We start from the raw sequence: 144179 nt of genomic DNA on the forward strand, positions 1-144179 counted from the left end.
GTTGCTGGTGACTTGTTTTTGCTCACCATAGCGTACCAGATTGAAGGACACTACCTCACTCCACGCACGACAGTGCACCGGTGAGCTAAAGACGGTGTAGGCAGGTGAGAGACACTGCAGGCCCTTAAGCCAACAGAGGATGATACGTTAAAGTCCCACTCGGCCACTTTACGGAAAACCTCCGCGAAATGTAACACCATGAATTTATGTAAAATGAAACACCATGTAGAATTCACCATGTATTATTGAATTTCATTGTAAGATATTACATTTTATATTAAATGATTTTATATCTGAATTGGCTTTCATGTCATTTGTATCCAATATCAAAACAGGGTTTAGATCATTCCCTTTTCCAGCTAGTTTTTTGGGTCATCTTCAGAGTTTATCCATGGCTTTGGATGAAATTTAGTCAAACTTCCAGTCAGCTTCTTTGTGTTCATTGAAGTGTCAAAGAGGATTCCGTTGGACATAAATATCAGTCTGGCCAAATCTGCATCGCTACTTCAGTGGATCTGATGAAGCCAGCTGGAATGTTGGTGAGTTTTCATAGAGCCATGGATAAAACGGAAGAAGACCCAAATAAATCACTTAGACTGTACTGTGGTGACTGCACTCTGACTGTGCTGAGGCGACTGCACTCTGACCGTGCTATGGCCACTGCACTCTGACTGTGCTGTGGCCACTGCACTCTGACCGTGCTATGGCCACTGCACTCTGACTGTGCTGTGGCCACTGCACTCTGACTGTGCTTTGGTAACTGTACTATGGCAACTGTGCTGTATTGTTTCAATTAAGTGCAGTCTTAAGTGCATTCCCAGTCCAGATATTAAATGCAGTTAGAGTATAGCTTTAGCTTATTTAGAGTACAGATTTTTTTGCCTGAGTCGTGAGATGCAGATGGATAAGTGGACTCCTGATTGCATTGGGTGGTCGTGGACATGATCTTCTCTTTGGGGTCGAAAGAGATGCATTGAGAAAAATGGTTTCCTCACAAGAAGAGAATGTCCCAGAGAATTTATGTTGGGTGGCTCTGTTCACTATGGAAGGTGAGCAGGCAGTGGGCACGAGAACTGTTTCTCAAAATACGGATGACCACTCTTTGAAAAGAGCCATCCTGGCTCATCGGAGAGCAAAATACCAATAGAATAACTTTACGCTTGGAAGATTGATGTAAGTATGCTTACTGCTGTCACCATACCTACGCATCGTTTTCCTACATTTTATGGCTAATGTTATCCATAACAAAAACACTCATCGGGTTATTCTTACACATTTTTATTACCAATACATTCCTTCTTTTTGTGCATTGCAGTTCTAGGCCAGCTCTCAGTCCCTGGAAATGGTGTTGCCCAAATGGACCCAGAAGTATTCCAAGGCTCGGAAACACCTAATGGCTCCAATGAATCTGAATACAATGCATAGATTGAAGAATATAAAGAAAGAGTGAAATTCCTCTGCATAAAGAAGAGAAATGAAGAGCTAGAGCAAAAACTCATGTTATCACAGGTTGGAATGTATTTGGAGTCTTTGTGTGAGAAATTTTTGCCGGGACAAAAGAAGGATTTCATCTTAATGTTTAAGAAATGTAAAAGTAAGTGAATAAAAAAGCAACATGATCTAAGATCATTTAGTTTATGTCTGTATTTCTTATGGGATGGATATATCTGAAAATTTTACAGCTGACTATTCATGAGTGCATAATTCTGGTTAACATTAATTTTGATACTAAGAGAGCGGTTTATCGGAGATTCTGAGGAACTATTGAACGACCCTAGTATTATTTTAGGATCCTTCACTCCCCGTAGTACTATGAGTATGTTAGTGACCATTGGGTTTGTTTCTTAAATTATCGCCGATAGTAATGGTGGAATCCCAAGAAAACACGTCATCTTATAGCCATTAGCTGTGCCAATTTTCCTATTTTATTCCGACAGTGATGATATTTATTCATCAATTCTATATAGTGGCCTATGCACTTAAGTTATGTTGTGAGTTATTTCCTCATAAGTGATAAAAGGCAGGTGAAGGCAGAGTCAATGTGAGGAGGAGATAAGATATCGCGGACTGTCCACCTTTATGGACTCACCTTTATGCTTCTCTATTTTCTCTTTGAACAATGATGCTTGTCGCGAATGTTTAAGTATTTGAGAGCAATGAGAAACGGATTGCTGGACTCACCAAACTTCTATTGAATGGCACAGAAACTCAGTGAGGTCATGGCAAATTTAGCGGTGAGGGAACACTTTTTCCTTGACACCTGGCTTAATTGACAAGTGAAATATCACTCTGTATTTTTTGTTGCAAGTGACGTCTGCATATTTTTAAATACACCTTTTTTTGGTCACGAATATTTCTTGGTAGACATGAATTTTAGACATTTTGAGGCACCGAAATTGATAAAAGTGTAATTTTATTATCGTGTCATTTTTTAACAAGCACACCACTGCAAACAATAGGGTAGTTTCCTTCATCAAAGAAAACGATAGGCATTGATTGCGATTCGTTGCCCACCATTAGTGTATTCATAATACACAAATTATTTGGTTTTTGAAATACCGGTTTAGACGAATGGCAAGGGTCAAATTTTATCCTCAATTGAAAAAGGCCAGATTAGCGCCCATGCGATTCCACTCCGCGTGACGTCACAGGGACCTAGTTTCTGCACGAGAGGATAGGAGTTATACATCGTCTGAGGTTACCAATGCATGCATGAGGCACAGAGCTCAGGGAAACATGTCTTAATAATCACCTATTAAAACTGGCTAAGGTCGGAAAGTTTTCTTTGCTTGATAAGGTATTAATAAACCTTTTTTAAGCCATGCGCTACCAGACAGGAAGGTACTCAGCTATCCGCTAGCATCCTGCGTCCTATCAGCGCTCAGAGCCTCGATCAAGGTCACTTCACAAGGAGAGAGGGGGAACCAGAAATGCGGCGCACGGACTTTCCTACTTACGCGTCGCGTTTTTGCGCGCTTGAAATTTTTCACTCTTCATTTAATCGCGAAAAATAGATATCGTCAGTTAAAAATCTAAAAGCGCGAAATACGTACTCCAGGAGTAATAATCTTTCGATTTAGGCAATAAAAAAATAATAGGAAACCACCCTATTCATATCGCCCAGAAACTTAATAGAGACTTCTGGTCGAACTTTCAGTTTGCATGAGAGAAAATAAGTTCAGCTTACATGTAAGACAATGTCTATCTTTTTTACTGTATTAAAAGTCGATCCTCAAAAAGAATTTCTTATATTTATTATTATATTAATTAAAAAACAGCCAACAGAGCTTTTACACTGCATAGAAGACTTAAAATCTTCAGCTTTAACAGATATAAATTACAAGTAGGATGAAACAGAGATTCAGAAGATGGCCTTCCGAAGCTGCCTCTTGAATCATCTGATGGGAACTGAAATATCCAGGGAAGGGTGAGTGGTCGAAAGTGTGTTGAAAAAGGTAGGGGGTCTGTGAGAGACTGATCACTATGGGAGAGTGAGGGAGAGAGAGACGGAATTTATGTTCAAGAAATTTAAGGTTGGAGGGACAGGCATAGGAGTAGATAATGGAGCAGTGTTCGAGGATTCGGAGAACTCTTCGGTGATGCGCGGTTTGAATGAAAAAGCAGCACGGATTAATTTCTCGTTACTTCCTATTTATGAATATGCAGTTTGCATTCGTATTGTTTATAGAGAAATGATTTATTTTCGTTCCACCGCACAGTGGGCTGAAAACGAAAACAGCTGGACAAAATTCCAAAATGACGTTTTTTGAGATATAGACTTTAAAGTCAGCGTAAATACTTTTAAATGATTACCAACTATATATCCATAAGCCATTTTACATCAATTCGACCCGTTACTGAGATACAGTGGCCCAAACATGACCACAATTTTTAAAACGCGATCGTAATATCGCTCTCATTTCCTTACTCGCTGACTTTTTTTCCAAGATTTATACTTAATATTCTTCAGAAATCTCAACTTTACACCGTGATGCGAATTTTTCGTGTTACATATTTCGTAAACAAAAGATAATGCCTTTTTCGCATGGACGTGGACGGTCTGCGCTCCGCAATGGGCCCGCGAATACGATTACATTGTCGTCAGTGGAAGCTTACGCAGAGAGTGCGTAACCATGCGGAGGAGACATCCGCTTTGCCCCTCCGCCCCTTTGCCCCGCCTATCATCCGCGCGAGTAAAGACCACGCAGACAGACTTTTTTGTGCTTACAAATGAACGCAGTACACATGCTCCAAGAAATCTTATTTTTGAATGCGGTTTGCGGCATTTGAAAGCTTTTTTAATGGAACAGCTTTCCAATTGTTTTCAAAGAAGAGAAAAGGAGAAATGACGTGGATTTGATAATTTCTAACGCACGTTTTAAAAAAATATTTTTTAAGGGCCACGAATGAAAAATGTTTTCAGGGGACGATTTTTAATATCTTTGGGCTAGTGTATCGGAATTTTTTCTAAGGTGGTGGATCATCGCGGAAAAATAAGAATATAGGATGCAATTTTGTCCTGTTTACTCTATGTTCTGGCCCTCCATAACATTTTACAGACCATTTCATAAACATTTACTTCTCTCGCAAACGGAAGCCTTCATACCGATTGTAATACGCACCAGAGGGAGTGATGTTTGTGAAAACTGGTCCCAAAAATTGCTCCAAAAACTGCCGGATTTCGTGAAAATGTAGATTATGAAAATGAGCTCAATTTGAGTTCTCTTCTCGATTTATCTACGCACAAGTGCGGATGCGTCTTTTCATCATGTATAGTGAAAGTGGACATGCGAATAAAATGTTAAATTAAGAAAGTATTTACTTTATTTTAAAAACAAAGAAAAAATATTATAAGGAATTTGCTAGTGCAAATGTGTGTGTGTTGATTAAGCTACTTAGAATGTTATAAACTGAATAAACTTTGACGTTATCGCATAATATTCAACCCTGCCGAGTCGCATCTGAAATTTTTGAATGAATATTTAAGAAAAAGTACGTTCCGCCTATGAACTAAAATGTGTAGTACATTTCTCGAACGGAATGGAACTAGCTGATGGAATGTCAACGAAGAATATTAATAGTTTTTGAACTCCAAATGATGTCTACGGCACATGTCTCTGTTCCTGAATTAGCAGAAAAAATACGCTTCTTTGAGCATGACTCTGTCGTCATATATCGCAATATCAAGGATCAAAACATGACTTTGAAATACTATCTTTCGATTAAAGAAAACGTTAATCTACGCAGCCAAGAGTGAAGACTCCAAATTAGTCTTAGCAAATGCACGGCGGTACATTTCTTGCGGAAGTCGTGCAACTATCCGTATGCTTATGCCGTGGACAGTACAGTAGATTCCGTTTAATGGGTCCACCGGTTACTTGGGGCAGCCGCTTAATTGGGGCAGATCTTGAAGAACAGAACCCAATAGATAGGAATATCCCAGAGTATTCTCCGTTTAATTGGGACGGCATGCCGCTTAAGGTTATTTGCTGACGGCGCATCCATCTATCGCGATATCAATAATCACTTTGACTTTTAAATACTAATTTCGGATTTGAAGAACGCTCATTTGCACAGCCATGAGTGGGGACTCCCACTTAAGCAAAGCAAATGCACGGTGGTCCATTTCTTGTGGAGGTCGTCCAACTGTCCCCATGCACTTGTCACATTTGTTGTTAATAATAATAATAATATACAAATAACGTCGTGAGTGCTTAGGGAAAAATGAATTAACTAAACAAAGCTCTGGTGAAAATAAAGCGTGCGAAAACCGTGCAGAAAGTGTTCAAAAAGTGTTCATAGAAATGTGAAAAAAGCGTGCAAGAAGTGTGCATAGTACCTCAAAAGTGTGCAAGAAGTGTGAGGAAAGCGTGAATTGGGACTACTGAAATGAGAAAAGCGTGCAAAAAGTGTGAGAAAAGAGTGAAGAAAGTGTGCAAAAAGTGTGCATAATGCCCTTAAAGTATGAAAAGAATGTAAGGAAAGCGTGCAAAAAGAGTGCAAAGAGAGTGAGAAAAGAGTGCAGAAAGTGTGCATAGTATCCCAAAAGCGTGAGGAAAGCGTGAATTGGGACTACTTAAGTGCAAATAGCGTGAAAAGAATGTGAAAAAAGTGCGCCAACAGTTTGAGGAAAGCAAGAATACTGTAGAAGCATCCAGAGGATCTGAAATGAATGTGCTACAAATATGAGGGAACTGAGAATGCATGCAAAAGTGCTAGAAAAGCATACTGATCAATAACCATTGTCAGACTGAAAGAGAGAAAACACAAATTTTCACCTTGGATTTGACGAAACTTGGTGTCACAAAACTAATTTCAATATGGAAAAGACTCATACCTTCACATTCCAATTTCTTGGACGGCTCTTAAAGGAAATGCACCATCATACTTGAAAATAAAACAAGTGTACTGACAGAATGTAGCCAGTGAAAAATAAAGAGGCTGATAGGAAATAGGTGCTTTAAGAAATAATGACAAATATAGAGATATGAAATATATGTAAGCATATATTTTTCTAATAAACATTCAAGAAATATTATATCAATGAACAATGCGAACAAAAATAAATATTATAAAACAAATAATGGAAATTAAAAATTTTCAATTAGCACTCCTTCTTCACCCTCCTGCCATTCATGTCAGTTGCTCGGTTGGCCAACACTCCGGGCAATTTGTGAAGAGCCTTCTCCATGGTTGGTGGATCATACTGAATTTTCACCAGAAAACTCTTGTAATGTACTGAAAAATCAAAATATAATCTGGAAACTGCACCATAAACTTGTACCAACATTCCAGAAATGAAGAATCATGCAGTTCTACCTTTCGCAACTTCTAGAAAAGCCTTTGGAAAAGGCCTTAAATTATGGCTTGTTTTTCGGGGTTGAACTAGGTACAATTTGGCCTCCTCCCCGAAGACGCCTCGCAAAATGGCCACACACCAGTCTGCAGTACACTTTGATTCTTTCATCGCCTTCCAGGATGAGAGGAGGCAGAAAATCCCTTCCCCTAATGAGACCTACAGAAATGTTAACAAAATTCAATTAAACGACCAAACAATTATTTTCTCATGTTCAGATGCAAAGCATTTATTTTAATTCCATTCCACCGAAAACAGCACACATTGGCCTTTTACATCAGGGTCTGATAAACATTTCAACAATTGCCAGTGCACAAACAACCATGCCCTGGGTAAGGGAAACTTACCCATTCGGGACTCGAACCCGTGACCTCTTGTTTGGCAGGCGAGGATTTTACCCTGCTCCCACCACGTACCAGAACATACTAGATAAACAACTCATCATAATGACTGAAGTCACTTCCTACAGTTTTAGAGCAACATGGATGAATGTGTGATTCTCACCAGGTGAGCTGTTCTATAGGAGCCACGTTTCAATGGGTAAACCTGCCATCTTCCTCAGGACCTGGGTGGGAATCCTGCGAAACATTCATCTACATGGTTCGCCAAGAAAGCAGTAAGTCTTACTTTAGAACAGTTTATGGTGGCACTTCTGCTTAAAAAAATTGTGGTTTCCTTACTTCTTTTGTTGTGTTTGGCTATGCACCGTAAATATTTGGCTTGTCTATGTAAATATTTGAGCTCAAAGGGATAAGTTACTTTATTATGGCCAATTTCTCATTCTTTTTCAGTTTCAATTGGATTTAATTGCTATTCCATGTGAGGTCAAAGTGTACAGTTGTCTCTGTTTTCACTGAGAATCATAAGTACCATAGGCATAATTCAGCTTATTCCTGAAGGCCTGGTTACACAGTACATTAACACGTACAAGTATGTGTACGGTTGCATGCATTCGCTCAAGTTGGTTGCTTACACAGTGCATTTTGTCATTCATTCTCGCGTTCATACATTTACACATTAAGTCGTACGTGTTAATGTATTCATTAATGTTATGTACTCATTCAATAGTTTACGCATTCATGCTAACATTCGTATTCCCTTGTCTAAAAAGAAAAAGATACCAATTTTCACTCTCAGTCACAGTGTCTTACCTTATCGTCAGCCACTCCCTGTGTTGACCTTTCAGTCACAACAGTCAACTTTTCAGCCCCTTCTACGTTGGGATCTGATATCACAGGGGAGGCGTTGTTTTTCCATTTTTCGTCTAAAAGAAAAATAAATAAATTAAGGCACACGAATTGCATCTATATAAAAAATTCGTATTCCGTAGCATTGGACTCACCGGAAATGTTCCGTAATTTCTCCTCCACCATCTCCAACCTCTTCGTCACCTCCAACAAAGCGGCTTGTTCCTTCAAGCGCCCTTCCGCGGTAATCCGGCGCCTCTTTTCTACCGCCAATTCCCTCTCAAGCTTCGTGATCTTGTCCCTTAGCTCCTCCGTGGAACTACCACTATCTGGCTGGGAAATATTGGTGCCCACATTCAGCCTTCGATTTAAATTAAAGGAGGCCCACTCCACATCTGCCTCTCTCCTTCTCCTATCCCGACCATTTTTCTGCATTAAAGAGAAACGTGTCGTGCGTTACTGAGAAAATCCACCATTGACTACTACATTTTCAATTTAATTAATGCTAAGAATTAGCAGCTAACTAAGGACATTGATTCTACACTTACCGACTCCCTTTCAGCGGAGATGATACCAGCCCTGTCGGAGTCAGTGCTGCTGACTGGGCCATCAGTCAGGTCGAATCTAGTTCTCGGCCTACAGGGCCTCTTCGCTTCCAATGAAGCTATAAGCGCCTCTTCGTTTTCTATAAATATTCAATATCATTACAAAGTATACTGTATATAATCACATCGGTACAAATAACACGCCACCTCTAATAATCATTCTGTTTATAACACAGCTATCGTTTCAATAATATTCAACTTACCTGCCAAACGTTGAATAAAACCTAAATATCTTAAATTTTCCCCGTCGCTCCACTTCACCGATTTTATTTTATAGGTTTTCTTTGGATTGAAGTCCTTCAAATTCGACGGCGTAAATTTCTTAATGTGCGTTATTGGCACATTCTCCCCTTTACCGTCGTTGTATACTACGGCCGCCCACCATTCCTTGCACACATTGTTCGCGCACATATTTGTTACAATCAGTTACACTTATTCCTGATCGGTTGGATTTCACGGTGCTTCACGGATTCAATATCAGATCACCACTGCTAACTGCACATGTGCCACTAACAATGGCGATACGGTATTCATCCATATACGGAAAGAGCGGGAAAGACAATTGATTGGCGAAAACAGCAACGCATTGATATTCGAAATACAGTTCACGGGTATGTTCGAGTTATTTAGCGAATGTTGATAACTCACGTTTAAGTTCTCTACTTGTCGCCGTTAAAAGTGATTCAAGTGCAAAATGTCGAGAAGAGAGTATAAGCGGTACCTGTATACGGAAGAGCCTCCACCGAAATCAACGCGTTATCGATGGGCAGCACAGGATCGCGAGGTAAGCTCATTTATTCCTTCAGGAAAAATACTTGCCAAACTAGTTAATTTCTTGTTACGTATGAAAGAGGGGTAAATTATACCGAATTTAATAGTACGCAATTGGTGGGATTCGTGAAATTTTGGTTTTTACGTACGTGTAAGGAATTAGTTTTTATTTTTTCCATTAAATACAAAGTCATGGTGATGGTGAGTTTTCGTCTTCTGCGCGGCTTATAGTATCTCTTGAAAATTGTAATGAGGTTATCGTGGTGCTTAATAATAGCAGTATCGAAAATTTCAAGTGTTGGCTAATTTATGGTCGGGGTTACTTTTGTTGTTGTGGAGAACGTGGTGTTGTTATTCACGATTTCTTCTCCAATAGGAAAATATGATTGCAACCGTTAATTTTTACAGATAGATATCTCCGAGAGTTCCTCAAGTGTTGAAGAAGATGAAACACAGTCTTTGCCCTCTTATCCTCAAGAGGAGTTAGTCTCATCAGGAGATCAGGACGATTGGGGAGACATCGAGGCAATATCTCATGGGAATCATGAAGATGGTGATGAAGGAAGCGAGGCAGAGGAGGTAAGCGAATGTTATAATGAGCAAAATATTAGCCTGAAGACCCAACCTCATTCACTCGAAACCATGTCATGTCACAAATCCTTTTCAAACGCATTGATGAATACATGTGTATGTTGGGCTAAAATAAGAGCTTGTGGTTGTAGTGTACTTTTTTCCTTCTGTATGCCAAAAATACATCAAAGTATATAAGAAGCAGAAATTGATCATAGAGGTAGAGCCAGAAGTAGAGAGGGTTTCAGTCGCATTGTTGACATTGTACTCTACAATTTGCATCATGCATGGACATTAATATATAATGAAAATAATATAATCTTTGTTACAGTGGAATTTGACATTGCCATGGAATGGGGATGAAAGTATTGACGTATATGCAATTTTTTCAGCTGGAGAGTTCCTCAAATGATGGAGATGGTGAAACATTTCCTTTCTCCTCACATCCTCAGGAGGAGGAGCATCTCATGCTTCGAGATCAGGAAGTTTGGGAGGACAGCGTGGAAATCATTCAGGAGCATGAGGAAGAAGAAAGTCAAAGGCCTTTCTTGAATGAGACCTTGTGTGGGTGCACACCTACCACTGAAGGAGAAGCCCTTGTTATGTGCTTGGCATTGGGGTTCCGCCATTCCCTGTCATGGACTGCCATGGTAGACATGACTTCAATGATTAATGTGCTTTTTGGTAAGCATGTGCTTCCTTCATCGAAGTACTTCTTTAAGAAGTTTATGAGTGTCCCGAGTAATAATACCTCCTATCATTTGTATTGTCGATATTGTGAGCGCTATCTAGGCAAGAAAGAGGACTTCACTCCACATGAAGCATGTAGATGTGGGCATGAGATAGAGGATAATGAGCCTCGTACATTTTTTATGTCTTTAGGGTTGGAAGCCCAACTGAAAAACTTATTGGGGGATTCAAAATTTTTGGCTGGGTTGAACTGGAGGTTTGAAAGGAAGAAGTGTGATGAGGATTCTTTGGAAGATATCTATGATGGTGCAGGGTACAGTGAATATTTCAAGCCTGGTGAATTGCTGTGGGAGCGGTATAACATGTCATATACATTTAATACAGATGGGGTACCACTTGGTAGGTCATCTAAACAGACTATGTGGCCAATTTACATTACTATCAATGAACTACCCCCTAACATGCGATCAAAATACATGCTTCTTGCAGGTATTTATGTGGGTAAGAAGCATCCCAACATGAACATTTTTCTCCATCCTTTTGTAGAAGAGGCAAATGCGATGTCTACATCAGGAGTAACTTGGTTTCTCAATGGAAAGGAAATGAATAGTATAGTTATTCCACTATGTGCAAGTGTTGACTCTGTGGCTCGTTGCCAAAATGTTGAATATGAGCCAGTTCAATGGCCACTATGGGTGCACATTGTGCTATCAAAAATCTGAGCACACCACTCGTGGCATGAGGTACCCGGTCATTGCCGATAAAGTTTTGGATCGTACTCATGAAAGCATCCTTAAGGATGCTGCCATCGCTCATGAAAGGAGAAGAGATGGCAAGGAAAAGTTCATCGAAAAGGGAGTGAAAGGCCCAACTCCATTGCACAACATGCTTTATTTCAATTTAGCACGTGGAAAGGTGCCGGATTACATGCACTCTGTCCTTTTAGGAAATGTGAAGCATCACACTGAGTTATTAATGAAGTCATGTGGGAAAGAGTACTATATTGGGGTGGAGCACAAAATTGCAGTGATAGAGAGTCGGCTGAAATCTATTCGGCCACCTTCGTCCATCACCAGAACCCCACGGGGACTAACGGAAATGAGCCTTTGGAAAGCATCCGAGTGGAGGTCATGGCTCATTTTTTATAGCTCAGTTTGCCTTGAAGGTGTTATCCCCAAAAAATACATCCAAAATTTCTCTATGCTGTCTTCTGCCATTTTCATACTGCTTCAAAAAAGTATTTCATTAAGTAATTTGACCCATGCCCATAACTTACTGTTACGCTATGTCTTTCTGTTTCAACAGTACTTTGGAAAAACAGAAATGGTGTATAACATCCACCTCCTGACCCATTTATGCAATGGTGTTGCAAATTGGGGCCCATTGTGGACCCACAATGCATTCTGTTTTGAGGGGCAAAATAGAAAGCTATTGCAACTCCACAAGAGCCCTGCTAATGTTTCCCAACAAGTGGTGACCAAGTTCAACACTTTTAAGGCCTTACCTTCTCTTTGTAAAAAATACAGTGTTTCAGATGATGTGATGGACTTTTGCGAAGGGTTGAGCAGCAGGTCATTAATACATTTTTGCAGGAGTGACGGAACTGTTTTACTGGGGAAAGGTTCTCCTTATTGCCTCAATGAGGAGGAGAAGGATTGTTTGATGGAGTTTGATATCATCGAAACTGAAGTGCTGTCATTCTCCAAAATTATACTTGGGGGTGTTCGCTACACCAGTAGCAGCTACAGGAGAGCAAAGAAGACTAATGACTCTGTTGTTTGGCTAGCACAGGGAGTTTATGGAAGAATAGTGACAATTTGTCAAATTGGGTCGAGTAATGAGAAGTCTGTGTTGCTTTTCATTAGAGTTTTAGAAGTGGATAGTTTTGATGATGCAAATGATATATTTCTGCACAGTAAGCATGTACTGTCCTTGAAAGGAGAGGGCTTTTTAATGGCTGTAAAGCCGAAAATGATTGCTGGTCAGTGCATATATATGGAATTCAGTGACAAAAGTTACATTTCAAGGATACCGTACGGTTGTTACGGTGATTAGAGGATGTAGCAGTTATTTTTAGGATTTTTTTTAAATCCATATAGATGGCAATACACCTTTTTACAATTTGAAGATGATACAATAATACCAAATGACGGATAAACTATTTCAAGCACAAAATATCTATAATATAACGAGAATCTACAACCATCAAAATGTAAGCTAAATAGCAGCAAATGCAACTAATCAATAAATCAATTGGAGACAAGTATATAAAGCAGAGCAAAACCCTGAGTCAGTCAAACATAAACCCCTCTAAGAAGCAGTTTAAGACATTCCCTCTTGAAGGCTTCGTAGCTGGTCCCGAAGATCTCGATCTCAACGCACACCCTGTTTCCAGTTCTCATCAGGCGAGGTATTGCACTGTGGTAGGAGTAGTTTGTCAGGCAGTGTTGTCTGGAAAACAGCTGGGGATAACGAACTCCACGAGGCACGTTCAGGTATATCTTGTACAGAATGTCCGGGCAATCTATCATACCGTTCATTATTTTATATAGGAACATCAGGTCAAACAAAGTTCTTCTAGCTTGCAGGGGGGGGAAGGCGTAGGAGCAGCTCCATTTCTTTTATGTCAACTTCCAGATATGGATGACCTAGTTTCACACCAACCATTCGCAGTAAACGCTTCTGTATGTTGTCTAGAGCCGTGCAATGTCCGACCTGATACGGGGACCAAACCGAGACAGAGAATTCCAACAACGGACGGACCAGGGCAACGTAAAGGGTTCTGATGGACCAGATGGAAAGTCCAAGACGACTAGTACGGCTAACGAGCCCCAGAATCCTGGAGGCCCTGTTGCAGATCTTTTGAATATGATCTCCAGGGTCTAGGTTAGATGTCAGTTGAACTCCAAGGTTTCGCACATTATCGACTCTCCTAAGGGAATGTCCATGCAGCAAGTATTGGTGTTGTATAACCTGTTGTTTTTTTGCAAAAGATATCACCAAACACTTATTAGGGTTGAGGTCCATCTGGTTGACTAAACACCATTCTTCCACACGATTCAGGTCTTCTTGCAGCTCCAAAGAATTCTGCAGTGAGGATACCCTCCTAAACACCTTTACGTCATCGGCGAAGATCAGAAAGCGTCCGCTTATATATTCCTTTATATCGTTTATGAACAAGGTGAAGAGGAAAGGGCCGAGATGGGATCCCTGTGGCACACCTGAAGTAGCTGCAATTGGTCTAGAGTAAGCAGAGGAGTATCTCACCCGCAAGAATCGACCTGCCAGATAACTACTGAACCACTGCAGCAAGGAGCCACACACTCCCAGCGCCCGAAGCTTGCCGAGTAGATGAGGGTGACTGATCCTGTCAAAAGCCTTAGAATAGTCAAGGTATATACAATCAAGCTGGTCCCCACTTGAAAAGGCTGACAGTATCTCATCACAAAATACAACCAAATTCGTGGTCGTGGAACGTCCCCGCTGGAAGCCGTGTTGCTCCGTTATTATGGAGCTTTTGAAGACGAAAGTGAGTCTATCCAGAACTATTTTTTCAAACAGCTTAGCCAAAGCTGGCTGAATAACAATCGGCCTGTAATTTTGTGCCTCTGATCGGTTACCTGACTTATGGATAGGAACCAGGTAGCCAGTCTTCAAGTTGGTTGGGAAAATTCCCTTTTGGAGCAGTGAGTTGAAGTATATGCTAATGTGAGGTGCCAGGATCTCAGAGCAGTACTTAAGAATACTGGGGGGATCTCATCCGGGCCTGAACCCTTGGATCCGTCAAGCATCTTTAGTTTCTCTTCAACTTCCAGGGCAGTTACACGAATGGAAGCCAGCGCTGTATTGGTATCAAAGTTGTAGGCCGGAGTCTAATCACCCGAACCGCTCCTGTAGACAGATGCAAAGAAGTCGGCGAAAAGTTCACAAATTTCTTGAGGTCCATCTGCAACCCTGTTTTCAAAGCTCAGGTTCGCCACATAGTCCTTGGATGGACCCCTTAGGTTCCTCACGTGAATCCAAAAGGATTTAGGGTTGTTGATAAGGTCAGCGTCTACTTTTGATAAATATTGCAAGTGACATTGACTAGAGAGCACACTACACTGTCTTCTGACCTCCTTGAACCTGTTCAAGACGGAAACATCAAGTGTTCTCTTGTATTCTCGGTGAAGCCTTTTCTTCTCAAACACCAACCGCTTCAAGTCCCTCGAGAACCAACGAGGAAAAGAATCATATTTCACACTAGATGTAGGGCAGTTACTGATGATTGTTTCCCTGAGATCACTGCACCAGTTCATAAAAGATGCCTCGATGTCAGTCGTTGTGGAATCGTCGGGATAATTCTGCCTCTGAATCCAGCTATAGACTGCAGCCTTGTTACAATTTCCAATAATTGGAATTATACTATGTGATTTGACAGGCCTGACAACTCCAGTAGATATCTCAAATGACAAGGCAGGGTGAGCATCCTCTTGATAAACCAGTGGTTCCTCAACAGAAGTGACGTAAAGTTCTGGATCAGAAGTGAAAACCAAATCCAAGATGACACCCCTAGCATTACAGACACTGTTCATTTGTTTCAAATGAAGAAAATTAATCATACTCGCCAAACAAACTGAGGCTGATGAATAGCATCGGGAGGATTGTTCACACCAATTAAAATCGGGTAGGTTAAAATCACCAGCGATTACTGTAAATGCCTCAGGTTCAGATTATTAATAATTTTGTAAATTTATTTTCTTTTGAGAAATGTCTGTTGTGTCAAAATCATTCTGGAAATGTATAATTTCATGTGTGTTCATTATATAAGTTTGAAAATTTGAATTGTTTTACTTTTTAACACCTCCGTCTGTGATTTCATTTGATGCAGCTGTTATCCATGCCACCAATCTCATGTAAAGCACTTATACTGCATATGAGGTTGTGGTTTTCATACCTGTTCTTGTCTTAGTTTGGGGGATGACATAATATTAGTCAGCCCTTAATATCGACCAAATCTGTCATCAAATTCCTCGAATTATGTTCATCACACTATCTTAATGGAAGTTTACATGGAAATTATGTGCAGAAACCCTTCGATATTGTTTCTCAGCTGAAATTCTTTAGTTCAAATTGCTCCATATTAAGCATTGCTACTTAATGGCCGGGAGGGTAGTATTAGTACTTTCAGAAATAATTTACTCTGTCTACAATTGAAATATTTATGTTCCATACCCGGAAAAACGTCCTGTAAAAACATCAAAATTTGACTGAAACATGCTTATATTTTTCCCTTTATTACTTTTTTTTTGCAAAGAATGAACAACTACTGGTTGGCATCAAATGACTCGAAAAGGAAATAATCCCTTTTTGCCCAAATGCATATGATTAATATACACAAATTTTACTCCTTACCATGTTCATTGTGTTAAAGCTCTTAATGGTATCATTATCATGCATTATTCCATCTAATTTGTAAATTATTTGAGCACCTCAACATAAGATAAAAAGAAATATGGCCAAGAGAACATTTCATAAATTAATTGTTGAAGGAAAGATGTTAACATGCATAAGAAGAATGGGTGCATACAAAAATCAAACATGCTAACTGTGAAAAGAGGGTGCCAGAGTGTGCATAAAGCATTCTGTGAAGAAGTGTGCTAACAGGGTGCAAAGAGCGTGCAAAAAGTGTGAATGAAAAGCGTGCAAGAAGTGTGCATAAAGCGTTCGGTGAAGAAGTGTGCTAAAAGTGTGCAAAGAGCGTGCAAAAAGTGTGAATGAAAAGCGTGCAAGAAGTGTGCATAAAGCGTTCAGTGAAGAAGTGTGAAAAGAGCGTGCAAGAAGTGTGAAAAGAACTGTGCGCACACTTGATGCACGGTTTTCTGCACGCTTTATTTTCACCAGGGAGAGCGAGGTAGCTGAACCTGGGAAGATAATGAACAGAGGTGAGGTTATAAATTAAATTCTTCACTGTGAAGGGGGCCATCATCAGAGACTCAGTACAAATGGGCAGCCCACGGATGGGAATGGTTCAGCACGAATGTTCCCTAAGCAAACGATATGTACAAGAAAATGAACAATTGCCCTGGTAATCGAAAGAAAAGAGAAACAAAAGAAAACAAATGCAAGGAAAAATAGATTATTGAACCGGCAGTTTGGCCAGTTTTGAGACTGGGCGTTTAAAATTACCAAACGCTGTTCGGACAATGCAAACTCGCACTCGGCCATCAGTTCATTGATGAACATCAATAATTCTAGCCAACGGCCATTGCAAAGGAGGACTATTCTCACTTTTAAGCAGGATTATCGGTTGCACCTCTATCTGAGCGAATCTCGTGGCGGACGCAACTGATGAAATGGATGGTACGAAACACATTACGACAAAAATACGAAGACTGAATAAATTGCATAGGAAAGCTGCCCGATCCGTAACAAACAGCTGCTGGCGAACGAAAAGCATTACACAAAAGTGAAGTGAATTAGCCTGGAAGCCGCTGGAGACTCGGAGGCTGCGCGCTAGGCTTAGATTGCTTGAACAATTGAGAATGGATATCTTTAGGAGCGACTCGGAGAACATAATATCAGAGACCCGATATATTTCTAGGTCTGACAGATGCGATAAATTAAAATAAATATTTAGTCGAAGGGGTAGATATGGGAATTGCCTTTTCCTCTGATACATTTAGTGACTTAAATAAATAGTAATGGCTTCATTAACTATTATATTATTAGTAATAAATATAAGACAGAAATAAATTTTGGTTGAAGCACTATATTTTTTTTCTTAACGGCTGGTGTCCTGACACTCCCTGCCAAACACCTTTTTATGCGACTTCGAGGGCATTAGGTAGATCAAGGTAACCGAGTGTGGATGTCATTTAGATTTGAATAATTGCAGGGTTATTGATTTTGAATTTTGAAGAATTTGGAACAATAAGAATAAATAAATGAACGAATATTTTAATACTTACCGTGGGTCATTAACTCTCGTGGAAAAAAACGATGTAGAATTTCAGTAACTTCAACAGAAAAATGAAGAATTTGGAACAAAAAATAATAAAAACCGAAATATTATTTACAATTAATTCCGATTTTACAATTAATCTTTTAATTAGGTGAGACCATAATTCAAGCACTACTAGGTTAATAAACCATTGGCAATGAAACATTACATTTCAGCTGGATAACCAGATATGTATGTTTATGCAATATTAGAAAAAAGTGCCTCAGTGGACCTAGCCATGCAAGGACTCGCCTGAAAAATAATTGGCATTTTCTGCTTAAGCTTTAATTCCAGGCTTTACCAGTGGCGCCGACTCCATGAACCCCCTCAAAAATTCGTTATGGTTGTGAGAAAAAAAATGTGTCAGGTTTGTCGATTTTCCCCGGAGTGTCGAGATATCGAGATTGGTGTTATTAGGGTTCTAGCATTATTATAGCATAAACCCCATTCCTCCCGCAGTGGTCCCAGACAATGGTGTTCCCACATTTATTCATATTTCCATCTCTAAGGACTAAGTTTGCAGATCCAAATCGCCACCCAGTTCTCGGACTTTCGGCGTTAAGAGTCCCATATCTGTCAAAACAAACAGGGCCAAAACGCAGATCATCCTATTCCATCAACATCTTCTGCCGCCTCATGGTCTAGTACATCCTCGCAATGTCATGGGAAAGACATATGCCCTCTTTGAGACCCAACTCATTATAAATCAACATATCTGCTACAAGATAAATCAAAGATACCGCCAATCATTCCCATAAATTCATCCCAATGGCCAGTTGAACACCGTACCTTGATCTACAATCAAACATTTTCTCATTCCCTACCCCCTCTGTAAAAAACCGGTTAATGTCGCTCTCGAGGGGACTACCGACGGTCAGTCCCTCTAATGAGGGTTCATCCTCGACTCCGAGCCTAATCCGACCCTTTCTTGAGGACCCGAGCTCGCGACGGACGGACCCAAAACACCGGGAGGGCCCCCACCCATCTGGGCCACGTGTAGCACAATTTTGATTTTATAGTTCCTCTCGTGCTATCAAAGATTTATTGCCTTTATCGCCTTCTTGATCACACGAGAAATTCGATCCTTTTTTGGTCGTCTTTCTTCGACAATTTTCAAGAATTTTGTCACATTGCGGTAGTAGTCCCCTTTTGACTTGGCAACGCTGCAGCCATCATTTTTGGGGTGGGATATGAAAGCCCTCTCGCTCGACGCTCAACAATGGCAAAGCCTGTTCCGACCTGGGATTGGGAAGTTGCAAAGAATTGAAAATTGCATGCTAAGAAATTATGCGTCCACATTCATGCAAAGGAAAAACTTGCCAACTGCTCATCCAGGCAAAATGAGAAGGCATAAAGGCCACTTTACATGTTGAGTTTTTATTCGAGAAGGCCATTCAATGATCATTCGAATTAATTCATTCGTCTTTCGGTGGGGTATGACGACTAAGTAGAGATTAGAACGGTACGAATTGATAGCGGAAAACCACTTTAATAAATCGTGCGTTTTGTGATCCCGGAACGAAGTACATAATAAGGTGTTTTCACTGCAGAGCAACGATGATTATGCTTCATGATAGTGCGCTCTAGTATATGATCATAAGGAAACTTACTCTTCAAATGGCCATATCATTTATATCATTCACGGAATCATTCAAGCAAATTAGGACATGCTCGAAATTTGCTCGTATGTGTTCCTTCAATGAAGAGAGATAGGCAATATTTTGATTATTATGGGGCCAAGATAACGTAACGGCTCGTTTTCGTTCTTCTGTGTTCACCGAATAAACAGAGATTTGGTCATAAATTGGGACTCTCAACCCAAACTTTAGCGCTCAAGGCATGAAATATATTTTAATAATTATAAATTAAACAAAATATTGAAGCAATCGAGGAGAAAAACGACGTTTTTATTCATTGAATATCCCGAATGTTATTTCCGAATTACCCATTGTATACAATTGACGTTTGTGAATTTATGTTCTCTCAAAGTACATATTAATTATTTGAGCTTTGCATTGGGTTACTATGATTCCAAAGTTTTTATACATGATCTTAAAATTCCGAGGTGTATACCAATGGCAAGATGGACGCCGTGCGCTCATATTATTCACGGAAATCATTCAAGCAAATTAGAACAGGCCTAAAATTTTATTCGAATGATTATTCGAACGCAGGAAATTTCCTTTATGCACGGTTAATGATGGTCATTCGAAAGATAATTCGAAGGATCATGCGAATGAAAACTCACCGTGTAAAGCGGCCTTTAAAAAATTCTGAAACATAAATTAAGGAATACATAAGTCAGTAGGATACACAACAAGTAAACAAACCTATTAGTAAGTTCTACATCTACACGTAACACCATGGTGTTTGGCAGGAGATGACCAATCTTCAACATGCAGCATTGAAGATGACACTCCTTGCAGGTGTAGAACAAAAAAGAAAAACTAAACATGCAGGGAGTCGTCCGAGGGAGTGTCGCGAATAATTCTATTAATTGAGACACCGTTGCTATTGTTAATAGTACGAGGGAAGAATAACGATTTAAATATCTCTGATTTTCAGCCTATTTCTTTTAGTTTATCTTCGTGATCACGTCATAGTAGGTACGTCGATAAACGTAGAATATGTTTTACGTCGTCTGAGAAAACATATTCTCCAAATTTACTAAGTATATCTTGCATATACTTAGACCGACGCTCCCATAAAGAATGAGTATATTTTCACAAGACCTTCATTTTCTAAATACATGCTGTTCTCTTGCTAATAGATATTGGCTGTATAAATGACCCACTATTGAACGTAAAATAATATGTTTCAATATTTTGCAAGAAGTGGAAGTACAGTAATTCGAGGTAGATGCTTTGATATATTCGTCGTAAAATTATTGAAGACACTATGAAAAAAACTTAAGGGATCATCTTTATCTCGATTGTTCGTCACTCTTTTGCCCACTACATTTATAAGCGAAGAGACTGTAGAGCTATTTTTCAGCACCTCACTTACGTGTGACGAGAGAGCCTTAGAAATGTCGTCTAAATACTCGCCTGATAATTTTTTTTGAAGTCACTCCATTCCTCCCGTAAGATATTGCTAACTTCATCAGAAAAGATACTGCTCTTGTATTTAACAAAGGTTTAGTCTATTTTTCATTCTACAGTCTGACAGAGATTCCTATCCGAGTTCATCTAACAACAAGAGGTCAGTCACACTAATAAGAATATCGTAACTTGGCAGCCCTTTTTGCACGCGTTCTACCTCTGTTTTCAAACCTTTTTCATGAGGGTCCCAAACACTGGCAGCGTATTCTAAATGGGGTCTAACGAGGGAAGAGTGGTTTATTTCTCTCAATTTGTCCTCACTTTTTCCTAATATTCTTTTAACCAAACCCAATTTACAATTGGCTTAACCTGTTATTCCCCGAATATGTTTATTCCACGATAGATCATAATTGAGTCTAACTCCTAGATACTTCACGGGCCCAACAGTCTAATTGGGTACCCCGGATGGTATAGCTATGTTGTGGGGAGTAATTCTTTTCCCAGAAATTCATTACTACGCATTTTTTTCAAATTTTATTTTAACTTCCATGGATTGCACCACGCTTGGATGGCAGCAAGGTCGTTCGCTAGTTTATTCCTATCTTTACTGGAACGTACACTGTAAACTACAGAGTCGTCCGAAAATAATCGTAGTTTACTGTGTACTACTTCGCTAGAGTCGTTTGTGTAAAGAAGGAATATGAGTCGGCCAAATACACTACCCTGGGGGAGGCAAGGAATGACCTTAACTACATTGGAGACTAACCCTTCCTAATTTCGGACGAAACTGTTCCGAACTCTTCAGTTGCACATTTTCTGTCGATGCCCTTCACCTATTGACAAGTACTCCATTGACTATATTTTTTGTGATCTGCAGTGATCTCGCAAGGAAGGTCAGGAGTTTGGATGAGTATAAGTCTTAAGATTCTGTGTTTCAATAATTCCTGATAACCACAAAAACAACGATTATTCAGCAAGAGTTTGTAGAGCACCCGAACTAAAGAAAGCAAATGCGAAGAGGAGAGAGAGAGAGTGGAGGCATACAGAAGGATCTGATATTGAAATTTATTATTTTCAAGAAAATAATACATTAAACGTGCCTTAACGAATATTTAGGAGTTAACTTTCACTCCAACACTAGTTTTGATCTTATCTAAATATTACGTTTTGGTACAAAGAGCAGCATCTCAAGAAGCCTGAAGATCGCATCTCCTCAACGTAATTCACTATACCCAAATACCTTAATTTTAGTCTTTAATGGTCATTTAGTAACTTTAATTGTCATTTCATCATACTTTTTAGAGAATTTCAAATCATTTTCATATTTAGTAATAGTTAAAGCTTGTCTATGCAGTCAGCGTTATTATTAGACAGTTATTGAGTTATTATTCCACAATATTTTCTAAAATAATGGTTTAATCGTACAAATAATTGCAGAAATTGAGTGAGTATGCCAAAAAACATGTGTTGCAATTTTCAAAACATACCGACAAAAATCTGATTTTGTCCTCCTTTTTCGCAAACCGGACCAATACCTGCCGTTTCTATTACGACGTTGGTATAGAGTAGGGTTAGTTTCCAGAAAAGAGGAAAAGGTTTTGAGGATGTGGAGTCCATGTTTGTATATGTACACATAGATGATCTTTAATTATTTGAGAAAGAATGTGGAAGACACGAGAATGGCTAACAAGCTATCGGTCGCGTTGAATTTTGTTTTAAACAAATAATTTCTCGCTTTCCTAAAATTTCTGATATTACTCCCTCGTTCTCGGAAATAAAGTATCTAATTTCAAAATTCACAACCAAAGGTGTGTAGATTTACATTACAAACCGTCCGAGATACTCCATAAAAGTACGGAAGCGATCGCAAAATAGTTTTTTTTACCAAATTGATGATAAAATTAAAAACATTTTTTTAGTTCCCTTCATGTATATGTTAATGACTTATAATTTCAATCGTAACCATATATTTCTTCGTATATAAAAGTTTTCATCCTTAAATTTACTCTTTAAATTAACAGGAAAGTTTGGAAAACTTCTCCCGCCGATTTTATTAAATAAACGATCACTTCCACTTTCCGCTAGTTCCGCCATTGTGGTGTCGTGGTATAATGCTTCCTCGAGGTCAAACGCCTAGTTTGATTTATATAGTGTATACCCCAGCCTGCACACACTCCGACGTTTATGTAAACATCCAAAGCAAGGAAGCGGCAACAGTTTATTCTTTGACGTTGCGCCGTGGATGATGTCAACGTGACAGCAACGCGTTGCCGTAAAGTTTCTCAGTATGGACGGCTGCTTTCAAACAGGCAGAGATCAAACCATCGCTGCGGAAACCAACGTTATAACTTCATGAGTATATATTTATGGGGCACAAGGCCCCCTGAAAATTCCCTCCCTCTTCTGCCTGGCTTTCAGACTTCGATCTTTGAAGTATATTAGACCGTTTCAACACTTGTTCACAGCTGCATGTTGTAAAACTGTTTAAGTGATAATGGGGAAAGCCAAGCAGAAGAGAAGATCGATGGATTTGTGGAGGACGCAGCTCACCAAGCGTGAAAGAACCCCCTTATAGGACCCTGCCGCAACGTCTCGATTCCGCATGCTGGTAGGAGAGAGACTATTAGACTATTCTCTCGGTCCGAGGCAAAAATTTAAGCCCTCTAGAATATAATTACTCTACAGTTTAGAACTCCATTAGTCTGACGTACTTTATCATTAACTTGACATTTTCATAAACATTACATAGAAGCACTACATGAACTAACATCTATCAGACAAACAAGCATTATTTAATCATACACTTAGAATTAATGCCACATAGAAAATTATTCCTGAGACTAAGGGCCGGTTGCAGGAACGATACATATGTATTCAATAAAGTTATGGGACTCATAAGCCATATCAACCAAACAATTTGCGTTGCAGGAACGTTCAATAACTTTATGAGTCCCATAAACCGTTCCATAACTTATCGGGCCGAATGAGCAGGGTTAAATAGTTATGAGTTCCATAACTCTTGAAAATGGCGGACGACTAATCAGCTGGTTGGATGATTTCTGAGGTAAGAGTAGTATTTAGCAAGAGAAACTGATTTTTACCATGCTCATAAAACCTATAACTATCATTATATTGCAGTTTTGTTTGTTTTTGAATGAGTTTTGTCATAATAGAAGGCGTGTGGCGTACAATTTGAAATAAATACTGTGAGAACTTCTCGTTACTTGCAATATAACACTTGAATCTGCCGCGCTATGAAAAAAGATAATCGACGTGTGCAAGAACGCAAGAACGAGCATCGCCTGTTATTTGTCGTCTTTGTCGTCCGTGACACATCTGAAGGGATGTTATTTTCCTTTAATTTAAATTAACAGGGGTAATCTGTGTCCTGAATTGTAAATTCATCCTGTGAAATTGAGTTATTTGTATTGTACTTCGTCAGTTACCAGGTATGGGCAAGGCAAGCTTGCAGTATTTAGCTAGTATTCCATCATTTTTAGATTTTAAAGATTATGATGTCACTCATCTTCTAATTGTATCGATATTACATATCCTTGAGATCGTCGCAGTGTTTTATGTTCACTTTATCGACTGTATGTTTTACTATGAAGGAGGGCAAATAGTTAAATTCAGTCGGAGTGTAAACTTTGTGGTATGAAAGTTGTCGTATGTTTATTTTACGAACATTGAACATTAATTATCCGAGTCATCTCGAGTTAACTTGAAAAAGTGTATTTCAGAATGTTCCTGGAGCAGAATGTTTTGATAGCTGTGTGTAATTGAGGGATTACTTAATTTTGATAGAAGCATTGAGGACAACACTGCAAACTTCCTTTATTATTGAAATTTGGTTTGTCTCAAATTCTTTTTTGACCGATAAAGTTTACAATATAAGAGTATGGAATTTATAATAAAATCCTGAAAGAGTGATTAACCTGTAAAACACGTTACAATTGGCATGAAATGTGACAACATTTAGTCCCAACAGTAATTGTCTCAGCTACATAATAATAAAGTATTTTGTTTGGGCAGTGGCAAGTGCTAAGATCGAAGCAATCATGTACTTATTTGAAGTGTCTTCAATAGTAATAAATTCATATGTGTTTGACGGAGCAGCTACAATAATTCTGCTGTTAGAGAACCCGTGAGGACTGTACTGAAGGTGAATTTAGTGATTTTCAGCAAATTGGAATTCATTTGATTTCTATAGCTCCTGTGATCATTACATAATTAGAAAGTAACCTTTTTTCATACTATCCATTGATGAAATGACCACGTATGTTCGAGGTCCTTAAATCAGCATTTCACTTTCAATTTAGTGTAATATACCAATGCCATGGATGCATGGAACTAATTCTCTTCAGAATAAAATAGCAATTATTATTGAATAATTGATTTTCTGCATAAGTTATAGTAGTGTTGAGAGGTATTTTCCCACACCATGCCGAATTGTTGTGCATTCTGTTTTTATCTTCCTCAAAAGAAAAGTCATACATATTTAAAAATACTCATGTTGATTGGTAAAATCACATTTATCCAACAGGTTTGTAATGTTCCTTAGAATTTATCAGCACTTTTTCAAGATCTTCAAAAGATGATCACACAATTATATCTTGCATTTAGCATTTATGATTGAAGGGAAAAAAGTGTGCATAGAAGTTGGTGTACTACTATTAGGACATTATTATTCATTCTTTTGAGTTGTAGCTACATCTGCTGCAATTTTGCTTATGCCTGTGTATTTTCTGAATATTTTTAAGAGTAAATATTGTGATAACTTTTTATAATTTCAATTTTGATGTGAATATCAGTAATAAACCATGTTAATGCCTCTTGATAGTTTATGGATATGCTTCATGAATTTTCTGGTCGGAAGGTGTCACCCCAGTTACAGGATTTCATTTACAAATATTTTCCCTCATAGCTTGTAATACTGATCAAAAAAAATTAAAACATTTCCATAGCCATAAAAACACCGTTAACTATTGTTATCCCTATATACCTATGTGCAACGGTGTAAGAGTCTTTAAGTATAACTTTACATACATAGCCTCAAATAAGTGGGCTATGAATATGTAAGTAGGAAAGCTATCATGGAACCATAAGTGCTGAGACGTAATATATTATAATGAACTCAGTGATTTATCATCATAGATGTAATGGGGAGCCAATGTTGAGTTTCATGGGGAAACCAATGTAACCAGATGGGGTAGCCCATATTGTGTTTCGTGGGGTAGCCAATGTGGGGTTACAAGGGGTAGCCAATATTGGGTCATTATGGGCTTTCATTGGCATTCCATGGCCATAGAAAGCCAGCATTGCCAGCTTGGTCCAACATCGGCCTAATGTGGTAGACTACTGGGGTATTACTAGAAATTTTTGAGTCATGGATACTACACAAATTGGATCAGAAAAAATGAACAAGTTTCTTCAACTAGATAATTTAACACTAATAGACAAGTCAAAGTTTTTTCTCATTGAAGATAGACATTCGAAAATATTTGAATATAAGCTTTATTTAATTTAAAATTTGAATTTAAGCTATTTTAGCACCTAGATATTGTGACCTATGTTCATAAAATAGTATATGGTAACATGTTTTTATGCTACCATGCATTGAATTTTATTGGAGTATTCACTTCCTAAATATCTTATAATTTCATAGAATGGAGGAGAGTGAAGCGTCCTCAACATCCTCTGATGAAGAAGTACTTGATATAATGAGAGTTGTACCGAAAGAGTCATAAGGGAGCGACAAAATCCATTCCACCTCTACAATGATGAAGAATTTTGTGAAAGATTCAGATTAAATAAGAATTTGGTTATGGACGTTCTACAAAAAATTGAAAATAATTTAAAGCCACTGACTAGAAGAAGCAAGTCCATCACACCTCTCAATCAATTACTCATTGCCCTAAGATTTTTTGCTACAGGAACCTTTCAAATAGTTGTAGGAGTTGATAGATAGTAGGAGGATTTAGAGTTCATAAATCAACAGTTTGCAGGATTATTAAGAAATTAACATATCAATTGGCTCTCCTCCGTCCACAGTACATTTGTTTCCCTTAAAAATGATAATTTAGTAAATATGAAAACAAAGCTTTTTAATGTTGCTGGGTTTCCTTCTGTGATTGGTTGCATCGATGGTACTCACATTCCAATTCAGTCTCCAGGGGGAGATAATGCAGAACTGTTCCGCAATAGAAAAGGCTATTTCTCCATCAACGTGCAGGTTGTTTGTGATGCAGACCTAAAAATTATCGATATTGTTTCCCGATGGCCTGGGTCCACGCACGATAGTACAATTTTCAATGCTTCCTTTATTCGTTCTCAAATGACACCTGTAGCCAATCCAGCCACAGCTGCAGAGCATCGATATAATTCCCATATAAAAACAAGGAACATTGTTGAGAGGGCAATAGGGGTATGGAAAAGGAGGTTCCCCTGCTTATCACTGGGTCTAAGAACTACTATAAATACAACAGTGTCTGTAATAGTTGCAACAGCCATTCTGAATAATTTGGCTATAATTCCTTATGAGCATATTGATAATGTGGATGACTTTGGGGAGGCAGAAGATCAAGCTATTGAGGAAAACCCAAATGCTCTGGGGAATGCTGTCAGAAATACAATAATTGATACCTATTTCAATTAAACTTTGGCTATACACCCCAAACTTACTTTCATAAATAAATGTTAACAGCCCAGTATATTGTATTTTATGTTTGCTTGTATTGCTTTGAATTAATTATATCACTACTCTTTGAGTTGCATACTTATTTTCAGTAAAATAAATCACTAAAAATACGTAAAGTTTACTTTTGCCATAGCAGGAAAAAATAAAATCAATGATAAAATTACATGGGTTGTGTGCCAAAATGTACACTGGGCTAATTGCCTGGTAGAAAGGACCAAGTAATGAGTCTGACTAAAACGATTGCTAAAGGCTATAGCGGGATAAGATGGTAAAATCTGCACTAGGCTGGATTCTTATTTGGGATTATGCACTCGAAAGTAATTATTTAGAAACCCCTTCAGCGAAATTTTTAGATGCCTAGGTGGTCCCACGGTCCTTTTATCGTAAAAAACGTGTTTTTTCGAAAATCATTTTTCCTGAGCGATCCTTTGCTTTAAAAAATCTGAAAAAAATCATGAAAGTATATTTTAATGTCCACATACACCCTGATTTTTTTCATACTTTTTGGGTCAAAATTGAGTTTATGAAAAATATTTTAATTTTTTCATGAATTTTTAGGTTATGTTAGTAATATTTGGCAAACTTTTAAAAAATCATTTTTTGTGTATTTTTTATTGTTCTTTTGAATGGCCGTGTTAGATTTGCCATTTTGACTCCGGAAAATCCTCAAAATTTGAAAAAACCCAATTTTTGGTGTTTTTCCCCATACTTTTTAGCAGATAAACTCTACCGCATGTCAATTAATAACGATTTTTTAATTATATTTTCGTTTTTTTACATGATTGGATCAGGTTTTCCGTTTGAGCTTCAAAGAAAATATAGCCCTGCGTCTTAGTGAGCTCCCTGAATACATGCTGCACGGTATACAACTGCTATGTAAAATCTCTAAAATGATAAAAGGGAAAATATTAAAAATTAAATATTAACTATGCTTAATTAGCATCATTTTATTGGATTTTGAAATTTTATCGAATTCGTATTACAATTGTGGTAGATGCCGCATACTTTAACAGCTGATCAATGCGTATTTCCGCGTTTTAAAGGGGGACTTGGAGTCTTTGTAAAGATTATTTTGTTAAGATTATTTGAATGTGTTTGGGAGGATAATACAGAACTATTGGGGAATTGATGAGATATATTGTTGTAATGGCACGCTGGGGATATTGTTTAATTACGTACGCTGGATTGTTGCGAGGAGTGTGAAGTTTCGCTGAGGGAAATGTATTGTTGACAGTCGTCACTCGAGAAATGAACTTATCGGTGTTATTATCGGTGTGCGCGAGTGTACTGAATACGGCGAGTTATAACTGTGAGTGTGCGGAAATCTTAGTGAACTGAATTCTTAAATTTTACCATTCATGGATAAAATGTATAAAATAATTATTTAGTAAATACTAATTTTTATAGTGGACCTCTTTTCAATTTTTATTAACAGTAATGACATTTTATTGTATTACAATATTACAAAATACTTAAATATGTTCAAAACCACATAAAAATAATAGCTTTAGTCTTCGTCACTGTCTTCGTTAATGACGGGGTCAGTATCTAACTTGATAAATAATTCTGAAAGAATTTTTGCTGGTCTAATAATTTTTGACTTATACCTTGCATTACTAAGGTAATAAATAACTGCGGCTATGTGAGAACATGACCCTACAGTTCTTAATCCATTGGCACAGTCACAAGCATGGCGCAAAATTCCATTATACCCCATTGAATTAGGCTTGTATTCGACATAACATTTGTAGGTCTTACTATTAATGTGTCTTGACCTAACGAAAACTTTAATGATGCTAGGTTTCATCCTAATATACTCCAAATTAATGCTATCATTTTCATCCATTAACTCAGCTAAGTAGCAAATGGCTTGACCTAACTGATAGGTCCCTGAAAAAAATATTTTGAGGTCCCTCTCAGTCATCTCTGGAAAATCTTCCACTTCTTCAGAAGTTAGTTTTACCGCAGAAGTGGGCCGCCTTGACCATCTAGCTGTCTCAGCTTCTACTGCTAAAGTATTTTCGTTAGATTTAGAATCAAGCATTCTTCGAATTATTAAATCCTGCAATCCATCATCATCTTTATCACAATTTAAGCGTTTGCCAAAAGTATTATTAAGGAAACATGCAATTTTAGCGTATGAACCCACTTTTGGTAAGAGCTTATTGTCCAATTGCTGGTGAAGGAGCTTATATTTTTTGCTAAGAATGCCGTGAATCGCCTCAACGACCCATCTAAGTTTTGTGACGAAGCGAGATTCATTGGATTCAATCGCACTTAAATTAGATCTTTTTCCTTTTAAGGCAGGCATTAGAACCTTGAATCCGAGAATTTCTAGGAAGGGTACCACATCCCTAAAACCTCTGTCCACAATGCATATATCACCTTCCTTCATGATAGTTCTTATTCCAACTGGATCATTCATTACTTTACGCATTATAGTTGCGTCATTTTCGGTGGCTAGAAAAGGACCAGGAAGATCTACCACGAATCCGTCAGTTGTACAAATAGTGAACGGTTTTAAGAGTGGATATCTCTTCTGACCAGAGTATGACCTGCGTTGGTAATCATTATTTTTACTCTTTTGATGACGTAAATATGTCCCATCAAAAATCAAAGCAAGTTCATATTTTAAATTATAAAGTTTTTTTGCATAAACTGAAGTGTGATGGTTTATTAAGTCTTCCCTTTTAACACTTCTTACTCCAAATTATTTTGGCAGTACGTCTTTTTCAAATGAATTAATCACTGATTCACAAAAGTCTGAAACTTTTGTTTCATTTTCTAATCCAAAAACAGATGAAATCAGATTATTTGACGATGCTGTTCGTAATTTAAATAAACATATAACCAGGGCTTGTGTAATATCCCTAGTGTACGATGATCTCATGGAAACTAATAATGATTTCAGCTCTTCTAATTGGTCTATCGAGAGACCAGTAAAAGAAAATAATTCTTTTTCGCGAAGCTCTGACGTTTTTATTTTTTCTAAAAACGTCTGTGAGGCTGAAGTTGACAATTTGTTTAAAAATAAACATATCTCATCTGCAGTTAAAAGGCTTGTGTTACTATATACCTGAACTAACTTAAGATCTTCGTCAAAAAACCGGTGTTTTATTAAATGGTCAGAGCATACTCGATTTCCACGTGGAATGAATATTTTCATGTGTCTAAAACATTGCAACCTTGCATTCAATGGGACAACAGTCAAGTTACTTTTATTTCTGCACACGCAACACACTGCATGAGAAATAAATGTTCTTTGGAGCGGCAATTCGGTAGTAGGTTGTATTTCTTCTGGTTTCTTTAATTCCACTTCAAAAACGCTCTCAGAACTCTGCGAGCTAGATATCTCCGAACTTGACTGAGAATCCATTGGCTGATTTTCTTCACTGCGTGAATGTTCTGGTTCCACAATTGTTTTACGCGTACCAAAAAATACAATTCGTCTGCATTTATCGCAAAGCTTAAACCCGATTTCAACATAGCCGAGATTCAACTGTTCTCGAACGGCTTCAACATCACCTGACGAATTAATTATCTTGATCGGAGCTGCTATTTTACTTAGATGTCTTTTGAGACAGTTGCAACATTGGTCGGTTGCATCGAAATTATCCATCTTCTTTAAATACTCTGGAAAAGTAAATATTTAAGATATACCAAAAATCATGAATATAATTACAAATCATTTCTAAAAATTGTTCATTAATAATTAATAAATATATGTATATATAAATAATTAAATCCATGATTCAGTATATATTAATTTCAAAATAATTAAATCTGATTTCAATCGCAATAGTTAAAACAAACATTTTTATTCCGAAACCCCCAAGGCATAGCAGATATACAGACAAACAAATACCGTAAGTACTAAAGTCTCACCTTTTGCACACGCACAGTTCCACCACTCACAGTTCAGTTGGCTCACAGGTCAGTTCACAAAGAATTCAGTTCACTAAGATTTCCGCACACTCACAGTTATAACTCGCCGTATTCAGTACACTCGCGCACACCGATAATAACACCGATAAGTTCATTTCTCGAGTGACGACTGTCAACAATACATTTCCCTCAGCGAAACTTCACACTCCTCGCAACAATCCAGCGTACGTAATTAAACAATATCCCCAGCGTGCCATTACAACAATATATCTCATCAATTCCCCAATAGTTCTGTATTATCCTCCCAAACACATTCAAATAATCTTAACAAAATAATCTTTACAAAGACTCCAAGTCCCCCTTTAAAACGCGGAAATACGCATTGATCAGCTGTTAAAGTATGCGGCATCTACCACAATTGTAATACGAATTCGATAAAATTTCAAAATCCAATAAAATGATGCTAATTAAGCATAGTTAATATTTAATTTTTAATATTTTCCCTTTTATCATTTTAGAGATTTTACATAGCAGTTGTATACCGTGCAGCATGTATTCAGGGAGCTCACTAAGACGCAGGGCTATATTTTCTTTGAAGCTCAAACGGAAAACCTGATCCAATCATGTAAAAAAACGAAAATATAATTAAAAAATCGTTATTAATTGACATGCGGTAGAGTTTATCTGCTAAAAAGTATGGGGAAAAACACCAAAAATTGGGTTTTTTCAAATTTTGAGGATTTTCCGGAGTCAAAATGGCAAATCTAACACGGCCATTCAAAAGAACAATAAAAAATACACAAAAAATGATTTTTTAAAAGTTTGCCAAATATTACTAACATAACCTAAAAATTCATGAAAAAATTAAAATATTTTTCATAAACTCAATTTTGACCCAAAAAGTATGAAAAAAATCAGGGTGTATGTGGACATTAAAATATACTTTCATGATTTTTTTCAGATTTTTTAAAGCAAAGGATCGCTCAGGAAAAATGATTTTCGAAAAAACACGTTTTTTACGATAAAAGGACCGTGGGACCACCTAGGCATCTAAAAATTTCGCTGAAGGGGTTTCTAAATAATTACTTTCGAGTGCATAATCCCAAATAAGAATCCAGCCTAGTGCAGATTTTACCATCTTATCCCGCTATAGCCTTTGTGTCTAGGAGTGCAGCATCTTTGTATTGGAGCCCTAACGATTCACGATAAAGTTATAATGCAACATACACCGAAGCGATATGAAAGCCCTCATTAGCATTCAAAATGCATTGCAATTGGTTGGCAAATAATGTTAAGGAGATTTTGGGTTGGAATAGTCATGATTTATTATGAACAAGGCTATTCTAAATTGCAATTGAAAATGACTGATAGTTTTATTTTCTTGTTGTTTTATTTTCGTGTATATTTGATATCTTTCAAAATTCGCTCTTCAAATTTGTTCATGTTGCTATAGTTGCGACGGTAACGCCATCTGTTGGATTTCATAATAACTACGTGCTCGAAGCAATAACTATTGGGAGATAGGTTATGAGACCGATTGTTTCTTGCAACCCAAAATAAGTTATGAGTTCCATAACTTTATGAGACCCATAGCTATCGAACCAATAGCGAAAGTTTCTTGCAACCGGCCATAAGTGCCTCAAATTATTATCAAAAGTGTTGAAATGCATGGCTTTTATATAAATGTAAACACTTTTCTACTATTAAAAAACAGCAATTAAGATAAATGAATAATTTATTGATCCTTGAAAATAAAGTACAATAAATTTACTTGAATATTTAGAAATTAGGTCACATACCTAATTGATTATTGTTGTATTATTATAACATTATGAGGCAATTCTTTCATTTCAAACATACAGTTATCGTAGTTACAAGAATTATTTACCTTGATGACTGATGAACACTAATAACACAGGCCTGCAAAAAAATATTTTTTGAAAGTTGTTTGAAATTTGATCACCGATTTTTATGTACTTTTCAGCGCTGATTTCAAATATCTAATCCGTTTTTGTCTATCACGTCAGGCTTTCTCACAAATTAGGGAGTATGTTTGGGCATAATATAAAAATATAGTCAATTTTTCACATTTTTTGAAAGTAATAAAATTTTATATTATTTATAAATCATGTAATAAACTACACTTCCATTCCTCATTAAGCTCATAAGTCCTCATAATGACCCTTTTGCTCTGTCGAAACTTCTTTTACTGTTTGTCCGGTTGTGGATTCGTTGAGGATCATCCAGCAGTAGTCCGCTATCATGTTGACTTTGAATCTTCCTTGATATCTTCTTTCCATTTCTTTAACGTCTCGATGGAATCTTTCGCCATGCTCTTCACTTACATTACCAAGGTTTTCAGGGAAGTAGCCAAGATGTGAGTGGAGAAAATGAACTTTAATGCTCATGTTACAGCCCAGCTTCTTAAAGTTGTCGAGCATGTCTGCGACGATTGTCTTGCAGTTTGGATCTCTTTTGTTTCCTAGGAAACCGGTAACAACTGATTTGAATGATGTCCATGCTGCCTTTTCTTTGTTTTCCATTTTGGCCACAAATTTGGTATCTGTCATTAGTTTTCTTATGTCTGGTCCAACAAAGACTCCTTCCTTTACCTTTGCCGCGGATATACCAGGAAACTGTCCATTAAGATATCTGAAGCACTCCCCTTCTTTTGGCAATGCCTTAACAAATTGTTTCATCAGTCCCAACTTAATATGAAGTGGTGGAAGTAACACCTTTTTGGGATCCACAAGGCTTTTCCTCTCAATATTTTCAACCCATACCTGTAACCTTTTTCTCAAGGAAGGGCCAAGCTTTTTGTATGTGGCGTTGCTTTTTGTCTCTACTATCCCATTCACAGAGAAAGCAAGGGAACTTTGCAAAGCCACCTTATTGACCAAGCAGCATTGAAATCACTTTTAAATCACCATATAGTGCCCAAACCTTGAACATGCATGTTCAAGGTTTTTGTAACATTCTTTTAAGTTAACCAAGTGTCCAACTAGTATAGAAGCATATTTATTACCATTGTGTAGAAGTTCTACTTAAAGCCTTTTTTTTCGAAGAATCGATATAAAGTCTCCACTCATCAGGAGAATATTCTATTTTGAAACGCGTCATAAGTCCGGTTCTCTAACTAAATCGTTCAGTTCAAATTGTGAGAATGAAATGGGATCGGTATTGCTAGGATAGTAGCAATCACTGTCTTCTTCACTATAAGCTAGCTCAGCCAATAGCTCTTGATCATCATGCATATCATCCAAAAAATCTAGAGGAGAGGGTTTTGATACCTCAGGTCCATGAGGAACAGGGCGAAAGGATGATTGAATGTTAGGAAATACCCTTTTTGTTTCTCAAATTGAAATTTTTTATGCTGCAAGAACAAAAATAGCAGTCATCGCTATGATTTTTGGGCTCCCTCCAAACCATTGGTATTCCAAAACGTAAGGACCGCTTTTTACGTTGAAACCATTGCCTCAGTTCTTCAACACACACTGCACAAAATTTTTGTTCGGCACAAGGTTTATTTTGATCAACTAACTTTATTTCAAATTAGGCGAAATTTACTTTCTCCTAAGTGAGCCAGCAAGTGCATGGGGGAGGGGGACGGCAAGGACAAGGGCTGACATGATAATACTGCTGGTTACTCCTAATAACTCTTTAACTCTTTATTTTACAAGAATCTAGTATGAAAACAGCTGTATAAAAGTTTATGGGGATCCTAAAAACCGAAATTCAAACTCACTAGAGTGCTGAAATATTTATAAAAATATCAAAAACGGCTAAAACTATAAATGCAATTTGTGAAATAACTGTGCGTGATGGAATTTTTTCTTTATTTTTCCTGAAATAAGCGTTGAAAACACTAAAAAAATCACTTAATAAATTTGAAACAATTTTTATGTCGCAGACCTGTGTAATTAGACTACTACGACCTAGCCGATTTTAAATGAGAGAAAACGCGAATGTATTGAGATAAAGTCTTTTCACAATGAAGAATAAGGCTCCTTTCCTAAGTACACGCATGTGTAAGACAAGGTTTCGTTTTGTAGTGTAAGACTTTTCAAATTCATTGCATGAATAAGATTTCCTCTCCGTATGAGTCTGCAAGTGACGGACGAGGTTGCTACTAAAAGAGAAAGACTTTTCACATTTCCCTTCGTATGAGTCTGAATGTGACGGACAAGGTGTCCCTTTTGAGAGAAAGACTTTTCACATTCACCGCAAGAAAAAGGTTTCTCCTATACATGAGTCCGAATGTGACGAACAAGGCTGCTCCTATCAGAGAAAGACTTTTCACATTCACGGCATGAATAAGGTTTCTCATTCGTATGAGTACAAATGTGACGGACAAGGTGACTCTTTCGAGAGAAAGACTTTTCACATTCACCGCAGGAATAAGGTTTCTCCTTCGTATGAGTCCGAATGTGACGGACAAGGTCACTCTTTAGAGAGAAAGACTTTTCACATTCGGTACATGAAAAAGGTTTCTCCTTCGTATGAGTCCGAATGTGACGGACAAGACAACTCTTATTAGAGTATGAGTGTTCACATTCACTGCAGGAATAAGGTTTCTCCTTCGTATGAGTCCGAATGTGACGGACAAGGTTACTTTTACGAGAGAAAGACTTTTCACATTCACCGCAGGAATAAGGTTCCTCATTCGTATGAGTCCGAATGTGATGGACAAGGTGAACCTTTTGAGAGAAAAATTTTTCACATTCACTGCAGGAATAAGGTGTCTCCTTCGTATGAGTCCGAATGTGATCGATAAGGTGACTCTTTTGAGAGAATGACTTTTCACATTCATTGCAGGAATAAGGTTTCTCCTTCGTATGAGTCCGAATGTGAATGTCAAGGTGACTCTTTCGAGAGAAAGACTTCTCACATTCATTGCAGGAATAAGGTTTCTCCTTCGTATGAGTCCGAATGTGAATGTCAAGGTGACTCCTTCGAGAGAAAGACTTCTCACATTCATTGCAGGAATAAGGTTTCTTTGCTGTGTGTGGACTGTATGTGCCTGATTTCCCATCGACAATGGAGCTTCTCCTATATTCCCTCAAATTCTTCTTCTCCGTTGTTCCTCCTAAGTTTGCCTTAAGAAGCCCACTTCCTTTTTTTCTCACCCCATGTCTTTTACATGCCACCTTATTTAAACTCTTTGAGGAGGTGGACTGATAAGAACTATCAGTTTCTACTCTGGAGACAAGGGTTTTGAGGGTCAAATGTTTTCCGATTGACAAATTTGCATCTATATCCAAACTGCCAGAACCACAATGAATCTTGAGGTGCTCGATGAGATCATGTTTGGCATTGAATGCATCTCCACAATGGAAGCAATGATAAGAATTGTTCTTTGATCTGGCATGCTTACCTGGATTTTTGATCATGCTAGCACTTATCTCTATATTTTCTTGCATGACTGACTTGGGGCCACACTTTCTACTGTCAGTGACCTTGAAAAACTTTTTGGTGTCTGGATTATCACAATCACTTGTTTCTCCAACAACAGTCATTGTTGCTCTATCTCGTATGATTTTAGACACACGCCTGGATTTTGAATGAAACTGTCCATCACCAGGAACTGAGCACGAAGTTATCTTATCAGTATGCAGGTTAACACATTTCTCAATGTCTTTATCCATCACCTTCAACCCTTTCCTGGAAAGTGATGATCTAATTTTTGGTTCAAGGAATCCAAACAAAGCTGAGGCTCTTTCAGGAGCTGGGAGATGTAGAAAAGAAATTCACATTTAAAATAAGTATAGTCATACATGTAATCTATGATTCGTTGACCTAATATATAATAACCATTAGAAATATATCAAAGTTGCATTTTCTTCCAATTTTTTGGCTAAATGCTACACATAACAAATGTTGCAATTAATTTTTTACGGTGGTTTCCAAACATTTCTTCAAAAATTGAGTGGCACTGCTGCTCAGAGAAATTCAGTAAGGTACTGCATACTCACCTCAAATACCTTCTCCAGAAAACACCCCAGTGCACAATTTCCCACTAAATGGCACTAGAGCATCCTAAACAAAAAATATACCTAGCAGTTATAAGTAATACTACATCCAAATTACTCAAACTCTTCATCTCCACCCTCAATGAGGGTGATGACCTACACTTCACTATACCACCATTAAAATTTTGTTGAAACTATTGCCTTGAAATCTTAGCCAACAAGAATGAGTAGGCATGGGCTGATGGCTTACTGTCATTACTCTGCAGAACCAGAACTTCTACACACAAGTCATTGAAATTGAGTTTTGCCAATTTTTAGCCAAATTAGTTTTTTCCCTTATTTCACTTCTTTCATGAATAGTTGTTTGGCCTAATAAAGCACAGTTTCCAAGAGCACAACAAAGTGAATTGGATGAGGTATGTATCAATGCAAAATTTTCCCATTATTTTAAAACTGAACCAAACCTTTTGTCCTCATTTCAACAAGTGTCATGCTAACTTTGTCTACTTATACCAAATAATTGACATGAAGGTTGGAATCTCATGCTTGGTATTTATTGCAAGTGAATCTTTGGTAATTATTTTCTATTGACCAATCTTAAAGGCACATTTATTAGGTCAAGTACGGGGGAGTTCCCATAGGAATGCAATTGACTCCAAATATTGCTTTATATCACTGACACATGAAGAAAATTTTGCTAGAAATTTGCCAACCTGATTAAATTATCCAGTGGAACTGTTAACATAAACTAAAGAAAGTATAGAAGGATGACAAATTCAGATTCTAGATTCTTTACAAGTGGAGTGTCCAAAACCCTGGTCTAAGAATTCAACCAAACGTTGTTGCTCTAGTCCATAGCGAGTTGTCCTCGAATCACCCCATATGGGGTTACACGTATAACCAATATTTTAAGCTACAAATCCAGTTACACATTTGCAGGTCAAATCTATTAAAGCATAAGAGCCACTCTGCAAAGGGTGAGCATTAGTCTAGTGCTTAAGGTTGCCAGTTGTCATCCACAGGACCCGGCGTCAATCCATGCATTAACAAAATTTCGGTGCAATCTATGGAAATATTGACCAATAACATGCTTCTGTAAAATAGAAAGTAGCATGAAAGTATGTCAAAATTTCATGCTAGGATCGCAAAATTTGATTGAGTTCTGAGATCCAGTTTTCGGGCATTTGCCTAGTCAGAATTATTTGCTTTAAGCCTTTACTGTGAAGAGTCATTTTCAAGCACTTAAGAGCACTCACCCACTGCCTCCGTCATGGAGTCCATGGCCATTGTCTGATTCTGAAGCAGCTCTCCATTCATTGTGGAAGTAGGCTGAAAGTAAGCACCAAAATATGAATGGACAGTGAATCGGAACTATCTTAGCAGGTGATAAGATACAACTAATTCTTAAACCATATAAACTCACATATTTACCATGTAAACAAGTAAATGAATTATGTTTATGATAAAATATGTATTCTCTATGGATGAAAACAAATGTAAAGAAATCTGATTTTCCATCTTTTCAAAATGATAAAAATCATGAACAGCAGTAGATACGTAATCCAATTGACTGTGGTCTACACCCATTACATTCCATTGTATGCCTTCTGTCTGGACTTCCACACAAACATTGTATTTATTTATTTATACATGTATTTATCCTGTGAATTGAGCACTCTCAGAAATCGCATTAGCTGTCATGACATACCTTGTCACTCCCAAAACACATTGTCTACATATCGATAACATTTTATGCTTTTTGAAATAGGGAGCTATAATAGAGAACTTAAGTTTATCAAAACTATCCATATAAATTTTGGCTAGGACGGGGGACAAAGGTGACCCCATAGCTGGGCTATCTAATTGTTTGTTATGCCTGCCAATGAAGAAAAAACCGTGTTGATTTGTGCACAATTTCAGGAGTTAACAAACTTCACTTATCACTGGATGCGGTGTATCTAACTTGATTAGGGCGATTTCCGCTAAATGTGCTATGTACTTTCTTGGGATAATTGACAATAGATTCACTACATTGAATCAAACTAATATGCAACTATGTTGTAACAGTTGTTGTGAGAGCAGGCTTGCAAGTTTGTCGTCACAATAAGTCACTATAAAGAAATAGCCAAGTGTTTATTTCTTCAACTCCCACAATAAAGGATTTCCACCGGGTTTCAGCACTAATATCAATTATATTAATATTATACTTGATTAAATTCAATCCCTTATCAGATATGACTTAAAGGTCCCACTATTTTACTTAGTAAAACATAAGTAAAAAATAATGCAGGCATGCAACTACAAAAAGAAACAATCAACTTGTGTTTTGATATGAATGCACCTCGAAGAACTCATTTAGTCTGAAGTAACTTAAACCACACAAATAAGTGTCATTTTATACTTGAACTTATGTCTCAGAGTAGTATAAATGATGCTCTGAGGCAAAAGTTTCTTTCCTTTGGTGGCCATACGAAAGGGTCTCTTGTGGACACTGCTGAGTAATTGCCGAACATGAGTACATCCTCCCCATGTCAAGTTAGTTACCCATATACTTGGGCAATGCTGATGGGATATTCCAAGAAGTATTCTTTGAGTATATAGCAGAAGAAGAAGATATATGAAAATAGATACAAAGTATAAGTACAATTCAATTGATTTGACTTTTACTTTGTAAAAATCCATGTTGAAATGAAAACACACAACCTTGGTAACTTTTCCAGTGAAAACTTACCAAGGTTGTGTGTTTTCATTTCAAAGCATAAGAAGTTTAATAGTATGCATAGGACAATGTTGGCAAGTTTGAATCGATTAGGCTACTTAAAAACCTGTTTAGAAAGTATGAATGTATCAAGTTATACATTATTCATTAACAATACTTGAAATACGGTATATCTCCCAAACATCACTATTATCAATAAATTAAATTGAATTATACAAATTTCATCCATATCTCCGCAGCATCATTCTTCTCTGAATATACTTTTATGTACACAGCATAAGAAGTTTAATAGTTTAATGTAAGGTAGCAAGTTTGAATTGATTGGGCAACTAAAAAACCTGTGCAGAAAGTATATAACAAGTTCAGTCATTTACACACGGGCTCCTGGAGCCCTGTGGGCAAACTTGACACAAAAAACTGCTACAAGATAAGGTGTTAAAGTTGACTGCATGGAGCCCACGATCTAAGCTTGAAAGTGGACCAAAATCAATGATGCCTTGCAGTACAAATTTGAAGATTTAGTAATGGAGCCCCTAAAACCAATAAAAACTAGTATATTTTTAATTATTTATTTTTCTCAGTATAGTTGGTAATTTTTCATTTAATTTAACTGGACTCTAAACTTTGCCATACACAAATCTAATTTGTTTGTACAATACCTTTACAGTGTTGCTCGAAGTAATGTTTCAAGTGCATTTTTAAATTGAAATTTTTAAAATTATGTTTTTATAATAATTTATTAGCAAAATTTATGTTTTGATGCCTACATGATGATTATAAATTATTCATTGCAATATCAGTCACCCCACTTGAACCAAAACGACCCTCAAATGGTAGTTATTATGGGAATTACAGTTTGGGGTCGAGTAATCCAATATTAAGGTTAACTCAAGCCCAAATAAAATAAAACATTTAAGTATTTACTTTGTAATAAAATTTATGTTTAAGTATAAATTAATTTTTAACCATAATATAAATATATAAAATGAATATTTCAAAGACAGCAATAACGTAACAATACGCATCATATAAGGATGTGATGTGGGGGGAAGAAAGGGGAGGGGGAGGATTTGTTTGGAGGGACGTGGTCCTGTACCATGGGTTGGGGAAGAGAGGGAGGGGAAGAAAGGGGGGAGGGGATGATCCTGTTGTGGGAGGGCTCTTTGCTGATGGCTTGCTGACGTGAACGAAAGAACGAGTGCTTACTACATACATATATTATAAATTCAACAAAAAATATAATGCAATATAGAAGGAAAAATACACACAAATGCATGATATTATTACCCAATTACAACTTTAAACACAATACTGGCACGTGAAAAGAAACCAAATTCAATCACATTTACCCAAAACAAATGACATCTAGAAAATAATAAAAAAATGAAACAAGAATCTTCACTTATTGTGGTTCTCTGGTGTGAATACAAGCATAAATGTAATGAGAACACCAAAATAAATCCTAAACACTATCCAATAATACACCCAGTCCTAAATACTAAATAATACACCTCTTTACAAGGAAAACAGAAGGGCCAAAAGAATATAAAAATGAAAGGGAAAAATATTGCAGGGCAATGGGACTTCTTCACAGTTAGTTCTTCTATTCTTGATCGAGGGATAGGGGAAAATCTTTGCGAATCGTTTTACCTTGGGGGGGGGGGTCTAATATGGGATAACAGTTCTACTTATCGACTCTTGGTTATGGATGGGTATGACCTCCTTGGCTGGCTCATATCGTGGTCTCAGTATCTTCATTTGACGAGGGCTGAGAGAATATTTAATTATGGGCATCAAGTGTTCACTTTATTCCTCTTGGCGCAGGAAATCTACCCTTCTGTTCTCCTGTTTCCTTTTCTTCGCCACTCTTCACTTATCCCTCTATCTTCCACGATTTTCCTCTCTTTCTACCTCACCTCCATGTGACAGGCAAGACGCCTTCAGCTGTACAGTGTAGGCTTCGGCCACAATACAAATCCGGGGTAAATGTGTCTTCTGGAGCTGATATTTGTCCGGGTTTTACAACGAAGAGAGGGTTAAAATTCTGGGGTTTGAGCAGGTGAGGGAAACATGGGTAGAAGTGGGTTTTCTTAGTATCCTCACCATGGGGAGGAAGGTTTGACGAAACATGTTCTCATTTTGTAGAAGGAAGAGGTGCTGATTACATCACTCTCCATTTGCTGCTCACAGGTGTTGTTTGGAGGGAGGGGATGGGGAAAATGAGGACCTTTCACTGGTCGTGCACTTAAGGAGGAACCTTCGCTTCGAAATACTGCTTTCATTAAATAGATAAACTCGATAACAACGAGTAATAATCGCTAAATTAGTCATTCATAAAAATTAAAGGTAATGCTAAATCAATCAAAATAGCTGTACAATGCATGAATTTTACTTAAAATGGAATAATCTAGTGATATGAAGAATAGCTGTTATATTGACTCTTAGGTATCGGAAGACTTTAAATACTTTCTCTGGAAATACAGTAAAGCTTTACAACTACATCATTTGTGATGAATAAAATGAACTTAACTAATGAGACCTTTTGCTCTGTTAATTTCAACCTAATTTGGAAAAATGGTTTATTTATAATTGCTGACCACCAACTCGACAACACTGCCAACATATCGTAGTTTCACACCGGTTGAGCACCTTTGTTTGTTTACGTTACCTCATAGAGTTACGTTGCATTGTGACAATATTACTCATTTTATTATCCCTTTTACTTAGCCTTAAGTTATTAAATATACCTTTGGGCTGAAGTGATGGCGTCATTATGCCAATTTAAAGGAAAATTTGTGTCTGAAGGTAAAGGTAAGAGCTTGGATTATTTGAGGAAACGAAATGTGGCCAAAAGTGAATCCATCAATTCCATCAAAGCGATTTCAACAAGTGCATCTGTTGAAGGATACCGAATCGTCGATGTGCATTTTTAATTTCTTATGAAATTTTTGCAATATTTCCCAACATTAAGTGTCCATCATTGTTTAAATAATCAATGTTTATGTCTTGATTTATGAAGATTAAAGTCCCTGTTAAATGGCTGACACAAAGCTCTTTAATGTTTATTTCTTTTTAGATTTTCCATTCAATAGCCTCATCCATACTATTAATAAGGAGTTGATTAGTGAAAATTAGAAACTAATGTGCCAGTTTAAACCCAAATGTTATTGGAATCATTAGTATCAGGATAATTAAATAATACTTGTTCCTAGTGCCGAAGTTTCAGTAAATTTGGAAGACTGGCATTGCAACTTCTACGGACTCACTTATGTCAGCTGCCATCCATTGTTCAGGAATGCATCCTAATTTTTAACCTCCTGCAATGACTTCATGAATAGGTAAATGTATTTACTGTTGTTTTTTCAAATTATGCTAATTGAACCTTTGGAAAACGTATCAAAGTAAATTGTTTGGTCAGTGAAAAAGGAAGTACTTTAATTTTATTTTATACTTTCGAAGAATATGTGAAGAAGAATGATGAAAGAAGAACGTGTATATATCAAAGAATGGGTGAATATTCGATTAATTAGTGTGTTCGCGAAGTTGTATTTCCAAATACTACATAGTCGGTACCCAACAGCAATATGCTTGTCTCGTGGTACATTCATTTACCTGTACACCTTATTCTAGACATTTAGTATCAATTAAAGTGATGATTAAATACATAATGCGCTAGATTATCTACTTTACGCTTAGAACTTCTATTTAAATAAGTATTTTTTACAATTTGAAAACGTTGCATATTTTTCGAAATAAACGTAAAACAATTTGAAGTGGTATTCAGAAGAACAGATAAACTATCACAAGTCTCATTATATTCTATCATTTTTGCTTTTGAAGCGATACGCCGACGATTTGAAGGGATGTATTGAATTCCGGTCATGATTCTTCGCAAGTTTAATGTTGTCGCACATAGGAATTACTTTAACAACCAGCACTGATAAATTTCATATTTCGGTGTATAGCACGTTTCAAGATGAACTGAATATTCGTTTAATGAATACGTAGAAAAATGACTCCGAAAAATCCAATTCACTGGAATTGCGCAGCGGTCGACAGGTGCAATATCGCTCTTCATATTTAACCTCCGTATATTTGCAACGTTGCCACTACCTCTGCCGCATAATGGCTGCTCGCTCTGCAGAAAACCGGAAGTATGTTCTCTAAACTTATATACTGGCGCTAACATATCGGTAACCCCTTCTAAAAAAATACGTATATTAAGCATCGATGTCTATTCTATGCTGTGCTAATTTTTCAACTATATATTTCGGGCCAAATTTGAGATAAAAAATGTTTTACAAGGGAAGGTCATCATTCTCCCATAAAGATAATGTATTTCAAGGTGGAAATCCATCATTTTCCAATCCATAAATCGTTCTTAAATGGCCGATGACATAGTAATATTTTTTCACTATTCGATAGAAAAAATAATGAGCAACAACATATGTCAAAATAAGGGGAGGTTTTCGGGCATGTTTGAAATGATGGTTCCTCCTTAATACAGAAAAAACCCAAAATTGGGAAAGTGGGGAATCATGGGGGAAGGGGAAAAAACTTCACACTCCATTGAGGCTCAATTACACACTCTCACACGATATTTTATCAGCTCTTTTTCCCTCGTGCACACCAATTTTAAGTTACCAATGAACCATGCCAAGCGCCATCAGTTATAATACGTTTTGCGCATTTTTGAAAATAATGATAATGGTTTCAAAATCTGGGCTAAAGTAGCCCTGTTTAGAGAATTTAAAATTCAGGATTTCTCCCAAACATCACTTTCATCCAATATTTTAATTGAATTCAAATTTCATGCATACCTCAGTGGCATCAGTCTCCTTGGTAGATTCTTTGTTGGCCAAAACCAGCATAGAGTCCTCATCTATCCCAATGGCTCCAGTCTCTTCAGCATCCACCTCTTCCCATTGGGAAGATGTTGAGGCCTGTGCCTGCATATGAGTCTACAATCAGCATCATTAAAGACAGAGATACAGAAATGTAGAAATAGATTCGTGAGTTCACCAAAAAATAATGATTCCTATTTATTGCATTGATACATATATGCACAAGGAACCTTAAAACATTTCCTTTTGTAATATTCACATGCTAATAGCTTGTGTGTGACATGTATTAGCACTAAATTGTACAATCATCTATCGTAGTGCTCAAAAAAGAAAAAAACACTAATCTTATCAAGAAAATATAGGATTAGTATCAAGTAAAAAATCACTACTAATTTGTGAATAAATACTTGTCTAATGCTTGAATGTGTGATTGAGACTTAGGTGTAATTTCAATTGCTTCAAGATATTGCTGCCATTATTTTTCTTTACTTTGACTTATCTTCTACGCATGTAACAAGTGTTTGAATTCCATGGATTACATCCGCTAGATGGTTTATTCATCAAAATTTTTATCAGTCTATCATTCTATACAGCCTACCATTCTATCATCTTCCAATATTACTTCACTGTACCGAGGGGTTGTAATTCTACATGTCAGGATAAAATAGTTTGATATTCTGTAGTGAGCCAGGCAATAAATAGCTAAGGAGTTCAAAGGAGCAACTCATAGCATGCAAACTATAACTGAAAGTTGTACTCATTCCACAGCCTATCTAACCTAAAGTACAGTGGATATAATATCCCTCTTTAAATACAAGAAGTAAGGCTAAATCGATTGTAAGCATGCTATTCCAATTACATTTTCATTTTTGGTGCATTTTTAGGGGTGCACTGCAAGTAGTAACTGTATTAAATGTTTAATATCCTAAAAACAGAAAAATTAGTTTTTAAGAGAATAATCTCAATATTTTTAAGAAATTTTAAGGTTTACCAATGCAATTGACTCAGAAGTGTATGCAACCAGCTCACACTCATTGATCTCTGTAAAAAGTGAGGTATATTAAGACAAAATCTCAGTTGTTCATATCTGGGTGTAAAACTTGATAATCAAGTCTCCTGGGTGCAAGGAAGTTAGGTGAGTAAAGGCAACATCCCTCTTCAAGTGCAAGATTAATGAGTTTACTTTGAAACACTTTTTTATTCTATGCACAAATTTCTTCATATATAAATTTTTTCTTTCTTAACTTGAATGTGTTTTATCTTACTCACTCCTTGACATGTCCTATATTTATGCAAACAAATCAGTAAACCTACGAAAATATTGTTATTATTACCTGATCAGAGGCTTGGGGCATGAGTTCGTTTGTGGTCCCATCAGTGCTATCATTGTATGCATCTCCTCCTTCATCGTCACTGCTCTGATCTGCTTTTACAGATGGCCACCCACATGTTCCCATGCCACTCTGAGAGAAAGGGAATTAACACTTCATTGATATGGGTTTTTACAAATTGGTAGGATGAGCAAAAAGATCACAAGCAAAACATGAATTACAGAGGCATGCATTAATAAAAAATTACCAGCGAATCTATTCTGTGATCTGAGAAGGAGGAAGGATAAATTTTTTGACTAACAAAATATGGCCCATCAAGTTACTTTGCCATTTCAATTAGCCATAGGAAAGCCTTCCTTAGAAGGAAAAACAAATTTATCAGCAATATTTTGAGACATGATTATCTCATGACAACATTCACCAACAACCAAGAATCTTTGCTAACATGAGCAGGAGTACAGAAATGTTGATTTCATCTGTTAAAGATAATCATTATATTTAATTTCAATCAGAGTTGAACATTATAATAATAATTAATGTGAGATTTGGACAACGAAGTCCCACCTTCTATATAACCCCTCATCAAACATGAAATTTATGCAGTTCAATACATAAACAAGTCGCTCATGAAATTACAGTCAGAGAAATTACATAACTAGACATAGAAGTTCCATTTTCAAACATAAGTCAACAAAGCAACCATTTACCAAGTGTAAAAAGATGTAAGCAAACATGGGAAAAACCTAAGGATATTGACTATCGTCCTTTTTGGAAAAAAACCCACAGCAGGAAAATGCCCACACAAGAAGGGGTTGTGAAAAATCTTGGAAAACCTACCAAGAAAGAGCTGATGTAAACCTGGGTATCAACAAATATAAGAAATTACAAGGAAATGTCACCCAGTACAAGGAAAGAAAAAAAAATCAAATGAAGCTGGAGGAGATAAATGTGGAATCTTTCCTTCTGATCCAATTATGTTACCTCTCTCGTTGTTGTTCTCAAAGAAGTTTTCGGTGTAGTGCCTTTTAGAAGGAGCCGAGTTACGACGATTCACGTGGCGGCAAGTCAATTTTATGTCTGACGCTTTCCCAGCAAATATATTCAAAAAAGACTAATCGGGCTTTCAGCCTCGTGGTCTCCCTCCATTCTGCCGAAATTTTGGAACACGAGTCGGGTTCCATTGTCATCCTGTTAGCCCTAAGGGTGGAAGCCAACTTGTGTTCTGAAACGTCGGCGGAACGGAGGCAGACCACCCGGCTGAAAGCCCGATTAGTCTTTTTCGAGATAGTCAATGTTGTTCCATTTGCAAAATGCAGTAAAAATGAATGATTTATTGACTAACTATCCGGTGGTGAGGTATTACCAGTTTTTCATTTCCCCTAGTATTTGAGTCATGTATCCCACTAAGTGTATGCATACAACAAGCTCCATCAAAAAATTTAAACCTCTCAACAACCAACCTGGTTTGCCAACATCCAATACCCTTTTCAAAGATGGTAAAGGACAAATCCTGAGGCCCCGTATAATTTCCCCTATACAGTCTTAAGCTTACTCACTCACATTTGAGACAGTTAGCATAAAGTTGTTGTTTTTTTGGTAAAGCCTGAAAAGCCTAAGTATTACTACAGAGTGGGCAGCTAGCAATGTCCATTTCAGACACATGTATGATGTGAGGTGGAAAATTTAAATATCAGGGAGCCTCAGAAGAATTTTTTTTACAATGAATCATTATATTTAACCGTTTCATCGCATTCAAGTCATGTGACACATTACTACGTTACCAGTGAGACACTAGATGGATGTTGCGATCATTGTAGTGATATAATCTGCCTTCAACTAAAATCCTTACACCAATAATAAGAGTGTGACTTGGATGCTACCAATGCAGTGAGTATTTGCTGCTTGATAGTCTAAGAGGCAACATGAAGGAGAAAATATTCCATCATGTAGGAGCTTGATTTACAAGGTCATTCATAGTGCATTACAGTGAAAATTTAAGCTGATAAGAGAATTGAGTGTAGACGTGCATGAAACCAATCTTAAGATTATTGATCAGTGATGATGATGATGGGAAATGCATTATAGGTAAATTGTTTTCAATAATGTCCACAGCATGGCCATTGGTTCAGAGTGCTAGGTGCTTTCTCAAAATTTGCATTGGAGTGGAGTAACATCCTCACTATCTGTGTACCTAGGTTAAGATAGAAAAAATTTCCAGAATTCCACCATGAAATGGTCTCCTTAACCCCTAAAGTGTTCACAATGCAGCAGACATCCTCACTATTCTGTTCCTATACAGGTGTTTAATCATAGGTATTTATATCACCCAGGGTGCTTTTATTTCGGAGGCATTGAAGCTTTTGTGCTGAAACTATTTGAAATATTTTTAGCACCGTAATCGATCTCCGCACAATTTTAAAAATTATATGTAATCTCTAAAAATTGTTGGAACGTGATAACTCTTAATCCGTACTTACAATTTTCAGTGCCATTTAATTGTGCCTGCTCCCTGTTTAAAGAGTGTTTAGTTGTTATGAAGTAAATATAAATCAGTTCACGTCACTAACAATTGATGTGTTTTGGCAATCGACTTGTACTGCCAACGTCCAACACCCCATTCAAATATGGTAAGAGGGGAAAATCCCTAGTCCCCATAATAAATGCCTGCTCAGGTTTCATCGCAAAGTCCCAATCTGCACAACCTGATTCCTGTGAATAACAAATCTCTCATTAGGGACTCATTTTATTGTCAGATCTGGATGGCAGCTGCATCATGATGTCATGGTCATTCTGTCAGAGTACCAAATTCAACAGAACTCAGTAATACTCTCAATTCCCTAGCCCCCTTCTCCTTCGAGGTGAACGGAAAACAAAACTATGTTTGCATGATCACAAAAAATATAACTCCTCAGTGCCCTGCTGTCACAGAGCTCACTTGCCCCATGAGCAAAGTTTACTGTCATTTGGCAAAATACACCAAATCTGTTCATTACGTAACATTGTACAATGAATCGCTCATTTTAAATAATTATTCATTAAGGCTCTTCTGTATTTTTAAATGACTGATCAGGTGAGGGAAAATGCTGTAGGTATCTGCTGAGTGGTTTTGTGAATATTCTGTTACGTAATGACATTGTGCTCTAAGAAAAAAGAACATACAAAGCAAGACTTAACTCACCAATTCATCAGTTGCCAATGGGTCTGATACATCATTTGAATTTCCAGCTGGATCGGATGTGTAGAGCACAGGATAATTCTCCCCACTGAGGTGATCTTGGCTCTCCTCTTTCGCGTGACACTAGAATAGAACAATGGGTGTCAGTAAAAACCAAAAAATAATAACCTGATTTCAACATAACAAGGCAAAACAATAATAACCTCCTTCTATAATTAAAGCTTTTCTTTTACTTGCAGCCACCCAATTTGTCCAAAATCATTATAATTATTTCCAAAATGATTCGACGTTTAACATTATAATGGCACTGATTTAAAAACTTGAATTCTTCTAGAAAAATATTTCTTAAAATCTAAGAATAATATTACCTTACAATAAAAAATAGCTGCAAATTTTTCAAAACTTTGAATAACAGCAGAAGAAAATTGAGTAAAATTTAATCAAAAACACTTCATGTCACCAACAATTGAAATCATTTGGCAATCGAACTTAATTGCCTAGCACTGGTTATAAATTCTTGCTCACTTTCATCACAAAATCCAATTTGAAGCAATCTGATTCCTGTGAATATCAATCTCTCATGTGGAATGAGTTTTGTTGTCAGATCTTGCTAGCAGCTGCATAATAATGCCATTGCCAATCTATTAGAGAGCTCCAAATTCTACAGTTCTAAGCATAACTCTCAATTCCTTTCCCCCCTTCTGCTCTGAGATAATCGGAAGTGAAAACTGTGTTTGTATTATAACAAAATTAAAGACTGCTGAGTGAAGGGATGGCAGAGAGCTCACTGGCTCAGTAAACTATGTTGAGCTGTCAGTTTGGCAAAATACATCAAATCTGTTCATTAAAATGCATCAATCACTTTCAATAATTCTTTCATGAAAGCCCTTTCATGGTTTCTCACGATCTGGCAAGAAAAAAATGCTGTTGGTTCCGCTGAGGTGTAGTGATATTCCACTTCAAAATGACATTGCCATAACAAAACAGTACTAACAATTAACTAACAATTGATATTTTTGGGAACTGACTTTCATTGCTGATGTCCAACACTCAAATTGAAGAAAATTGATTCAAATGTAATAAAAATGAGATCGTGTCACAAACAATTGATGTCTTTTAGCAATTGACCTAGACTGCCAACATGCAACATCCAATTTAAAAATGGCAAAGAAGGATGTATCTGAATTCAATTGATTCGGCTTTAACTTTGTGAAAATCGATGTTGAAATGAAAATGTACAACCTTGGTATCTTTTCACAGGAAAATTTATTCGTACGACGCGTTTCGACGCTTGATAATGACGCCTCAGCGTCGAAACGCGTCGTTCGAATAAATTTTCCTGTGAAAAGATACCAAGGTTATACATTTTCATTTCAAGGATGTATCTCTTATCCCCACAATAAATTCCTGTTTGCTTTCATCACAAAACCCAAATTGGCAACAACCTGATTCCTGTGAACATTAATCTCTCATATGGAATGAGAGATATGTATGTAGTTGAATCTTGCTAGCAGCTACATCATGATGTCACGATCAATCTTATTCAGCGTACCTAAGTCAATAGTGCTCAGTTTAACTCTCCAAATCCTTACATCCCCCCATCTGTTCTGTGGTGAACAGAAGTGAAACTGTGTTTGAATGATCACATAACAAATGACTGCTCAGTGCCCTGATAACAGAGAGCTTAATTGCTCAGTGAGCAAAGTTGAGCGGTCAGTTTGGCAAAATACAAAATATTTTTTCATTACATTTTATTTTAATGATTCAAATATGAAAGTTCTTCCATAGTTGTTCATGATTGAACAGGCAAGGCAAAACGTAGTATGTTTCTGCTGAGAGGTGTTGGGAATAATGCATAAAGTAATGACATTGTGCCATAGAAAAATTAAATTACACTTGGCAAAAGTACACTCACCAGGTCATCAGTGGCCAATGGGTCAGAGGCATCACTTGTTAATGCAGCCGGATCTGATGTGTACAGCATGGGATAATTCTCATTGAGTTGACCTTCATTCTCATCTTTCACATGAATCTAGAAGAGGATAATGGGCGTCACTCAATAAAAGCAAAACAGTAATTCCCTCATTCGATAATAAAAACTCTTATTTTAATTGAGACCACTCCAGCTGATCAAAATACTTATGAGAATCTTGTAACTCACAGATCAAACTCCAGAATATAAACGTCCAAATAGAGAGGGGGAGCTACACTACTAAGATAACATTGATTGAGAGTTTTGAATGAGAATTTTGGTCACTCACAGTAAAGGAACGATAGATCGAGGTCCCAGCGTACCTTTAATGGTCTTCACCTTTTCTTAACCTATGCATATAAAGAGTTATTGCAACAGTTTTAGGAGATTCCTTAGTTAAAATAAAGGAGGAAGATGGCTTGCACAAATAAAGGGCAATCATGAGACACAGCTCAGTTACAGCCACCACTAATGGCTTGAACAGAGATTTGACAAGGCTTTGCCAAAAGTCTACTCCACAGTATAACAGACATTTCTTTCAACAGATTAGCAGTGTTGTACAACTGATATTGACTTGCATAAAAAAAGATTCAAGTGGTTCGGATTTCTACCTTATGTGTTACTACTAGAAAAGTACAGCTACTGAAGGTTGCATATACGCTAGTGACTTCCAGTTGAAATGCTTACATTTATGACGGACATACTGTCTTTTGTCATATGACTGAGAAATTTGTACAGCTGAAGATGGATCAATATAGGTTTCCCTGTGCATAAGAATAAAACTTACCAATTTGTCACCCCTGGACAGTAGGCAGTCTGGCACAGGAATGTATATTTCAGTGGTTTGGGCTGAGCAAGTGAGCTGTGAATTGTTTTCAATTGCATCTTGAATGCAGTCGTTAGTCTCCACACAAGGCTCCGACTCCTCATCATCTGCCCCTCCTCCTTCAAAACTCTGCAGACAAAGTAAGAGTGACAAAATACTAATCTCCTTTTAAACACATGCATGGGAAGCACTATAGTATTACAAAAAAGGATGCTGAACATTATGTACCTGCTTTCATATAAAAATGGAGAGGTGTCTGCACGCCTATTAATCAATCACTGAAAAGCTACAGTGCCGACTGAAATGAAGTTTAGCAAGAAGATCCATGATATTCTGAGTTCATGCAGCGTCTTTTTTAAATTGATTTTGGACATCGTAGCTGGCCCTTCATGCGAACTATACCATAGACAATAAAGATCATTCAGATGTATCATTTTTCAAATTATGAGAAATCAAACTACAAATTAATGATTCAAATTTTTGATGAAAAAATGAAATAATCGAGTTTCTTACTGTTACACACAATCTGCTTCCACAATTATAATTTTTGGAGTAGTGCCTTTTGTTAAGCCAAAATCACTATTTATTCTTTTCTCAACAGTACAGCTGAGGAAAAAACATGTGGAACATGTTTTCAATGCATTTATTATCTTCTAGACCTCCTGTTAATATTTAAATATAAACTCTGGAGGAGAATACTGGGTGTTACATTTATTCAGAAAGAAAAGAAACCTCAAAGTCATCTTGTTTTCCAGATCCTTTTTTATGAAACTGTTTTTTAAATAACACTAATACTATTATCCTTAAAACTTGCAAAACCAGTCATACCACAATTATGTGTTATGGACTATGCAAAGTTCTTGCTGTGTGTGAATAGATGGCTGTAGAACTGATTGCTCATCGTTTTTGAAATACCAGAAACATTATGACTCAAGCTAAGACATTTGGTAGACAAACCGCTCGATGACCATGATGAATACATCTCGGTAATAGATACTTAGTCTTGTGAGAAAATGTCTAAGTTTGAGCCAATTAACCATCAATTGTGAAAGGAAATGATTTCCTTCTTTCACTCAAAGAAAACAGGGGATGAAGTTCATCAAGAGTCCCATTAAGTTAACCGAGATGCTGCTACACAAGAAGAAACGTTAAATGATTGGTATCACTGCTTCAAACACAGTAATTCTAATGATGATGACTGTCCATTTGAAGGAAGACGAAAAGCCTTCAATGAAAATTAAATGGAGGTATTGCTTGAAGAAGAAGAATGGAAAACTTAAGAAGAGTTTGCTTTGTACTTGGAGTTACCCACCCAGCCATTCCATGCGTTGGTAATTTAGTATTAAGCAAGGAACTTGAGTTTCCAATGATTCAACAGTAATTATAAAGCATATAAATGATTCACCTCACATTAAAAAATCCTTTAGAACCAAGCTGGAAGTAATCAAATGTTAGGGCCAATCAATGCTTGCAGATTCTCCAGGCATTGCACTATCTGATTATTACTTGTCCCATTCGATGGTACATGGTCTGACAGGTCCGCACTTGCACCCACGTGAATACATTGAAAAATGGCTTCATTCATGCAAAACCTCAAAAGATGAACACTTAAACCATCACGATTCAAGCTCTGCCACAATTATACAGAAAAATTGCATCTGACGATGGACAGCTTCCTTCCTTTCATATGTAACCCATTAGAAATTTGGACACATAGCTCCGTTTTTATCATAGGGTGGACAGAACCTTATTAATCACCCAGATTTTTTAATTATTAATCAAATGAACCATTAAAATACAAAATAAATACATACACCTAGCAAACAAAATCTTTAACTCGACAGTTACATGAAAAAGTTTCTCAACACAGTTATCTGCATAAACTCAAAGACACTAGAAAAATATGAGCAAAAAACATTAACCATTCCAATTAGTACTTAGACAATATTTCTGTCTTCACCCTTCAAACTCCAAGAATAAAATTGAACCACAAATTAAAACAGTATCCCATTCAAATTTTCACACAATCACTACACAAATGTCATAAAAGCAGATTTAAAAAATGGTTTCAAGAAATTGACCTCAAAATAGATTAAAGGAATTTAAATACTTTGATCATACATTATTACACCTTAATAAAGTCGATAGCCCCAAAAAATTATACCATACCTTGCCAGGCATGCATATCATATAAAGGGTTATCACAGGTTTTCCAAGCGTAGAGATTTGTGGAAGGTTACTCAGGAATTCTGCTGGGTCAGGGGCCGTATTCTGTATCTCCAAACTGATCTGTGCAGCACCGATTGGCCAGGTCCTGCGACTCTGTAAGAAGCCGATGGGTGCAGCACCGACTTGAAAATAGAAGGTCATCGCTAGCCATACCAACACAAAAAAGGTGTCTATACAGCCACCGACTAGTCGGTTTCATGAATACCCCATGCAAATCATGTGTTTTATTTCGTTTTCCCCTCATCGCCAAGTCATTAAAGAGGTTTGTCACAATTTATCTTTTTCTCCATTCTATTTCTAATTATCTCTCTCTTTTATTATGTGAAGGGAGTAAATAAATTATGATTGAGTGAAATAAAGCCTATTCTAAGTGAGTGAAAGTGATATCATTAATGAGAGAAAATGATAAAATGATGGCAGGTCTCATATTTATTAACCAATACCTTATATTTAAGCTAAGGTAATGAGTATTTGATGTTACAGTAAATTATACTGGCCTATTCAAAGTTTGACAAAGATTAAACATTGCAGAAAGTCTCACATTTATTTGTTGATGAGGGAAAAACAAAATAAAATGTACAATGTGCATGGGGGGATTCATGAAACCCTCTACTCGGTGGCCATTCCGATACATTTTAGGTGTCCGTACAGCTATCAATGATCTCTCTTTTTCTTCTTTGTGCTGTACCGCTTGGGTTTGTACAGAATCACACGACTGCTTACCGGGAGTCGGTGTGAAGTCCCACCCAATGATCGGTGCCACACTGATCGGTTTGGAGATCCGTAATACAGCTCCTGGAAAACTCGAACAAAGAAATGTCAGCCAAGATGGAGTTGGAGAATCTGACCAGGTGTAATTACAGGGCAACCTTCTGCATATCATATATTTGCCACGATTTTGGAGACTGTTATGTGGGATGAAAAACTCAGTACCTAAAAATGTATTTCCCAAAACAGGTAACCTTTAAACTTATTTATATTAAGGTTATATTTAAAGTTGTAAGCCACAAAATTCAAAGAAAACTTTTAAATTTTATAATGCATTTTTAAAATCAGAATACAGTTTATCTGAGAGATATTTTAAGGAAACTGTTTTTATAACCACAAATACAAATAATTTTAATGAAGGCACTAATAGAAATGCAAATATAAAAATAATATTCAAATATAGGAAGATTTTATGTAAAATAGAGTTAGCAATTACAGATAAGATGTATCACATCAAAAATCCTATTTTCTTTTATTTTACACCTAAGGATGAATATGTTTTCTAGCATAATTTTTGCGCACTTAAATTAATTTCCAATACTTTACCCATCATGCCTTCATTGTACCCACCATGAAATGCCTTGAATAGAAACAATGAATTTCCGAAACGTCGCAAAGATGCTTTTAATTATAAATAACCTTAGCCTCATGAGATCACAGTTAAAGGTGAGGGAGGGGCCCCGAACAAAAGAAAGAAAATATGTTTACATGCACATGAGACTTTATTTGACAACGCATAAACAATTTCCGGGTCTCTGACACTTCAATCTTTAGCAGCAAATCGTCAGGCATTTCTTTTTTCACTTTAGCATGCTCCGATTACATTTCAAGGCATGTTTTTCACTACATTTTATCATCATCTACCTCATTATAAAAATAAAAAATAGACGCAACAAAATGCGATAAACTGTTATTGAAAGTGCAATTAAATAAAAATGAATGTGCCATTTTCATGCAATGTCAGTTTTAAGTATAATAATAGTATAATGGTTATTTGAAAAATATCCTGATTTTTTAAATAGTGTAGGCATAGGAGATGATTTTTTTGCTTTCAAATTGTATTAATTGGGTCATTGGTAAATAAAATAAATAGAGTTTAGATCATAAGTTGCACTGACCTAGAAAAGTAGTGCTCTTAAGTAGTAGGTAATATTCTAGAACAGTTATATGACAAAATACAGAATATTTTAAATAATTATGTTGTAAAATAAAAATAAATTAAGGAACAAGACATATAGTGGCAGAGGTGTAGCTTGCCCGTGCCTACTTGTAGTTCGTGGCCATGCCCAGCCAACTAGCAGCTGGCAAGTGGCTCACATGTTTTAAGCAGTGAGTGTCGGCAGAGCATTCGAACTGCGCTTGGCACATAATGTATGAATTTTGCCGTCTTAAAGGCAAATTTGCATAAAAATATCATAAAAGTCCAGTGACCGCATCTATCTCGCATTTATTTGCGCATATCGCATCCATATCGCTTTTGCGATATTCACGCGTCTCAAGCGATGGCTACAGTCAAGAAATATTAAAAAACTCAAATTTTGAAAAAAAATTGACCTGACATTGTTGAACTTAAGAACCTGACAACATTACATTGATCAAGGGTAAGTTCCATTATAAAAAAAACTTTTCAAAGCAAAGAAAGTTGATTATAAACAACAATAACTCCTTCTGTGAACAATGAAACTACCAATAAACATAATGATTTGGATAAACACCATAAATCAGTTCTTAGTTTCATACACAGATCTACCTACTCATGAGAGCATTTAATTCTTTTTAAAAATCATTACTAATGTATCTTTATATGAATACAACATTAACGTTTCCTAACATTTCTCTAATGAAATGAATCAAGTAAGAGTTCCTTTACATTACTCAAATACACTTTGCTCCATTGAAGTAAAATCACTCCTTATAACTGTATAAAACTGAAGGTAATCATTAAAATCTGTTGAGATAAATAGGAGATAACAATGCAGATTAAAATTTTGAGGAAAGAAGATTTGAAAAATTATTTAATGTTAATGTCGACTATGGCCACTTAATGAAAGCATAGATAATTGAATTCAAATAAAAAATGGGATCCCTGAGGCAACCTGATATCACCATGACGTATCTCTTACAGTCTCATGGAGACTTTGTGCAAGTCATGTCAAGAAAGAAGATGACACCTTTTTTACTTGAAAGTACACTATTAGATAGGAATACTGTTGAAGGGTTTTGTCCATATACACCCCGGTTTGAGGGAAAAAAGCATTTAAAATTTAAAAATACGATCACATTGAATTTAATTAAACAATTTGGCTCATTGTTTCAATGCCAGTTTGGCCTAGTGGTAACGCACCGCACTTTCATTTTGAAGAACCAGGGTTTGAGACTCCGAGAGAGTAATTTTTTTCCAGTCAGCCACCTCCATTTTTGTTATGTTCAATCTTCTTCAGATTAGTTGATTTCAGACGTTTCACATTTTTTTTACTTGACTGCTTAACGAGAATAAGCCCTATACTGACACTGATGTCGCCAAGATTCATCCAAGCAGGAATGGTAAAACTGTGGTGCTGGCATCAAAATGAAGGGAACTTATTTTCAGAGTAAAAGATTTTAAACATACTGTCTTTGAAGAGTTGCCCAGGTCTCATGTGGGAGAAAGATATAAAATCAGAGAACGAAAATTGACAAGCTTGAAATGATCGACAGATGGGTATACGACCGCTTTGAGGAAGCCAGGAACAGGAATGAACAGGTGATGATGCGGAATTTACAAGAATAGGCTATTTCAGGGTGATTTCAGCACACATCTCCAGGATTTGAATTCTAAGCCAGTGCTTCATGGGTAGCATCTTTCAAGAAGAGACACCGAACCGTGCAATGCAAAATAACAAAATACGTATCAGCGAGCGAGCGTCTGCTGAAGAAATATTACACATAGCAAAGTAACACACTCATACACATCACAATATGATATTATGGCCTCAGGAAAGCTGCTTCCTACAGTTTTTATTGTGCGTGTCATAACCTGGTGGTGATTTTGGAAAGACAGCCATTAAAATTAAAATGCAAGATATCCCAAAAATATACAAGAAAAGATGAACTTCCCATTCATGTAGTTCATTCCAATCTCAACTCCAACAATTTGTCCATGCACTTCAAATTCATTAAACAAAATAGATCTATAAAATGACATACATCCCATTCCCTATGCCATGATGCTATTTGCAAAAAATTTATCTGTATAAATAATAAGCATTTTCAAAAAAGTTGACCAAAAAAAAATGTATCATGAGAATCAAAATCATCACCTCATATTTTTAAGGCCTGTATACACCACACAATAACATATGCAAGTTGATGTGTGAATGCATGAACAATGAATGCAAGAACCAAATCAGACAGGTTCTATTTTCTATTCATGCATTCACACAAGTTGGGTGTGTTACACAATGCATTCTTGCGTACATTTCTGGATTCATTTATTTAGACAATAACTAGCACAGGTAAGTTCATGGAGTAAACAGACCTTTAACCATCAACCGTAATGAACAACCCCTACCAATTTAAGAAGCAATACAGTGTTTAATATCCCCAGCCACATTTATTACGATTCTTACAAGGGAAAAATATCTCATTACATAAAAAATTGTATTTCATCACGAAAAACATCTCTTAAAATTAGGATACATATATAAATGTACCCATTTTTACAGCGTAATAACTAAAAACCCAACTCTCACTAAATAAAAACCACACTCTCAATAAATAAAAAACACACTTTTGGGTACGTAATTTTTATAGCACCAAAATCATGTACACAAAATATTATTAACGAAGAATTGCATGAATTAACGGTTTATATAAGCTAAGACATAAAACATTTTATAAACAGCTGACAAAGATAATTTTAGCAAATAATATTGTTAATTAATCAATCAGATATGTTAAAAATAAAAAAATGCATATTCTTAATATTGTAACATAGCAACGAACAAGTTTTCTTAACCTGTCCTAAATATTTTAGATCGATTTGTTGAAAAATTTCATTGGATATATCTTCGTGCATTTCAACTTCAAAATGGTAAATAAACTTCTTAAAGTCGGCAAGTACGATTCTATAAATTATCTAAACTGTAAGTGCTGGAATTTAAAACCAAACAGGATGTAAAAAGCAAAAGAAATACATCGAAAACATATTCCACAAAATTTTCATGATCGTTGATATCTATTTTGAGTTGGGCATTCATGAACTCAAATGATTCACTTTTTCGGCTATGATTGAATTGTAAACACTTAGTTATACCAAAATAAAAAAAAACGACTTCACTCTTCACCATTGAGTAACCAGCTGCGGGTTAACTAATGCCTCGTCAGGATTAACTAATTCGGAAACACTATGTGGGACATTGGACTCTTTACACTGTTCAGTCGATCATGCACAAGGGCCTTTATGTTGTTCATCAACAAATTTAATACCCCATTAACTTTTGATGCCTAATCAAAGCGATTTTTAACAAACGTTGCACGTACCAGTTTGCTACAGTCATAAAGCATTATACTTACCCCGTCGTAGCAAATGATTCATCAAATACACAATTAAGTTACTTTTTAAAGTAACTGTTATAACCAGTTCAACCAACAAATACAAACATCTTGCTACATTTTTCATTCTCGTCGATATGAAATTGAAACTACCATGACCGGGCTACACGGTACATAATCACGAACAAGTTAATATCTGTTTGCGAGAATGATTTAACATCATGTGGAAGTTACACGAGGCATCCAATGAAAAAAAATAAGAAGCACTCACCCTGAAGTAATTTCTGGACGAAAATTTTCTCAGTTCTGCGTCCGATTCATGGCAAATATTCCTGAAATCGTAGAATTCGATGATCTTTTTCAAGCACAGTGGACATAAAGTGGTAGGCAGGCCATCTCCGACAGCAACCTAAGAAAGGAATTAAAACATATGCAAGAGATTTCAGACGTACCAAGGAAAATATGTACTCATAGAACGGAATAAAACAAGAGGCAAGGAAATCGATAACATGTAACCCGCCACTTACTTTTAAGTCGACTAAATCATATAAGGCATCCTCTACAGTTATCTGGCTTGCTACAATTGAAGTGAATATGTTATAATAATAATCATTATTCTTCATGCAAAGTCTGCACGGGGTGCCCTCGGAATTCCTGTCTAGAGAATCCGAATAATTCCCAGTGGTAGCATTCATGTTGTCACAGTCTCTAAATCAGTTCACTCCTCAAGCTAAGCATCCACACAGCACTCAGTGATTACTGAATTCCTAATAAATTACGATCATTTCCATGAAGTACAACAATGCAAAAACATGAGACTTATTAAGAAAAAGGGCGTTTTAGGCTCACATTTAAATGTGACCTCAAAAAGAAATCACATCGCAACAGAGTAATCAGCAAATACTTCAACAAATTCTATGTTAATTGACGTTCTACGATATAACAGACCAAGGTAGAAAGGTTTAGTTCAGATACCATACTTTAGTTGCGTTTCTGACCACTAGAGGATAACGTACGCAATAGGCCTACAATCGATAAATGAGGTATTTGCAACTATGAGATGTATCTAATTGAGCTTAATTGCATTATTTTTAACATGAATATTTGAAAACTCTTTAAATTCAGCGTTCAAGATGTTTTGTAACCTTTTTAATATTTAAAGACCGTAAATGAACTGTGACCGTGTGGAAGATGAAGTCGGCCTTAAATTCAGTTTCTGGCCTAAGCATAGAATAATAATTAAACATAAATTATAATACTACCAAAATTGACGAATATATATTAAATGTCCCTTTAGTTTTTCAAATGGAAAGAAATTTGTCTTGAAACGCGGATGCTTGGCCTGTTCTATAGGTGTGCTATTTGCGGATAAAATGATAACTAGATATCATCGATTCTAATCTGAGGCTCGATTGCATGTTCTTGTATTAACAAGTAAACGTTGCGGATCGATCTTCGTCGTGCAAGTTGTGTTCGTAAGATTTACAAACATGTCATAAATTGTTGAAAATATTCTCAGCCCTTGCTATTGAGTCGTGAAATGTCTCTCAGGCGATTGTTGTTCGTTGTTGGCGTCGTTGGTCCTTTCGTTGAGCATAATAATCATAAGTATTTTTATTTTTAAACATCAACGTACTGAATGTAGTTTCCTTGTGTGATTTTGAGATCTTTGTCAGTGAGTAGATGATGTCTTTGACGATGTACCTGATTAAAACAGTGAATGAGATTTCGAAGTGAAAACATGAGTCGCACCAGCGGGATTTTCACGGAATCATCTGGAAGGAATTGCTGACTTTGTAGGAAAAATCATGATTATCATTACAACATATTCACTTCGGATGTAGCATGCAATAGTAACTGTGAAGGATGCCCTACATGATTTAGTCGGCTTACATGTGAGTGGCACATTAAATGCGATCGATTTTCTTTAAAATGGTGCTTCCTTCATTTTGTTTTATCCTGGATAATTACGAGATCTGTCGATGTGTAATGATGCATGTGCCTTTATGACCAAAATCACTTTTGTAAATGCTTAGTTTATTTTCTGTTTTTAAGTTCATTTGTGGTTTTGTTTATTTGTGAGCATGTTTGTTTTTATTTTGATTTCTTTGTTTGAGACGATGCTATGGTGATAAAAGATAAATAATAAATTGTTAATGAGAGAGCCATCTAGAAGTGGGTGTAATAAAAGTGTATTGAAAATAAAACAGAGTGTCTAGTGATATTTACATGAATTCAATCGCTGTGATACGTTATTAATTTGTTTACTAATATCTCAGATTACTGTGGGAGATGGCCTGCCCACTACCAGACCAGTGTACTTGAAGAAACTTACGGAATGCAGTGTTTAAAAAAGATTTTATCATCATCAGACGCAGTTCTGACAGAAATTTTGCCGTGTAGTTGCTGCAGGGTGAGTACTTTTCCTTTTTTCTTATTTGATGACTGACATGGTGTAAGTATGGCAGAGTTAAGGGTAACACTCTTCGGTGTTTGTCGACAACAGTAGGAATCTTGAAAGATAAATTTTGCGGAATGAAATATTTGTTGTATGAAGTTGTGAGGATTAACTCTATATTGTGATCGATTAAATTCTTGTTGATACAATTGGAGAAATATAATGTTGTAGTACATTAATGGGAATGCTAACTATAAAGGCTCTTCCATTAACGGTCAAAAGATAATTTAGCATACCTTTTGGTAATCTACAATAATAGGGCACATGAAAGGTCCTCGTCCATGGTCTACGGAAAAAATGTAACAAGTCCAAGTTCCCATAAACGGTTTTTCCTTATCTCTGAGCACTTGGCAGGATGCTATTTATGTTGCAGTTAGTAAGACATTTCATGTTCTGGTAAAACTTAGTGTTTAATAGACCATGATATTTAGGAAAGTTTGGGATTCGAATTCACCCTTTATCAACTTAGCAAGGGAATTCACACACATGGCTCTTCCATACTCCATTTTTTTCAGAACAAAGAAACTTCTGACCATATGCTGCTAAATAATGAAATGTGAGAGACCTTGAAAGTAGTTTGTTGATCAGTAGTTAATTTTAGTTCGAAGTGCATGTAAACTTATTATATTTCTTTTTTCTGTGTAAGAAAAGTTTAGAGGGTAATGCATAATTGTTGCATGATTGGTTTTGCAAGTTTTAAGGATATGAATATCAGGGTTATTTAAAAAAATATTTTCATGAAATAATTTTGTAAGAGAAGATGACTTTGAGGTTTCTTTTTTCTAAAATAATGTTCTTGGTGCAACGGTAAAGGCCTGTTTACATGTTACCTACCTGTACTAGTTAATGTCTTCATGTAGGAATGCATAAATGGACACGAAAATGCACAATTTGACCACCCAAGTCGTATAAGTGCACGAAGAAAAAATAGAACCTGTTCTAAAATGGTTCATACATGTGTACTTGTTCCATTCTGGTGTACTATAATCGCCCACACATTATCTTGTTCAAGTGTATGCATGGTGTGCACAGGCCAGAAAAGAACGGTGGTTATTTGTTTTCTCATGATTGCTGTGTAATTGTTTTTTTTCAGTTATAAGGGTTAATTGAAAAAATCATGATAAATAAAATATTTTTAGCATAGAAGATTATCTTGTGTGTCGTTTTTGCAACTGTATTAAGTAGGCAATAAACGGTATTACTCCCACTCATCTCTATGGTTTGGTTGAAGAATAGTGGAATTAGAATATAAAATTTTCTATCCTGGATATAGTGTATCACAACTATTTAAAAAAAGGGTTGTTTACATGCAGGCATACTAAAATTGTATTGATAGAACTGGGTCATTCCATGTCAACTCAACCAATTTTTGGGGGGTCCCACGCTCACCATCTCAGATTTTGAAAATTTTTTCCCTGTTGTTAGTTTCAACCTTAGTTGAGAAAAATCCAAAATATTAAAGACCCATTGCAAGTATTTTCCAAGATATGAGTGTTTGAAGTCAATGAGGCGCACACAAAAATTCTGCGCACCGGTCAAATTATTCAATACTACCATATTTGTGCCCCTGTAAAACCTAAACCAAACGAGTGAATCTAGTAAATATTTTAGAGTGTATAAACAGGCTGCTATAGTTTTCAAAAATGTTATCAAAACGATTTTCACTTGACAACTTTTTTTTCTATAAATGTTCAAAAATTGCACTTTTGACAAATTTCAACAAAAAAGTGACATTTTCAAATCATTGTAAAAATCACATATCAAATGAAAGCCATAAAAATCACTGTAAGCATGGTAAAGACCACCAACTTTAATATAGGGTGAGGTTTTGGGCAATTTTGGATTTATTTGTTAATAAATCTTATGAAAATCATCATTCCGCTAGTGTTTTTTGTTGAAAAATGCCACTTTTTCAACTTCTAATACCAAAAAAGGGACACCAATTAGGTGACTGAGTTTTTTAACATAACTTGCTCTATACTCCCTCTTTCAGTAAAATTAAACCTGAAGTTGCTCCCATGATGGATAGTGCTTCTATGATTTGTTTTAATGATGGTTGTAAAATGGCGGGCTACAGCACTTATGTTTCAGGGCTTCCCCCAAAAGGGGAGTTGTATTTGAGTGTCAAAGTTCCTTTAAATCCCTTTCATTCTTTAAATTTAGCAGGCAGTCTATTTTTAATTTCCAAATGGTATAAAATGGAAACATTTTAGCAAATATATGGATTTACTAGATATTTGCAATTAGGCAAAAATTGGTTGAATATGTACCTATTTGAAGGATAAGTACATACCTCTGACCTCTAAGCCTGATGGTAAGCATCCTCTACTGTTTGAATAACACAGCCATTGTACCATCTGTTTTTATATACCATGGTGACATATGTTCCAGGGTTTCTAATAATGTTCTTGGCACATGATTTTGCTTTTCTATTTTGTAAATCAACTTTTTTCGGCACTGTGAACTTGGGCAGAGAAAATCCACTGAATTGTTACTCATTTTCACTGAGTGAAATATTTTAGTGATGAGGTCTTGTACCTTAATTGTTTTAGAGTTTTAAAACCACATGTTCTATTTTGGTTTCCAAAGCTCTCCATCATCACTGGAAACATATGATGTTTTTATGCCTTCAACATTTTTATCAACTCACTCAAATCACACATTGATAAAATGTTTTGTCCACTGGGTTGTTGTAAACAGGCCCTTGCAGGTGAACATTTTACCGCTCCCCCGATTCATCACATAAACTTTTTCCATGACTTGTAGCAAAAATGCCATTCTGCTGACAAATCAAATCCTGATTAATGCAAGCATATATTTTTTATATTTTTGAATTTTTATGCTGGCTTGCAGTTCTGTCACTAAAATATTTACATTTTGTTATGCCAAAAAATATCTCCTTAATGAACTTAATAATTTATGGGATAATGGCATCCCCTATGAAAAAATTTTGTAAACCTGATACAAAATTTTATACATTCTAATACATTGCCATGGCTCATTCATAGGGGATATACTGCTACTGCACCGTGATCCAAATAGTCACTGATGATGCGAAGGTCATGTAGGACACATTTTCATCAACTTTATTATAGATATTAGTGGATGATCTGTTGCCTAACAGTTGTCCCAAAAAAAATCCCTGAACGGCATCTTGCACAATGAAAGAGAAATTCTCACCAAAGTCAAGTAAAATTATGACCTTTACGATATTCAATTCTTCTAAAAAATTTGGCCTGAGATAAAGCAGTAAAATTATTAATTTTAAGGTCTTTCACCATATTGGCAAGCCGGTCTATATAATCATGTACATTTACTTGTACGTTCTCAGTTATGGAACGATCTGTATGTGTTCTCTGAAAATAAGTAAGAGTTAAATCATCTGATAACTACTTAGCTAAATGGTTGCATAGCAATTCACGCAGCTGATTTTTACCTGGGCACTGCTCACACCTGTGCACCATACACCGATTTTTACCAAATTCACAAACTAGGCACTTCATTGCATCTTTGTATTCCATTTTAACTGAAGGAAGTACATCTCGCATAAGCGTAATATTCTGGTGTTCCATACAAACACATACTGAATTTAAAATTTAATTACACCTATTTTGATATTATCAGCTAGCTGTTTTCCTTTTTTCCAGGCCACATCTGGAAGTATACCTTTCCTTTTCTTTAGAATTCGAGCTTGCTTCACTTGCTATTTAATTACATTGCAAACTTCAGCAGTTTTTGATATAGTCCATCCTGTTGGCGCCAGTGTAAGAACTTAAGACTGCTTTTCCCAGTTTGATTCTTCACATATTTTTTAAGATCATCTATCATTGCATTGAAATCAGAACAATTATCACATTTAAAATCTCTGTCTTAATTATGAAAACTATGCCCTGGTACATCAAAGCATGTGCTCACTTTTTCTTCCAGGAGTGAATTGACTACTTGACAAGAGTGAATTTTGTTCCTACTATCATCTGTTAGTCTTACTCAAATTTGAAATTTTGATTGGGGAACAGCTAAGACTTTCAAAACTTGTATTAACATGCTTCAATGTATCTTCATGCTTGATACAATGAGGTGGGCAGTATGTATCTTCAACCTGAATGTCCTCAAAACTTGAAACCAAAGCTGAACATGAAGGGTATAAATTTTGACCATGTATCACAGATTTTCTGCTGTGCATTTCAATTTTTCTTGCACACTAATTTCCCACAAGCTTTTTCTTAGTGGTCTAGAATGTGCCCCAAATGGAATGCAGCATTATTGTAAGAATGCATATTTTTCCAAATACACACACTTGTGGAGGAGACAAACCTAAAATTCTGGTGAGACAGTTCCTGTAGAGGAGATATGACAAAACCCCCTTCTCCATACTAAGTTACCTTTCAATTCCAATCGAAGATCATTTATGTAGCACAGTCCTTGTTCTTGAGTTTAAGTGGTCTAGTGACATTTGTCTTCCAAAAGTTTTCAAGTAAAGCGGATATCAAAACCCTCCATTACATAAAACATGTAAATTCAAACTTAAAAGTTTCACAACCTCCATGGATATCCGAATTCATAAAATTAATAGTCAACACACCAGAACTCTAATCTTCACTGTCAAAGATTGATGGTCTATATGATGTCTACTCTGTGTTGAGAGCTAAAGCATAGCACCATGAAACTTGGGATTCCAATGAAAGTAACTAACATATTGAAAGTGCTCAAACTCAAAAGCAGACTTGAACTACAAGTGTCTAAACGTCTCCACTTCCCATACATTTTCATCATACACCTGGATATTATGTCGCTGCTTTGTATAAAAACAGATGGTACATTGGCTGTGTTGTTAAAACAGTTGAGGATGGTGCAATTCTTGTGAATTTCATGACACCAGATGGTAAGGCTAGGTCAAACATTTTGCCAAAACATTTGGATTAGTGCTGGGTAATGTTGACTGATGTGTTAATACATATACCAGAGCATAAGACCATCAAAGGAAGGCAGTGTACTTTACCAGATTCCACAGTCACTGCAATTGAGAAGGCCTGGGATGCTTACCATCAGGCTTAGAGGTCAGAGGTATGTACTTATCCTTCAAATAGGTACATATTCAACCAATTTTTGCCTAATTGCAAATATCTAGTAAATCCATATATTTGCTAAAATGTTTCCATTTTATACCATTTGGAAATTAAAAATAGACTGCCTGCTAAATTTAAAGAATGAAAGGGATTTAAAGGAACTTTGACACTCAAATACAACTCCCCTTTTGGGGGAAGCCCTGAAACATAAGTGCTGTAGCCCGCCATTTTACAACCATCATTAAAACAAATCATAGAAGCACTATCCATCATGGGAGCAACTTCAGGTTTAATTTTACTGAAAGAGGGAGTATAGAGCAAGTTATGTTAAAAAACTCAGTCACCTAATTGGTGTCCCGTTTTTGGTATTAGAAGTTGAAAAAGTGGCATTTTTCAACAAAAAACACTAGCGGAATGATGATTTTCATAAGATTTAATAACAAATAAATCCAAAATTGCCCAAAACCTCACCCTATATTAAAGTTGGTGGTCTTTACCATGCTTACAGTGATTTTTATGGCTTTCATTTGATATGTGATTTTTACAATGATTTGAAAATGTCACTTTTTTGTTGAAATTTGTCAAAAGTGCAATTTTTGAACATTTATAGAAAAAAAAGTTGTCAAGTGAAAATCGTTTTGATAACATTTTTGAAAACTATAGCAGCATGTTTATACACTCTAAAATATTTACTAGATTCACTCGTTTGGTTTAGGTTTTACAGGGGCACAAATATGGTAGTATTGAATAATTTGACCGGTGCGCAGAATTTTTGTGTGCGCCTCATTGACTTCAAACACTCATATCTTGGAAAATACTTGCAATGGGTCTTTAATATTTTGGATGGTGGGTGTGGGACCCTGGTTGAGTTGACATGGAATGACCCAACTCACAATGTTGGTTTAAGTAAAATCTATGGTAATCTGGATAGTCGAAGTTGGTGTAAATATAATAAACGTGATTATGATGTCACAAATTAGCAACTTACATTGAAATGGAACAAGTACATGAAGGTATTTCAGATATATTTTGTTAATCTGTTTATAGAATTTTAATTTCATTTTTTAGAACTCAATATTGGACAGTTTTTACTACGTAAAATAAGTTTTTAGTGCTTGACCACTTTTAATTTTTTTATGCTCTAATCAATTCACATGCATAATAGAAAGTAGAAAATAAATTTCTGTAGGCCAGCAAGTATGTTTTTCATAATGATGTAAGCCCCAGAGATAATCTTTAAACACAAAGAAGACATCAAGAATGAAAGAAGTATATCGAAAGCATATGCTATGTCAATGGTTTTTATGGTAAGGCTTGGGCTTAAATAAAATATATTAAGTGATATTGATAGTTTATCACTATTTAATCAGAAATTCCTGATATTCTGATTGAGTGCAGGAATAAAAAAATGTTCATTTTCATTCACTTAAATGTGACAATGACAACCTTCATCAACATTGCTGTTAAGAATATAATTACAATTAAATTAAGGGAATAAAACCACATCTGCACGACCCCTAATACTCTAATCCATATGCATAATATATTTTTCTATGAAAGGACCCACTTTGAGGGCTCAAAGGTCGTTACATTGCCTGAATACGAATCAAGTTTACCTGGTTTCTTCCTGCCAAATTAAATTTCATTTGGTTCAGTAGTTTTCAAGCCACTTAGCTAGAGATGGACGATGCTCAATATTTATTTGAAAGTGTAGATAGAATCTTTGGAAATCCTGTTTCATCAAGATTATGAGCATCTCTTCCTTCTTTACTTTGATGGAGGTGAGTTGCTTATCACAGGTACTTTCTCTGAAAGGAAATGAGGCGGCTGGTGACGAGTAGGATTTTTCTTCAGAGACGAGGGACTCCATGGGGGCTGTGAAGTGCCTTCATTCACATCTGCATTCAAAATGCGGTTGGAGGCACTTCACAGCTCACATGCTTTGTCCTTACAACTGTGACACACATTCCTGTACCGGACTGTAATCTACTGAGAGCCAATGTGTTGGTTAGTTTCCTTCTCATCTAATGTGAAACCTGAGATAAAAACCTCTAGATCCACTAAGTTCTTGGTGAAAGAAAGGAAGTGAGTTTGCCTAGTAGAAATATTTCTGTGGGAAGTCACTGTCAAATGTGCGAACGTCAGCGGTATGACTTGTATGATATGAGGCAAAAAGCGTAACCGTAATTATTTTCATTTAAGTAACTCTTAGTTTTAAATCACTAAAACACTGCTAATCTCCTAGGAGAAATGTCTTGTATCTAATGTAGTAGGCCAATGGTAAACAATCTCAATTCTATTTTCAAGGCAATAGTATTTGGTAAAACATGGCTGGAATGAAAGATTGTTCTGTAAATGTTCAAGCAAAATTCATGCTTTACATCAGCTAAAGTGCTAACTCTAAATCTACGGTCACCTCTTAATTAGAATGGGAAAAGCAAAGGAGAACACAATCCAATGTATTAATGAAGTAAATGGTTCTACAAAAGATAATAATTACCTGGATTTTGTTATCACTCTGCATTAGCAACTTTGCTCTAAAATCTAAAATAGCCCCAGAAAAGTCATCTTGTGGTGTACAGGATATAAGTTGTGTTGTTATGCATTAAAAACACCTCACTTAGCATGAAATGTGCTAGTATGACACTCTTTAGGAACATGTTTATCGTTAAATGAGGGGTACCTGAAATAGAAACAAAAATATTATGGGAGGAATTTTTTTATTTGCATGTTCTGATTTACTCACAAGAAGGCAAAAAATTAAAATGAGAAGACAGACTTAATTGTAAATGTTTCATTTTTTGCTATGAAATTTGAAGACTAATAGCATGATGGAGTTTTTGAAATTCCTTTCATCTACAGCTCAAATCCACACTTAGATATTTGGGAGATTACTTTACTCGGTTGCAAATACTTTGGGTACTGTTTGTTAGAAAACTTGTATGTTTACTCAGTGTGGCCCGACGGTGTGCTGTCTATGGCGTGAAATGCAGCCAGTGCTACATTAAGGCAGCTTTCAGACGAAACAACTTTTCACCGGCCATCATTCACAGCATGATATGCTCAGTGGTACGAAATGGTGACAAGCTAAGTTCCAGTTTAGATTGACCAAATGCTTAAGTCTGCTCCTGAATCATTGAAATTAAGCCAAATGATTTAGCCTTAATTTTTCATCATTCTTTCTGTAGCAGGCATTGGGGTTTATTTTTGGCCTCTCTGTTTATGCCTCAGCATGCCTGATGTTAAAGGAGATTCCATGGGTGATGGCGTGACCAGCGACAACACTATTTTTTTACCTAAAGTAATTGAAGGTTAAGGTTGACCGATTCTCTCTTTTATAACCTCTTACCAGCTGCATTGAAGACATTATGCATTGCATAACAGTACCAATAAGTATTCAATTGAGCCATTGGTTCTAAAACTAGCAGACATTTGCATCGTTAAAGCATCATCTTCAATTTTCATGGTTTTTAAAATTTGTCACTCTCAAACAGATGGGAATAATTTTAGCGTCCTTGCATCCAAACTGTGAGTCATTGGAATGAAAAATAAGGGATATTAAGGCTCGCAAACTTGGGAAACATGATATAAGTGCAATAATTATAATGAGAATAAACTAACATGTAATGAATGAAGCACTATGGAACAGAGGATTTTTATGACCTATCGCAACTGTGTTCTCTCTCTCATGCTTCTGGTGGTATTGAAATTGATTGCTTCGTTCAGGCAAAAGAGCTCCTCAGAATTGGTTTTCTTGTTTAGTTATACACGTTGAATTAAATTTATCACATTGGTATGTACAATGTAATCTTGAATTCTTTGAATGAGGACCTTTTTTCTAGTAACCTTTGGTCATAAATCTCATCTAAGAAAACAGTGTCTCCATGGGTTTCCTTTACTATGTTGGGCAGTGTCTTTTACTGTTGCGAATTTATTTGATCTAAATGTGTTTAATAACATTTATTTTTTCAGGGTTTGTCAGCCTGCTGCTATTAAAATACAAGCCATGGACATTTAATGATACCCTTCCTGGGAGCTGATGCGCAGCTGTTGATGTTCATATTTTACATTGCAACTAGTGCCAGATTGATCTCAAACATCATCCCAAATTTTATGCAAATTATTTGACTAAAAAGCAGATAGTTCTGTTTGATTTGTTTGCAGTGTTTATAAATTTGAATAAGGATATCATGAATCAATGTAAATCACCATTAAACTCCAAAACTGATAATGTGGTAGTGCATCTTGGAAGACTTCCTGAATGGATCAGTGAACAAAAAACGGTGAAAGTGTTGATAAAATCTCAGGAATGTGTAATTGCCTCTCTACCATCTTCTATAACATGGAAGGAATATCGATTTATGAACAGCTTTTGTGGGAAAAACTTGTTGCCGTCACAAAACCAAGATTTGGTCAATGGTCAGAGGTTCACTCACTCTACTGGTGGGAACGTGACAGTGAATTTCATGGCCGAGTTACCTGATGACATAAATTATTGTTGTAAAGTAATAGGGGCTTGCATTAACCCTTTCTTTGGATTTGATTTGTGTCATCATGCAATCGACTTACTGAACAATGAGGCCTTCCAGTGTCTTAGAAAAGTAAAGGAGAACATGGATTTTGTGCTTAGTATGGCCATCACTGAAGCTCAGTGTTCTGATGTAGAGTGCAAAGAATGTTCATTGCTGATGGATGCACCCTGGCTAGCAGCATCAAATCTTGGAGGCAGCCTGGTAAGTTTTTGAGAGCACCAGGGAAAAGGTGGGAGTGAAGTTATGTGGAATACATGTGGTCAAGTTATTAAAGAGTGAGGAGACATAATTTTGTTCTGGTAATGGTCCACTGAGTAATAGGAAAGCAGAATGTGGTAAAGACTTTTGTGGTCTGGGATGCATGGGTTGCAGATATAAAGTTAAGGGGAAGTGTGTGCATTGTGGCCATGCTGATTGCATGTTTTCAAAACCTTCTTTAACTGCTTCTAATTTTACCGCAAGAGACTCCATTTTCTTAACAGATTTTAGTGCTGAGAGGTCATCTGAGAAGGGAGGGATCATTTTGATGGCAGTCAATAGCGCATAGTATTGGGGAAATATTAAGATTCTTTATTGCTAGCCTATTAAGTATTCAGGGAGTGTGTTGTTCTCCAATATGTATCCTGTTACCTGGTCGATGGGAAAAGCTGGTTTGCTTAAAAAGTTTTAAATCTCTTTCTCTCTCCCAATGTTGAAATTTCCTTTGCTGCTTGGTAATTCATGGAAGAGGCTCAGGTATTCAGCCAAAATGACCCTTCTCTGCTTCACGTCTCTCTTTTCCAGCAGTTATTTGGGTAGAATTCTTAAATAAACCAAAGAATAAAATGTTAGCTGAAGAGTACACCTTAATAACCATTCCTCTGTACGTGTACTATTGTCACCCTGAAATATCCTCACCAACGCCTCGTGACAGTGTTTTCTAAGTCTTTGTCCTTAAATGCAGTTGAAGTGGAGTGGCTTAGCAATGCATGCTTGGTCCTTCAATCTAACATAATCTTTTCTAGAATTAGAGGTAAGATTTCAATAATCCTGTTTCATTATATCTAGGTGTGCCCCTAATTTGTTGACTTTGAAGAAGGTGAGTTGTTTATCTCCATTACTTTCTCTGCAGAGTATCAAAGAAGAGGAGACAGGTGATGACAATTTACGGTCTTCTACTGACTCACAGGACTGCTTGCTAAGTGCAAATGAAGGCACTTCACAGCTCCCATGTGCATTCCAAACTACTGAAATATACATTCCTGTGTCAGACTGCCAAGAAACGAGACCAGATGCTTTGGTAAGTCCCATCTATATACAGCCCTTGTGGTGACTGACTGATGGATACAAATTCCCGACCACTTCTAGAAGTGCTGGAGAGCTGAAATTTGGCACGCGTGCGGGGATCCCGAAATGATCCGGAGGAAAAATCCGAAAACCGGAAGTTTCCGCCACGTGTCGTCGCTAGGACGACAAAATGGCCGAAATCGGGCTTTTTCCGGTGACCGTCTTTCGGTTTTTATTTTACTGCGCGCGAACCGTGCGTGCCACACGAGTCGTTAATGCATTTTTTAAAAGCTGATGAACGTGGGCACGTAATTAAGTAAATTTATTAATTTCCATTTGAGAAAGTTAAAGCTAAAATGGCGTCCAAACATTGATTTTTCGAAAACAATATCAAACTTTCCCCTCCCCTCGACTTAATTTAAGGTGTTGGATAACGAAAATGATTATTATATATGCTTATCACTTCGTCTACGAAATGTAGGTAACAATTTTCTTTCATCGTGCTTGGTTACTCAGAAAAAAATTAAAGTATTCCGAAAATCACCGAAAATTACGATTTCCAAAAGATTAACACAAGGTTTTGTCAATTTTTACCCGACTGATTTCTTTCAAACTTTGTAGTTACATACAACTATGAATTGTCTTTCAGAAAACATAAACATCTATTAAATGATTTTATGGATTTAAACGCGAAAAAATAAAAATGGCGGGCACTACTCACTTTTTTCGGGGACTGGTTTCCTTTTTTTTGTATTACTCCTGAAATATGGAGTTCATAGGGCACACTACTGTTAGATATGACAGAAAATGAATGTGACCATATGGTATCGTCATATTTAAACCCCCCGAAACCCTCTAAAAATTAAAATTTGCATATAAGTAGCCTTTTCGGGTATTTTTCGTCACGATTCCGCCACTATCCCAAGCCTTGCCACTCATCACTACGGTATTGATGTCGACGACTGATGACCCCTGGTAGGACAAACCTATAAACCCCCGGTAAACCCACATTCATCCCCCTAAAAATAAAATTTTGCATATTACTCTACTTTTCGGGTACTTTTCGTGAGTAAACCACCGCCCCCAACGATTCATCCCCGTGGAAATTATTTGAACGGATGGTGACCACCTGGAATACACACATAAACCCCCGGAATCCCCCTGAAATACCCCCCAAATGTAAAATGTGCCATTAAGTCTCCCATTTGGGAACTTCTATCAAACATTACGCCGCACTTCCCGTCCCCTCTGAGCTCTAGATCCGGAATATTTGGTGAGGGCAAGCCACCGTAAACCATACGGGAAAAATACCAGAAAACCCCCGATCACCTCCTGGAACATCACCAAAAATAATCCTCAATCCCAAGGCGGCGAAGCCGCCCCAGAACGAGGAACGGCGAAGCCGTTCCGAGGAGTAACTGGCGTAGGCGAGGAGGAGCATCAGTAACTCTCGGGCGGCGAAGCCGCCCCGATATTCAAGCGGCGCAGAAGCTGTGGACTCCCCTCAAACGAAAAACGGTGAAACAGATCCGAAATGCCTTCGCCCTCTAGGCGGCTATGGCGACCTTAGACGAGGAACGGAGAAGCCGTTCCGAGTATTAAGCGGGGAAGCCCCGGGGGGGCACACTGAACCCCTGGGCGGCGAAGCCGCCCTTCAGCGAGGAACGGCGAAGCCGTTCCGAGGAATGAGTGGGGCGCCTCCCTACCCCCTGGCCGGCGAAGCCGGCCCCTAGCTGGGGTGAGATTATTCGAACTTAAAAAGTCTTCGAGCGAACACAAATATAGACGGCGAAGCCGGAACCGGGGTTTTTAAGGGGCGGAGCCCCTTAACGAGCGCGCGGAGCGTGCGAGTTTTATTCTCACCTACAGTAACACCTGAGTTTTACAACCTTGTGTTGTGTAAATTTCTCATCTGTATAATGAAAATGGGTGTGCCTGACATGAATAGATACTATTCTCAATTCTATTCTACAACTCTCAGTTATACGGAACAGCAAGTTTATGCGAGTCAAATAGCCTAATCAGTACTATCTATTTACACCTGTGGCGATGTTTGTTGCGGAACAGTGTTAATCTTATGGCAGAGATTTTGCTTATCCAATGTAGGCCTGAACTGAGATAGCTTGAGTCTGCTTGCAAGCTAATAAATATTCTTATGTATAACACTGATTGGTCTCAAGATAGTTCCCTGTTTGTTCAATCTTCCCGCTTCACCTTGATTATGAAACGTGCCTAAACTCTCATGTTACCTCTTTACAGGCATAGGAAAAGCAAATTAGAACACAGTTCTATGTATATCTACTGATATGAAGTAATAATCTCTACAAAATTCAATCCCTACCCATCCTTTTCCCCTCTTCTGGTGTCAATTTTAAAATTCATCGAGTTACAACGAAAAAACAATAAGATAAACAAATCATAATTTGCACCTGAAGGTGATGATAATCTGTTGAAACCCGGGTCGCGCTCTGTAAAAAATAGGCAGTATAAGTAATTGTGTGATATCAAGGAAAACTGATATGTAGTTTCTCATCTTCCTGCTTTGCCTCAACTAAGGAACTGGCGAAAACTCATGGCACCTCTTTTTAAGCACGAAAAAGGTAAGAAGAACACAATTCAATGTATTTATGAAGTGATGTGCTCTAAACATATTATGAACACTTAGATTTTGGATCACTGCGCCGTAATAAGTGTGTTGATGGCTATGGATGTGGATTAGCCTCCAGAAAAGCCAGCCAATGGCACAGAAAATGTAAGTCATACTGCTATGTTTGTGTTATGTGTTGGATAACGGTATTAGGTACACTACACAATTTCAAGGGATTTTTTTTCATGGGTATCTCCTCATTTGCTTGTAAATGATAAAATATTAAAAAGAGAGAGCATGTGTGTAAAGGATTCATTTACCATCACTGTAGATTACAGTTTCATGGTAGATTATTTGAAACTCGCACGCTCCGCGCGCTCGTTAAGGGGCTCCGCCCCTTAAAAACCCCGGTTCCGGCTTCGCCGTCTATATTTGTGTTCGCTCGAAGACTTTTTAAGTTCGAATAATCTCACCCCAGCTAGGGGCCGGCTTCGCCGGCCAGGGGGTAGGGAGGCGCCCCACTCATTCCTCGGAACGGCTTCGCCGTTCCTCGCTGAAGGGCGGCTTCGCCGCCCAGGGGTTCAGTGTGCCCCCCCGGGGCTTCCCCGCTTAATACTCGGAACGGCTTCTCCGTTCCTCGTCTAAGGTCGCCATAGCCGCCTAGAGGGCGAAGGCATTTCGGATCTGTTTCACCGTTTTTCGTTTGAGGGGAGTCCACAGCTTCTGCGCCGCTTGAATATCGGGGCGGCTTCGCCGCCCGAGAGTTACTGATGCTCCTCCTCGCCTACGCCAGTTACTCCTCGGAACGGCTTCGCCGTTCCTCGTTCTGGGGCGGCTTCGCCGCCTTGGGATTGAGGATTATTTTTGGTGATGTTCCAGGAGGTGATCGGGGGTTTTCTGGTATTTTTCCCGTATGGTTTACGGTGGCTTGCCCTCACCAAATATTCCGGATCTAGAGCTCAGAGGGGACGGGAAGTGCGGCGTAATGTTTGATAGAAGTTCCCAAATGGGAGACTTAATGGCACATTTTACATTTGGGGGGTATTTCAGGGGGATTCCGGGGGTTTATGTGTGTATTCCAGGTGGTCACCATCCGTTCAAATAATTTCCACGGGGATGAATCGTTGGGGGCGGTGGTTTACTCACGAAAAGTACCCGAAAAGTAGAGTAATATGCAAAATTTTATTTTTAGGGGGATGAATGTGGGTTTACCGGGGGTTTATAGGTTTGTCCTACCAGGGGTCATCAGTCGTCGACATCAATACCGTAGTGATGAGTGGCAAGGCTTGGGATAGTGGCGGAATCGTGACGAAAAATACCCGAAAAGGCTACTTATATGCAAATTTTAATTTTTAGAGGGTTTCGGGGGGTTTAAATATGACGATACCATATGGTCACATTCATTTTCTGTCATATCTAACAGTAGTGTGCCCTATGAACTCCATATTTCAGGAGTAATACAAAAAAAAGGAAACCAGTCCCCGAAAAAAGTGAGTAGTGCCCGCCATTTTTATTTTTTCGCGTTTAAATCCATAAAATCATTTAATAGATGTTTATGTTTTCTGAAAGACAATTCATAGTTGTATGTAACTACAAAGTTTGAAAGAAATCAGTCGGGTAAAAATTGACAAAACCTTGTGTTAATCTTTTGGAAATCGTAATTTTCGGTGATTTTCGGAATACTTTAATTTTTTTCTGAGTAACCAAGCACGATGAAAGAAAATTGTTACCTACATTTCGTAGACGAAGTGATAAGCATATATAATAATCATTTTCGTTATCCAACACCTTAAATTAAGTCGAGGGGAGGGGAAAGTTTGATATTGTTTTCGAAAAATCAATGTTTGGACGCCATTTTAGCTTTAACTTTCTCAAATGGAAATTAATAAATTTACTTAATTACGTGCCCACGTTCATCAGCTTTTAAAAAATGCATTAACGACTCGTGTGGCACGCACGGTTCGCGCGCAGTAAAATAAAAACCGAAAGACGGTCACCGGAAAAAGCCCGATTTCGGCCATTTTGTCGTCCTAGCGACGACACGTGGCGGAAACTTCCGGTTTTCGGATTTTTCCTCCGGATCATTTCGGGATCCCCGCACGCGTGCCAAATTTCAGCTCTCCAGCACTTCTAGAAGTGGTCGGGAATTTGTATCCATCAGTCAGTCACCACAAGGGCTGTATATAGATGGGATTCCATCCATAAGCAGCTTCAAAAATGTGCATGGATAATTCATAGTTTCCTTTCCTTATGAGCAAATATTTAGATTAAATTGATCTCTTTGCACTTATTGCTATGCTGTGCACATTTTGAAAACCCTTTAAAATGCATCGTAATGAAAACAAATCAAGGTTTTACAGGATGGAATGGGGCCTTTCTTTATGCTTTCCTAATGACTATCTATGGAATATTGAAGGTTTTCTCTTCCTCATTGGAAAATATTTACTTTCTGTGGAAACAGCTAATTATGGTTTTCCTAATAGTGACCCCCATTGCCCCTAAGATGGGTTTCTGTTTCCACATCCCCTCCCTTCCATCCCTGTCCTCTCCCTGGAGACTTTGTCAGGCTCTTATCGAGGTGGCTCCTCCTATTCTTTTTCCTTCACTGTCCTTCTGCTCCCGCGGTGGGCAGGTGAAAAGGAAAGACATACAGACCTGGCCTTTGGAAGAGTAACCAAGCAAGCCCATCCTGGGTCCTCATTTCAATTGTCCTGATGTTAATCTTACTCTAAATCCCATTCATTGTTACCATCCAAGCCTCAAACGTATTGTTAAGAGTAAGGATAGAATTATATGACAGGTGACAATACTACCAAGATCCCAGCACAACTGGAGTGTCTCAATTGTAATGTTGTATTGCTTCACATAACATCTGTGAGATAAGCAAACAATGCGCTATTGGTGTGCCCTGTGAGGGACAAGTATAATCATCTAAGGGAAGCTAAGTGGCCATTCATAGGCGATTAATGTTAAAACTATTTGTAGTGTTAATTTAAAGTTAAATATTTAATTCATTGATTTTCATTTTGACATGTGCATAATATTTCCTCCTGGGCTCAATGATGCGTACATATTTCACATCATGAGATGAGGCTTGGATGGTAGATGAATATGATTGGTAAATCTCTTAAACCCTCTTATGAATTTACGAATTTAGTTATGTCGTTGGATTTACCCTGCTGCTGCAGCATTATTTTTGTTATTATAGTGTCTTTCATAGCTAACCTTAATTTACATGTTTTCTGGTAGATAATGGTGGTGACATCTGTTATTTTCATTTCTCGCCATGTTTTGCTAGATTTAACCTGTTATTGTGGAAGTTAGAGCTGCAAAAAATCTTGAACACTGCATTCTCTTCCATTTGCTGCCGTAATGTTCTCTATTTTTGTTACATTTGACTGTTATTTTCAAATGAAAGTTTTCACTTTTTCTCATATGCAGTGCTGGAAAAAAATCTGCTTTTTAATGTTTACATTGTCTTATTTTTTATGTACCTTTATGCTAAAAATGAGGGCCGAATAAGGCTTAGGTGACCATGTGATTTATAATTTTGCTTCACTGTGTCCCCTCATATGTTATATCTTAGCAGTGTACATAGAAGGCTAAGTTCTTAAGCATTAATAATCGAACAGGTGTAGGTGAAGTGAGAAGAGACAAGTGTTATTTTTGGTGATTTTTGCAGTGATTCTGGCAATCAAGACAAATCTTATGAATATTCTGGAAGCTTATATCCTGCAATTTAAAAAAAAGTAAGTCTTATGGGTTTGGAAATATAAAGAATATGGGATAATAAGGAATGTGTCAAAGAACCCAATGCCACTTTGGAGACGGAGCTAGAAGATCCAGTATTTTTTTTCCTACCGAGGAGCCCCATTTCCTCACTAAGGACGTTTCTCTAGAGATGGATGGGTAAATGTGACGTGGTAGAGTGCGGCAGATGAGGGTTTACTCCTGGATTGGTGGGAAATAAAAAAGTATGGGTTGTAGACGGTAAGGAATAAGGAAAACTACGAGCTCTACTAGGGTGCAGAGAATTCATATGAAGGTTATGGAATATTGTTAGGTTCTTACCCTCTTTAAAAACTACAGGGTGCATTTCAAAGGTAATTCAATTCATAGCTTTTCTATGCTTTCTATAGCAACCTCGAATACTCTATTGCCAATATTGAGTAGAAATTGTGCAATCTACACTTACTGCAGTGTTACCTAAAATGCTGGTCTCAGAAGTGGCGGGAGAATAAGGTACTTGCCTGCCAAACTGACCAAATGCACTGTTTTTGGGGTGGTGAAGATAAATATATGGATTACTCACACTTTATTCATTCATTATTGTAGGGAAGCTCAAATTTCTGTTGAAATTTGCACATAGCAAGGAATTAGGTTTGTTTTTCAAGAGCCAGGTGTAAAACTGTGATTGAAGGTGGATATCATTATATTAAGTACCTATTGTCACATGTCAGAAGTATCCTAGGATACTTAAGGATTTAGTGGATTTTGCCCACAGGAATTTTGTGTGTATGGCCTTCAACAAGCTTCCCTCTTTTGAACCGTGTGCACCGTTTGTAGAGTATATGCCTCTTTTTACAGATTTAAGTATATATTGGAATGACTAGTAAGATATATCATAGAAGACTTAAGTATTTGGAGAAATCTGCCATCAGGTATATTAACTTCATTTTACAGATCTATAAGCAGCTCGGATCAAACAATAATTAATATTCAATATGTGTTTTTAACACCTTAATATTAAAAATTGCACTGGTTAGAGCCTGAATTAAATATTTTGCTTTGTTATGGAATTCCAATTAAAAAACTCCTTAAAATTATTGGAAAAAATGCTTAAGCGCCTCCTAAAGGTCATGCTGTAAATAAAAAAAAGTGTATCAAAATTTGAAAAGAATTAACTCATTCTCTCGCCCATTGAATTTTTATGACCTCATAATTTTGATTGAAAGAAGAAATGACATTGGGCACAATTATTTATATGAAATAACAAATAATGGAAAGGATGGTAAAATTATTGCAAAGGTTTAACTAGTTGTTCCTGAGTATGAAGTGGGAGTGACAAGAATCTCATGATTACATGCATTTGGTCAGCTTGACTGGTCTTTGGTGAAAAGGAACACATTCAGCACAGAGCACGTCAATTGACATGCTCTGCTGGTAGGGCTGGGAGCCTTTTCTCCATATGTAACTAATATCCGCTTCCGAGTCTTCGGATTGTGTGAATGGCCTTCAACAAGCTTCCCTCTTTTTAACCGTGTGCACCGTTTGTAAAAAGCAATATTTCAATAGAAATTATGTCACAGAAACTCCTGCTATGTTTCTTTCATTTATTATATCGGCCAATTTTGATAACTTAAATGAAAATCAGGCCTGCATTGAATGTGTTTAAGAGGGTCTCAGTAGTATTTATTTTGCCTTAATTTAGTGACACCTAGCATTCTATTCTAGTTTCATGTGAAAGAGGAGAAAGAAGACCCTCTCAGTGAAGGAATGTATCCAGCGATGTACACACCAGATCCACCAGAAATTTCAAGGGATGTCGCAGATCCATTGGCAACTGATGAATTGGTGAGTGTACTCTTGCATGGGTCAGTGAAGTTGCGCTATCATACAAATTCATTCCATGGTTGAATATTCCCAGTGCCACTCTGCAGGAAAACACAAATTTTTCCTTAAGTTGATGAAAGTTGAATCATAGAGTACAGAGGTATCATTCATGACTGTACCCTTCAAAACGAACTATGCATTGTGATGAAAGGAATAGGTGTGTTCTGCCTCTCAACTTGGCTCACTGCGGGTGCAATCCAATGAATTCCACATTCACTGTAAGACACTTCAGACTGAAGTGTTGCGGAGCACCACGCAGGGGCTATTTTCTCTACAAGAATTTCTTTTCAGATGGGTCAGGAGCATAGTCAAAATGTAGAATGAATGAGGGGGCTAAAAATGTTAAGAGATGGTTTTGAATGCAAATTGAGGTAATAATTATCATTGAATATTAATGATTATGGTCAAATATCTTTAAATTCCAATGTCCTGGTTCCACAAAGTAGAGCAAGTAACTTAAGACAGAATTTGTCACACCTACCCCACATGCCATGAATGTTGATGAAACTCATTACCCTGGACAGTAAAAAGTATTTAATTGCTTAAAAAAATGTTGCAGTTGGCACTTTTTTCTGGTTTTCCAACAATGGGAGCATATGTATTTCCCAACCAATTGAAGTTTCAACTTCTTTGATAATATTTCCAGAAATTAAGAATAAATTGATCTCTTACAAGAAACTTCCAACATGATAGTGCAAAAATTATAAACCAGTGAAAACTGACTTTTTTCCCTGGGATCAAAGAAATAGGCTATTTTTAGAATTTTATTAAATGGCCATTTTGAAATAATGACATAGAAATATGAAAATGAGTATTATTTTTATTTGCCAAAGTTGATGTTAATAAAACGAAGTATAACCCGAAATGCACTAAATCTCTAACTAAATTCTCTGATATTGAATGTATATGTTTTCTGTAAATATTTTTTAATGCATGGGTACTGAAATCATATGCCAGGTACTCCCTACAGATAAGTCATCATTACAAATAAGATGGTATCAGGAGGTTGACATCTCCAGAATATTGCTCTGAGGATCATTTTTGGCATTTCACAAATTTTGCAGTGCAAAAAAGAGGCGTTATGATTATAGTAAAGATAACCAAATGGCAAACATGCAAACTAATTTTTAAGCAGTTAAATTTCCTTACCATTACTTCCTTGAGACAGCTTGCAGAGTAGACTGTAGATTTAGACAAACACTATACATAAAAATCAACCTCTAATTTTATTCCTGTGAGTAACTCAACAAGGTGTTTCCTGATTTTTCTAACTCTCTCATTATTTGTGTACTTATTATATGTGGATTCTTGTGCAGCCTTTGACCTCTACTCCTTTCCAAGAAGAACGGTTGGAATGTATGGCTGAAAGCACAGGAGCCATCATGGCAGACTTTGACTGGAAGCTAGTTGGAGTTAAGGAAGAACCATCCCTAGAGGAGAAAGATGCTGCCAAGGTATGCCAGACATTCATCTAATCTATTGATATTTAGGTGTAGGTGATACTATAAGGAGACATGGTGACTGATGTTCATGACTTGAATGCTAATCAGAAGTGATAAATTTTAATTTAGTAAACCGTAATGCACAAACTGTAGGAATTTTTTCTCTTTGGATTTTTTTCACAATTTGTGCTTTGTGGGTGACTCCTGCTACAGTTATTGCCGTGGCTAATCCCGGTGTACTTAAAAGTAGTCAAGACTGAACGCCTCTGTGTGTTCAAAGTTCAGACTTTGCTCTCCGCCTGTGGTGCCATGTGCACAACTTGGAGTGCTTTTGGCATCATATGCTCAGCATTCCAGCATCACCTTGTGCAGTATAGTCCACAAATATCCAGAGGGGACGGCTTGGAATGTTCACTGGCTAAAAACACTCAGGTGGAAATCGAGGGATTGGAGCTCGAATCCAGGTGTAGGTGAATGACTTTTTCCCTCTGTGGATTTTTTCATGCAATGGGGTGGTTTCCTTTTATTATTTTATTGCCTAAATCGAAAGATTATTACTCTTGGAGTACGTATTTCACGCTTTTAGATTTTTAAATGACAGTATCTATTTTTCGTGATTAAATGAAAAGTGAAAATTTTCAAGCGCACGAAAACGCGATGCATAAGTATGAATGCCGGGAAATCTGTCGGTGCGTCGTATTTCTGGTTCCCCCTCCCACCCGGTGAGGTGACCTTGAGGCGAGGCTTAGCGCTGATATGTCGCAGGATGCTAGCAGGTAGCTGAGTACCCTTCTTGCAGGTAGCGCTTTGCTCAATTAAGGATTATTAATACCTCATCAAACGAAGAAAACTTTCTGACCCTATCCAGTTTTAATAAGTGATTATTAAGTTATGTTTTCCTGAGCTCTGTGCCTCATGCGTGCATTGGTAACCTCAGACGATGTATAACTCCTATCTTCTCCTATAGAAACTAGGTCCCTGTGAAGTCACGTGGAGTGGCATCGCATGGACACCAATCTGGACCTTTTCAAATGAGGATAAAAATGAACCATTGCCATTCGTCTAAACCAGCATTTCTAAAACGAAATAATTAGTATACTGTGAATACACTAATGGTGGGTAACGAGTTGCAATTATTTCCTTTTGTTTTCTTTGATGAAGGAAACTACCCTATTTACAACTTTCATTCAGTTGAGAGCCAATTGTGGTGTTGCAATTACTGGTAGAGGCTATGCATTGTAATTGGCTGAAAGAAAATACTAGCAACAGAAAAAGAGATGGGATTTCCATCCCTCGAGCTGTTGAGATAATTATCTGTAAGAAATAATAAATAATGGAAAGAGCAGTTAAATACTACTGGAGTTGAACTGCAAGCAAGGAGTCATAAAAAAAATTATGAGTACATACATGCTTTTGGCTAGCTGAAGTGGTCTCAGCTAGTAGAGGAGGTTTTATTATTATTTTATAGAGGTTATTTTTATTGTTTGACCTATATTTAGTGACACTCAGCATTCTCTTTTAGTGTCATGTGAAAGAGGAGAACAGAGACCATCTTATGGAAGAGAGTTATCCCATGCTGCACGTACGAAACCTTGCCGGAATTTCGACTGATGTCACCGATCCATTGGCAACAGATGACATGGTGAGTGTACTTTTGTATTGTTTAGCTCAGTTGTGCAATGACACAAATCCATTCTCGGGTGGAGCATCCCCAGCACCACTCAGCAGAAAGGCGAGACATTTTTCCTCCCTTGATCTAACAGGAGCAGAAATGCTGTGTTTTTCATGAACGAATCATTTAAAATGAATGAATCGTTGCGACGAAGAATTAGGTGTATTTTACTATACTGGTAGCTTATCTTACTGTTATTTTTAGGTTTGAAACTATTTCATTGATTTTCATCAATTTTTATTAGAAAAACACAATCAATTTTTATAATTAAGTTGGCACGGGCCATAAGAGGCAGAGATACCAGGAATTGACCCACTGGATGAATCAAATCATCCACTTTCAGGGCCACCAGATCACACCAGGGTAGTATAAGTCTTTGGCTCAATGGAGGCAGACTCAGGCTGTGCTTCCTCCAAACAGCTCTCCTCACCCACATCCTTCTCCTCATGCTCTTCTTCTTACTCTAATGACGAAGTCATGTGTGGGTTGAAATACGCCATTCGCTGCATTATAAGGTGTCCCTCAACAGATGTCATATGATCAGTCTCAACATCTCCTTCAACTGAGCGGCAAGCATTGAAAGTTTTACCCTAGTCGCGACATGTACCATCAATCACATAATACTTCTGGGGAAACTGAGGATCAATGTCACCCCTAAATCCCTCAGATGCCAATGTGCACTGCATCTCAGCTGCTTGTATTTTCTCCATTCCATTACAGCCATGAAAAGGGGTCAAGCGATTGAAATGGACTACTTTTGGCTTCCCTCTTGGAGGTTTCTTGATCGTGTACACCACATCATTGATCCTGGTAACTACCTCATGCGGTCCTTCCCACTGTTTCTGGAGCTTTGCAGAGTACCCACAAATCCTTTTTGTGTTGTAGAGCCACACCAAATCTCCTGCCTGGTAGCCACCCTGGTCAGTCTTGATATCATACCTCTCCTTCATTTTGCCACTTGCATCCTCAAGATTGGAATGCACTCTTTGATGGGTTTCATCCATAATCTTCCTGAGCTTTGTGATGTAGTCTTCTATCTCAATATCCTCCCCAGGCCTGCACTCAAATTGGAGATCACAAGGCAAACGCAGATCTCTCCCAAAAATGTTGCGAGCGGGTGTCTCTTTGGTTGTCTCATTGAGAGAACTTCGGTAGGCCACAATGAAGAAATGGAGATGCAGGTCCCAATCATGTTGATTGTCTGGAACCATTTTTGTCAGGTATCTACCTAGGGTTCGGTTCATACGCTCAACCATGCAATCAGACTGTGGATGAAGTGGTGTTGTCCTGGTTTTCCTAATGCCCATCAACTCCCACACTCGGGTGAATACTTCTAACTCAAAGTTTCTTCCCTGATCAGAGTGAAGCTCTAATGTGACCCCAAAGCGACTGAAGAATTGTTTCACAAACACATCGGACACTGTAGTAGCCTTTTGATTTGGAAAGGCATATGCTTCAACCCACTAACTGAAAGGGTCCATGGCTACAAGGATATATTTGTTCCCATCCTTTGTCAGAGGAAAAGGTCCAGCTATATCAATAGCCACATGCTCAAAAGGTGCCCTTACATTGTAGGTCCTCATTGGTGCTCTTCTCTTTTTCAGTGAACCATTTGCCGCTGAACACACTGTACACTTCCTACACCATTCTCTGACGTCCTTCAAATTTGGCCAGAATCTCTCTCAAACTTTTTCTAGTGTCTTGTGTACACCAAGATGTCCTCCAGAAGCACCATCGTGCAGACTCCTCAAAACCTCAGACATAGGGTTTTGTGGAACAATAACCTGATGCCTCTTTATGCCTCCAGTTGAATTTTCAATCACCCTTTTCAGCACACCAGCATCTTCCACAATCGAGTTCCACTGAGCCCAGTATGTCTTAACACATGGTGAGAGAGTAGCCACTTCCTGCCAAACTAGTCTTCCTTCACGAGAAAGTTTCCATCTCCAGAGATATTTGAGGTTAGGATCTTCCTCCTGGTGTTCCCGAAGTTTGTCACTTTCCCAAAGATCAGCAACCACGGAAGTTCTTCTCAAGGTGCCTTCCTTGTTGTCATGATGTTAGCAAAAGGATGCTACTTTTTTTATTGTTTTCGGGGTCTTCTTGTCGTGCCCCTCCCTATCAACCCTATTTAGCTTACCTGCACCTTATCAACTGATTTCGCAGTGCACTTATTCCTTATGTACCCAACCTCACCACAAGCCCAGCATCGAATTTTCCTCTTCTTATTTTTTTAAATTTCCAACAACATCTTCAATATCTCTTGAATTCTACAAGCTCCAATGGCATCAGCTTCCATAGCTCGTACTTGGAAATGTCCTGTCACTGATTGCCCAGACGATTGAGAAACTCCAATGGATTTGGTCACCTTTCCTTGATTAGTGGAAATTCCGGCCCCACACTCAAGCCGCCTTAGTCGATCCCCAATGGCTTTCAAATCATCTTTGATTTTATTCAATTCTTCATTCCTAACATCTCCAAGTCCTGAAATTTTTTTGTCCAAAGAGTCTTGCAATGCATTCATATCCCCTTGGAGAGCTGAAATACTTTCATGAACTATCTCCTGCCAATTTTTCAAGGAAGTGAGCAATTGGCTTATATCTGCTGTCTCGAACAGAAAACTTAAAGGGTCCTTTCCTTCCTCCAATAAGGCTTCTCTAAGTCGGTCTTGTAACGCAGACTTCTTACCCGAAGTATCCAAATCGCGTTCCTCCAACGTTTTAGGTTGGCCACTTTTAATTGACAGAGTGTAATTTTTCCAGCCATTTCAATTTAATCAAAAAAATATCCCGCTTCTGAAACCAATTGTTACAGGTTTTCAACTAAATAAGCTGGTTACACTAGGGAATAATGCCTAACTTTAATTAAAACACTTTAAAACAGCACGATATAATATCACAACCATTTACTTCCATCACAGGAATCAATCCATGTCCATAAACAACTCATTACCGAGCGATGCCACAGTGCACACAGGCGCCGCTACACTATATTAATTGCTAAAGTTATCTATGTCAGTTGTTTATAAAAAATTTAAGTGCTTGCTTACTTAAATTACCAGCTCATTCAGATAATTTTTTGGTAAATGTAATTTTGTGTACATAATTTTGGTGCTAACAAAGATGGAAGTAATTTTTATTTATTTCACGGTAAAAGTTGGACATTCCTATAGGTATGATATTTCTAATAGATTCTTTTGTTGTGAAGTACTATTTTCTATGTACATATTGAGTTATTTGTGCCATATAAGAGTCCTCATTATAGTGGGAGTGGATATTAACCTCTTCCGTACGCAGGGCGCGATTTCACGGCCTGAATTTTCTGATGCTAAGGAAGGAAGGCCGGATTTTCACAGCTTGAATTTTTTGAAGCAAAAGGGAAAAAGCCGTGTTTTCACGGTTTGGCGGTCAAGCATGCCAAGTGGGACCCAACCGCCGTTAGGGTCCCTCGGTGCGAGAGGTTTGACCTATTGTCCGTGTGGAGATTACCTCTTCCCATTCCGGCTCTCAGTGTCCCACTCTAGGAAGGTACTCGTGGTCACTTATTTGTTTATAAGTTAAAATAACTGAAAACGTTCATGTTGCATTTATTGAAAATCAATGCGAGGAATTACATTCTGTATGTTCTGCAGATTGGTTCCAAATTTTAAATGGAATTCTAGCGTTCATTGTAACGGAGTTGATCATCACCTAGAACAATTTTTGGAGACGCTAAGGTTAGATGTTTAATTGTTATTTTTAAAACTTACTAGCAAGTTTAAGGGACGATATTGTAATGATTTACATCTAAAAATAAACGTTACTCTGTTAGCTACATTTTAAGTGTTCATTTGCAGTAAAATTCGATAGAATATCCGATTTAACTTCTATGAAAAAAAGCCCTCTTAATGTAATAAAATATGATTCTCTCAGTTCTTTGTCGTGAGCCAAAATTACAGCGGCTATTTTTAATAACCTCTTGCCAACCTTTGAATACAAAGGTATTATAAACGAATTTCGCTATAAGTACTGATTAATGCATATCCTAAAAATTCGAAAATTTAATGTACCAATAGGGAATGTTTTATGTAGACATTCATTCTGTGTCTTCTCTTCCTGAAATATGTATGTGGAAAATGATAACCTCACGCTTCTCGGAAAAGCTCATTTGGCTATGATATAGTGCCGTTTTGCTGAAAACCCTAAAAATAACGGTAGAACTTTGTTTAAAAGTTCTACAGGCATTGCAAAATGAAAGGAATACATTGATGAACTGACATTTAATGCAACAGTAAAAATTATAAAAAATAAAAATTGCACTGGCAACAATAAACTAACTGCAAAAGTACGCCGGAATGTGCTGTCTTGGGGGAAAAGGGTCGAGGATAATATTTGCCCAGTTTCCAAGGAAAGGGTCCAGGACCCCGCCAGGAAAGGTCATTAAGGGGAGGAAGCGACTACCTGCACAGTCCCAAGCCAAGGAAAAACTCTGTACGGGGCGAAAAAGAATTTCTCAAACCCTTCGCACAGCCAAAAGCAACTTCCCTTGAAGGAGCTCGGCGCAAAAAGGTTAAACTCTGCATTGCTTTTTAAATAGGTAGGAGTTGTTGCTTTACTGTTCTTGTTCAAAGGTTTGTTTACACCATACTTTTACCTGTAAGGTGGGATGAGTGTAACCCCTAAATAGCATATATCAACTTTAACTAGCCTAGGAAATTTTTCTAGGCTTGCTAAAATCCAGAGATTCAATGTAAAATATATGTATTATTGACCAAAAAACAAAATTATATTTACGTTCCTCTCTCAGTGAAGTGGTAATTTTTATAAATCATTTCTTAAAATCTTGTAAAAGGGATCGCACTTGCCCTGTGCATGGAGCAAGTGCACCCCATGGCTGATGTGTCATATATTTCCACATGAAGTGGCACATGGGGTAAGTGTGATTTGCCCAGAAATTCAGCATTACATTGCTTTTTAAGGTACCAAATTATGTTAAACCATTCTTGAGGAATTGGCTTTTATCTAAGGTAATGGAAGTAGTTTTTTTGCATCTTCTTGTTAATTAGGTATTACACTAAGGAATTTAGTCAAATTTGTTTTGCTAACGATGGTGACAGTCTTCCAATTTCATAAATTTACAAGCATATTACTAATAGCTAATGTGTATAGAAGCTGAATAAATAGTAGGAAAAATAGCATAGAATTTGCATATGACAATATATCTGAATGTAAACTAGGTTGAAAGAAACAAAAAATTCATCCTATAATGTAGCTTGCATTATCAGTATAAAGAAACAAAATGAAGAAAACCTCATGGTCTTCCAACAATTGAGCCTTCAGTATTGATTAATTTTTAACTCAGGTTTTAACCCGAGAAAGATAGGGAAAATGTTAACTTATCCTCCACAGCCAACCAAAGGATTAGGCAATATTTTTGCAGCGTCTTCCCTTGGTATTTCGCTTGAATTCTCAATCTGTGGATAGGTGATACTTATTTCAGTCCCACAACATGTTCTCAGAAAGCAAACCACGGGATCACCTGATTCATTTTTCTCCAGAATTCTCCCTATTCGTCAATGGTTATGTGTGGTCCAGGCTATGGTTAGGGCATTGTAGTACTTCAGTTACGAAGGAAAAACATCTTAGCATGTACACACTATTGAGTATTTGTATCTGCTACGTACGGTATCAGCAATGTGCTCCTCATTGTGTTTTAGACGAACCTGGATCAGCACTGGCTATCGGACAGAAGAAATTTATGCGTATTCTTGAGGTTGTGCGCCGATGTGGAAGGGGTGCTGGCCAGGCTTCAAAGCGACGACACCTTCTCATTCAGGATCCTACCTGAGAAGGATATGGCCATTCTGTGGAATCACTGCCTAGGCCACACATAACCTTTGACGAACAGCTGTTTCCAAACAAAGCTAGATGTCCATTCACGCAATTCATGGCATCACAGCCTGATAAATATGGGCAAAATACTGGCTTGTAGCGGATAAAGATAGTAATTATTTGATTAACGGATTCCATTACCTTGGCAAGGACGACTCTCGTCAAGCTGGGAATCGCTTTACAGGTCATGCTGTATCCTATCTATATACAGCCCTTGTGGTGACTGACTGACTGATGGATACAAATTCCCGACCACTTCTAGAAGTGCTGGAGAGCTGTAATTTGGCACGCGTGCGGAGAACCCGAAATGATCCGGAGGAAAAATCCGAAAACCGGAAGTTTCCGCCACGTGTCGTCGCTACGACGACAAAATGGCCGAAATCGGGCTTTTTCCGGGTACCGTCTTTCGGTTTTAATTTTACTGCGCGCGAACTGTGCGTGCCACATGGATATTTAATGCATTTTTTGAAAGCTGATAAACATGGGTACGTAAATATGTAATGTTGTTTGTTTCAATTCAAGAAATTCGCAGCCAAAATGGCGCCCAAAAATTGGTTTTTCGAAAATAATTTCATCCCTACTGCTCCCCTCGACTTAATTTCAAGTGTATGATAACAAAAATGATTATTATATATGCTCACTTGATTCTCCATTTAACTTAGGCAACAATTGTTTTTTGTCACAATTGACTGCCGAGGAAAAAATTAAAATATGCCGAAAATCGCCAAAAAGTACAATTTCCAAAAGATTAACACAACATTTCGTCCAGTTTTACACTACCGATTTCGTTTAGACTTAGTATATGCATAAAAATATTCATTTTGTTTTAGAAAATTTAAACATTTTTACAATTTTGCCATCTATAAACCAGCAGAAAATTAAAAATGGCGGACGTTTCCCATTTTTTCCCGGGAGTCCGTTTACTCTTTATCGTTATACAGGCGATACATTTCTCTCACACGAACCATTGGTGCATATTATGAAAGCCAATAAATGTTAACTCCTACTAATGTAATTTTTTAAGTAAATTTCCAAGTTAAACGCTTTCAAAATGGCGTCCAAAAATTGATTTCTCGGAAAATATTTCATACTTTCCACTGCCGTCGGCCATATTTTGTGAGTTGGGCAACGAAAATGATTATTATATATGTTCATTACACCCTCTACGAAATATAGGTAACAATTTTCTTTCGTCGTTCTTGGTTACTCAGAAAAAAATTAAAATATTCCGAAAATCACCAAAAATTACGATTTCCAAAAGATGAACACAGGATTTGTCAACTTTTACCTCTCCGATTTCTTTGAAACTTAATAGTTACATACATCTATGCATTATCTTTTAGAAAGAATAAAAATTTAATAAATGATTTAATTAATATAACCGCGAAAAGATAGAAATGGCGGGCACTACTAATTTTTTCCGGGGAGAGATTTACTTTTTATTGTATTACTCTCGAAATATGGATGTCATAGGGGCAACTTCTCTTAGATATGATAGTAAATGATTGTGACCATATAATTTTGTCATCTTTAAACCCCCTGAAAACCCCTAAAAAATTAAAATTTGCATATAAGTAGCCTTTTCGGGTACTTTTCGTCAGGATTCCGCCGCATTTCCAAGCCTTACCACTCATCGCTACGGAATTGATGTAGACGATTGATGACCCCTGGCTTTACAAACCTATAAACCCCCGGTAAACCCACATACACCCCCCAAAAAATAAAATTTTTCGGTTAATGTCGCTCTCGTGGGGACTACCGATGGTCAGTCGCCCTAATGAGGGTTCACCCTCGACTCCGAGCCTAATCCGACCCTTTCCCGGGGTCCGAGCTCGCGACGGATGGACCCAAAACACCGGGAGGGCCCCCACCCATGTGGGCCACGTGTAGTACAATTTTGATTTTATAGTTCCTCTCGTGCTATCAACAATTTATTGCCTTTATCGTCTTCTTGATGACACCAGAAATACGGTCCTTTTTTGATCGTCTTTCTACGATGATTTTCAAGAATTTTGTCCAATGTGCGCTAAAAGTCCCCTTTTGACTTGGCAACGGCGCAGCCATCAACTTTGGGGTGGGATAGGAAAGCCCTCTCGCTCGACGCTCAACAATGGCAAACCCTGTTCTGACCTGGGGGGTTGTGTTTGAATCGCTCGTAATTATTCCGAGCACGTAACCAAGGAGTCACGTGGTACAATTACGAGCGATTCGGGATTTTGGTGTGTTTGAATCACTCGTAAAAATTTCACTCGTAAAAACCCTTCGTAATTATCTGACTCGGTAGCTATCGGTCGGGATGATTACGAAGGATTGACTACGATGGATACCAAGTAAACAACATGGCGGATTTCATGATGTTAATGTACGCGCATGAGAATTTTGGCGACGAGGATTTAACTGCGGAGAGAACACAGCGTACTTTCAGGAGAAGAGGAGACGCCTTTGAACTGAGTGAGAAGGAATTCAGAAACCTTTTTCGCCTCAATGAACGCTGAACCCAAAATCTGATTGACGCCATACATCTCCGAACCTTCACGGACATCAGCTGTAAGTAATGTAAACAAAGTAAGTACACAAGTTTCATGCATGAATATATATTTTTTTATTCATAGAAATTTTACAGCGATTTATGGTGGTGATCCAACGTTAAATAAGATGTGAAACGCGAATAAGCCTAACTTTATTACCGCTGTTCTAACTTGCAATATGTTAATAAATTCAGAACATTATTCTGCTAAGTTGGAGTGCGAAAGTTTAAGAAATCATTAAAAAAAGATCATGTTTCATGTAAAGAAAGGTAATGAGGAACTCCGAAAAGCGATGTGCTGGCATATTAACATTAATTTTAAATTGGTGTATTTGAATTTCCCCCCAAAACAAATACTGCCGTACGCAAAGCGCGTACAATATAAATACGTTCACTTGTTGTTTTCTCAACATTTCTGCAGGGAGTGATATGTGGTGGAGAGCCGACTTCTGGTTGTTGATAAGCAAATTGTGCCTTGCTGGAATGATTATTTACTCAGACTCGATAAGTACAATTGAATTGTTTTACCGTTCATCCTAAATAATTCGTTTAAAAGTGTTTTAACAGTGCTTATGTCCTTCCGTTACCGTATTTCGCTATTTTAGGATAAGTTTATTTATTGTTCTTCAAGTTTGGCTTTGATCTTTCGTATTAGAACGGTAGTTTTGCGAAAAATATCATCGGTCATTAGTTTATGTAGACGGGACGTTCATTACAATAGTTTTATTGCACAAACACATGTTACCATTTCCGAGTATTGGTATCTTGTATTTAATTGTATAACATGGGCCTCATTACATATTAGCTTACCTCTAACTTAAAATAGCCGAATGGATAACCATGAAAATACATTAAGGTTGTTTCTCACTCGCGCATGTAACCGTGTGTGTCGACAAATGTTCAACTTTGCCTCAAGATAAACATTCATTTCATTACAGGTATTGGCTACTCTTACCGTCAATGCTGTTGGACAATAAGTGTCATACATAGCTTATGATGCATATATGAACATGGAGAGAAGCTTTTTGTGCCGGAGTGTGGAAGAGGTGACAAAAACTATGAATGACTATCTATTTAACGATGGGTGACCGTGGACCATAGCCCAAATTCAATATCATAGCGCTGGCGTAGGTATATACTAACTTAGTTTAAAAATTTATGAACATCCGTGAATAGTGAACGCAGTACACTGAATGCTATATTTCTTAGGCAAGTATGTATGCGTCATGCATTAAGTGGTTGGTTTTTACTGGTTATATGTGATGTATGTATTCCCTATGAAAATCAAAGTAATAGATGGAACTCACATTGCCATGGTGGCATCTCCAAAAAAATCATGTCGTGTTAAAGGAAAGGTATTATTTAAATTATAACATATATATCATTTGATTAATATGCAAGTGGTCAGTTCATGTGATTTAATAATATTTTATTTTGAAGCAACTAGGGTCAATTACTTTTTAGAAATTTACATTGTAACCCATTACCTGCTGAATGATATTTTAAGTGTCAATGAGTAGCCTAATGAGCTTCTTACATTGACTTACCTAACTGGTTTTCCGAAATAGAATATAATTATTATATATCCATGATTATACAAATTGAAACCATGCATATCTGCTATGTTCTATAGCAATATATCCCCAAAGCAATAGATCCTCAAATAGCTATGAATAGCCTTAGGAGGCACGTTAGAATAAGATTATTTTGACTCATCTTACCTTGCTTTGATTTTAATGGTTTCTGTTCAATTTTTTAATCTGAAGGTTTTGATATTTTGCTTTTCTGTTACTGTTGTATTTTTAATTTTTTAAGATTGACTCAACCAGATTCTCCCAGGTTCAAATTTGGGTGAGGCTTCTGGACAACCCCTACTAAATCATAACATTTAAAATACTAATCCAAAGGATGCTGTTCAGTGGTTGTTTGGTTGACGAATTATTTCAATGGAAATACTCTGGTGTGCATTTTTCTCAGAATTGAATCTTTGTATAAATAATAATTCTTAGATCTACTAGGAAGTCTACCATCTGTAAAGGCCTGGTTACATGATACATTAACATGCACAAGTTAATGCTTAAATGATTGAATGCGTGAATGAACATGAAAATGCACTGTATAACCACCAGACTTGTGTGAACGCAGGAACAGAAAATAGAACCTGTTCTAATGTGGTTCATGCATTTGTATATGTTCTGTTCCACCAAAATCGTTCATGATTTCACCCATTAACTATGTGTTTATGTACCGTGTAACCAGGCCTTCAGATTGCTGGATAAACTGCTTGACTCCTTGGTGACTTTTTATCACAACAAGCTTGGTATGTACCTTGTTTCACTGAACCCATCTTCCAAAATCTAAAACTAATCCAAACAGTTAAATCAATTTTTAGGGTTCTCCAACAAACATTGGTTTTCAATACCAACAGTTTTGATGTCCAAGCCAATTTTTCTCTTCAAATGTGCTGAAACATTTTTTTTTTGCCCTCTTCATACTGAGCCTCCCAAGGCACACCCACTGTACAATAAGCAGGAGTCTGAATGACAGTCTTTCATGTGTGGTCTAGGTTTATTTACTATAGTTAATAGTAGTGGGTGTAACTCGGTGGAAATGCTTTATCATAGGAGATGAATGAATAAAAACTTTATTAATTCCATATGGTGATTTATTGTGTCTGACCATGGTTTCATTACAGCGTAACATGTTCAAGGTGAGACCTTTTAAATGGTTAGCTGTAATGAGATCATGGTAGACAAAATTAATCACCATGTGGTAAAAGCAATGTTTTTACTCCTTCAACTGCTACTTTTTCTTACTTTTCCTTAGCTTATACCATTTCTGCTTCATTTTCTATTTGGTTTCCCTACTTAGGTGTAGGTATGTCCACAATGGTATGCAGCGGAGATTACTTTCTGCCAATGGGAATGGAATTACTCATAAATTTGATGATTGCTTGCATTATTTGTCTTTTATGAAAGTGATTAATGAGGATCATAGGTTTTCCATCCATAATGGTTGTTAATACTCAATATTCAATAATAAATCAACTATGGCATACAACATTTTATGTTTCTATGATATGCTGTACTTTCTCAACTTGACATTAATGTGATCCATGAATGTGATGTATACCAACTCCTTAAAAAACGTTATTTCTATTGCAGTGCATCAACGATACTGTGTGTTATACTTTTCTTTGAAAATAAAGACAATTCAATGCCAAGATGCATGTTACTGATATTATTTTTTATATAACCTTGACCTTGTATAAGATAAATTTAAACGTTCACCTATAATAGTGACAAAGCTAATGGATTAGAATAGCATTAATTTTATAACAGCATCCTTTAGAAACCAAGATGAGTCGTAGATTGAACCAATAGGATTAAGCAAGAGGCTATAGAATTTTTTTTAATAGGAGAGTACATTTTTTGTAACAATTATATTGTGTTTCTTCCCCTATTTAATTACAAGAAATTAGAATTGGGCATGAAGTATATATGCATTGCTTTGAGGATATTCTTGCAGGTCTTATTGGATACTGAATCCCCTATGTAGATCAAATTCTATTTTATCTTTTTTACATCTTAAACCTCCCTCCATTCCTATTCATCTTCTAATTTTCTTTTCATTACTGGAATTTTTTTCATCTTGAACTTTGAAAAAATGGGCATTTCTCTCATTGCTCCTATCTTCCAGCATTAATTTTTGTGCTAGGCATAATTAAAGTTGATTAAAATGCGCAGGGGGATAGAAACATGTATGAGTGTTAGGTTATGGAAAGTGGATTCAGCACATAAGTAGTAATACTTATGGTACAGAATAACTCTCAATGAAAAACAATAGGCTGGAAAGTTCACACAAACACTAAATTAGAGCTCAGAGCTAATTTCAGGCTAAAATCCCAAGAGGAAATGGCTACATAAGTTGGGCCATTTTCTGCACATACTATGTAGTCGCACATACAGGCTGTATAAGCTTTTCCTCATGGGATATTATGCAAGACTTGCTTTAGAGTCGTCCACCTCGTCTTGAGAATTGAAACAATGGTGCTTGGTGTGGTAGTTTGATTTGAGGAGGAAGTGAGTGAGCTTGAGTGGGGATTAGTAATTGAGAGGGTCTGAATAATTATGGAAAGTGGATTAGAAGTGGAAATAAGTGTTGAAACACTCTTAGTAGATGTGGAAGGAGATTTTGAGGTTGATGGGGTCGGGTCAAAGGAAGAAAGATCACTTGAGTCCACAGATTCACTATTTTTTCTTTATCTACCTGGCTATCTGATGAATTCTGTTGCTGAAATAACCAATGATTCTATTTTGTGACATACTCAACTTAGCTACACTTGGGGTCTGCTACGCTAATGTTAGTATTACCTCAATATCGAAAATGATTAGTATTTCCTGCAAGTCTTCATGCCCGTGTTTTTTTTCCCTATCAGTGCTATCATACGTTTTTTAATATGATTAAGCTCACTAAATTTAAGGGCTCCACTCCCAGTCTGGGTGCCCTCACGATTGTAACACGCTACTTTAGCGGCAGATTTCAAATCTTGCCAACGCTGAGGGAAACTTTAATAATCACAACAAATGTTATGAGATTCTTAAATGGCAATTTATGGAAACATAGTTTCTCAGCAACACATACGATGCTACATATTTTTCTATTTTTGAGTAAGTAGTTATTTTTACGTTTCATTTAAGCTAATCACTCTGTAAAAAATAATTACTTTATAAGAAAACGATCATTTACCGAAAAATATGGATCAGATATGGAAGAATAAGAGGCTAATGTAACGTAAATATAAATAACTAATACGCTTAATGGTTTATTAATAATTAATTAATCATTAATGTCGCAATACGTTTCATTTTATATAGTGTACCTTCAGAATGAATTGCCGAAGCATATATTTCTGCTCAGCGATAACTTCATATTTACGCCTTTGTTTACTTTAATTTACACCGCGCTACTGACGAATTCGTAAACAAATGAAGGAAATTACAACGTTGCCACAACCACCACTCGTGATCCATCTCCGTCATCTAGCGTGTCCATCTCATTACGAAGGCTCCAATACGACTTCGAGACGAAAAGTTTCAAACACACCAATTACCCTTCGTGTTGGTGAGCACTCGTAATGGACCGCTCGTGATGGTGAGTGAGTGGAATTATTACGAGCGATTCAAACACAACCCCCCTGGGGGGTTGTGTTTGAATCGCTCGTAATTATTCCGAGCACGTAACCAAGGAGTCACGTGGTACAATTACGAGCGATTCGGAATTTTGGTGTGTTTGAATCACTCGTAAAAATTTCACTCGTAAAAACCCTTCGTAATTATCTGACTCGGTAGCTATCGGTCGGGATGATTACGAAGGATTGACTACGATGGATACCAAGTAAACAACATGGCGGACTTTATGATGTTAATGCACGCGCATGAGAATTTTGAAGACGAGGATTTAATTGCGGAGAGAGCACAGCGTAATTTCAGGAGAAGAGGAGACGCCTTTAAACTGAGTGAAAAGGAAATCAGATGCCTTTTTCGCCTCGGTGAAGACTGAAGCAATCTCTGATTGATGCCATACATCTCCGAAGCTTCACGGACATCAGCTGTAAGTAATGTAAACAAAGTAAGTACACATGTTTCATGTATGAATATTTATTTTTTTTTAATCATAGAAATTTTACACCGATTTCTGGTTGTGATCCAAAGTTAAATAAGATGTGAAACGCGAAGAAGTCTAACTTTATTACCGCTGTTCTAACTTGCAATATCTTAATAAATTGAGGACATTATTTTGCTAAGTTGGAGTGCAAAAGTTTAATAAATCATTATAAAAGATCATGTTTCATGCAAAGAAGGAGAATGAGGAACTCCGAAAAGCGATGTGCTGGCATCATGACATTAATTTTAAATCAGTGTATTTGAATTTGCCCCCAAAACAAATACTGCCGTACGCAAAGCGCGTACAATGTAAATACGTTCACTTGTTGTTTTCTCAACATTTTCATTTCTGCAGGGAGGAATATGTGGTGGAGAGTCAACTTCTGGTTGTTGAGAAGCAAATTGTGCCTTGCTGGAATGATTATTTACTCAAACTCGATAAGTGCAATTGAATTGTTTTACCGTTCATCCTAAATAATTCGTTTAAAAGTGTTTTAACAGTGCTAATGTCCTTCCGTTACCGTATTTCGCTATTTTAGGATAAGTTTATTCATTGTTCTTCAAGTTTGGCTTTGATCTTTCGTATTAGAACGGTAGTTTTGCGAAAAATATCCTCGGTCATTAGTTTCTTTTGACGGGACGTTGATTACTGTAGTTTTATTGTGTTACTAATTCCGAGTATTGGTATCTTGTATTTAATTGTGTAATATGGGCCTCATTACATATTAGCTTATCTCTAACTTAAAATAGCCGAATATATAACCATGAAAATACATTATGGTTGTTTCTCACTCGCGCATGTAACCGTGTGTGTCGACAAATGTTCAACTTTGCCTCAAGATAAACACTCATATCATTACAGGTATTGGCTACTCTTACATTCAATGCTGTTGGACAATAAGTGCCATACATAGCTTATGATGCATATATGAACATGGAGAGAAGCTTTTTGTGCCGGAGTGTGGAAGAGGTGACAAAAGGTAGTGCAATGCGGAATAATAGTAGCGACAAGAACCCATAAAAGAAGATTGTTGAAATGACACATTGCAATATTTCCACTTATAGATTTATTTTACACTACGCGTTTCGTCGTTACAGCGACATTTTCAAGAAAATGTCGCTGTAACGACGAAACGCGTAGTGTAAAATAAATCTATAAGTGGAAATATTGCAATGTGTCATTTCAACAATATTACGAACTTCCACCACATCGTGCCTAACATCATACAAGATATTCATAAAAGAAGACTTAATTGCATGTTTTTCATTTTTTTGCGGGAGGTTCCCACCGGAATACCGGGGGTTTTTACTTGTGTCAAACCAGTGGTCACAAATCGTTCTCATAAATTCTGTGACGACAAGTCCTAGGGGTCCGGAACAGTGGTCTGACGATTCTTTTACCTGAAGAGGCGATTTATTAGAAATTTTTTGGGAGGTTTTACGGGGTTACCGAGGTTTTAATACGTGGTAGGGGCATCGGTTAAATTGTGACGAAAACTACTCGGGAAGGCGACTTTAAATTTTTTTTCGGCGATGTTCAAGTAGGTTTCATAAGTTTTCTGGTATTTTTCCCGTATGGTTTACGGTGGCTCGCCCTCACCAAATATTACGGATCAAGATCTCAGAGGGGACGGGTAGTGCGGCGTAATGCTCGCGAGAAGTTCTCAAATAGTAGACTTAATGGCATTTCAGGGATGGGATTTCAGGGGGATACCGGGGGTTTATATGTGTGTACTCCTGGCGCTCACCATTCGTTCACATAAACTCCGTGGGGATGAGTCGTTGGGGTAAGAACCAGCGGTGGAATAGTCACGAAAATTACCCAAAAAGTACTTCGCCGTTCATCGTCTGGCGTCTGCATAGCCGCCCAGAGGGCAAGGGCATTTCGGAACTGTTTCACCGTTATTCGATTAAGGGGCAGCTTCACCGCCAAAGGGCGGAGGGAGCCCACAGCAGCTGCGCCGTTTCAAACATCGGGGCGGCTTCGCCGCCCGGGGGTTTCTGAAGCTCCCCCTCGCCTACGCCAGTTACTCCTCGGAACGGTTTCGCCGCCTTGGGGATGAAGAGCCCCCCGCGGCTGCTCCGCTTAGTCCTCATAAATGGTCTTATCCACCGAGAGGGGTGCCCCGGGGGATTCGGGGTTTTAATGTGTTATGCATGCGGTCACCAATCCTCCACAGTGATTATGTAGCGATGATTGTAAAGGGTAGGGAAATGCGGCGTAATAGTGGTGACAAGTACCCATAAATGAAGACTTCATGGCAACTTTTTCATTTTTTTGCGGGGGGTTCCAACGGAATACCGGGGGTTTTATACTGTTGTTAAACCAATGGTCACAAATCGTTCTCATAAATTCTGTGCCGATAAGTCCTAGGGGTCTAAAATAGAGGCGGAATTCTGACGATTCTTTTACCTGGAGAGAGGATTTAAAAAAAAATATTTTGGGAGGTTTCACGGGGTTATCGGGGGTTTTAATAAGTAGTAGTGGCACCGGCTAAAATGGGACGAAAACTATTCGGAATGGCGACTTTAAAAATTTAATTTTTTTCGGCGAGGTTCCAGGAGGTGATCGGGAGTTTTCTGGTATTTTTTCCCGTATGGTTTACGGTGGCCCGCCTTCACCAAACATTCTGGATCTAGAGCTCAGAGGGGACGGGTAGTGCGGCGTAATCTTTCCAAAAAGTTCCCAAATAGGAGATTTAATGGCACATTTTACATTTGGGGGGATTTTAGGGGGATACCGGGGGTTTATATGAGTGTACTCCTGGCGATCACCATTCGTTCACATAAATTCCGTAGGGATTAGTCGTTGGGGTAAGAACCAGCGGTGGAATAGTCACGGAAAGTACCCAAAAAGTAGACTTATATGAAAAATTGGTTAATGTCGCTCTCGTGGGGACTACCGATGGTCAATCGCCCTAATGAGGGTTCACCCTCGACTCCGAGCCTAATCCGACCCTTTCCCGGGGTCCGAGCTCGCGACGGATGGACCCAAAACACCGGGAGGGCCCCCACCCATGTGGGCCACGTGTAGTACAATTTTGATTTTATAGTTCCTCTCGTGCTATCAACAATTTATTGCCTTTATCGTCTTCTTGATGACACCAGAAATACGGTCCTTTTTTGATCGTCTTTCTACGATGATTTTCAAGAATTTTGTCCAATGTGCGCTAAAAGTCCCCTTTTGACTTGGCAACGGCGCAGCCATCATCTGTGGGGTGAGGTGAGAAAGCCCTATCGGGCCCAAAGCGTCCGACAGCCAAGAATGCCAAACTGTGCCCTGACCTTGGATTTGGAAAATTTTATGCTTACTAACTTGAATGTAGGTGGAGATTTTAACATAATTTATATGGAATGGGAGACTTTCAGCTTTATTCGTGTCCTGGCGTGTTTGGATATAATGAGCAGAAGCCTCGACATTTGGTCTACTTTACATTCTTCGATTTCATTTTCATTATGAATTAATAGTCTCTGGTTTACGTTTAGTACCTAAATTAACGGTCACACTTGGTCGTATAAGGAGATTTTTAGTTTCCTTGCCTTGCAATCAGGGATGCCGACTTAGGAAAAATATTGGGGGGGCCCAAACCAGGGATATTGCCCGAGGAAATTTTATAAGTATTGAGTTTTATATTTTTTAAGCATTATAGAAGACTCATATGATCAACATTAGAACAGTGATAACTTTAATCTCGATATCTGGACACTCCGGGGAAAATCAAAAGGCTGACACATTTTTTTCTCACACCCATACCGAATTTTTGAGGGGTCTCGGGCCCCCTCAGGCCCCATGGAGTCGGCACAACTGCTTATCACTGTGGACGATTGGTGACCGCATGCATAACACATTAAAACCCCCGAATCCCCCTGGGCACCCCTCTCGGTGGATAAGACCATTTATGAGGAATAAGCGGAGCAGCCGCGGGGGGGCTCCTCAACCCCAAGGCGGCGAAGCCGCCCCACAACGAGGAATGGCGAAGCCGTTCCGAGGAGTAACTGGCGTAGGCGAGGGGGAGCTTCAATAACCCCCGGGCGGCGAAGCCGCCCCGACGTTCATGCGGCGCAGCCGCTGTGGGCTCCCCCCACTTCTTGGCAGCGAAGCCGCCCCTTAAACGAATAACGGTGAAACAGTTCCGAAATGCCCTCGCCCTCTGGACGGCTATGCCGACCCCAGACGAGGAACGGCGAAGCCGTTCCGAGGAAGGAGTGCGGCGCTTTCCTACCCCCTGGCCGGCGAAGCCGGCCCCTAGCTTAGGTGAGATTATTCGAAATAAAATTCTTCGAACGACCACAAATGTAGACGGCGAAGCCGGAACCGGGGTTTTAAGGGGCGGAGCCCCTTAACGAGCGCGCGCAGCGCAGCGAGTCTGTTTTTATGTAACAGCTTTACCTTTTTAGATACCGCAAATTTTATGATAAGAGTCTTTTAAATATTTGATATTTTTCAGAAATTTTTTTCAAATTCAAATGAATTTATAAAAATAACTAATTCATAGCCGCTATGCAGTATTTACTTTGAAAATCACCTTTTTACCTTTGAGAAGGGGTTGGGGAGGATTTGGCGTGTTAGAAGAAGGGGAGACAGGCGTAGGTACAAGTGGAGACAGTGGGAAAAGATCCAACTAAGGGATATGGAAATCCGCGGTGGAAAAGGACCAAAGTCATAACTGTGGAATAACGACACGTGGGAAGAATCACAGAAAAGTGGAGCAGAGTAAATAAGGGGGATGTGGTAAAAAGATAGCGTGTCCTTGAAAATGGAGAGGCGGGAGTAAGTAGGTAAGGGGATTCCCGAAAGCAAATGGTCAAATTCTCAAAGGTTTTTAAGCCACCTCTAAAAATGAGCTCAAATCGAAGAAGCTGTGTAAATCACTGTGATGTGTTTTGTTACATTTGTGGGGAATATACTTTAAAAGAAAATAGGAAAAACATTACAGACTTCATGAAACGCGCATGCTTGGGATATTTCGGTGTTCAGCTTGGTGACCAAGCTAAAAAGTGAGCACCGTACGTTTTGTGTAAAACATGTACAGAACATCAGCGGTAGTGGACTACAGGAAAAAGGAAAATTTTAAAGTTTGGTGTGACAATGGTTTGGAGAGAACCTACAAACCATATTGACAACTGTTATTTTTGCATGGTAAATGTTTCGGGAATTAGTCAAAGAAATCGCCATAATTGGAAATATCCATATTTACCTTCAGCTAGACGCCCAGTACCCTATTCAGAAGAAATCCCGATCCCAATATTTCAGGCATTACCAGATTCGTGTGAGGATGAATATGAGCTATGTGAACACATTCTTGATGTTATTAACAATAGTGGTAGTGACTGCGAGGCAGTATCAACAAATCCTCAACTATTTAATCATGATGAACTAAGCAACCTTGTTAGAGAATTGAACTTATCGAAGAAAGCATCTGAACTACCAGCTTCAAGGATTCATGAAAATAATTTGATGGAACAAGGTGCAAAAATTAATTTTTATCGCACAAGGGAAAAGGATTTGCTACTCTTCTTTACTCAAGAAGACAATCTTACTTTAGACGTTAGAGGTCTTCTGAAAGGAATTGAACTACCGCATCATGAAGCTAGTGATTGGCGTTTGTTCATTGATACCTCCAAGCGCACCTTAAAATGTGTTCTTCACAATGTCAACAAGTTTGGCTTAATACCAATCGCTCATTCAACTGAAATGGAAGAAGAATATGATACAATAGCTTTTTTCTTATAGAAGATAAAAATACCAGGGATATCGCTAGGTAGTTTGTGTAGATTTAAAAATGGTGAACTTTCTTCTTGGGCAGCAGTTTAGCAACACAAAAATCCTTATTTCTTTTGCCTCTGTGTTAGCAGGGACAGACAAACCACTGGATTAAGGAGGAGTGGTCAAAGAGAGAAAATTTAATTGCTGGGTAAAAACATTATTGCTGAGTCTCGGGAGAACGGGAGAAAATCACCTTACCGCCCCTTCATGTTAAACTAGGCCTAATGAAGCAATTTATAAAGGCTCTTGACAAGGATGGACCATGCTTCGGCTACATAAGAATAAAAATGCCACAGATAGGTATAGAAAAACTTAAAGCTGGAATTTTTGACGGGCCACAAGTCAAACAACTAACAAAGGATCCTGCTTTTGTCAAGTCAAAGAATGAGATTGAAAAAAACAATTGGCTTTCATTTGTTGAGGTAATAAAAATTTTTCTGGTTTTCTGGTAAAAAAAAACGAACTGAATCACAAACTGAAACGGTAGAATTATCTCGAGCTGGTAAACAATATGCTCTCTAACTTTAAATCACTAGGATGTAACATGAGCATAAACGTTCACTACCTATACAGGCGCTTTGACTGTTTGCCTGAAAATTTAGGCGACCAATAGAAAAACATGGTGAAAGATTTCACTAGGAAATCAAAACAATGGAAGATCGCTACCAAGGAAGATGGGGTAACCATATGATGACAGATTACTTCTGGTGCTTAAAACAAGTGTTTCAACAAAGTGCACGCAGGAAAATCAGGCAAAAGAAGCATCCGAAGTGTTGAGTGACATTTTTACATCTTTTCTTTTAAATTGTGTAATTTCATTAAAAATGTTACTATTTATATTCAATTGTATTTTAAAACTATTGTAATTGTAGGTGATTTAACATTCCTATACATAAATCAAGTCTTTATATTTAGTGGGTTTTATCATTTATGTAATTATCCCAAATCGTCATATTGAACATTTTTTTGCATAAGTAACAACATATCTGTATCTTGAAAACTAGAGCTGATAGGAAAAAACTAACATCATATTTGGATTCAGCACCCCAATTACACTTGAAATCAGCTTTAAAAGCTCCGGCACCAAAACCACTGTTGACCTGTGTAATTTTTACAGAGCAATTAATAACCTTTTAATGTAAGGATTCAAAACTCCCAAGTTCATCCCATGGCTGGTAGTGGCTAAACAATATATTTTATCGCTCCATGTGAAATGACAGACAAACTTACCCATATTTCAGGTCCGGCTGCAGACACAGGAAGCTACACCTCTGACGGTCTCCATCCTATCAGGCTGACCAGGATCCTTCAAAGCTGTCTATTTCAACATCTCCTATCTGACACAACACCTCTGCTTTTCCTTGTGACCACACAGCTCGGAGCACTAGATAAGAAATGAATAATATTAGAACCAACTGAACTTATAAGAGTAGAAGGCCCTACTTCCTTGAACTAAGGGCTTGAGTATGCACCAAGCCATGGAAGAAAACTCAACATGTTATACAAATTATGCCAACAAACTTACTTTGCATTTCTTTAAAAACAAAAGTAAACAAGCAACACAAATTTAAATTCCAGTTGCAACAGTCAAGTAGCTGCAATTCTAGAAAAAAACATGGCAGTCGTGGGACTGCCGTTGGACGTGAAAACTTTTTATTTGAAAACTTTATGACATTGACTGACATTAAAAAAGTACAAGAAGCCTATGCAACAAACTGGATTACAAATATAAACTCGGAAAAGCCATGTTACTAACAGCAATTCAAGAAAATATTTTTTATAACTACTGCTATGAACAAAATTGACAAAGTTTTGTCAACACTAAACGTAGCAATGCTTTCTGCTTCAGAATATATTTTCATACATGACAAATGAGCAAATTCAAAACTCTTTAATCCCCTCTCCTTCGTTAACAGTGAGGCGGTGACGATTTTGAGGTGACGGTCACACAAGTTCAGTTTATTTTACCAATCTGAAAAAAAGTGCGCCAGTTCAAAATAAGAAGTTTTCACTTCAAAACTGTTCTGCAAGTGTTTCCTTTTCTATATTTCTTCAATATATAGTCGTAAACACTCATCAAATTTTATGGCACAACATTCGAACGTATTGTCAACACCCTCTACTAATAAGCTACTCAAATTGAACGCATTAAAAAAAAAATCGAGTCACAAGTCCACGCCTTTTACCCACCTACAAAAGTTCTCAGTTCTCAAGAATTACATTACAAATATTTACACATGTAAAATTGTTAAGTTGTAAACATCCAGTATCCATTTTTATTGGATTTTTTTTTCGAGCATTTACTTACCACCTAAGCTGAGAAAAGTATGATAAATTGGATCATATACCAATACTTAAGAGGTCCGTGAAAGTGGTATTATTTTTCGCTTAAATTCGTGCTAATTGAATGTTAAATAGTGGTGAATGATAAAATGAATGGTAAATAACCGTACAAGAAAGTTAAAAAAGTGTCACCATTGGCAACAAGTTTGATGGACTCGCAGAGGTCTTCAACTGAGCCTCCAAATCCAGGGCAATCAACCCTGGTGTCTCCCCCAATTTCACTATATCCGTGTGCTAAAATATGAAACAAGCATAATGAGAGACATTATCAACATATGTGTGCACGAAGATAAAACAAAGAAGTGGGGTAAAACCTGGGAACATAATAAAAAATTTCTTTCCTAATCTGCTATTCACCGAAGTTATGAATTCACCCGTGGCAGTTGTGATTTTTCGGCCCTGTCTAGCGCAGATGTCTCAGCATCCTAAAATTGTAAATAATAAATTGCCGGGGATAAATTGTTTCCGAGTAAGGTAAAGGTAGAATTTGGTTGAATAGCATGGACTAAAATAAGTATCCCTCTAGTCTTATTATCAAGTAGGAATAATTGGTTGACTCACATAAATAGGGCATTGCGCCTCCATCTCCCCGTTCAAAACAACTGGTGTTTCCTCCAAATGCACTGAATCCGTTTCCTTACACATGAAAGAAACAAAAAGGAGACATTTTACACTAATGTTTTTACAAATGAAGAAGTGGGATAAGTAACAAAATGAAAATTTTGTTATATAAATCTGCTATTCACCTAGGTTCTGTATTCACCTGTGACAGTTTTGACTGTGGAGACCCGTCCTCCACAGATGCATCAGCATCCTAAAATTGGGAAAACTTAATTAACGGGAATGAACCATGTTTCCACATAAGGAAAAGGTAGAATTTGGGTGATTAGCATGGACTAAAGTAAGTATCCCTCTAGTCTTATTATCAAGTGAGAACAAATGGTTGACTCACATAAATAGGGCATCCACCTCCCCATTCAAAGCAACTGGTGTTTCCTCCATTCCAACTGAATCTGTATCCTTACCCCTGAAAGAAACAAAGAAAAAAGACATTGTTAACTTATGTTTGTTCAAATGAAAAATGAAGAAGTTCAATAAAATCCAAGCACTTGTTCACAGCTCTCCTCTTCTCTTTCTGCTGTACATTAACTCACCCGAGGCAATGGCGATGGCGAATGGCAATATCCCGGCGAAAATTAGCTAAAATTAGCACTTTAACTTTCAATGTCACAATTTGAAACAGTTCTTCCTTTACCTACCCCGCGGCGTCTGAGGTAGTTGAGACTCCAATCCCTGGTCGTAAGTAAGAGGATTATGTCATCCATGTTTCCCTAACAGAGTATAAAGAAACCCAAAGTCAGATATTTGCTTATATTGATTCGGGAAAGTTATAGGTTGATTTCGGATGATTTCCATGGCGTGCAATAGGTACTTTTCAAGTCTAAGTATCAAATATAAATATAGCATTAACTCACAGATTCTCCGACATCTGCCTCCTGCTGGTGAACCTCGACTCTGTCCTAAGGTATGAATGAAGAATGAAGTAAGACGTTTGCAACGGCTGTTTGTATTATTTGAAAATGGTGGAGTGCAAACTGGGCGATATTCAAATACCCTCTCATCTATATCTATTTTTTATCGAAGTTCTATTATCAATACATGCCGCGCCAACTTCTTTGTACTGGCACCTTCAGAGCTCTGAGAAGGAAAACGGAAAATTACAGGGCGTAAAGTAAAAAAACTTAATGGGATATGAGAACTGTCCTCTTTACAAATAAAAAGTGTAAATAATTCATTGACTCACATGCGGGAGATTTTCAGTCTCCACCTCGAGGAGAGCTGAGGTGGTACATGATGGATGCCGAGGAAGCGATCCATACGACTCTCCTACCTCTTCCGATGTCTCAGCGTTCTAAAAAGGAAGAAATAAGTGTTAACGGGGATAGCGTAAACAATTTTCCACTACCAAAAACGACGAAGTATATTTATGAGAACATGAAAAATAATATGTCTCGACGGAGGACGACCCGTCACTTACCCCGACATCATCTCTCTCCCCATCCACCCGTAAATCCATCCACCTAGTAAATAACCCGTAGACTCGTCACTTACCTCTTAATTTCTGTCGTCATCCACCCCGCATGCCTCCTCGAGGGATAACCCAGAAGGGATTACCTCTAACCCGAGGCATGCAAGGCTCTCTTGTATTTCTTCAGGGGAGTTCCTACACTGTGCCCCGAAAAGGTTTAATATGAAGTGCTCCAGGTATCGGAATAAACCATTCGCAACCAGCTAAGTTATTGCCCGGGAGCACTTCTCAATGGTTTTTCAAACACGAAAGGGTGAACATGTTGGATGTGGCGGACCATCTGTGTTTGGTACATTTTCCACAAATAGGGCAGAGCTTCGGTGAGCCTCTGCCCTTGGTGGTCTTAGATACCATCCTTCTTTTACGATCGATATTCATGTCCGCATCTCTACAAATGGAAGAATATTTATTTAAACAGGCACGAACGTTTGCAAAGGAGAAGCAAAAAACTACACATGCCTCCCCGAAAATAACAATTCATAATTAATTAAGCTTACTGGAAAGGAAAGGTATGTTCGTACAAATTGAAGTTAAACACAGGAAATATCCAAATGTGAACTTTTCAAAATTTACTTTAAACTCATGGGAGGAAAGAAAAGGTGTCACAGTGATACTCATGGACTAGGTTAATGCCTAAAAAGTTTAAAGTCCCTTCCTTCTTATGAGAATATAGAAACAAATGCAATGCTGAACAAGCCCTGTCAGCGGCTACATATAGTCCATAAAGTATGCCAATAAATAAGTTTTAGCCATGAGGGAGAGTGATAAAAATAAATGGATACAAGAGACAGGACTAACACGGCCAATATTTCTTACAAGTCTAACATTTTGGACTCAAAAAATCGACCAGCAGATTCCGATTCTTAAATTTGAACACAAATAGAAATACCGTACGAGTAACAATATTTTCATAAGGAAACATCACTTGATTGATCAAAACAATAATGTTCATAATAAGGCATAAAATCTTGAAAACGGATTGTTTACGTTCGGAAAGGAAATATTTATAGTGTTACCATCCATAGCATTTGTAATACGCTGGCATCAATTTCATACTTTGAATTGCTAGTAGAAAAATATTACATTATAGTAATGTCTATATGAAGTTATTATTCCTCATTACACATTATTGCTTCACCTTACTTGCACCACCAAGCTTTAAATCTGCAGTTACTAAAACCGTACCAGAGGTTTGACCAACTCAGCCAATATTTGTTACCAGTTATACGTTTTGGACGGACAATTTCATTTCTTCTCTAATGCACAAGTAGTTGATTCATAATTATTATAATATTTAATTCTAAGCAGACATCACTAGCCTGTTTAAAACACTAATCTTTCTCCTTCAGTCAACACTATCCCTCTTGATGACACTTTGTATACAATCGAAGGAAAACATTCATACAGCTACCAACCATTGTACATGTAATACATTTGAATTCGTTCATTTAAAGTTTATTATAAGAGAGGGCTTTATAGTCCTAAATTTGCTGGTTATAACAAAGACGACATTATTATCATTATTATTTAGGTACCTGGCCACCCAGAAAAAAATTGGGGCTGGGGGATGTTGGTGATGCTGGTCCCCCTGTTTGTTTAGATTTTGTGATCTTCAAGCGTGGCCGTATCTGGAGGGATCCTGGCCCCTCCAAAGGTTTCGTAGTACCTCTAAAATATCTTGGGGCGGGAAAAACATACAGTCTCCTCGGATTTTGATGCGGGCATGGTACACAGAGACCCAGTAGCCACTCTGATGTAGCAGACATAAATAGGGTAGTTTCCTTCATCAAAGAAAACAGAAGGCATTGATTGCAATCCGTTACCCACCACTAGTGTATTCATAATACACTAATTATTTGGTTTTTGAAATACCGGTTTAGACGAATGGCAAGGGTCAAATTTTATCCTCATTTGAAATAGGCCAGATTGGCTCCCATGCGATTCCACTCCACGTGACATCACAGGGACCTAGTTTCTACAGGAGAGGATAGGAGTTATACATCGCCCGAGGTTACTAATGCATGCATGAGGCACAGAGCTCAGGGAAACATGTCTTAATAATCACCCATTAAAACTGGCTAAGGTCGGAAAGTTTTCTTCGTTTGATAAGGTATTAATAAACCTTTTTAAAGCCAAGCGCTACCAGCCAGCAAGGTACTCAGCTACCCGCTAGCATCCTCCGTCCTATCAGTGCTGAGAGCCTTGACCAAGGTCACCTCACAAGGCGGGACGGGGAACCAGAAATGCGTCATACGAACTTTTCCCATCATTCCTACTTACGCCTCGCGTTTTCGCGTGATTAAAATTTTTCACTTTTTATGTAATCGCAAAAAATAGATATCGCCATTTAAAAATCTAAAAGCATGAAATACGTACTCCAGGAGTAATAAGCTTTCGATTTAGGCAATAAAAAAATAATAGGAAACCACCCTATTGAAGGAACTTCATCAGAGCTAAGGGGGCTCCCCCCCAGATTTTCTAGTGGGACTACAGTGCTCCAGGGGGGGGGGCACTATGCCCAAACTATGAATATATTTATTAATCCAAGTTTCAATTTAATATTGATATAAAAAAAGGAATTGCTTTTCTCTTCAAATGAAAAAAAATGATTGGATGCAGATGTACATTAATGTAGTAATATTATTTACTCAAAGAAATCAATAAAAATAAAAAATAAAACATTTTAAAGCCCGACTCATCCGTGAGGCCATAGAAATAAAGAAAAACAAGAACAACTACAATAGGGACTGATACGGGATTAAGAATCAGCAATACTTGGAACCCAGTCATCCGCAACATTTCGTTTTCTTCCCCCTCCAGTCCTAACTCCCCACACCCTCCGCCCACCCCTCCCACCTGAAATATAAAAAGGCAGCAAAAACCCAATCCTAACATTATTCCCTTGAAAAAGTGACCAGCAGTTGGTCGCGAAACGTCGGGGCTATCTCCATCACGACACGCGGCATACACCCGTATGTGACTTATTTTAATCATCATGAGCCGCGAAAGCTTCAATCAAGAAACTTGCCTAGCAGTTTCAAAAATAAATACAGTGCTGTGTGTAATTAATTCAGAAATAGATAGTAAATACAGAAATCACCAGGGTCAAATAATTTTTCATGCAAAAAATGCATATATAGCAAATAGGATTGCAGTTAGAGTACCTAACATTTCTAAGCTGCCATGTATACATAGGTATAACTTCTACAATTCTGATTATGAAAAACATTTAAATGCTTAACATAAAAAATGTGTTCGTTAAATTAAAAACATAATATTCATTAAAAGCTTTGAAAAAAAGATATCATATAGGTCAACCTTGAAACATTGAATATCACAGTAAAAAATTATTAACGTACAAATTGATACAAATGCATTATACACTTACAAGCAATGGCATCTGATGGGAATAAGTCAACTTTTGGGCATCTGATATTACATATCCCAAAAATCATCATCATCTATGGACCCCAGAAAAATTATCCGATTTTGGTGATCAGGTGGGCTTCTGTGGTCACTACTTAAAAAGTTCAGGAGAGAAACCACCCTCTCAGACGCAACTGAATCACCTACTATAGCCAAGTACTTCATTGGGACCTCATAAATTCCAGGGAAGGCATTTCTCATATCCTTCCAGAATTGTATTGGATTCGATGATCTACTCAGTAAGGGTGGTTCAGGTATAATTTAAATTCTGTGGGTAAACTCCCATCTTGGGGACCAGGAATCGCATGTAAACTTTCTGCTGCCATGGTATCATGTACTGACCATAGGTTACCTGTAATTTGCTGGTTGGTAACTATGGGGGGACTAAGGGACCACTGACTCCTCAGTGCGGCCTTAATATCCTTGAAGTATTCACTGCTTTTACAGCATTAATTGGTGATTTGGAATGTATTTTTTTTAATGGGGGTGTAGGATTGTGGCTGCAGCTAAAAGAGAGTTTTCCTCAAGGGGGTCCAATCTCAACTCAACTCCTTCCCTCAATTTCTGATGGAGCTCACCTACCACAGAATCATTTACATTAATTTTTGAGAGTGCAATGCATATAGAATTCCACATCAGAATCACCAAGGTACCACTGATATACTTATATCCTGATATGTGTCAAGTGGAGGCCTAAAAAGGTGCTAAAATCTTTACAACATCTCCCATAATCTCCAACTCTTCTGCCGTTGGCATAGGAGCATCCCCGTGGGATGAGGAGAGGAGTATTTTATGCACCATTGGTAACAGCAATGTGAATCTTTCGATACAGTAAAATGTTTGGTTCCATTTGGTGGGAACCTCCTGCTTTAAATTTAAGTAAACGCTCCTTCCCACCTTCTTCTGCTCCTCTCTTAAGTGGTCTTGGGCCACATTACTCTGATTAAAGTAAGCCACAATTCTTTTAATTTTCTCAATCACTTCCACCGCTTCTTCCTTAGCTCCCAAAGCTTTAGTCACGACCAGGTTTATGTTGTGTGCCAGGCAGGACACATGTACCTCCCGATAGGGAATTAGTAGCCTTGTAGCCCCAACAATATTATAAGCAGTGTCAGTGGTTAAACTAACAATTTTTTCTTTCGTCAATGCTCCATCCGCACATCATATCCTTCAGATCACAGCACATATTGAATGCGGTGTGGTGTGGAGTAAATTGCTTTATCCCGAAAATCATAGATACCATAGTGAAGCTCTGTTCATCTGTGATGAAAAGGAAATTGTGCCACAGTTTCAATAGAAATGTATAATTTCATAGTACAGACATTTTGATTAGAAGAGTAAGAGATGATTACATCTTGTTAATATGGATCCAATGACTAAAGTTCTAGTTACTATTATAATAGCCTCAATTTGTAAAAATTCATCTCAACGACTCAACATTTATTTATCACAACAATTCACCGCAAAATTGTTGGTAGATTATGGCTTACCAATGCTAAGTCCAGTCAATACGATGAAGTTCATAACAGTTGCTGCATCCATAGTGAAAGAAACCCTCTTCACATATTGTACTGCCTGGCGAACAATGCTGTGGACAGCTTCATATTTTTGTGACAGCACCCTCTTAATCTATAATATGAAAAAATAAGAGTGTATTAGTGCGGCATATATACTACTGCACAAAATGGTGACAAAGAAGACCCTAAAGTTTTTCTAAAATAGTGCTAAACAGATTGGAAGTGTGTACAAGTGAGACTGGAAGAACACCAAACAGGATTCATGAAAGGCTACTAATGATCAGATACTTATTGCTGCTTCAAAATACTGGGATTTTAATAAACACTTCCTTGGGTATCAGTCCATCTTATAAAATCATATGATAGTTTAAATTGGAGAAAAGTGTGGGAAAAAATGGAAAACTTTCGAATTCCTAGAAAATTAATTGAGTTCGCAAAGCTCCGTTTAAAAATTCCAAATGAAAGGTGAAAGTTGACAATGAACACTCCATGAACTTTGAGGTAAAGACTGGCATGGTACAAGGAGATGGCCTTTCGGCTATACTTTTTAATTTGGCATTGGGAAAGGCACTGAAAGAAATCAGGAAAACAGACTTGAGAATAAGAATGAGGAAAAACATATTGGCGCTTGCCTTTGCAGGTGACTTAATTTTGCTAGTGGAAAATAAGGAAGACTTGAGAAGAATGACAGAAATTCTGATAAAAAAAAACAAAGAAGTTGGACTGAAAATCAATGATGATAAGACCGAGTTTATGTCCTTGGGTCAAAACCCTGATAACTTCAGGAAAGTTACAATTGAGGATCACAATTTTGAAAGAATAAATGAATTTAAATACCATGGTGCCATAATCAGCTCAAACAATCATAAATCATATGAGACTCAAAAGAGAATGAATTCAGCAAATAAAATGCCCAGTATGAATGCCTAGAACAAACTGCTAACATCAAAAATTTTATCCATCAGAACCAAACTTTGAACTTATTGAACTAGAAATAAAACCAATCCTTATATATGGGACTGAATCATGGGTTATCGACAACAGAAGAGAAAAGGAAGTAATTTCCTATGAGAATAAAGATTTTGGACCAACAAGAGAGACTTGAACCAGGAGAAAAAACACAACAGGAAAAACAGGGACCTTTTCGACTCGCCAGACATAGTAGCTGAAGCTAGGAGCCGCAGATTGCAATGGGCAGAGTACATAATATGAAGAGAGCAAGAGGCAATATTGAAACAAGTCTGGGCAGAAAACCCTGATGGAAGACGACCCACAGGAAGACTGGAAAAAAGATGGAAGGACACTTGCTGATTGATATGGGGAGAATGTGAGTCAGTGGGGCGGATACAGAAGTTAGAAAGAGTTGGAGGCAGACAGTTGGCAAGGCTAAACACTATCTAGGGTAAAATGGCCATGGGTCACATTGTGTTATTATGTAAAAAACTTGATAATTATTCGATATTTTTTCTGGCATTGGGTAAACGAACGAATACTTACTGAATTGCGCTCACATTCGAAAATTAACTTAACCACTTGAAACACAGTGATCACTTACGTAAGTACGGGTTAACGTAAGTCGATACGTACGTAACTCGGGGGATGCCTGTATTTGAAAATAGCCTTCCTTTGTATAATATAGAGAGCCAAAATCTAAGACATAACAAAAAAATCAGAAAATTATTTTCACACATTTCTTAATTTTTATGCAACTCATAACTCATCTTTATCAACCAAATAGGCCTCTGTAATCTACTTTGGGATATATCCGATTTTTTGGTCTACCAGGGCAGGGGTTACCAAACAGGCACCTCCCGGTTTGGGAACCCCTGACCTGGGTTCAGAGTTGAAATTTTGAAAACGCAGTTGCCAATTGAATGAATTTAATAGTCTGATTTTGTATGAAAACATTTATACCATACAAATATTTAAACAATATATAGAATAAATGCAATAAATATTTTTAAAATACTTTGATACATTTAAAATTAAATACAGCATTTACTTAAATAATTTTTATGAGGAAATATTATGAACTCCCTATGATCTATCCCTCCCTGAAATTACGAAAAATTGATGTAAGAAACTTACATCAGCACTTGAACATTTAATGTCCCAATTTGAAACAGTTATTCCTTTACTTACTATTTTTCAACATGCTTCATGGCTTGGGAGGCCATTGATAAATATCCGTAATCTCGAGGAGACTCAATGTCCAATCCTCCGATGTGGTTCCACCTGTGTTTAACAAGATCATATCATCCATTTTTCCCTAACAGAGGATAAAGAGACCCAAGGTCACATATTTGTTAATATTGGTTCGGGAAAGTCAAAGGTTGAATTCGGATGACTTCCATGATAAGCAATAGGCATTTTTCTAGTCTAAGTATTAAGTATAAATATTGTATTAACTCACAGATTCTTTGCCATGGGCCTCCACCTTTGTAACCTTGACTGTGTCCTAAGATATGAAGGAGGCATGAAGTAAGAAATTTGCAACGGCTGTTTCTATGATATTAGAAATGAAGTTCAAACCCGGCACATAATAAAAAAAAACAAGAAAAAAACAAACAATTGCAACCATTGTTTGTGCGAATGAAAAACGATTTATTGGAGTAAAATATGAACTCTCTATCGCACAACCTGTTTTCTGTAGCTAAAGCCCTTGACCCACCTGACGAAGTGAAGATGATCAGTCTCCCACCTCGTCCGATGTCTCTAAAAAGGAAACAATAAAGTCAAAGCGGATAGGATTAACAATTTCCCACTGCCAAAATTGAGGAAGTGAACTATATATAAAAATATTATGTCTCAACTTGCCACTCAGTATGAAATGCTCCGGGTACCTATATATACCTTTAGCACTTGAGGAAGTGATGGCCCGGCAGCATTTCTCCACGGTTTCCCTTCCGCGTTTTTTTTTTTCAGGAGCTCTTCCACTGTGCTCCAAAAAGGTTCAGTATGAAGTGCTCCGGGTATCTAAAGATACCTTTTGCACACAGGAAAGTGATGGCCCGGCAGCATTTCTCCCATTTTTTATTCCGTGTTTTTCAACACCTTGGATGTGGCGGACCATCCGTGTTTGGTATCACCTTCCACAAATAGGGCAGGGCTTCGATGAGCCTCTTTAGAACGTTTCGAAGGGACCACGGAAAATGAACGTACTAACCAGGAAAACGTACTAACGAGGAAAGGCAACAGAAGGTGAGGAGCTCGGGGTGGGGAAAATTGGGGCTTCTTATTGGCTGTAGTTTTTCATAGTCAGACATTCCTGAAAATTGGCTGCATTTTATTATTCAGCACGTCACAAGAATTCAGAAAGGCATTTGGATAAATTACCGTCGAAGAAAGATGTGGAATGAATGGAAGAATGTTAATAGCTAATAATAATAAATTAAATCATGAATTCAGAGGTTTGCGACCCTTAAGAAGATACTAGAAAACAAATTGCGGGTTGCGTCACGGCAAGCAATTGAGCGTACTAACCAGGAAAGCTCAATTTTTTCAAACATACTAACCAAATGCATTTACCTGTATTTTGTTCGGGTGGTACGGGGACCAAAAGAAATCGCGGTACTAAGGAGGAACGTATAAAGGAGGAACTCATTAACCAAGTTCCACTGTATTTGGTCGAAAGAAAACACTGGTAATGCTATAAGTTGACCATGGATTCGAGCTAAGATGGAGTTAGAGAGTCGAGACAAGAGGGTGGGGTATGGGATGGGCAATTTGCAGCCTAAGCCCCCTTGAGTTGGGTATCAAAGCTGAGGGACAAAAATACCAGGGGATCTACAAAAAAAAAGCTCCCCACTGAGAGGTTTAAAATATTCTCATGCTACTCATAGCACTGAAAACTTAGTGTTAGTATAGTTAAAACACTTTAGCTAAAACATAGTGTTCAAATTGCAGGTGCCGGCAGGAAAGGGTTAAGATTTCGACACATATTTTAATATTTTAACTAATTAAATATCAATGGTATAAGCTTTCAAGATATTTGACTGCATTCAAATTCTCCTCAAGCACGTTTCCCCAAATGTTGTCGCTTTCTCGTCACATACTTGTGTTTCACTGGCAAATGCTTCCAAAGAAATCAAAAGCGTTTTGGATTAGCGTCCATTTGCAGTGCTTTGGCGAATGTGCTGAGCACATGGCAGGGAGGAAGAAAAGGTACGCTCACAGCAGCCTGCTGTGTGTAGGTACCAGGTACGTTCACGGTAGTGAAAGTGTTAAGCTAAGAGGGATACTTGTTGTGAATGGTAATCACCCATATTTTACCCATAGCATTCTTGAACTATCATCTGCAAACATATGATTTTGGGGTTTTTTGATACTGTCTTAGGTTCTGTTTGATGGCCTCATGGCGTTACTTGTAATTGGGGCTACTGTTGCCAATGTAAATTTGGAATTCTTTGGAAGAATTTGCCAGTGAAACACAAGTATGCAAAGAAGAAAGCGACAATATCCCTCCCCAAAAGTGACCGCTCTGTGCATTTTGAAAATCAATCAATGCAATTTCTGAGAAAAAAAGGTGTTTTAAGGCATGTATACGTTTATTTAAAGTTATTTTGATAACTTCTGAGATTCTTTTGTGGTATATTGTTAAAATAGTTTTGGCCTCCAATAAAAAATTGATTGCTACAATTTTCACTCTGTAAAAAAATAAAATCGGATGCAAAATCATTGGCATTATTGCATTAAAGCCTCACAGTGTGCGTTCCCTATCTGTGATAATGGATACACGTCCGGCAGCAGTTGCGACCCGGACGACTTGCGCGAGATGCGACTGACAAGGGGAATACAAGACCTTTGGGTCACCGATCGAGCTCAAATTTTGCGCTTCGGTAGTTTATGGGCACAAATGTAATACTCTGGAGCGAGACGACGCACTTCTCATAAAATTCCGAGAAAAAAGCAATTAGAAATCGTAAAAAATGAAGGTACGCTATATCATCTGTTTTGAACGCCCCTTATCAACAAATTGGCAACAGCCTAGTGGATACGGTTTTCGGTTGTGAATGCGAATGTAGCGAGGTCGATGCTTGCTCACTGAACTTTTTTTTTGTGTTAATTTTTAAGGACTTTTTTGTTTAAATTTTTAAGTTCAGGATCGGATCAGCCTGGGATTAGGATTTGAGGATGAAGGGTGGACAGAAACCTGGCGTCAGCATTAGCATGCTCTTAATGAAAGGCGCCAAGCTGAATACGGTTTAACATCCCATCTGACCGATGGTGTACTGCACAGCTAGTATCATCCACATTACACACAGGGATTGAATTTAGGAATGCCCCTTAATTCTTTACAGAGATTTGGATGTTGAAGGCCAGTACACTGCCTCACCACTCCAGTTAATCCTTCATTGGCAATTTTTAGGATGGAACTCATCATGAAGACATGCAAATAAAGTGATTTGCAGCACCACAAACAAGCAGAAAAGGCGTTTTTTCCACAACCGCAACGACTCCATAATTTTTGAAGGAAAACACACGTCATTCACATTTACGAAAAATTGTCTCGTGCCAGGTTTTTAATAGATTCTTGGGGAGGGCAGACGAGCCCCCCAATTTACGATGACATTTTTGCGGATGACAACGGAGAGGCATGGTGCACTCTGAAAATGATACCTCCAAAATGTACCCCATTATGCCAGCCATGCGAAGTGTATTTTTTCAGGCAGGTGAAAATATTTATAAAAATTTACAGAATTCCTCGTTTCTATGGGAGGAAAATCGGGATATTGCATCAAGAGAAGACGCAATAAAAATACATGCGTTAATTCATAACCAATTAAGTGCTCCGATTTTTCCAAAACATGTTAAAATATGCATGGTTTGCTTCGAAGCTCGCTGGCACGAGACAACTCCCAAATTCAAATCCCAGGCTGATCCATTCCTGATTTAAATATTTAAAAAAAAACTCTTTTAAAAATATATTCCATAGTAGTAACGAAGTTAAGAAAACGAACTTAAAAAATCCTTAGAAATTAACACAAAAAAAAGTTCCATGAGCAAGTATCGAACTCGCTACATTCACATCCACAGCCGAAAACCATATCCACCTTGCTGTCGCCAATTTATTGACATGCGGTGTACAAAATAGGTTACTAGTAGCAAAGAAAACTTTTGCTGCTAGTCGCTACTCCCAACTCAGCATTGATTTAGCTACAATGCTACAATTGCATAGCTACAAGCTATGCAATCCACTGATGCAGGCGGCGGCCAGGCTGGCGCATGGTAGGACTCTACGAAATCCAGTATTTATGGGTATTCCTCAACATTGTTGGATATTTTATTTCTTTAACAAATACTTACCCTATGAATAACTATCACTTGTCATACTTAGAACATTTTATCATTAATATTTTCCAGTTGACCTTACCTTTTAATTACTCATGGCCATGCTCTCATAAAAATCGCTCAAGGAAAGGACTCAAGTGAAAGGATATATTAATGGAACGAAAAATCGCAGCGGTGCTTATAGTAATCCTCAAAAACTTGAATGCATTTAGAACAAAAAAGAATACCTCAAACGCTACTCCACCCTTTCCTTACGTTAGACGGACTAGATTTCGTCCTCACGCGGCACATTGATCCTCCAAACTGGCATCAACAACCGCAAGCAGGGCAAACAACTGTAGAAAGGGCCTAGGCTATTTATTGTGCCTACCGGGAAAACACAACCACCGCTCTCTGTACTCGTGTAATGAGTTGCACTTTGGCCATTGAGGATGAACGGAGTAAGCCTTTTCACCTTTCAAATGGGAATTTTCCTAGAAAATGGAGATAATAGCATCGCAAACCTCACACTAAAAAACCGAAATTATTTCTAGACATTGCTTGCCCGAAATTCTCTTGCCAAAACTCAGTTTTCCTCAGATTTTGCCAAACAAAAGACATGAAAGTGAGTCTCCTCCAGCGTGAAGTTTGAGTCCTGAAAAAGTCGATTATCCTCGAACTTTTGTAAAGAGGAGTTGAAGGGTTGAACAAGAGTGCCCATAAGTGTTTACATTCGATAACCCCTGCCAAACAATTCAGCTGTTAATTTTGGTGCAATAAGGGATACTTGATTTAGCTGTCCTTGTGCTGGAGAAGCTTACCTGTGCCTTCAGCTAACATCTGTGGATATGAAAAATTCCACGCATCTTGAGATGCATGAAAAACTTCTTGTAAGTGAAAAAGGGTCCGTATCGCTTAGAAACCAATACTTATTGCCTATTGGACTGCTGGAGTCACAAGTTAGATGAGGACGTTAATTCAAAAGTTACCATAAAAAATTTGCGGAGAAGGTTTTTTCTCAAATTATCTTCGCCGGTGGAAGGAAAGCCAAAGAAATGACAGGTTTTTTAGAAGAAAGTTCCCTGATTTCCTAATTCAGAATTTGAAATTTCCTGTCTTTATTTAATTGTCGAGCCATTATATCCAGTAAGAATTTAATATGGAATTTGTGATGAATTAAGAGTGATATTCATTCTTCTTCAATATGTTAATCAAAATTGCTAATTTTGAAGGTTCATCAGCTTTATTAAAATTGGTCTGCCACAAAAATAAATTTGAGAAGTCCTGTGAATGGGCCAAGATAAGAAAAACGGAAGATCTTAGAGCCAGCATATCACCAGCAGAGCATCCATGAGTTGTCAAAGCAAAGGTTATGAGTTCGTGGCGAAAATAATAAAAGAGGTGACAACAACCACTCTCTCAAGAGTGCGGCAAGCGTAATCGAAATGGGGAGCCAAGGAGGTGAGGCAAAGTCAAATCTCCCAGGAAGAAGCCCTTTCCATGATCGTTTCTGGTAATTTCACAAAACCTCAGTACTTGCTCCTCCCACGGACATCTAAAGAAGCTGCCCTTCTGATTGGCCACTTGTCCAAGGAGGCAATGGAAGCGAGGAATACGAACATAAGAAGATTCAGGGAGCACCATGCAATGAAATTTTCCTGCATGGTAACGAATGAAGACCTGTTTAAAAGATTACTCCTAACTTCAGATGCAATGGTATCAAGTATTTCTTAGGTTCAAAGAAGGAGTTCAATTACCAGTCAAGGTAAAGAGTTTATTAATCCTGGAAGAATTGAGTGAACAGAGTGATGAGGATTTGTTGTATAGTGATAATGAATGTATTTAAATTTTTTTTCGTAACAATGGCTGGGAAAGATAAGGAGAAATGTTAACTTTTTTTACAACTATAAAAACCCAAATGAATGGAAAATCTCATTTAATTTTTCGTACCAAATCATGTGCCCGTTAAATAGATACCCCACCGCATTAAGAGCTGATTGCAAGTGTATATTTGGTGTTGAGTTATAGGAGTTATGAAATTTGTTAATAACATTTCAATGATTGTAATAATGCCCCCATTGAAACTTGAAAACTAACTCATGTAAAATTGCTTCCATATCCATAGGCTCATTTTAAAGAACTATAAAATTATCCGCTTAATTAGAATTAGATGTTATAATTTTTAAAACAATTAATGCAGTACAACAATATTAATAATATACTTGTAACATAAATTTCCAAATAATATTTGCTTATTTTTTGTATCAAATATGGTCAAACAAGCGAGAAAGTAGAAAATGTTCTCTTGGTTCATTCAAAATCAGTTGCTTAAAGATTGTACAAAAATAAACAATGCAGACATTTTATACGCAAATGTATGCTTTAATTAACTAATTCAGTTTTATGATATGTAAAATTTGTATTTACAATCGCCTGGTTAATCTAAATTCCAATGAAAAAAAATTAATTATTTAAACAAAATGTGAAATAACTATAAAAGTATTGCAAACACACGAAATATAGTTATAAATTCAGAATAAGCGGGTCAAAAACAATTGGAATAGACCTTAAGGTCATATATATTCATAATAACAACGGCGTAATTAATTTTGGCCAGCTTTCTTCAATTTGGGACCACTTTGCAGGCGTAGTGGAGAGGTAGCGCACACTCAATGTATATGTCATGCTGCGTGAAATCTTTACATGCAAATATATCTCAAAGCCAGGCCTATGCGGAAGAAATCCGTGATACATTTTCTAACTTACCTACATAGTTTCAGCATATAACATCCGCATCCAGATCCTGAACATCACTTTGGCTACGTCTCGTTGTTAGTTACAAAAGCAGAGTTTGCAGGCTGTGTTAGTTCCCACCAAGCATGCAACATCAAACATCTACCGTATGTTTCTGGAAAAACGACAATGCAGATGTGTTGATGAACAGTTACAATAAAGGCAAATGTATAGAGTTCCCACTCCAAGAGCATACTCACCAAGCCTCCTGAGAACTCAATCAATACAGTTGACAATCTCTACATATGAAAAATGCCACCTCTTGAGTTTAGTGCTCAAGGAATAGAAAATGAACAGAACTCTTTACACCAAATATATCACCTGGTCCAGACGAAATCTTTTCTCGCATGCTTAGAGAATGAGCCACAGAAATTTCCCCACTACACAGATTATATCCAGTAAATCCATCGAGCCACACAAAGTGCCTAATGATTGGAAATTTGCTAATGTATCACCAATATATAAGAGTGGAAACAAGGAACAGCCATCTAATAACAGACCGATATCATTAACATCCATCTCATGACAAGTCCTCGAACACTTAGTAGTCAGCTCAGTAATGAAACACCTAGACACACAAAACTTGTTAATGAGAACTCAACATAGTTTAAGGAAAAGTAGATGATGCAAAATCCATTTAGCGCTTTTAGCCCACAATATTTCAGTCTCCATAGGGGACACCATGCCTGGTCACGCAATTTCAAAAAAATACTTATTAAATTGCCTCACAGAAAATTATTAATAAAACTAAAATCTCTTCTAGCATAGATAAAGATGTCATTTCCAGGATAATAGTACTTTTGAGCGACCCCGTGCTTAGAGTACCTAGTATTACACGGTATAGTTTCCAGTGAGGTAAAAGTCACCTCTGGTATCCCACAGGGTAGTGTTACAGACCCACTCGTATTCCGGGCTATATCAATGATTATGGTGAAATAGTACAGAGTTTACTAGGATAATTTTCAGACAATTCTGTAGTTAACAGGGAAATCCATTAAGCCCAGTAACGATCGGGATGAACCAACAAACGACCTAGCTGCCCGGTAATTTCATCTCAATTCAGCCAGATAGAGCAAAATCATAGGCCCGGTTTTATAATATCTGGTTAAACTTCACATTAACTAACGTGGAGATGACCAATGTAACAGCGGTGGACGTGGACGTAACAACGTGGAGATGACCGGTGACGTCCAATGTAACAGCAGTTTTGTAAAGCAAACCTATCAGCGGTTAGCTGATTGCAACTTTGACGAGAGGGAAGCGTATCTACTGCAATTCTCATACCAACAATTGATCTCTAAAAGAGAAACAAACTAAAGTCAATGAAAAATCGAGTGTGGAGTACGGTGAAATATTTGTTTACCTTTCTATTGAATAATGGTTAGGCTTGAAAGCAAAGAAGACACTATGGCCAACCATCAGCGTGTCGTTAAAGTAAAAATACTTCCATCGATTTGGAGATATTGGCAAGTGCAAGCGTAGTTGTAAGAGTGCTGCGATACGAGTTAACCATAAATTACATGGAGATAACGAATGACTATTTGTGAATGGATCGAATCAAAGTGGAGTCCCATTGAAATAAATAGTGGGAAATTAATTGTTGGTGCTTATAACACAGGAACGATTATTCTCATTTGTATTGTGAAACCAATTGAAATGGATTTCCATTGAGTAGACAACCGGAGTGATTTCAAGAATATTTTAAGGCTACAATGTAGCCATAATGACGATAAATTTTAAGCATACTTTTGGAGTAAGATATATCTTCTGGTCAATGGTATGGCCCACACCCTAGTTTATCATCTTTCCCTACGCAATTAGAAACTACTTGCAGACTGTGAATAATCAAAGCCTTTACCCTATTCAAAGCACTCATCATAGCCATAATTTCAATTCAAAATTTATAACCAACCACTGTCTAATAGAAAAATTCATTAGCGTTCATTAATAACAATATTGTGCAGAATGGCTTCTGCCACACTGATTATGTCATTGTTCTGATTATAAATCAATTAATTTATAAATAATTCACAGTAATTTATTTGATTACTTTATGCTTATATAGAAGCATTTTCAATTTTATAAAAATGTACAAAATAAGGTGGTATTTAGGAGGTAATTAGGTGTAAGAGACACGAAAAGAATTGAGCCATATGATTGTCAACAAGCTGCAAATATTTCGTAACATAAAATTATGTCATCATATTTGTAACTAAATATACTGGTAAGAAGGAATATGTTTCATGAAATTCATGGTCTCAGCCAAATAAAATTAGAATGAGGTACAGGAATAAGTTTAAATTTCTTCATAAGCAAGACGAAAACCTATTGCATGACAGCAATCAGCCCTTCCCATTGAAGTATAAGGTGAAACATACAATGAAACATGCTGTCAATAGTGAAGCTAATATTGTAATAGAAAAGACTGCTTTTTTTAAATGGCAATGCCATTGAGAATGAATTCATTGCCATCAAAATTGAATCGATGGTCACAAATAACTGATTATGAAAACAACATTATTGTCTAAAATTAAAATTAAAGCAGAATGAATGAAGTTTGAATTACCTAAAAGAACATTACATAGCCCTACCACAGTTACTTCAAGGGCTCCTGGACTAGTAAACTAGACATCCAATCATTCAATAAATGAACAGATTGCAGCAAACCTTTCATTCTTTCATGCTGTCCAAAAACAGCAAGGCCAATATCACAGGACACACAATAACAGGAGAAACAATTTAATAATATTACGCAACGTAACCAATAACAAACAAACAATATTCAGCAGTATTTACAAATAAATAACAAAGAATAATAATTTCATTGGGTGGAGCAAGGAATAGCAGGGACATTATGATATTGATGGTTCAAGATGGATGAGGGATGAAAAAAGGATGAAAATTTGGAAAATAAATGGCATAGGAGTTAATGGAAGAAGGAAGTCTGAATAGAAAAGAACATTTAGAGACAGAGAGGCGGGGGTAATGGAACAGGTCACTCGACCTCATTGTGCGCGAAGTAACACGAAGCAGAAAAAAAGGAAGAAGGTCAGATGATGTGTATTAGCCATTAATGAAATTAAAGAAGAGTCTCCAGTCATTGAGGATATGGCGATCAGCTAAAGTTGCAATGCCAAGAGAGGATCTAATCTTATTGAGGGAGAAGTTATGAAAAGGCAAGGCATACTTAATAAAAGGGTGCATGTTATAACAAAATGCATCCATAACAAAAAATAGCTACTCTTTCTGGCACACAGCTTGGGATGGGGATGTATTCTTTACGTGAAGACTATTTTGGCAAAGCTTGTGTTGGAATAAGTTTTAAGTGCTATCACAAGAGCAACTAGACTTCACATCGAATCAACAGCAAAGTAAAAATAAACGGAAAAGAGACAGGGTGCGAATATATTACAGTTATTGGGTTCAATTTATAAAAAATAATCTATTGAAAAGCCTATCTAATCAGAATGAAAGCTTGTAATGAAATTTTTCAACTCTCAGTGGTGTTTACGGATACTACACATATATATGTGATACAAATTTTCCTTTATTCTCAGCCCACCAAATATGAAGCTTTCATTGAGCATGTTTGAAATATTGAGCAAAGTTCTAAATAGTGTGGTTTCCTATTAATTTTTATTGCTTCAATCGAAAGATTATTACTCCTGGAGTACGTATTTCATGCTTTTAGATTTTTAAATGACAACATCTATTTTTCGCGATTAAATGAAAAGTGAAAATTTTCAAGCGCGCGAAAACGCGACGCTTAAGTATGAATGTCGGGAAATATCTCCGTACGTTGTATTTCTGGTTCCCCCTCCCGCCCAGTGAGGTGACCTTGAGGCGAGGCTTAGCGCTGATACGTCGCAGGATGCTAGCGGATAGCTGAGTACCTTGCTGAAAGGTAGCGCTTGGCTTAAAAAAGGTTTATTAATACCTTATCAAACGAAGAAAACTTTCCGAACTTAGCCAGTTTTAATAGGTGATTATTAAGACACGTTTCCCTGAGCTCTGTGCCTCATGCATGCATTGGTAACCTCAGACGATGTGTAACTCCTATCCTCTCGTGTAGAAACTAGGTCCCTGTGACGTCATGCGGAGTGGAATCGCATGGGCGCCAATCTGGCCTTTTTCAAATGAGGATAAAATTTGACCCCCCCATTCGTCTAAGCCGGTATTTCAAAAACCAAATAATTTGTGTATTATGAATACACTAATGGTGGGTAACGAATCGCAATCAATGCCTTTCGTTTTCTTTGATGAAGGAAACTACCCTATTATACAAAGACACTAATGAATCCAGAAAAGCAACAAGGGGCTAAGTGAGGTTAAAATTCCAGATGTAGCGGGGGTCGGAAAAAAAATCGTCATTCTATCTAGTGTGAATTGGATACCAAAGGTGGGGTATATCCCCTTAGGCCCCCAATAGATCTGCCTATGTACAAACATACAGTTATTTACATAGCATGTACAGAATTTATTTGTATTTAATTTAAAGCATAAGGATTCCAGCATGCACTAACAACTACTGCACTGCACCTGTCTTTTTTGGATTTGGGTTTTCAAAGGAATTATGTTGTTACCAGGTGTCACAGCTAGTCATATTATTACTAACTACCTCTGGGGTAATTCTTTCGAATATGGCCCCAAATAATCTCTGAAAGCACCATAATTACGTCACTCGCTAATATGAAATGTATATGCTTTCATGACCATAACTGGGATAATATGACCTCCTAATAGAATTTTATCATACCATGTTCTATTTTAGAAGTGATTATAGACGCAATTTCCCTTACATCCACTCCACTTTCATAAATCTTTTAAGAAAATTTGCCTTTGTGACATGACCCTAGAAAGTTTCTCATTACATAAATTGCTTCTATGCATGTTAAAATACATCTCTACGAGTACAGATCCGAGTGAGACAGACAGGCCATGAATAAGAAGCGGAGATTTACGGGCATAATCACTGCACCAAAGTGCAAATAAAAGTCTGGTTAAGACATATGGAGTAAGGTTAAGTGTGAAACTGGTATTGACCCAGATAAAGGATAAGAATAGGAGTACACAGGAATATATATATAAGATTGACAGAGGGAAAGAAAGTAGGAAAGGCTAGACATGTTAAGTGAGGTGAGGGAATTAATGCAGGAGATGAATTAGATATATAAATGACGTAGATGAAGTGTGCATCAAGCTTGAGATGCCGACAACAGTGATTTAGGATTTTTAGTAACGAGCAAGGGCAAGGAGACAATGGTTCTATAATAAATGGAAGAAATATGTACGTTACAAAGAACTATGTCCACCTTAATGAGTAGATTACTTCATAACATTAATATTCATGGTGAAACAAAACACCGTACTATTCCACAAACTTTTAATTTAGCTGTCAACTAGTTTCCACGTTTACACCGTCAGTATCAAGTAAACGTCGAAACTAGTTGACAGCTAAATTAAAAGTTTGTGGAATAGTACTGTGTTTTGTTTCACCATGAATATTTCATCGTTCCACCAACTAACGCCCAAATCAGTTGATTTTATTCATAACATTAAATAACGATATGAGATATCTAGTCATACATGGTCACAAGTGTTGAAGATATGATGCCTAATGGATTTTTGAACTTTGGTACTTATTTATTGATAGTCCAATGGATGGAGCATGAAAAAATTAATGTAAGCTACAAATGGGATTGAAATCCCAAGAAAGTAACAAGTGTACCAGATATGTGATGTAAAATGGCTGTTCCGCATATGAATATGACTTTACTTATCCTTTTGAAACTTATTAAATGTATTAGTTAGTTAAACGTCGACAAGTAGTAGTAAAGTTTAATATTTTAGGAAGAAACCATACCAAGAATCCCATTTAAGACTTTGAAAGAGCTTATCGTTGAAAAATTTTCAGTGGTCACCAATGAACATGGTAAATAATGGGCAGCGAATGAAGTCAATTCCTATAAATTCAACCTCATGAACAAATACATATGTACACGGACAACAGCTTTCCCAATAGCCAGGGTAGCCCAGCAGGATAAATATTATAAGAAATACAACTGACTCTGGTTGTTTCAAACATTCCCTCAGCAGGTGATGCTTGAGAACCTTAACAAAATATTTCTTTGATTAATCCAGCCTTTGATATTCCTCGAGTCTTAAGGTGTAAGGGTCCCAATTTTATCCATGAATTAAGGCTCAAATGCGTGGAAGAAAATCAAACTTTTTAAGGATAACGCATCAATTTGTTTACTTTCAGTAAGTTAAAATATTCCAATCAGAAAAAATATAACCTGGTATTGGTAACCAAATGGCACAATGCATTAACCTGAGCTATCTAGATAGGCAGCACTGATTCTATGGCTCTGAAGCTACACTTGTTGGCAGATAAATTGCGAGGAGGTTTTAACAGTACATAACCCGTGTTTGACTAAGAACAATACTTCGGCTCTAAATTCACATTTCTTTTCTGTTGAAGGCAACACATAACAATATGCAAACAAGAGAAACTACACTGGGATAGGAATTCACTCTTTTGCTTAAGCTGACTTTCAATTTCTTTTTCTATCAGAAGGAAGACAGGTCATTACTAAAGTCACAATAATTAGTAAACTTCCACACTCTAAATCCTAATTTGCCAAACGAGTTCATTAATAATTAATACATCAACCATCTTATACCTAAATCCGTCATTCTTACTTTATTACCCACACGAGGTATATTGGTTGAATCAATTTGCCTTTCTCAACTTCCGAAGAAAACTCGGAACAGCATCTTGTATATACTGCGTACGAAACGTGCTAAGTCCTTTCTTTTTCACGCAATCTTTCACTTTCCCCGCTCATTCCCACATATTTATCTCCAATAAATATCAAGTCTTACGCCACATATTGTTTATGGTGCTACCTACAAATTTTAATGTGGTACTTAGACAATCATATCTTTGGAAAAGGAAACGCGAAAACATTTTAACAGCGTATTCCCTTTCACCTCATAACATATATCCTAACTATTAATTGTGAAACATCACATGCTACTAAATCAGAATGCAAATCTTTTTCTCTCTTTCGATTGCCAAATACGGAACTTTGCTGTTCCTCGAATTTAAACTGTAGTTGTGAACACCGTGACATTTGGAATTCTTTGATGAAGAAAGCAAAATCAGGTGATAATATATTTATACACCTACACTCCTGTTTCGCCTCCTTCCTATCATACGATATGTAATTTTAGTATTTTTCGCCAACACTTCGGCTGGTACATATGATAACAAACGCCACCTCCGTCACACATATTGCATAGCACCATTATTTTCAGGGATTGAGCACACGATCTCCGACTGCAGTCCACAAAATAGACAGTATTTATTGGATGGTGATTATTATCAAACTACAGAGGTTAGTTTAGGATCTCGTTGCGTATAACATAAGAATACTTCTAAGAGCATGAAAACAAGAGGTCTGCTGCAGATAAATCACCGTTATTAAGAAAATATTTCACTTATTACATTGTTATTATGGTGCTAAAAATATTGTGAATCGATTACTAACATCGTAGATCCGGAGCAAAACGGAGGATGCTGCGCTTGGTCAATTATTTCTTATTATAATATCGTAGGGTACTTCAGCATTTCAAGACGTCCGTCACTTTCAACATTCACGTCAACCTTTAATCAATAATCTTCCCGTTAACCTTTTACCCCGGGAAAATCCACGGTTTAGCTTGAATACCACTTTAACGCCCAGAATTGACTTAACCGTCGATTACAAAACAGAATTTCAGGACTTAACTAACGCTAAGCGTAAACTCTAGTTTAACCAGACATAAAGCCGGCCCATAATACGCAACCTCTCGGTAAATTACACGTCACCGTTATCCCCACCTTAGTTAACGTGAAGTTTAGTCAGGCATTATAAAACCGGCCCTAAAATATCTTCGCACTGGTTCAGCATGATTTATGAACAAAAACAATTCTTAACGCCAAAACAACTGATTCACACAAGCACAATAATAAGCGAGAGATTTCAACGAAAAATTTATTCATCTCGTAATGAGAAAAAATCTATGACAAACAATTACCTACGAGAAGCACGAAAAAAAAGAAGATGAACGTACATGTGAAAAATTTAAGACTATCATGTCTTGAGATTAATGTATTTTAGCCATTTTAAATACAGCGCTCACTAAACAATGCAACAGTTGAGCAATGCGAAACTAGAAAATCATTTGTCGTTAATAATGCATCGGGAAAATGATCTGAAAATTTTACAAGGAAAAAACCTCAGCTATAAATTAAATTTGAACTCTTTAACATAAGCGCAGTTGTATTTCAACATTTCTAAATGATCTAAATGCTCGAGTTATTTATCTTTCCAATTAAAACAAATCTTTCCGTGAAGGCATTTATTTTCCGACCGTTAAAACCGATTGCAAAGTTGCCAATAATAATAAGAAATGCCACTATATATATTAACTGGAAAACACCGGCTACCTTCCCTACTTGTTATCAGAGCGATACTGACTTTTCGGAGCTATCGTCAGCGAAAATCCGAATTCAAACTAATGCAAATGCTGAAAAAAATTTACTCACGGTAGATGACCAGTTCGCGTACTGGCCCCAACGAAGATATTGGTCCAAAACACAGGAATAGCAACAGGTCTTCCAACAAATGCAGATAACTTAAAAAGTTCACGGCGCATCCCGAGTACAGCAGACTTCAGGGCACTGGATCTCAGCGTACCACGGACAGGGTGGACGGCATGTGTCGACCGTTCGCAGCGGGCCTCAGGGAAGATGTGACCGATGTGACGACAAGTTACCACAAGTTACGAACTGACAGTGGGCGTCGATTGCTTGCGCTTGAGGGAGATCATTGGACGGACGGCCAGATGGGTAACCAATGAGGCTCCAGCCACACCGCGCAGGCGCACTTCCCCCACCCGCTGATCCCAGTGCAGCCCCTGAGCAGTTTCACCCCATCGACTCAACCCCTTGAGAAATATGACGATCCCAAAAAACTGAGTCGTTTTTTCTGCTACGGATTCTGCGAAGACAAACTGTGTACCGGAGGGCCTCTTCCGCTTGATTGGAAGCTATTTCGTTCATGAATGAATCGTTCAAATGAACGATTCTAGGGCATGAAAGAAACGAATTGAATCTACGATTTCCATTCAATTCGTTCGAAATGTACCGCCGAATCCAATTCGTTCAAAATGAACCGCCGAATCCAAATCATTCTAAATGAACGATGGAAGGTTCAAATCTTCCAAATCCAATTCCTTCGATAAGAATTATTTGAATTAGGCCAGACTGCGTACATGCTACCCATGAAAGGCGATGAATTTTCATTAGATTCTGACGAATGGCCATTCAGTTTGACAATAAAAATCAACTATCCACCATAATTACTACTGATTTGACTCGCAGGCACATGCAGTATGTATTTTAGTGTGACAGAACTGATATGCACTGATTTCGTAGAACGTGATAAAAGCTTTTGAAATATTTTAAATGCTTGACAGATTCAAGTATGATTAATACATCTACATAATACCCTGCGAGCCACCTCTAGGGTGCTTGGCACGGGGTGATCAGTCATTACACACATATCAAACATACTACGGAAGATCGGATCATGTAAATAAAATGAGAGAGATAGATTGTAGAACAGACAGATTCCGAATGTTTTTTTTCCACGATCGATAACAGATTATAACGGCAGCAATAGAACTCGTAAATAGATTGCATGACTTGTAGTGTAGCCAACTAATCTAAGTAAAAATAAATGCAAGTTTCTTAATTCAATTATTATTTCTAACAGCATATAGTAGTATAGTTTGTTATTATACGGGACGATTTTTGGACGGTGTGGTGTGCATGTGGGAGTCCTAATGCATGTTGGTGATTGATCACCCCCTGCCTAACACCCTAGAGGTGGCTCGCAGGGTATTATGTAGATGTATGGAAGATCAGATCATATAAAAAAATAAAAGACATAGACTGTAGAACATTCAAATTCAGAATATCTTTTTTTCCACTATCAATAAGAGATTATAACGACAGCAATAGAACTCGTAAATAGATTGCATGACTTGTGGTATAGGCTACTAACCTATGTAGATATGTTTTGTCTTTTCTGACGAAGTTAACCATATCTTGCGGACGCCAACGTACTACGGAAAATCAGATCGTATAAATAAAATAAGAGAGATAGATTGTAGAACAGACAGATTCCGAATGTCATTTTTTCCGCGATCAATGAGAGATTATATCGGCAGCAATAGAACTCGTAAATAGATTGCATGACTTGTGGTTTAGCCAACTAACCTATGTAAAACTTAATGCATGTTTCTTAATTTTATTATTATTTCTAACAGCATACAGTAGTATAATTTGCTAGTATGCTTGACATTTTGTGGACCGTGTGGTGTGCATGTTGGAGTCCAATTGCATGCTGCATGCTGGTGATTGATCACCCCCTGCCAAACACCCTAGAGGTGGCTCGCACTGTATTATGTAGAAGTAGAATTAACCTCTTTGGAGACTGCAACGTCTAATACTACTCTTTGGACGCGGTCGCTCAAAAGTTCTCTAATCCAGGAAATGACATCTTCGTCTAGACCATAAGATTTCAGTTTTATTATTAACTTTCCGTGGGGTACTTTATAAATTGCCCTTTTTGAAATCAAGAAAAATCGGGTACTGGAATATTGTCTTCTCCGGAGACAAAAATATCGTGGGCGATAAGCGCTAACTGAGTTTCGCACTTTTGCTTTTCCTGAATCCATGTTGAGTTCCCATTAATAAGTTTTGCGCGTCTAGGTGTTTCATTACCGAGCTGACTACGATGTGTTCAAGGACTTTGCAAGAGATGGACGTTAAAGATTTCGTTCTGTAATTAGATGTTCACTCCTGTTCCTTGTCTGTTCCTTGACTGTTCTTTGTCTCCACTTTTAAATATTGGCGTTACATTAGCGATTTTCCAGTCATTAGGTACTTCGTGTTGCTTGATAGATTTACTGAATACTAACTGCAAGTAGGGGGCAATTCCTGAGGCTAGTTCTTTTTATACGCGAGAAGGGATTTCGTCTGGACCAGGTGATTTATTTGGACTAAGCGATTTCAATATATTTTCTATTCCGAGCGTACTAATGTCAATAGCTGGCATCTTATGTATGCAGAGATTGTCATCGGTCTCGGGTGAGTTTTCGGAAGGCTCCGTGAACACGCTCTTAAAATGCGGAACCTTATCGAATGCCTTTCTGAAGTCTAAAAATATGGCGTCGACTTGAACACATCTGTCACCCGCGGATAAGATATCGTGAACGAAGAGAGCAAGTTGAGTTTCATAAGACCTCCCTTTTCTAAACCCGTGCTGCTCTTTTGCTAACAGATTTTGGCTATCCATATGAGCCATTATGGAACTGAAAATAATATGTTCCAATATTTTGCAAGAAATGGAAGCAAGTGAAATTGGACGGTAGTTACTAGGCTTTTCCCTATCCCCACCTTTAAATATAGGCGTGACGTTCGCTGTTTTCCAATCTTTAGGGACTGTGTGTTCTGCTAGAGATTTTTCGAACACTATCTTCAAGTAAGGTGCTATCTCTGACGCTGATTCCTTCTACGCTCGGGCTGGAATGAGATCAGTGCCTGTCGATTTCTTTGGATCAATAGAGCTGAGTTGTTTTTCTAAGCCACAGCTTGAAATACAGATAGACTTCATCTGCTCTTGGTAGAGTCGAGGTAGAGGTGTTGATGTATTGGTCGTGAAATTAGAGAAGACACTATGGAAAAAGTTATTTAAGAGATTAGCTTTATCTCGATTGTTCGTCACTCTATCGCCACGTTCATTAATGAGTGAAAAGACTGTAGCGCAATTTCCCTGTACCTCCCTCACATATAACCAGAAAGCGCCTTAGCGTAGTCATCCAAATATTCGCCCAATATTTTTGTTTTGAAATCACTCAACGCCTCCCTAATTGTTTTCTTCGTCTCTTTTTTCAATTTTTTTATAATCTTCACGCATTTCTTGTATTTCCTCACAGGCAAGTCCCGCATGTGTCTTTTTTATTTTAGCGTGAATTGCTCTCTGTCGCTTTAGAGCTTTACAGACTTTAGCATTGTACCATCTCGGTTCAGCAATAAAACGTTTTAACTTACTGGAAATCTCTTTATCCACGGCTTCCTGCATAATACTAATGAAATTATTCCACCTACATAGTATCTACATAATACCCTGCGAGCCACCTCTAGGGTGTTTGTCAGGGGGGGTATTCCATGCTTCGTTTACCCCAAGATTGAGAGTGGCGCCTTTGAAAACAGTGAATGAGTTCGACAAGTACTGCTTTAAGCCTTCAAAATTCGCTTTATGGTATAAATAGACCCTTCTTCTCGACACAGGTTTTCTATCGGAGACGATACGAAACTTTCCATGCACTGACTTGTGGTCAATTATACCAGCTAGAGCCTCAGTTCTATTAACGCACTCTGGAATATATGGAAGAGGTCTAGATTGTTGTTACCCCTGGTTGGTGTATCTACTAGCTGAGACAAGGAATTGGAATAGAATGAGAAAAGTAAAGTTTCGCACAGGTCCTTGTCTTTCCCTCCATTTTTAAAACAATATTTTTCCCAATCGATTGACAGAACATTGAAATCGCCGCCAATTATGACACTACTACGATTTTTCTGAGAAGTAAAACGTCTTCTACTTCATCTACTTAATTCCCTGCGAGCCACCTCTAGGGTGTTTGGCGGGGGGTGATCAATCACCAGCATGCAGCATGCATTTGGACTCCCACATGCACACCACACCATCCAAAAAACGTACCGTAAGATAACAAACCATACTATTATATGCTGTTAGAAATAATAATTGAATTAAGAAACATGCATTAAGTTTTACGTAGGTTAGTAGGCTACACTACAATTCATGCAATCTATTTACGAGTTCTATTACTGCCGTTATAATCTCTTATTGATCGTGGAAAAATGACATTCGGAATCTATCTGTTCTACAATCTATCTCTCTTATTTTATTTATATGATCTGATTTTCCGTAGTACGTTGGCGTCCGCAAGATATGGTTAACTTCCTCAGAAAAGACACTGCTCTTGAATTCATCTAAAAGGTTTAGTCTATTTTTCAATCTACGGTCCGACAGAGATTCCCATCCGAGTTTATCTAAGAGGTCAGTTACACAAACAAGACTATCGTAACGACCTTTCACATACCTGGCCGCTCTTCTTTGCACGCGTTCTAACTCTGTTATTAAGCCTTTTTCATGAGGGTCCCAAACACTGGCACTGTTACAGGTTAAGTAGAGATTTGTGAAGTTTTTACATCGAAAACAATCCTAAATATATATCTGGTATGCTATGACTCCGTTAATTAAATATTACGACGGTTTTGGATCATCAATGGAATGGTTATGAAGGTGACCGCGAGAAGATGGCAAGAACGCTGACGAGAAGGCTACGACAACAGGCAAAAAGAGAAACGGGAAAACCCAGGGGAAGAAGCAGGACTCGCGCCACAACTGTAGAAGAACAACACCGTGGAAAAAACCACATAAACGGGAAGGAAAAGGGCATGGAGAGGAATAGAAAGAGAAAGTTGAAAGAGCATGCCATTTGAAATGGAGAGGTGAGTGTAAGTGGCTAAGCAAGGAGTGTGCGAGGGATAGAAGTCCCGCGAAAGGGTTCCTGAGAAAGGAATGAGGGTAGAATAGGGTAGTTTCCTTCATCAAAGAAAACGATAGGCATTGATTGCGATTCGTTACCCACCATTAGTGTATTCATAATACACAAATTATTTGGTTTTAGAAATACCGGTTTAGACGAATGGCAAGGGTCAAATTTTATCCTCATTTGAAAAAGGCCAGATTGGCGCCCATGCGATTCCACTCTACGTGACGTCACAGGGACCTAGTTTCTACACGAGAGGATAGGAGTTATACATCGTCTGAGGTTACCAATGCATGCATGAGGCACAGAGCTCAGGGAAACATGTCTTAATAATCACCTATTAAAACTGGCTAAGGTCGAAAAGTTTTCTTCGTTTGATAAGGTATTAATAAACCTTTTTTAAGCCAAGCGCTACCATCCAGCAAAGTACTCAGCTATCCGCTAGCATCCTGCGTTCTATCAGCACTCAGAGCCTCGATCAAGGTCACTTCACAAGGAGAGAGGGGGAACCAGAAATGCGTCGCACGGACTTTCCTTCTTAGGCGTCGCGTTTTTGTGCGCTTGAAAATTTTCACTTTTCATTTAATCGCGAAAAATAGATATCGTCATTTAAAAATCTAAAAGCGCGAAATACGTACTCCAGGAGTAATAATCTTTCGATTTAGGCAATAAAAAAATAATAGGAAACCACCCTATTTGCAGGTGTACAAGGAAGGGATAGGGCAGAAAAAAATGGTCAACACAAAGCTTTGGAGTGGGTGGGTTGACAAAAAAAATCCTGTGGAGGTTGGAGTCGGTCGAGGAGAGGGTGAAGAAAGAAATTGGCCATTTATTTTCGGGAAGGGGTGTTAGGGAGAGGAGAGTGGGTGACAAACACTGGTTCATTCGTGAGCACATTTGTACCACTCTGCACAATTTCACATTGCTCTAAAATATCTAGCCTTATTACTTATTTTCAAGGAGTAGAATTTCTGGTTTTAAATTTTGCAAGGAAATTTTCAGAGGTTAATTCACATGTGATGCGCATGAAATCTACATTTATATAATACCCTGCGAGCTACCTCTAGGGTGTTTGGCAGAAGGTGATCAATCACCAGCATGCAACATGCAATTAGAATCCAACAAGCGCACCACACGGTCCAAAAAACGTCACGCAGAATATCAAATTATACTCCTATACGCTTTCAGAAATAATAATAAAATTAAGAAACATGCATTAATTTTTACATAGGTTAGTAGGCTACACAACAAGTAATGCAATCCATTTACGAGTTCTATCGCTGCCGTTATAATCTCTTATTGATCGCGGAAAAAATGACATTCGGAATCTGTCCGTTCTACAATCCATCTCTCTTATTTTTTTTATATGATCTGATCTTCCATACATCTACATCTACATAATACCCTGCGAGCCACCTCTAGGGTGTTAGGCAGGGGGTGATCAATCACCAGCATGCATTTGGACTCCCACATGCACACCACATCTTCCAAAAAACGTCCCGTATAATAACAAACTATACTACTATATGCTGTTAGAAATAGAATATAGAATAGAAATTCAGAAACTTGCATTAAGTTTTACAGAGGTTATTATTCTACACTACAAGGCATGCAATCTATTTATGAGTTCTATCGCTGCCGTTATAATCTCTTATTGATCGTGGAATAAATGTTGGCGTAACATTAGCGATTTTCCAGTCATTAGGTATTTTGTAGATGTAGATAGGCGGATTTGCCACCGCCCCCCCCCCCCCCCATCCCAGACGCTTAAAAAATAGACAAGATTTTAGCACTATTAACAATACTTTCCTTTTATTTTGTGTATAACAGAGACTCAGTCATTTTATTTCATTTTAATAACATTCATATCAAAATAAATAGAATATTACCACAAAAGGTTTTACCCCCCCCCCCCCCAAAATCCTGGATCCGCTTCTGATCACGCATGCATTATTTATTAAAGATTCACACAGATTCAGATTGATTGAATATTCACATGGATTCGATATTCATATGGATTTGAGATTCCACGGTTCATTCGGTTAATTATGGACGATTTAAAGGACCGATTCATTGCCACGATTAAAATCCCACGAACCGACTCCACCAAATGAACCGAAATTCCCAACTCTAAATGGGAAATAAATGCGGCTCCTACCAGACTGCTTACCCCAACAACACACATTTGGATATACATATGTATATATATTGTATTTTCATGGGTCACATACATATATATTTTTGTTATGTATTACATCTGTAGTACATATGTATTATTGAATGTATTTCCTTTGTATTCATACATATGTAAAAGTGGCACATGTTACACGATAAATACATTTGTATTTTTTGTGTATTTTTGAAATTTGGATACTTATGTAAATGTGGTCAAAAATACACAAAAATACAAATGTATATATCGTGTAACACATACCACTTTTACACATGTATGAATACAGAGGAAATACATGTAAATGTGGTCAAAAATACAGAAAATATACATTATGTATATTTCCTGTAATACTTGGGAGGTAGATTTTCGTGGTGTCTTGCGAAATGTTCATAAACATTTTTTCCAGAAATAATATGTTCACGGCAAACGCCAGATTTCCCTATTTTAATGATCATTCATCCATTCGAATTTATACCCAGAAAGCTGAAAAATAAATCATACACTAGTCGATGTGAGCAAGGGTAGTAAAGATGGCGGCTATTTATGTTAATTTGTAAATGCATGCGAAATACAGACGTATTACATATGTAAAATTCAGTTTCTATCCGCGAAATATACACATGGAAAAATGGTTCACAATACATGAAAAATACAAAACATAGTACTTGCACAGATCAAAAGTAAAAGCGAAGTTTGATTTTTTAAACAATATTTCAATGTAACTGTTTAGACAAAAAATTAAATTCTCATTGCCGCGGCTCACTGTCGCTAGGGAAGTGAGTGGGAGTGATACAGTTATAATCTCGTTGACAGTAAACCTCGGCATTTCGTTCGAGACTACGAGAACGTGCTGTTGGAGGAACTCCGGCATCTACGCTAATAAACAAAAGGAAATCCGTTATTAACTAGCTACTGATGTATAGTTAATTTTATATTTGTTTGTATTATTATACTTATTGGAAGAATTGACATAGTGTTTTAATCCTCAATAACCGGTGTGTGTGGATGGTGTGCTCAACCCGAAGCCAAGCTATGTTTTACTGGAAATGTGCTTCAATCCCACACGTTATTGCGATTCGTGCAAGCAAGCTCCAGCAGTTTCCTGTCACTGGATTATTAAGGTAAGGTATGATTTATCTTTTATTGTATTGTACGCCTACATAGACTACATTAATTATGTTATTTGAGTATATTTGGATACAACTATTGGCGCAATGTGGTCAACACATTGCGCCAATAGAGGTAATTATTTTGTTTATGTTTGGCTATTGTTTTCCTTTTTTGTTGAGTTATGTATCGAGGAGACTGGTGTCCATTGAAGTTATATGGTAAAACATAGTAATGTCAATCTTGTACGCATAAATTAATAGATTATGCGTCGTATAGTATTTCCGTGCTTCGCGGCTGAAGTTACATTTTTTCTTCTCTTAATTAAGAGCAGAAAAAATTGTTTAAAGGAATGTTTTCGTTCACGTGTAAGTTGTTTTATCGCTGTTTATTACCACAACCTACTGTATTGTAGTTCTTGCATGCCTAGTTATCCTATGCTTTAGTCATAACATCTATTTGACCTTAGACTTATCAGCGTAGCCTTGTCACTAATAGATTCCCCGAAGTTCCGAACCGTTTTGCCCACTACTTCTTATTATTTAACGAACAAGAAGTATTGGTCGTGTGATATCGGTTCCCTGAAAGCAAAATGTAATATTTTTTTCATCTTGAAATGCAGTCAATCAAGGTGCATGTCGTCATTATTATTAACACAAGATAAATACGTAATTTTCATTGAAAGTTTGTCATTATATGTAAGAAAAAGGTGCCTACGGGCCAAATTAATTCATTATAATTTTATTTTCATGCTCTTTCGCGCATACCCAGTAGGCGACGATTTAAATAGCTTGGCCTGGGCAAAAGGAGAATGGATTACGGAAAAAACGACGAAGCAAAGCCAGAATACCAGGTGGAATTGTTAATACCAAGGTAATTTTTTAGGGAAAAATTATTCTTATCCATAATGGAGAGGTTTCTTAAAGTTAAGCCTGAAATTATCGGTTATATGAAATTTATTGTTTGAAAATTTGATATCACAAGTTTATTTTTTTTCTGTGTGAATCATCCGCTACTAAATCATGGTACTAATATATTAGTATCATGTACTAAAAAAGCATACCAATGGATACACTTTTTCCTAGTTAATTTATTTAAAAGTAGTCATATGATCTTTTCTCATATTTCTCATTCTTCTTTAGAGAAAGGCTATTAATTTTGTAAAATGAATGCATATCTCCAAAATATCTGATTTCTTGAAGGACAAGGTCAAATCTGTGCTAGCTGGGACCTCGACATAATTGGTAAATGAAAAATTTTAATACTCATGTCTGGAATCTAGCAGAGAAGCCAAACTTTCATTTGCATTCAGAATACAGAATTAGTACTAAAATTACAGACTTCAGAGAATACTGACTGCCTATATGAATTGAAAAAAAAATTGAAAGGCCTTGATCTCCTATTCAGATGTTACAAAAAGATATATTTTTGCATGACTTTTAAACTTGACTTCTTCTTTTCTCCTTTCAGGAAGTGACTGATGGTGCAGAGTTGGTTTCCTGAATTCAGGTTTCATCTTGTGGAATGGGTTACAACGCTTGTTCCGTGTTCAACATTTTTTCTATTTTCCAAGTCAAACCATTGTGTGTACTTAATTTATCTTTGTGCCATTTTTTAATCTAAGTTTCACCTCCTGTTTGCTGGCCCTTAATGCTTGTTAGCAATATTCATGGCCACACTTGTTCTTTGTATGAATTATTTTATTTTTTCTCTTTGAATAAATGTTTTGTTATCTGTATGTTCTGGTTTCCTTATATTTATTCATCCATTTGATCCATATTGATATTGAGTGGATGTGGATCAGAAAATAAATATGATTATTCATGTACAAGGGTCTGCAGATACATATGATTATTCATGTACAAGGGTCTGCAGATACATGTGTATATTACATGTAAGGGTATTCAGATTTCCAATTTGTAATACGCACGTATACATACATCCTGAAGGACTTTTGAGCCACTTTTACGTGAAATATACAGACGTAATACGATTGTATTCCATCGTATACATATGTATATTTCATGTATGGGTATTCAGATTTCCAATTTGTAATACGCATGTATACATACATCCATAGGGACTTTTGAACCACTTTTACGTGAAATATACTGATGTAATACGACCGTATTCCATCTTATACATATGTATTTGGTCACGTATTTTTAGTATATTATTGATGTGATACAGACGTAATACAAATGCCGTGTTATCTGGGTAGTTCCCCCCCAAATAGCCATGCTCATTTCCCCGAAATTCACCCCCATGTGAAATCCGTCACTCCTGCGTGAAGGCCAAGCCTTGAGGCCCAAACTGCGCAGTTTGGCTGGCAGAAACGTATTTCACATGGAGTGAATCAACACCTCAGCGGTGTAAGCGGTCTAGTCAACAAGGAATTTAAATTTTTACAGCATTGCTTCCGAGGCAACATCCGTACTAAACAGATTGCAGTCTATGTAAAATATTTATTTTTAATTCACAGGACTATAAGAAACGCTAAAACACATGCGATTAAGTGATAAAATCAGCACTTTTTAAGGAATAAATTACCTCATCTGATCTCCTGAGACTTACGACATTTAAGTCGAGCTCCCAAGCTACTAGACTGATTTGATTAAGGGAGGTCTTGAGAATGTAAAAATGTGTTTACGCTTGTACTCGGAAAGGAGGTTTGCGAATAAAATTAGCGATTAAAAACTATGTTTTCGACTAATAAGCACAATCTCTTGCTTTAGTTTATTTCAAAATATGATATTGAATCCTTTGTATTACACACTTTTCGGCAAAGAGTTATGAAACTCTACCAATTTATGTTATTCGGATGTCAACAACGCATTTCCAAGCACCAGTTCCCCGACTGAGTAAGAAAATAAGTGTTATTACACAAGTAGCGACGTTACAAGGAGCTCTGTTATTGTAAGTTTCACGAGATGAATATAAGAATGTGACAGTGACATCCAGTTTTTGATAAGAGTGTTTGCCTCTTTCCCACTATATTTTTATGGCATATGCTAGTATTCTTCCAGAAATGAGAATAGAGAAGTAGAAAGAAAAATCAGCGTTTCAGTTATTACATTGAAACACGAGAAGCGTCAGTCGAGCAATACGTTCAAAGGCAGTCAAGGCTCAAGTCATTTTGATAGTGAGGCAATAAGACATGCATTTCCATTTATCAGCGGTATAGAGCCTGTGAATAGCATATTCGACAAAAGCAAATCAGAATTATTCCCGAATCGCAATAATACTAGTTCCGAAGTTTTAATCGTGGCTGTGGTTAATTGCCGTAGTTTAAGAAATAAGATTCCCGAATTCCACCATTTAATTCATAGTACGAGGTGTAACGTCATTTTTGGAACAGAAAGTTGGCTAACAGATGATGATTCAGACAATGAGATCTTCCCAAAATCGTTCACTGTTTATCGGAAAGATAGAATTAAACGAGTTGGGGGCGGAGTTTTTATAGCTGTAAAGAATTCAATGGTCAGCCAAGCGATAACCGTAACTGAGACCAGCGTTGAATCTGTGTGGTGTTTAATTAAATGTCCAAAATTCAAAACTATTTTATTATGTTCGTATTACAGACAACCTAACTCAGATATAACGTCAATGTTGGATTTTCAAAATCAAATAAACAGCGTAGCATCCAAGTATCCTGAAAGAAACTTGATTGTAGGTGGAGATTTCAACGTACCTTCTATAGATTGGGATACTTATAGCTTCATTCCTGGTGAGAGGGATAAAGTGATCTGCGAGGCTTAATTACACACTTTTACATCTAATTCATTCTTTCAAATAGCATCCGCACCAAACAGAGGAGAAAACATTCTTGATTTACTAGCGACAAATATACCACATCAGGTAATAAACGTTGGCACTGTCGAAGGAATAAGTGACCATAGGTTGGTGACTGCAAAGTTTTCTCTAAATACCGCTGTAAACTTTAAAAAAAGAGCGTAAGTTTTCATTTTTAAAAGAGCTGATTTTGATGGGTTTAAGAGTCATCTGAAAAATGCTTTCCCCGAGTTTCAAGAATCAGTATTGAAGTTAAATGTAGAGAATACTTGGAAAGCTTTTCTTTCGCTCGTAACTTCGGGAATAAATAGCTACATCCCTAGTAAAATAGTAAAAGAAGGCAGCGAACCGAGATGGTACGACGCGGAAGTGAGAAAATCATTGAGGCGACAGAGAGCGTGTCATGCTAAAATAAAAAAGTCAGCACGGATATATCCGCTAATGAACGCGAGCTAATAATTAAAAATTATAGGATGACTAAAGCCGCCACGAAGGAAGCGTTCATGAATGCGTTCACGAATTTTAAAAGAAAAACACTAGTAGAGCAGTTACAGGATAACCCAAAAGCATTTTGGTCATATGTTAGGGAAGTTCAAGGTAAACGATCTACCGTATGTTCGCTGAGAAACGACAATGGAGATGTGTTGACAAGCAGTTACGATAAAGCCAATTTATTAAATTCCTACTTTAAGAGCGTGTTCACGGAGCCTTCTGAAAACACACCCGAGACCGATGACAATCCCTGTATACTTAAGATGCCACCTATTGACATTAGTACGCTCAGAATAGAAAATATATTGAAATCGCTTAGTCCAAATAAATCACCTGGTCCAGACGAAATCCCTTCTCGCGTATATACAG

The 144179-nt window shown here is 37.5% G+C and overlaps 5 protein-coding genes and 3 long non-coding RNA genes across 12 annotated transcripts; 4 read left to right on the forward strand and 4 right to left on the reverse strand.

The window, feature by feature from the left end:
• Positions 1 to 894: 894 nt before the first annotated feature.
• On the forward strand, positions 895 to 1624 carry LOC124173036. Its single transcript, XR_006868345.1, has 2 exons — positions 895 to 1173; positions 1316 to 1624. It is a non-coding gene; the product is annotated as an uncharacterized LOC124173036 (long non-coding RNA).
• A 4592-nt stretch (positions 1625 to 6216) lies between these two features.
• On the reverse strand, positions 6217 to 9059 carry LOC124173031. Its single transcript, XM_046552558.1, has 6 exons — positions 8852 to 9059; positions 8592 to 8728; positions 8199 to 8472; positions 8008 to 8120; positions 6820 to 7015; positions 6217 to 6738 (listed from the first exon to the last, which is right to left on the reverse strand). The coding sequence occupies exons 1-6, from the start codon at positions 9057 to 9059 to the stop codon at positions 6605 to 6607; spliced, it is 1062 nt and encodes a 353-aa protein (XP_046408514.1). The 3' UTR covers positions 6217 to 6604.
• A 17731-nt stretch (positions 9060 to 26790) lies between these two features.
• Positions 26791 to 27357, forward strand: LOC124173266 (putative nuclease HARBI1). Its single transcript, XM_046552785.1, has one exon. The coding sequence runs from the start codon at positions 26791 to 26793 to the stop codon at positions 27355 to 27357; it is 567 nt and encodes a 188-aa protein (XP_046408741.1).
• Positions 27358 to 34354: 6997 nt separating this feature from the next.
• Positions 34355 to 38359, reverse strand: LOC124173021 (gastrula zinc finger protein XlCGF57.1-like). Its single transcript, XM_046552542.1, has one exon. The coding sequence runs from the start codon at positions 36927 to 36929 to the stop codon at positions 35526 to 35528; it is 1404 nt and encodes a 467-aa protein (XP_046408498.1). The 5' UTR covers positions 36930 to 38359; the 3' UTR covers positions 34355 to 35525.
• A 57-nt stretch (positions 38360 to 38416) lies between these two features.
• On the reverse strand, positions 38417 to 52157 carry LOC124173032. The gene is made up of 6 exons (XM_046552559.1): positions 52082 to 52157; positions 51238 to 51354; positions 49326 to 49445; positions 46151 to 46279; positions 44793 to 44921; positions 38417 to 38582 (listed from the first exon to the last, which is right to left on the reverse strand). Exons 2-6 carry the CDS (start codon positions 51304 to 51306, stop codon positions 38496 to 38498), a joined length of 534 nt encoding a protein of 177 aa, XP_046408515.1. The 5' UTR covers positions 51307 to 51354; positions 52082 to 52157; the 3' UTR covers positions 38417 to 38495.
• Positions 52158 to 61868: 9711 nt separating this feature from the next.
• On the forward strand, positions 61869 to 84403 carry LOC124173267. Its single transcript, XM_046552786.1, has 6 exons — positions 61869 to 62063; positions 71147 to 71907; positions 72818 to 72985; positions 81014 to 81133; positions 82489 to 82626; positions 84137 to 84403. Exons 2-6 carry the CDS (start codon positions 71365 to 71367, stop codon positions 84401 to 84403), a joined length of 1236 nt encoding a protein of 411 aa, XP_046408742.1. The 5' UTR covers positions 61869 to 62063; positions 71147 to 71364.
• A 7966-nt stretch (positions 84404 to 92369) lies between these two features.
• On the forward strand, positions 92370 to 95886 carry LOC124173035. Of its 4 annotated transcripts, none has more exons than XR_006868343.1 (4): positions 92370 to 92721; positions 93622 to 93729; positions 94499 to 94643; positions 95555 to 95886. It is a non-coding gene; the product is annotated as an uncharacterized LOC124173035 (long non-coding RNA). The 4 variants fall into 4 exon arrangements; XR_006868341.1 differs by lacking the exon at positions 92370 to 92721 and adding an exon at positions 92728 to 93191 and having other exon boundaries at positions 95555 to 95885; XR_006868344.1 differs by lacking the exon at positions 92370 to 92721 and having other exon boundaries at positions 93722 to 93810; positions 95555 to 95884.
• A 9469-nt stretch (positions 95887 to 105355) lies between these two features.
• Positions 105356 to 113597, reverse strand: LOC124173041. Of its 2 annotated transcripts, none has more exons than XR_006868355.1 (8): positions 113465 to 113597; positions 108264 to 108371; positions 107935 to 108157; positions 107719 to 107790; positions 107412 to 107486; positions 107206 to 107273; positions 107021 to 107095; positions 105356 to 105500 (listed from the first exon to the last, which is right to left on the reverse strand). It is a non-coding gene; the product is annotated as an uncharacterized LOC124173041 (long non-coding RNA). The 2 variants fall into 2 exon arrangements; XR_006868354.1 differs by having other exon boundaries at positions 107614 to 107790.
• Positions 113598 to 144179: the final 30582 nt, after the last annotated feature.

This window comes from Ischnura elegans (assembly GCF_921293095.1).
Source record: "Ischnura elegans chromosome 13 unlocalized genomic scaffold, ioIscEleg1.1 SUPER_13_unloc_4, whole genome shotgun sequence".
Lineage (NCBI taxonomy): Eukaryota > Metazoa > Arthropoda > Insecta > Odonata > Coenagrionidae > Ischnura > Ischnura elegans.

Coding starts and splice junctions, on each gene's coding strand:
- LOC124173031 (XM_046552558.1), bottom strand. CDS start 9,059: ATGTGCGCGAACAATGTGTGCAAGGAATGGTGGGCGGCCGTAGTATAC. Junction 8,729..8,851: donor TTTTATTCAACGTTTGGCAG/GTAAGTTGAATA, acceptor GAATATTTATAG/AAAACGAAGAGGCGCTTATA. Junction 8,473..8,591: donor TCTCCGCTGAAAGGGAGTCG/GTAAGTGTAGAA, acceptor TCTTTAATGCAG/AAAAATGGTCGGGATAGGAG.
- LOC124173266 (XM_046552785.1), top strand. CDS start 26,791: ATGAAAACAAAGCTTTTTAATGTTGCTGGGTTTCCTTCTGTGATTGGT.
- LOC124173021 (XM_046552542.1), bottom strand. CDS start 36,929: ATGGATAAAGACATTGAGAAATGTGTTAACCTGCATACTGATAAGATA.
- LOC124173032 (XM_046552559.1), bottom strand. CDS start 51,306: ATGCTGTACACATCAGATCCGGCTGCATTAACAAGTGATGCCTCTGAC. Junction 49,446..51,237: donor CATTGGCCACTGATGACCTG/GTGAGTGTACTT, acceptor GTTCTATTCTAG/TGTCACGCGAAAGAGGAGAG. Junction 44,922..46,150: donor TGCCCCAAGCCTCTGATCAG/GTAATAATAACA, acceptor ACTCATATGCAG/GCACAGGCCTCAACATCTTC.
- LOC124173267 (XM_046552786.1), top strand. CDS start 71,365: ATGAATCAATGTAAATCACCATTAAACTCCAAAACTGATAATGTGGTA. Junction 81,134..82,488: donor CATTGGCAACTGATGAATTG/GTGAGTGTACTC, acceptor ATTCTTGTGCAG/CCTTTGACCTCTACTCCTTT. Junction 82,627..84,136: donor AGGAGAAAGATGCTGCCAAG/GTATGCCAGACA, acceptor ATTCTCTTTTAG/TGTCATGTGAAAGAGGAGAA.